The 144,179-nt window shown below is 42.0% G+C and overlaps 7 protein-coding genes across 10 annotated transcripts in view; 3 read left to right on the forward strand and 4 right to left on the reverse strand.

The window, feature by feature from the left end:
- Positions 1-48,482: 48,482 nt before the first annotated feature.
- Positions 48,483-49,314, forward strand: LOC128737246 (chymotrypsin-2-like). Its single transcript, XM_053831850.1, has 2 exons — positions 48,483-48,540; positions 48,605-49,314. The coding sequence occupies exons 1-2, from the start codon at positions 48,483-48,485 to the stop codon at positions 49,312-49,314; spliced, it is 768 nt and encodes a 255-aa protein (XP_053687825.1).
- Positions 49,315-67,415: 18,101 nt separating this feature from the next.
- Positions 67,416-76,354, forward strand: LOC128735512 (sialin). Its single transcript, XM_053829994.1, has 6 exons — positions 67,416-67,757; positions 74,752-74,997; positions 75,061-75,145; positions 75,210-75,589; positions 75,648-76,022; positions 76,079-76,354. Exons 1-6 carry the CDS (start codon positions 67,416-67,418, stop codon positions 76,352-76,354), a joined length of 1,704 nt encoding a protein of 567 aa, XP_053685969.1.
- A 23-nt stretch (positions 76,355-76,377) lies between these two features.
- On the reverse strand, positions 76,378-80,329 carry LOC128734745 (structural maintenance of chromosomes protein 2). The gene is made up of 5 exons (XM_053829080.1): positions 80,086-80,329; positions 79,601-80,023; positions 78,028-79,538; positions 77,818-77,966; positions 76,378-77,756 (listed from the first exon to the last, which is right to left on the reverse strand). Exons 1-5 carry the CDS (start codon positions 80,251-80,253, stop codon positions 76,465-76,467), a joined length of 3,543 nt encoding a protein of 1,180 aa, XP_053685055.1. The 5' UTR covers positions 80,254-80,329; the 3' UTR covers positions 76,378-76,464.
- A 7,136-nt stretch (positions 80,330-87,465) lies between these two features.
- Positions 87,466-101,806, reverse strand: LOC128733636 (lamin Dm0-like). Its single transcript, XM_053827362.1, has 6 exons — positions 100,890-101,806; positions 89,827-90,274; positions 89,310-89,765; positions 89,025-89,246; positions 88,856-88,960; positions 87,466-88,779 (listed from the first exon to the last, which is right to left on the reverse strand). The coding sequence occupies exons 1-6, from the start codon at positions 101,297-101,299 to the stop codon at positions 88,741-88,743; spliced, it is 1,680 nt and encodes a 559-aa protein (XP_053683337.1). The 5' UTR covers positions 101,300-101,806; the 3' UTR covers positions 87,466-88,740.
- Positions 101,807-106,957: 5,151 nt separating this feature from the next.
- Positions 106,958-108,888, reverse strand: LOC128735514 (maltase A1-like). The gene is made up of 3 exons (XM_053829995.1): positions 107,803-108,888; positions 107,145-107,737; positions 106,958-107,075 (listed from the first exon to the last, which is right to left on the reverse strand). Exons 1-3 carry the CDS (start codon positions 108,886-108,888, stop codon positions 106,958-106,960), a joined length of 1,797 nt encoding a protein of 598 aa, XP_053685970.1.
- Positions 108,889-110,211: 1,323 nt separating this feature from the next.
- LOC128735515 (maltase A3-like) lies at positions 110,212-112,139 on the forward strand. Its single transcript, XM_053829996.1, has 3 exons — positions 110,212-111,300; positions 111,360-111,955; positions 112,019-112,139. Exons 1-3 carry the CDS (start codon positions 110,212-110,214, stop codon positions 112,137-112,139), a joined length of 1,806 nt encoding a protein of 601 aa, XP_053685971.1.
- Positions 112,140-126,161: 14,022 nt separating this feature from the next.
- LOC128734345 (sphingomyelin phosphodiesterase) overlaps positions 126,162-144,179 on the reverse strand; it is a 64,797-nt gene continuing 46,779 nt past the window's right edge. The window contains exons 3-9 of one of the 4 annotated variants that reach the window (XR_008411975.1): positions 129,776-129,936; positions 128,192-129,718; positions 127,948-128,057; positions 127,706-127,890; positions 127,454-127,636; positions 127,211-127,317; positions 127,026-127,136 (exon numbers count right to left, since the gene is read on the reverse strand). Coding sequence is in view for 3 of the 4 variants with exons in the window: in XM_053828495.1 (XP_053684470.1) it covers positions 127,004-127,136; positions 127,454-127,636; positions 127,706-127,890; positions 127,948-128,057; positions 128,192-129,718; positions 129,776-129,839 (2,202 nt within the window). In the remaining variant the exon portion in view is untranslated. Of the gene's footprint in view, positions 126,756-126,923; positions 127,318-127,453; positions 127,637-127,705; positions 127,891-127,947; positions 128,058-128,191; positions 129,719-129,775; positions 129,937-144,179 lie in introns of those variants that run through there. The other 3 variants (XM_053828496.1, XM_053828495.1, XM_053828497.1) reach the window with 3 other exon arrangements.

Consider the following 144,179-nt stretch of genomic DNA (forward strand, 5'->3'; position numbering starts at 1 on the left):
TATAATGACGACGTCGTCCGCAAAACCAATCACTTCGAAGCCTAGCAATTCCAGGTTTTTCAAAAGGTCATCTACCACCAATGACCAAAGCAGTGGAGATAGAACTCCCCCTTGTGGACAACCTTTAACAGCTATAACTTTTAATGAAGATTTTCCAAGATTGGAAACCCGTACTCGTGCATTATCTGTCATAACTGTTGTCTTTTAACTGTATCGTGTGCTGCCCTGAAATCCACGAAAATATGATGCGTGAGCACGTCGTGCTCTCGACATTTCTGGAGGATTTGTCGGATAGTAAAAATTTTATCCGTAGTAGCACGGGCCCCCGTAAAGCCCGCCTGATACTGCCCTACGAAAGCTGGTATCAGAGATAACAATATTGTTTTTGTACCGAAAGACGTCGGTCCACGGAATTCCCCATAACTTCGCTCGATTGAGAAATTTTGACCCATCATGAAGACCATTTGTAAATCATCTAAGGTGTTAGAAAACAAACTGGGTTTGAAGAAGCAGTGGGGAAAAGTATAAAAAGAATTCGGTCCTACCTACCATTGCTCAAATCCTTATGAGTGGCGTCACTCTTAAATGAATTCACGTGTAAACATATTCGATCAAGTTGAAAATACTTAAAATGTCCTTCAAAGTGTACAATCTCAGATGCTGAAAAATTTTTTAACCAAAGAGTTAGTAGTATGAAAACAAAACTGTGTTACACGTCACAGTGAATAATTCAATTATTGTTAGCAACTAGCCAAAATCAATTAAATTTTTTACTCACAATCTGAGTTTGTTCACTTTAGGGACATTTATAGTAGTTTTGACAAAGTTTTAGCTAAATCCAATCTATTTACAGGTAAACTCATTTTTAAGAGTGTGGAAAAAAGTTTCACATGAACACATGTACTTGAAAACAATTCTGTTAAAAAAGTTTGTATGCCACATTATTATCTATCTTGAAAATCATCAAATTCTGAGATTCTTTTTGACAAATCGACATTTAGTTTCTAAAATGTTTTTCAGTGAAAAATTTGGTTTTATTTTCAGTACGTTTTATGAAAATTAAGGATATCTTAGAAAGTTCCTTTTAGAACATCTTTTGATCGCTCGTTCAAGTTATATTTTCCAGTCCAAATAACGAGCAAAAATTAAGCCCTTTTCAAAAGTTAGTCTACTCAAAATTTGGAAAAAATAAGCAAGAAAAATTTCATAATGTGACAAAATCTTTAAAACATTTCATTTAATTCAAAATAGTCGAGTTGACGCGTCTTTATCATTGTAATAAATTCTTGAGGGTGAAATAAATTTCACCGTTTATGTTATTCCACTATTATTAGAACAAAAATTCTTTTTGTTCCCAAAAAGATGCCTTTTAATTTAACTCATGTGAGTGCAGTCTGATAAGCTAATGACCATCATTAACCACACTGATTATTGTAGGTTAACCACTCCTTGAAGCAATCCTTTACCTATCCCTTCCAATGAGTAGTATGGTTCCGTTAAGGTTTTTCCCCCTTTCTCAGATCATACAAAAAACGCACAATAAGTTCGGCAATTCTATTGGATGTGAACATCCTTTAGATATAGCTAATACGAGCGAGCTTTTCGACATTCACCAGAGACCAGCAGCGGGCGGACAACCCTTCCACATTAAACTTATTTTAAAATAAAACAACATATTCCACTTCCCCCGTTTAGTGTTTGGTCATGCAAAGGAATGATTCAACCATACGAGCGTGTACGTGTACTAAAATGCTCATGTGGACATATAAAAGTAATAAGGATAATAAATAATTTTATATCCTTTTTTAAGGGCCGCTGCCACAGCTCTTTTCCCAACTTCTCGGGTCGGTCAGCGTTGGTCGGGGCGAAAGGGTGCACATAAATCTTAATTTAGAGAATCCGTTTATATAGGTTGCCACTACCGGGAGGATGGTAAATGTCCTCATGCTTTTACGGGAGCCCACCGCCACTGTCATTCGAACCAAAAACTCTTCGGTATCTGAACTCCGAGCTTGCCCCAGGGGGACGACCCACCAAAGTAGCCTTCTTTTTTCGATTCGACACGGAAGGTCAACCATATCATCTCATCTCCGAGCGGTTGTCCAGTTCCACCCCCAACCCGTTCGTTTCAAGGGCCAGTCAGAGATAAAATTAGCTAGTCTGCCTATCACTGGCTAACGATATCGTTCCTACTCCGAATGACCAACGACCACACTGTGCTGTTTATTATAAATTATATTTTTGAAATTTCCATTCACAACTCGATGGATCGCAGGTCAGCCAAAGAAGTTCCTGCTTCCCGGCTAGGTTCTGATATCACTGTCGGGTGGGGGGTGGCAAGGAAATTAAATGAATTTTCTGTAAATGCGCCAGCAGTCGTACAGTAAAATGGCAATTCGGGCTTGTCGCATTCTGTCCGGGTAATGTGCGAGATCGGTCAAAGAGTCACATAGTCGAGAAAGCGAGGGTCTCCGGAGACCGTCAGCAAGACGATTTGTTCAAGGAACCGTGCGAGCTGCTGACGTAGAAGTAAATTGCAATCAACTATCGTAAGCCAAATGCGGACACCACCGACCGGCCGGCCGGCCGGCTGACACTTTTTCGATTGCAAATGTTCAAGTGGAAACGATTAAAGTCATTCCGGTTTCAAGCTAACGCTTCTTGATCCCGATTTGGAGACGTACCAAGCGAAATGGTCACACACCGGCAGATGGAAGAGCCTGCTGGGACGTCAACACGGAATGCTCTGTGTTTGCTCTGGGACTGTTATTTTTGTTAATGGCAATTTTATTCAAATCGAAAGGTCTGTCAAATATATAAAGCGAGCGAGTCCATTCAGAGGTGTGAGATTTTTTTGTGAAAATAAAAACATTGTATAGTACCATGGACAAATAAAACTGTGTGATACAATACGTGTAATTTATAAATTTGTTGAATTCACAACCATTATTTTGAACTAATCTATGACTCTTCTGCACATCATCAGTGAATCTAATTGACTCGAAACCTGCATGATAGTGAAGCTCCCAATCTTAACATAACGCATCATTTTAAAGATCCATTTCCATCCATGAGCAATAAACATCATACGCTTAGCAAACATAATTTCGGGCTGTTCATCATATCGTACGGCAGATCGTCCAGCAAACCATACAGCATTGTACAGCATCATCAATCCAGGCATGTAATGTTGATGGAAAATTGTAATGAAAATGATTCCTTACTTGCTTCTGCCGTTGTCGGAGGCCCACACTCGTAGCGAGTCACCTCGTGGTTTTCTCCGACAGTGACGTTCCATCTCACTGTGCCGTTGCGTCTAATTTGATGCCTCGATGCGGTATAGACATTCCGGATCATCACGAAGCGGCCCGGTTAGTTCCCGGTGGACTAACTTATCATAAAAACCGAGAATATATGCGTGTCTGATTCGAAGGAGCTTGCTGTACTCACTTGCAGCGATGTCGGGTCAGAACCAAATGGTGGTAAACAAACATATTCTCCGGTACATTTTATGGATTTTGCTTAAACCGCTGAAGTTTCCGCTCCTTCCGTGCCTTATGTGGTGGAAAAGAAACAAACATTCGTCCGTATGGAGGATGTGCCTAGCTTCGTGTATTTTACGCGACAAGGCACCGAATGAAGACGTTCGCTCTCGGCGCCATTCTTCAATTCAAACCATCAGCGACGACCAACAAGCGAGGGGTGGAAAAATTTCCTCCCTCGTACGACGAGCAAACGTTGACTTAATCAACCAAACAGGTCAAGTGAGACTTCACATAATTTTTCATCGCTTCAGGCCGTGCGTCGTGTGCGTGTTTGGCGAATACGTTTTCTTTTTTATTTTTTGTTCCTAGAAAAAGCCTCCTAAATCGTTGCAAAAAGTGACTTCTCCACCCCCTAATACGGTAAGGCCTCGTTGAAACTGTGGATTGGATTAAACGATCGTTATGGACGTCAATTTATCAACTTTACTTTTTGACCAGGGTAAAAAGATGTGGTACAAACAAGCTAGCTAGTGCTCTTTTCCTGTTACAAACTTTGGCAGTCAGTGTTACAGGCTGACTTTAAATTTAAAGGATGTCTGTAAATTGTTCCCTTGTCAATTTACTATAGACAGATGAAAAATTTTGCTGTTCGGTTAGCGTTAAACAAGTATGTTGTTACGGCTGCCAATTAAATGCTGTCACTTTTAATAAAAGAATTTCAGGGCAGTTTTTTACACGTCCAAAGCCCTCGACCGGGAAAAATAAGAATTCAGGTTTTTGAAGTTTCAATCGAGTTTGGCCTGTGTTACTTACTTGGCTCCCAAAAAATAGAACTAATCGTATATGAATCTTGAAAACCACCAGAAGCAAACACTGGCTATGTTGAAACTTACTTTTATCGTTATGTACTGTAAAAATTCCACCATCATGCTTTACATATTTTTGATATGAATATCAAAATAAATTTAGGATATTCTTAACCATTTTACGTAAAATAATATTGAGTATATGGCATTTTAATGATTTCTCTAGTATTCTCCCAATGCACAGTGGTCCAAACAGCGAAATACGTGATCGTTTGCTATAACGCCAAAACGTGAAGTTTTTCGCATACAGTGTCTTTAGGAATATTTCTTTGTATAATAAGCCCCTTCTTGTGAGAGAAATCTTTGGGTGATTAATTCCCTTAAAAGTGAGATACGAAATTTATTTTCTCGGATATTCAAGATACAGGAATATTATTTTCGGCGAAGTTGTAGTAAATATCAATACAAATAACTTTGTCAAAGACACCATACTTGCATCTCTTCATGGAAATTGTCTATGAAGAGTTATTCATGGACAGACCCTTCAAAACAGTTTTTAAACCGTGAGTTATTCTGGTCAACTTTTACGTGTTCATAGTGTTCTAGAAAGTTGTTTATCTTGCTAAAACTAATGCTTTTGTAGAACATTATTATACGTGATTTTCTGAAGTTTCGGAAAAATTGAGCATTTTTGATGAAAAATAGTACTACTTTGAGCTTAAATATTTCCCAAGGTGGCAAATGGTGGCAGATCAAACAACTCGTACTTAAAAGTACAACAAAAAGATGTGGTGCTTATTTTATTTTTTGTTTAAGTAAAGTTAATTGTTAACTGCTTGTCAATTCGTGTTTTCTAATTAAATAGACTAAAAAGTCATTCCGAGAAAATTCGGTCTTCTGTGACTGTTGTTGAAATTCGGCCATTTGGATTTCGGCCATTCGTGATTCGACCATTTGTGTTTCGGCCATTTGGTACCAGCCCATTATGAGTGGGATCTTTTGAAAAGACACCGATCGAAGGTATTGAACAAAATAGACTTAAGTTAGTTATTTGGAAGTTTTTCTGTTATTAATTGCGTCAAATAATTTTCAGTCTACATTCATTTTCGACTCGAAAATAGGCGAAAAAATTGCTGGAAACTAAACTTGTTAGAAAGAGATTGTCAACATAAACAAAATGGCGTTTATTGCATCCGAAGTACATTTTAATTGTTCGATAAACATGACTGAGAAGGATTTTTAAAACAACTATAACTTTTGAGGATACAAACAGATACAGTCAATTGACACTTGATTTTAAAGGTTTTTTGTTGTACTTTTAAGTACGAGTTGTTTGGTCTGCCACCATTTGCCACCTTGGGAAATATTTCAGCTCAAAGTAGTATTATTTTTTATCAAAAATGCTGAAAATCTCCGAAACTGCAGAAAATCACTTATAATAATGTTCTACAAAAACGTTTATTTTAGCAAGATAAACAACTTTCTAGAACACTATGAACACGTAAAAGTTGACCAGAATAAGTCAGGGTTTGAAAACTGTTTTAAAGGGTTTGTCCACGAATGGATAAATTCCATGAAGAGATACAAGTATAGTGTCTTTGACAAAGTTGTTTGCATTGATATTTACTACAACTTTGCCGAAAGTAATATTCCTGTATCTCGAATATACGAGAAAATAAATTTCGTATCTCACTTTTAAGGGAATTAATCACCCAAAGATTTCTCTCACAAGAATGTTTTAGTTTTACTTATTACCATAGCCATTACTGGAACTTTTCTCCGAACAGAGTGCATCATGCTTTGCCACTAATTATTTTTACGCATGTTTGGTATCCAAAATCCATTGTCGCTTTAAGTTCTTCCCTTCTTCTTCAATTTACCGGCTAACGACCAACATTCCTCAATCCGCGTTTGCTCCGTAACCGGATTGCTCTTGGTGGAAATCACAGCGACGCCATTGTCGTTGTATCACTATTTGATCGCATTTGAATATAGAAGTTGAGCCAGAAAAGGCAATCAACCTCTTGCTGCTCCTAGTTGATGGTTTCCGAAGTTACGAAAGCGCCATCTATCAACTTCTGAAAGAAGCTCAAGAGTAACTGTAATTCTATGCACTGTTAGAGAAATTTATTGACATTTAAAAAAATTTACTGATAAAAGAAATAAAGTGCCATTTTTCGTGTTCAACCTAAGCAAATACGGATCGGAATTTCGGCAACGATCTAGGCCACGAAACGAGGACAACAAATGAAAATTCGGTATTTAAAACTCCAGATCGCGGTTGTAATCGGGTGCTCACATAGAAGGGAAAGTTTGCAAGATTCGCGTCAGAAAAGCCCACTTTTACCACAGCGGGTACCTCCCAGTTGGCTTCGAGGTATGACGCTGGCCTAGTAAGCCAATCGTCGTATGTTCGAATCGCGGCTGGGAGAGGCTGTTAGAGTCAATAGGCTCGTAGCAACCGGCCCTGCAATTGTCCTGTACTCTAACAGCTGGCTGCGAAGTCTGTTGTATAAAAACAGAAGGACAAATTTCGATAACGGAATGTAGCACCTAGGGTTTCTTTTACTTTGCTTACCAGAGCGGCTGGTACTACCAATGAACTGCGAACGGGCTCTGTAGTGTTGGACAGAATGCAGGATCGCGTGATAAATTGGAAGGCGATCAACAAGAGAACATGTATGTCGCGGATGAAAGGCCGTTTCTACAACCACACCATCATAAATGAGCACTATCTACATGAAGGTAGATACGACGACGAGAACGAATTTACCTCGAGATCACCTGCCAACGTACAACGAGCCTGATTTACCACGTTCTCATAGCTGACCGGATCTTTGCTAACATCACAAGCATTCGTTCTTTTCGGAATGCAGATTTTGACTCTGACTATCAGTATATGTGCACTCGCAACTGTCAGCTGCATACCAGACACGTCAAAGCCGTCCTCCTCGACTGAATATTAGGCAGCTAGTAAACCCGCAATCTGCCAAGAACTACGTGGCAATACTCGATGAGGCGCCGCTTTTACCCCCAATAACGGTTGGGATAGAATACGCTTGACCATCGGAGAAGCATTAGGTGAATACTTACGAGAAGGTGAACCCAACTCATAAGGGCTACCCAAACCTGACAAGGAGAAGGGACGAGGGAGGGAATCTGGTCATAAACAACCGCGTTGTGTTAGACAGGTGGAAGAAATTCTTTGTTAAGCATCTCAATAACGAAGTAACAGAAGGAGGCGGAACAAAAGTTAACCTTTGGAGTGCCTACGGAAAATAGTAATGTCCCTGCAACTGACTGCAAAGAAGTCAAACGAGAATTCGGGTTGCTGAAGACTAACAAAGCCGCCGGTAAGAATCTCTGGCAACAGCTCTACACCAAGTTATTTTCAACATTTAGGAGCAGAAGAAGCTACCGGAGGAATGTATGGAAGAAGTTGTTTGTTCCATCTACAAATAAGGATGATAGGCACGACAGCTACATCTTTCGCGGGATAACACTGGTAAACGCCTACCTTGTAGGCGACCAGATCCTTTCCCAGATCTTGTTACGCCGGCTGTCACCGATAGCAGAAAGTTTCGTAGGGAATTATCAAGCGGACTTGATGGGGGCTCGCGCCACTATGGACCAAATTTTTTCCATCCGACCTGACAGATCTTGCAGACATGTCGGGAGTAAAACGTGCCCACGCATCACAACTTTAGTGACTTCAAAGCAGCATACTGATGCGATATTTTCAGAGCTATATTGGATCGAGTGGTCCAACGGTCCGGCAGAACGAAGGGATATAATCAGAGATCTTCACTCCCGACAGTCACCTGCCATGGCTTTCACCTGTCGCCTGGGCAGATTCTTTTCTACAGCCTGGATGTTGTAGGCTAAGCTGCGTCGCCATGAGCCTCTAGGTCTGCACCTTCTACACTGTCGCTCCTTTACTCAAGGTGTGTCCGATTCACCTCCACCTAAGTTCTCGAAGTTCCTCGTTGGATATCCATATCCAATTGTCAGGCCATCAGGCACGAATGATATATCGCAAGCAGTGATTAATAAATACCCGCTGAGACGCGTCACGTTTTGCATGCATACAGTAGATACTGTAGTATGGAGTTAACGTTGGAGTTGAAAATTCGGGTTTTCATATATAGAGGCACCCGTGACCTTGCTGATTCGTGTGGCTACATCAGTCTTGGAACCACCATCGAGTGTTGTCTTACTACCAAGATATTGATAGGCTTCCACCTACTCAACCTGTTTTCTCGCTACTGTGAAATTGGTAGGATTGTCAGTGTTCACACTTCACACACAGTGTTGTTTTTGCTACATTGACTTTGAGACCTGCTGTCTGGGAACTCTCGGAGAGGTAATGTAACTTGCACTGTCGTCCGGCATCTTCATGACATGTCCGATCCACCATAGACTACCGACTTTTGCCGGACGACAGTGCGAGGAAAATGGTTCTCTTCAACAATCCCACCGGCACCAGGAACAGAGCGTTTTAACGTGCAAGATAGTTTAACCAGGTCGAAAGTGATTAGCGACTTGTGAGACGCCTTCCAATTGGGCGACAAGTGGCCAAGATTAGGATGACCATACGTTCTGATTTACCAGGACATGTTCTGTTTTCGCATGCGTTTTCCTGGTGAAATCCTGCTTTACTGAAGAAATTGAAATGATTTTTACAAGTTGTTCGTCACGGGATCTCAAGATCGTCATCAGGGATATGAACGTCTAGGTCGGTAGGATCAAGATTTACGATGAGAAGTTATGTGATTGTTACCGATGGCTCGGAGGTCGGTTCCTCTCTGGAGCCACCAAAATCCTGCTGCTAAGGGTAAAGCAATGAGCGCAATCAAACCTACTTCTTTGAAAGGATGCACCCTTGAAATATTTTCGTTAAACCTTCAAACCGAGGTCCCTTCTCCCATTCGGAAGGCTCAGTAGGAAAGTGGAAAATATCCAAAAGGATCGTTCGGATGAGAAGCTTTACTGCTGGTTGAGTTTGCACTAGTTTATTTCTTCGTAAATCTGATCTATTTATACGTAGTTACAGGTAAATTCAATTATTCTAAATCCTTATGGCTAATTGGAGTGAAAGTGATAACTTTGGTTTTTCCTATCTTTCGATACAAATTCAAATCATTTGATCCAGGTGTGGTGAAAAGAGATAGAAAAGTGGGAAATTATTTACGGCCTGATTCGCTAACTGTACCTGGTTGGCTGGTATTTCCATTTTCGTGCATTTATTCTTAAAGGGCGTAGACAATCTGACCTAATGGACAATACGAATGATTTACTCTGCCTGTTTCTTCCGCTAGTCAAAACAAAGGTTACTTTTTCCCGGCTTATCTTTGACGCTACCTGAGGCGAGTGTAAAGTGTGTTCGGACCCTGCCTGATAAACATGGTAAGTGCATATACACGTGGTACACGGTAACTACCTATAAAGCCTAATCACCAAAGGGGTCTTGGTCAGATACCTGGTTTTGGATTATGGTTTGTTTTGTTGATCCTTTTTTCTAATTTTTCTACAATTCGTACACACAGGTACTGAAAATACACGGTTTATGAACCTACATGTCAAGCCTTCTTTAGTTACCGGAAATAAAATGAATTTGGGATTAGATTAAATAATCTAATAAACGTTTAATTAGATGCGTCCGTTACAGTGATCGTACATACGATGAAGAGGAAAAATTAGCTTGGAAAAACTAGGGAGAATTTTGCCAAGTATCCATGAGCACGGAGTGAGTTGACTATGATCCTTAGGAGAAAAAAAGCATCAGGAGCAGGACAGTCATGAAAAACTAGAACAACTATTCGAGCTAACGAGACACGCAAGTTTTATGAAAAAGTTAACTAATCTTGTAAAGTATGGGGGCTCCGTAGCCGCAAGGCAACCGAGTCTGCTTTGACAAGCGAGTGGTCGAGGGTTCGAATCTTAGTGACCATTCGGTATCAAGTGACTTTAGCATGGGTTTATTCTCAGACCCCTCATTTATCCTTCCTTCATGCTTATTTCTATATATTTACCCACTGAAGCCTCTTGACAGTGCAAAAGTACCGTGAAAGCACCTAATTCCGATCACCTAAGGCATGATTCATCTTTGAGTCTCAACTGAAAAATATAGCTTTGATATTTATTTACACGGTATGTGTCTTTAGCAAGTATTTTCAATTATGTTTCATGGAAAAATACTAAAATGCCTAAATTATTTACAGAAAGTTAAAAAAATGCATCAAAAAATGATGTATCAGTGCACCTAATTCCGATCATCAATTATACGGGGTGATTCGAATTCCGATCACAGGTGTATCTAATTCCGATCACGTAATGATGAGCTGTATAAAGTAATAAAAAGTATAAAACTATTGTCAACTCGTACCAAATGGATGTGAAATGTATTGCATTTATGTAGTTTGACGACAATCCCCCTACCAGTCATCTCCTGCTTGCGTTAATGATCATTATTATCATTAGCTTAATATTCATAAAATTCGTGTACTCAAAAGCTCGACAAGCGGATTATGAAAATTTCCTCTTCTTTTATCTTTGTTAAACTGTTACAATAACAATAAAATTGGGCCACGTTCGACGTTTTCATAAAGCTTTGGTCATAAATAATAGTAAATATCAAATCAGAAAGGTTGTGTTCCAGACATGACCGTGTAGTTAGCGTAGAACTTCGTGAGGCTGGTTTTTGCGAAGAAACCTCGAATATTAAAGAAAACTTTTACATCATATTGGTACATGTATAGCGTAAAATAGCGTAAAGTGAGTAAAAATAAACAATATAATAATAATATTATCTTGCTGTACCGTATTTATGGTAGATGAGCTATTTTATGATATCAAAAACGAATATTTTTACCAGTGTCAAAATCGGTGTATTTCAGTTGTAGGAGAAACAGTAGAAAAAAGTTCTAGGAGAAAACTTAAGTCCTCAAAATAATATGTTATTGTTATATTAAAAGAACACGCATTAAGAAGATAGTTCATAACTGCGCTGTCGCTTGTTTGCAGCGTTAGAAAAGCAAAACGTCTGAGCCTCTCAGTTGGTCTCGAGAAATTTATAACAGGATGAGTTCGAATTAATAAGTATTTTACCATGTTCGTCACATGTTCGAATCTCGACTGAAAGAGTCAAAGGATTTGTAGCACTAGTCCTACAATTGTCCCGTACTCTTACAGGATGCGAGGTCTGTCGTATAAAAACAGAAGGTCAAAATTCCAAATCGGAATGTAGCACCTAGGCTATATACTGTATTCTGTAGAAAGCAAAAACACGCAAATTTATTTTGCTTCTTTGTCTTGAATCAGCAGCAGCCGCAAACTTAGTGTGTGTAATGGTCGTCCGTGCCTGGGAAGCAAGGAATACGAAAAATGTATGGAAAATTTTTAGCTAGAAAGCTTTCGTTAATTTTCACTATTTAACGATTGGCAAACAATCTTTTCATGAAAGCCATACAATTGCTGCATCGTTTATGATCAAAATCCGCTTTAAATTGAAAGAGCTTTTAGCGTTCGAAATCTTTCATTCTTTCGTGACGGTGGCTTGACTCCAAATTTGGTTAACACCCTGCCGTAAGACGTAGTTCTACGTCAAAAAATTTCGATAATCCTACCATGTTATCATGTTGCAATTAATCCTAAAATACAAATAGCAACTTCGTTAGCTTGCATTTTGCCAATTTATAATTTTGATATAGTGATCGGAATTAGAAGCAGAAAAAAAATTGTGTTCATAATTCCGATCAATCACGTTAAGGCAATAAATTCCGCAAATTTAGTATTTTTTCCGCCAAATTTGATATAGAACGGTTATATATGCTTGTATCTATTTGTTATCATAGAATACCGAAGAAGGTAATATGTTTTCACGCTGCTATGGTCTTAGCAAATTTGATCGTGCGCTTAGCACTTCGGCTAAGAAAATTCATTTTGATGGCGTTTTTTGCTACTGCCTGTCGAATTTAATTTATTTTGAAGTGCATGGTGCCCCAAAGGCAGTAATTTTTCAACAACTGACACATAAACACATAACACAATAACTAAGCATGCTCATTTACTACAGATTGACGGCTCAATTTTCTAAAAATTGACCATTTAGGTTGAGTGATCGGAATTAGGAGCTGATCGCAATTATGTGCGGTCACGGTACTTCCTAGTTCCTATAGTTAAGTGTACTGGTAAGAGGAACGAGGGAGTCCTCGCCAAAGATGGCTATAATATGGGATAATACTGGCAGCGAGGAATAAGTAGGTTAAGTAGATCAAGCTTTGAAGGAAGGGTAAACCCCAATACACACAAGCAAGCATACAATTTATTAAGCATATCGCTCACTCAATAGCGATCACCCGGGCGATATCACAATAGATCAACTATACAGTACAGATGGTCGGGTGTGAAAATTTGAATACCCGAGCCCGTCCCGCACCCGCAAGTTTATTATTTTTGATAACCGAACCCGACCGCAACCCGTCGGGTACGGGACGGGCCCGGATACCCGACCATCTTTAGTGTCCAATGTGGTCAATAGAGATACCCGACCCGACCCGTACCCGGTTTCAAAAACAAAAATTAAGAACCCGTACCCGACCCGAACCCGCAAATTATTATTTTTTTAATACCCGAACCCGACCCGAACCCGGCGGGTACGGGTACGGGTGCGGGTTTCGTGCAAATTTTCCGCTACCCGACCATCTCTACTATACTGGTCGCAGTGATGAGTCCACACATGGAAAAAAATCTTGTAAAGGATGCAAAGGTTGTATCACCGATACCAGAAATAGAGAGGCCCTACGTACTGGCTAGCTGGTTTGTGAGTGTCGAGATACTCAACGAATAAGCAACGAGTAGCCTAGAACGAGTACAATGAAGAAAAGTTCTTGATAGCACGAGCCACTTCGACTCTTGTCTTCTTTAACGATGTTACTCTGAGTCTTGCCAGATTACTTGGCTAATTTTCCATTGGTTTTTTGTACCATTTCGGCGATAGATATGTTTAGCTGGCTCACTGAAACTCGTCATGACATTCATACAAGAAAGCATTTGGCACTACAACAGTGTTTAATTTTTTTATCTGAATGGTTGCAGTAGTACATCATCATGATCATCATATTTGTCTAGCATTGTTTGACTTGTACCGTTTGTAGTATGTAAACATAGGGAGAGAGAGGTTGGGTTGGTCAATTTGTCGAATCTAAAAATCTTCATCCGCATGTTTTGGCGAAAAAGATCCTGATTTTAGTTGGACCTATATGGTCACCCTACAAGATCGAGTTGACTGGAGACAACCGCTTGAAATAGCATGAGCCACCTCGGCTCTATGCTGATGACGACGACGAATTCTACATTTAACAAAAATTAACCCTTTTGCCAAGGCAAAAATATCACCAGCTTGAGGTGCGTAGTGAAGCCTCTTATTTATGGGCAAATTATAAGTAGCCTCCACACTTCCTGGCTCTAAAGAGAAAGATGGGTTTTGAAGTTGTAGTAAAAAGCATAAAAGAAAAAAATGGTAAAAATACCGACACTCAAACACGGACCAAAAACAGCAGTTCACTCACACTAAGGCGATACTGCAAAAAGAACGAAGTGCGGAACACAACACCAGGGCGGTATCACAATACATAACCCGACAGAACACAAATTTTGCGAATGCGCTTTGAAAAGCCTATAAAAATTATCCGTCGGACATCTACGCGAATATCGGAGATTGACACAAAAATATCCGAATCTATCTTAAACTTTAAATTAAAGCCGATACGAGTGCGTTGAAAATTTGAAACGACACCTCTGAGTATATTGAACCAAATATTACTTCCAGAATATCACTCTCCAATGCGCCGCGCTGCCTGAGATGAAGTAATAAAAAAATAATTTTCCTTCGAGAATTCCCAGTTCGTTATGCCACCACCGGTCACCAAACTGTCGATGATAGCAGAAGGAAGGTACCTCCTTTTTTTATTTCGGGGCGATTGTTGTTTGGCAAATTGTGGATAATTCTTAACCACGGTAGCTTCGCTTACTCCTACCGAAAGTCAAGCATCTTACTTTCGTCTGCGACAAATTTTTAATGCATAACTAATGATTATATGAACTGGCAGCGAAAAAGCGCGCAATTGTTTGCCAGATCATAAAAATGAAGTGGCCCTTGTGCCCTCTTGGCTGTACGTGGGCGGTGCCGCATTTGTTGGTACAGTGTCAATCTGTCGACTTTCGGAAAGTTTGTTATTCAGCTCCCCTCGTTCACCGCGGCGCCGAAGAAGTATCGCACCGGAAAAACGAGCGGTGGTGCGAGGCAGCGCGTCTTGAAAAAGCGCTGGAAAAGTTTGGTATAAATAAATATAAAAATTAACCCCGGTGTCAGCTTTGCGGAAAGGAAAAGCTACCGAGGACGCGCGTTGAAACGTGTCTCCTGTGGGCGATTGTAATTAAAATTTTAATTTTATGACACTTTTACTGATTAAAAGTAAATTAATGTGATGAGACGCCGTTCATTAGAAGGTGCGAAAACGGTATCGGTTGCAGAATTTTTAAACACTTCTCAGCGATCCCATTCCCCATCCGATCGTTGACGAGCAGTAAGATTTTAATCAAGACAATAAATAACCCCAGGGTTTCCCGCAGGTTCAACTGTACTTACTAGAAATGGTAGAGAAAAAAGTACGGTAGAACGGTAGAAAATTAATTTAATTCCATTTCTGTTGGAGATGTGCAATAAAAAAATAATACATCTCAAACAGTAATCAGGTTTGTTATTTTTTCTAGCTGCTTCACTTACGGAAAGTTGTGAAATAAAACAATATTGTGAGTGGCGAAATAAAAAACCGGGAAACAGAGGGTGAACAAAAACAGTGGTCAAGAGTTTGATATATTTGCAGTGAACTGTTTATAAATCATTGTGCTTGGTTTGCTACAGGGCAGGTGGAAAACAAAGGAGATTCGTTAGACGGGCATAAGGTTGTAAAACACACAGTAATTTTTTTCATCCGAAATATCAAAATAGATTGCTCTTATTCAGTCTAGCGAAGCAGAGCAATGATTAAAGTTTACATAGTTTAACGAAAGCTGCAATTTTTATTTAATGTTGGTACCGTTCTAATTCAAACTTAAAACAGTTTCAAACTTTCGTGTTCGTTAGAAGGTCCTCTATCCGGCGGTATACAACAAAGCATATTATTTTATCATACATATTAGCGATACTAGTGAGTATTTTATTCCAAGTGTGCGAAATTTGAAACTGTTTTAAGTTTGAATCAGAACGGTATATGTTGCTAATCATGTTTAAGATGAATGTAAAGTAAAATATGTTATCAGCAAACCTGGTTTGCTGCAAACCTTATGGATATCAACGAAACTAAATGACGCAGCCCCAATGATTTATTCAAGCAGCATAGTGGATTTGTCCTGTCCATTATGATTTTCAATCAATTAATTGATCAATTCGAAAATTCCTTTCGAGTGAAAGAAGAGAAATAAGACAAGGTTTACGTATTTACGTATTTAGGTATTGAAGGTAACATACACGCAAAAAGCCCTTGCCAACAAAATTCTGCTAAGCAAGTCATCCTTAAGTATGCTGAATAATTAATTCAATTAGAGTTACGATAACCCACGAAAACAAGTGTAATTAATGCTTACAAAGATCTTGCTGCAACCACTTAGTGTAACCATAAAGTCCAACTTTGCTCGTTTCTTCATTCAAAATACCGACACGTCTAATGGATCGGTTATGCATATTCCAAATAATACTCTCCCTATGTTTATAATAAAAGGTAACCTTCCTGTTCGAGAGCGTGTTTGTTTTCCATGCCTGCCCACTCATTGCACCATCGGCAGGATAATAATCATCCTACACGAGCTCATAACTGGCCCGTGGCCTAAGGATGTACGGATGGCGGTACGGAGCACAGGCAACATATGAAACTTAAATAGCCGCAGCACTTTTGCTAAGATCTGCGATTTCCGGTCCACAGAGAAATCTCCCCGGAAGCGTCTAGGCTTGGTATGTGGGCTGGCCGTACTAGCAGTACGATAGTGTCCACAAGAAAGTTATGTTCTCGAAAACAAGTTTATTCAATTAGGATTCCGCTTTTCCGGCCGTCTGACGTAGGTACAGAGCAAAGTTTGCTCGATATAACTGACAGTGTAAGTTAATTACAAGTTTTCCGTACGAATATTATTGCACATTCAAAAAAATTATTCACTTCGCAGCGTCATGGAAAACACATTCGTCACATTAATTCGATTGTAAATAATCCAGTATTATGAATAAGCATATGAAAATTAGTTTCTATGATCAATGAATTGAACGGATAAAAATTCATAAACTGTTATTGGTTTTTAGACTTACGAACTAGAAATTTTTTTATGAAAGATGCACAATAAATGAAATCAAGTTTGGTAGAGAGAATGCGAGCGATCGGTAAAACACAGTGGGGATTTTTTTTGCAAAAAAGTCCTTTAAAGGGTGTCCCACATCAAATTGCACCACGGAAGAAACGCTGTAAAAAATTACCTAATTGACCGATCCTTTTCAAACTTTTGTACAACAAAATATAACTCATTAGTAAGATATTGGAATATTTGTTTCATTTAACTTCAATACCATAAACGAATGTGTAGTGAATAGCGTTGGTAAAGTAGAATATGAGCAAATCAATAACTTACATAGACTATATGAATTGTGAAACGTGCTTGTTATAAACTTGAACATAAAATAAAAAGGACGCTTTGAATTGTTAGTATTGTTGACGCGCTAACAGAGGTGGGCACCGCTAATCAGCTAACCGCTAACCTTTTAGCCAGCGAGTAGTGCGTTCGCTAGGTTTCAAATCTGTTAGCGCTTTCATTAGCTTCCGATAAGTTAAAGTGCCACTAAATAAACAACTAGCCGCTAATTTTTGAAAGTAATAACAAAAATAAGTGTGCGGTTTCTTACAAATTGATAAAATTGCTCGCTGCTGTTCGCGACGCGAGCAAATATAGTTCATTCATGGCTAGTTGAACTATTTCCAAAAATTATTTTCAAAAATTAGTGGCTGGTAGTTTATTTAGTAGTACTTATGTTTATCGGAAGGTAATAGAAGCGCTAGCACATTTAAAACCTAGCGAACGTGCTACTCGCTAGCTAAAATGTTAGCGGTTAGCTGATTAGCGGTGCCTACCTCTGCGCGCTAATGAGGTCCGACATATTATCTGGCAACCGAGTATATAATTCTTTAGTGTGTGCGCCAAATATCCCGTAAGATCGTAGGAATATTAGAAAAGTCAGATACGTCATTCTGTGTGCGATTTTCGTGAACGAAAGATGTGTTTTGTTTTCGGATATGTCAGTATGCTCGCATCTTACGCTTAACTCCACTCAAAAAGTTTTGTACAACCAAGCTGCAGTTTCATCTGTACGGAAATCCACTTTTTCTTTATTCTTGACCTTCTTGGGATGCTTCCGTAGTGCCTACTCCATAATAGCCTAATATTTTTCGATGGGCCTTAGTTCCGGTGCGTTGGAGGCGTTCATGTCCTTGGGTACGAAAGTGACTTCGTTGGCTTCGTACCACTCCAATACATCCTTTGAATATTGGCACGAAGGTAGACCCGGCCAGAAGATCGTAGGGCCCTCGTGTTGCTTCGACAGAGGAAGCAGACGCTTCTGTGGACACTCCTTGAGGTAGATTTGCCCGCGAAATTGGCGAAATCAATACCCAATGGGTAATTTTCTACAGCGTTTCTTCCGTGGTGCAATTTGATGTGGGACACCCTTTATCTCAATATCTCCAATTGCCGGTTGGCTAGGATCAATATGTTGATATCAGAAGAAAGGTATTTTTATGGGGATTCCAAAGGTGTGGTCCTTGTTTATGGTACGCGCCTGTTTCTATTAGTTTTGGTCAAATGCAGGGGATTTTACCCTACTTTTCTAGGAGTACAGAGTTGTATTGATCAATTACTCTCGAATCCGCTGGGATAAAACCGATCTTTTTTCGCCATAACAAAGCTAACTTTATGTAGTTTCCACTTTTTGATCGCGGCAAAATTAGTCATTTTACCCTAATTTTCTGAGTTACCGTTGCCAAATTAATGTAGATTGATCTTTATTTGACCAAAACTTCAAAATACAAACAGGTGCTGTGAACTAATTTCCTTTGGAAACATGATAAAATAATCTTTCTAAACCTAGCATTTTCATTGACATGAGCAAAAGAAAATCGAAGGATTTGACAAACACCTATCTTTTCATTAAACATGGAGGTACTCCCATTAATCGAGGGAACGTCTAATCGGCACCGAACTTAGGATTTTTTCCTGCTGACCTGAAATGAACAATCTGACAATATTTGGTTCAAATCCGAGAAGGTCGATTACAAGTTTGTACTTTTTCTCGGTCACTTGACGTGGAATGTCCCAGAGATAAAGAACTTTTTTTTCTAAAAAATCCCCACTGTGCAGTGCGGTGGAGTTCTTGAAGAAAACGGATTTCACTGCACAGTCGTCCGGCATCCTTCCGACGTGGCCGGCCCACCGTATTCTCCCAACTTTCGCCAGGTGCATGATGAAAATCTCTCCAAGCAGTGCCTGTAGCTCGTGATTCAAACGCCTCCGCCACTCTCTGCTTTCCGTTTGTACTCCACCAAAACTAGTTCGCAACACCTTTCGTTCAAATACGGCAAGTGCACGTATGTTCTCCGTAAGCAATTGTAACAACGTGTGTTACTTGGGACTTCCTAGGCCGTGTGGCACCGAATCGACATAACGAATGGTTTGACGAGGAATGCCAGAGCCACCCGTCAGAATGTGGAGCGATACAATCAGAAGCGAAGACAGCAAACCCGACTCTTCCAGGAGAAGAAGAGTCACTAGTTGGAGAAGGAGTACGAAGAACTCAAGCAGCTGTACCGCTTTCACGACACACGGAAGTTCTATCAGAGACTCAATGAATCTCGCAAAGGCTTTGTGCCGCGGTCCGAAATGTGCAGAGATAGAGATGGAGATATTTTGACTGACGACCGTGCGGTGATCGAAAGGTGGAAGCAGCACTACGATGAACACCTGAATGGTGTGCAAGCGGAAGAGCATGATAGCGGAGGAAGTGACCACATTATTGTAGCAAGCTACGAAGATGTGCCACCACCATCGATAAGGGAAGTTAAAGAAGCCATCCTGTGGCTGAAGAACAACAAAGCAGCGGGAAAGGATGGCATTGGAGCGTACCTTATTAAAATGCGCCCGGACAAGTTAGCCGGCTGTCTGCATCAACTGATTGTGAAGATTTGGGATACGGAACGACTACCGGAGGAGTGTAAAGACGGAGTTATTTGCCCTAACTACAAGAAAGACGATATGCTGGATTGTGAGAACTACCGAGCGATCACTATCTTGAATGCCGCCGGCAAAGTGCTGTCCCAAGTCATCGTCCATCGACTATCGCCAATAGCCAATAGAATTGTGGGAAGTTATTAGGTCGGCTTCATGGAGGGTCGGTCTACAACGCTAGTTGTAATATCCATCTTCACCCTGCGGCAGATTCTCCAAAAGTGCCGCGGATTCCGAATCTCAACGTATTACCTGTTTATCGATTTCAAAGCCGCATATGATAGTGTAAACCGACAAGAGCTATGGAAAATATTGGACGAAAACGGCTTTCCGGGTAAGCATACTATACTTATCATGACTACGATGGATGGGATCCAGTGCTGTGTGAGAGTCGCGGGTGGATTGTCGGACCCATTCGAATCTCGCAGGGGACTTCGACAAGAAGATGCGCTTGAAGGTGTTATGAGACGAGCGGCGAGCGAAATGCAGGGCACGATTTTCAATAAATCAAGTCAATTTATCTGCTTTGCTGACGACGTGGATGCTGTCGGCAGAACGTTTGAGGGGTGGAAGATCAGTACACCAGTCTAAAACGTGAAGCAGAGAAAATTGAGTTGACGAAAAATACGTCTAAAACAAAGTATATGCTGACGGACGGGACCGTACGCGACAGGACCTGCTTGGGCAGTACAGCCGTGGGATTAAAAAGTTTATTATCAGCGGAAGTCGGACCTACTACGGACTCCACAAACACTTGCGGTCGGACAATCTGAGCCCCCGTACAAAGGGCACACTGTACAAAACGCTAATTAAACCGGTTGTCCTCTACGGGCACGAAACGTGGACACTGCTAGAAGAGGACCTACGAGCACTCGGAGTTTTCAAACGGCGGGTGCCAAGAACCATCTTTGGCGGAGTGTAAGAGAGCGGTGTATGGAGGCGAAGAATGAACCACGAGCTGGCGCTTCTCTACCGCGAACCCAGTATTCAGAAAGTGGTTAAAGCTGGACGGATACGTTATGGACGGTTAAAGCTGGATGGATACGAACGAGTTAGTAGGTGGTGCGAGATCTGGCGAGCACTGGGTGCCCGCGGAACTGGAGACTAGCTGCCATGGACCGAAAAAGATGAAGAAATTATACTGCGCAGACCTTGTCGTAAGACGTTGGGCCAATCAACTAACTAACTAACCAACTAGTTTTTCAGATGTCCCATATGTATAACTTTTTCAAATCAAAAGTGATCGTGCCAACCCTTGTCAGCTAATTTTGAATATAGACCTTTTCACATATTGCCTTTTAGGCCATTTGCTCTTATTCGAAAACGAAAAGAGCGTCCCAAATATTAGCCAACAGCAAACGGTGCCATATCAAAATGTTTTTGCGACGATGTTCGAAATGTGAAAATTTTAAAAAGTCCACACAAGTCGCTTCATGTGTATATAATAAACAAAACTTTTTAGTTGCCAATTAATTAAATATATTGTATTTTTGTGGTAAACTTCTGCTAATATCTTTTTTAGCAAGCTATTTTTCATTGCAACAACATAAACTAAATTAGGAACCAATCGTCCACCAGCAACGTGTTTGCAATGTAATGTCTAATCAATTCCTGTAACAAATACTCTATCATCCCCGGAGTAACGGCACGTACACACTAACTTCCATTCGAACGGATACGAGATCTATCCTTCCAGAATCTGAAAATAACACCAAACCAAAACGTATCTGGAAGCAAAAAAAACTTTTTTTTCAACTTTTTCTCGAACTGCAAGGAAGAAAATTCTCCACAACACGATTTGCAAATTTGGCTATTCATTCTGCTTGTGAGGGCCACAGCCGCAACCAATGTCGTACCATACTATTTCGCTCCATAATTTATCATCATACCGGCACAAGTGTATCACGCAAGTTCGCCGGGGTATGCTTTCATTACAGGCCGCTCTCCTGACCTGGCAAGAATTCCGTATAAGATTAATGAAATTTGCTGCCCTTTCCACTCGAAACAGCGAGCGCACCCGGAGGAGCACGTGAAAGCAAACATCACTCTCGGACAAAGTTATGATTATGATGTGAAGTCGGACCCCACCGGCACCGCACCGCACCGGCTGGCGGTACTTCGTATATGGACGGGATGTGGCAGAATTCCCTTCCCGCATTTTCGGCGAAAAGATGAATAGACTTGTACGATGTGGTTTTCCGGCTGAAGAAATCGCGCCGTGCAGAGTACTTAATTTGGGATTCATATCAGTAGATTAATTATTTACGAATTAAATCTGATGGGTCGGTTGATATGTGTGGCGACTTGGGTGATTAAGTAGGGGATCGGCATTTTCACGGTGAAACTTCTTGGTTAGAGGATTTGGTGGAAGATGATATTGACCAAATTTTAAAGATGGCGTTTACTGGCAGTCTTAACTGAAATCTTACTTCATTCATTCTCATAGCGATTTTAATTACAATTCTGACCCATGAATTCTAAGTAAATTAACTGAAAATTTCGTTTGAAGCATTAAAACGCACTCAGCGTTTTGTAACTTCAATGCTCGTGAATAGAGTGAATAACAGTGTGCTAATGTGACATCGTGAAAATTTACATAACTTGATAAGATCAAGTCATTCGTCAGTGACCCCCCATATGGCAGGAAATATGATACACATACCACATTGGTGTTTCTGTGGCAAATGAGCGTAAAACAAAAGCATCAAAACAATGCACGCGATTCGTTTCATTTACAATTGAGTTTTTCACACCCCGGGTCGGCACTCAGCGATTCGAATGACTTGACGCCTTTTTATGATCACGAGTTTCCCACTCGGATGTGCTCAAACTGATGAACTGCCCTTTAATTACTGTGAAAGCGAACATTATTAACCACGGCAATCAGATGAGCCTCCGATAATGATATGTAAATTGAGCTAACTAGTAAACACGCAAGTTCGTAATCAATTTTTTTTGCTCAGTTCAATTAGTTGAGTAGTTTGCGGTTACGTGAATAACCTTTGTAAAAAATTTATTAAACTTAATCTACTGACTATCAAATGCATTAAACAGAAGTACATTTTCTCAAAAAAGTGCTACTAATCACTGTAGGGAAATATCGATCGATCAATAATATTAGCAACGATAATATTAGCAGATTCGTCCCCTGGACGATATTCACGAGTCAGATTGGTAGCCATAAAATATTGCCAGCGTATTTTCTCGTGTGGTCACTGGACTCCTCCGACAATGAGCATAATTTATAGACTTAACAGTGTAAATAATTTCTTTTCCGAGAACAAATGACTCGCTACACTCGCATCCATTGGCGTAGGCCCTGATTCCTGACAGATACTCCACTCCGTCGTCCCTAGTCGAGTCGTCGTCGCCCAGTTGCTGGTGGCCCATAAATTTCGACGACCGAGCTGTCACTCAGTTGGATAATAAATTACAAATTAAAGGGTGTGAAAATGGTTTAAATTTACCATAAATTTTGTTATTATTGTAATTAAATATCTATTAATTATGCAAATGAGCAAATGGTTTGGTCGGGTGGCAATTTTGGGTTGGGTAGCGCTCGCTGATGAACACTGCTTCATTGCCTGCACTGGATGTAACGACGTATAGTTCTGAGTGCGTGCCTGTGCAAACCGATGCACGGATATGTTTTGCTCTATGTGATTCATATGTACGAATTCACGAACGACAATGACGTCGGCACTGGCGCTACACATTACCGTCGGAGCTGCCAAATTATGTATGAGCGCTGATGCACCGGGTCTGAACCAAACTCGTGGAGTGAATCTCGTCTCGAGATTCCATCCGACCGAACTGCTGCAAAACTCTCAGCAAACCCACACATGCATACGGCGTTGAATAATGCTACGAATAATTTAGCAGCTTCATCGCATAAAACCACGCTCAACACTTGATGAATACTAATGATGGCTGCTTTTCTGTGAACGCGTAATGATCCGAATGCTATGCTAGGGCTAGGATGTTAGCTATGAGCACGAGCAAAGCATGAAGCTGGGCCAGCAATTGAGCAATGTGCATTCTTCTTAATCGGACCTGAAGTTGCGAAAATATTCAAAATTTATATTTTCAAGTAAATTTGTTGTTGAACTTTAAAAATTTGAAGGTGCATTTACGCTTTAATTTATAGTTTCTGTTTAAGTGGATAATACTGCGTTAAGTTTTTATGGTATGGTTTCTTTGCAAATGTAAACTTATTGCTATTATCAGTTTGTTGCTTGCTTTATGCCAAGAAGAATACCTTTTCCTCAGAGTCCTGTAATAATTCCCTTAAATAGTATTCATACACATTTCGAAATCGGTTTAAAGACAAATTATCTATTTTTTTACAAACTATAATGGCGGATGGCATAACACGTTACATTTGAACAGATTTTGGACATTTCACTTCACATCACACATCTTCTTTCCATACGTGCTCACAGCAAAAATAAAGAAACGTGTATAAATGCAATGATCGAGTCAAACAGAAATGTCAAAGATGCTGTTCAAATATTACGAACACGAAAATATGAGAATCCGTGCTTGTTTGTTTTAAAAAAACAGTTGAGGGAAACATTTTATTTAGAATAGAGGACTGATTTTATTTAGAATAGAAGACTGATACGCTAATAGGGTAGAAAGATGTAAACATAGGTTACTGTGATTGAATAACATGTACTATTTTTATTATTATTAATTATCAATAAAAAACACGGATTAATGGAGCAGTGGTTGGTAAATCGTTGGATAATGCGTAAAACAGACCCCATAGTGGTCCAGCAACTCCTACCCCTACCTCCTCGTGGTATCAGCCGAAATACGAGCAACCTTAGCGGAGATCGGGTAACCAACCCCGGTGGAAACTAAGGTTGTATACCAACAGGGAAGGAGGCACAGTGTGTCTCGATACTGTAAGATGGCAGTCCCATCACGAGACTCGGTAGCGTAGGCCTCGGTATGGCTACCTACCAAAACTCTAAAAGCTAAAAAGAATCATGGAAATCTTACTCGGAACATTCCGCATGGACTAAGGCGACGAAATAAGGACATGGAATGGAAACTTGGTTCCTGGAACTGCAGGTCGCTAAATTTTGTTGGTGGCGACTGCTCGATCAGTTAGAACCCCGAAAGCTTGGCATCGTTGAACTGCAGGAAATCTGTCGCAAGGGCGAGAAGGTGCGGAGGATCCGTGGCGGCAAAGCCCAACTTTTCCAGAGTGGTGGAGCGACCAACGAGCTGGGAACGGACTTCGTAGTGTTGGGAAAAATGCAGGATCGCGTAATGGACTGGAAAGCGATCAACGAAAGGATGTGCGTGTTGAGAATAAAAGGCCGTTTCTTCAACTACACCATCATAAACGTGCATTGTCCATACGAAGGTAGACCCGACGACGAGAAGGAAGCGTTCTATGCGCAGCTGGAGACAACGTACGACAGCTGCTCACCACGGGACATCAAGATCGTCATCGGAGATATGAACGCCCAGGACGGTAGGGAAGCAATATAAAGACCGGTGTCCAGTAATGTAAAGACAGGGTCCATAGCGTGCACACCGACACGAACTATAACGGCCAGCGATGCATCAACTTTGCAGCTTCCCGAGGCTTGGTGATCAGAAGCACCTACTTTCCCCACAAAGATATCCACAAGGCCACCTGGAGATCACCTGACCAACGAACCTCGAACCAACTCGACCATATTCTTATAGAGGGCCGGTTTTTCTCGAACATCACCAACGTACGCTCCCCACGAAGTGCGGATATTGACTCGGACCACTACCTAGTAGCAGTACATGTGCGCTCAAAACTATCGACCTCGTGACAAAGTCGCCCTCCTCGGCTAAACATTCGGCAACTAGACAACCCGCCAACTGCCGCAAACTACGCGCGCGTGCTGGATGATGCTCTGCCTTCCTCTGTGGAGCTAGATGCTTCGACCCTCGAAAACGGATGGAGTATGATACGCTCGGCCATCAACGAGGCCGCAACCGCGGTGCTAGGAGCGAAAACCTCGAGTGCACGAAATGATTGGTTTGACGAGGAATGCCAACAAGCTATAGAGAGGAAAAAAAAAGGCTTGGAAAAATTATCTAAGCATATCCATGAGAGAGAATTTGGTCAAGTATCGACGAACGCGGAATGATTTGACCACGATCTTGCGGAGGAAGAAACGGCAGAAGAAGGACAGAGATTGTGAGGAGCTGGAACAACTATTCCGGGCTAATGACACGCGCAAGTTTTACGAGAAAGTGATCCAAACTCGTAAGGGCTACACACCTAAACCTGACATGTGTTGGGACGAGGGAGGGGATCTAATTACAAACGAGCGCGAGGTGGTCTACAGTTGGAAGCAGGAGTGCCTACAAACGACAACAGTGTGGCGGCTCCCGATCTCGAAGAGATCCGGCAAGAAATTCGTCAGCTGAAGAATAATAGAGCCGCCGGAAAGGACCGAATCCCGGCAGAGCTCTACAAAAATGACCAAGAACCGCTAGCAGCGGCACTTCATTGGATAATTTATAGGATTTGGGAGGAGGAGCAACTACCGAAGGAAAGGATGGAAGGTGCAGTCTGTCCTATCTACAAAAAGGACGACCGGCTAGATTGCTGTAATTACCGCAGCATCACGTTGGTCAACGCCGCCTACAAGGTACTCTCCCAGATTTTGTTGCGTCGTCTATTCCCAATAGCAAGAGAATTCGTAGGACAGTATCAGGCGGGCATTACGGAGGCCCGTGCTACTACGGATCAAATTTTTACACTCCGACAAATCCTCTAGAAATGTCGAGAGTACAACGTGCCCAGGTATCATATTTTCGTGGATTTCAGAGCAGCATACGATACAGTTGAACGAGAACAGCTATGGCAGATAATGCACGAGTACGGTTTTCCGGAAAAACTTACGTGGCTGATCAAAGCTACACTCTCGAGTCCTTTCTTATCACGCAGAGGGTTGCGGCAAGGGGATGGACTGTCCTGTATGTTATTCAATATCGCTATTGAAGGTGTGATCCGGCGAGCGGGCATCGAAGCGAGAGGTACGATCTTCACCAAGCGTAGCCAACTCCTAGCCTTCGCAGACGACCTTGACATCATTACTAAAAACCTTGGGACGGCGAGGACAATCTACGCCAGACTAAAAACGGAAGCTAGGAGGATAGGGTTACAAATCAATGCGTCGAAAACCAAATATATGATAAGAAGAGGTCCAGAGAAAGCAACGTTTGCCTCCTACGGACAGTGTCAGTGACTATTGATGGTGATGAACTGGAAGTGGTTGATGAGTTCGTATATTTGGGTTCTCTGGTCACCACCGACAATAATACAAGCAAGGAGATTCAACGACGCATTCAAGCTGGAGATCGAGCCTGCTTTTCCCTCCGCAAGATGCTTCGATCTGGGAGCATGAGTCGCCGTACAAAACCCTAATCAGATCGGTAGTCCTCTACGGTCTTGAGACAGTAACCTTGCTTACGGAAGACATACGTGAACTAGCCGTATTTGAACGAAAGGTGTTGCGGACTATTTTTGGCGGAGTACAAACAGAAAGCGAAGAGTGGCGGAGGCGTATGAATCACGAGCTACAGGCACTCCTTGGAGAGATTCCCATCGTACACCTGGCGAAAGTTGGGAGACTATGGTGGGCCGGCCACGTCGCAAGGATGCAAGACGACTGTGCAGTGAAATCCGTTCTCTTCAAGAACCCCACCGGCACCAGGAATAGAGGGACCCAATGTGCTAGATGGTTCGACCAGGTCGAAGCCGACTTGCATGTGTCGAGACGCGCAACGAATTGGCGACGAGTAGCCCAGGACCGAGTACAATGGAGAGGAATTCTTGATACAGCAAGAGCCACCCCGGCTCTCGGCTGCTAAAGTAGAGTAATTAGTGGAGTAGGTGGAGTTCACACCCACGCTCTCGCGGTTGACGGTATCATTCCCGTATACGCATCGCCCACTTCCCCATGCGACGGTATTCTTTGTATGCCTACTCTTTGTTTCTAACGCCGAGAAGACTATTATATACTCGGTCAATGTGATAGAAGCAAAGCAGTGTGTTGCCGTCGTTCGCCACGGCACGTCTAGGATTAAATCCGGTACGTATACCGGAGTGATAGAATTGGGAGAATAAAACAACGTTATGTGTTAGACTACCTCATATAATATAGTGTTCCGTGATCGTCGTAAGGGGGGCCGGTTACCAACGGGACTGTGATATTATTGTGCAATATATGACAAGTGTTGCTCTTTGCACACCACCGCCAGCGGCGGTGGCTGCGAACGGACTGAACTCAAGACTCACTTTTATTATCCTATTTATACATATTTCGACAGCTTATTGTTACTATATCTAGCCAGAACAACAATGAGACAAAGCACTATTGTTGTTCTGCTAGATGTGAAGGTCAACGCGGTCATATTGCGGCTTTGTGCCGCAACATACTCCCGCACCAAAACCGAAGGTTTTACACTGCGATATACAAAACGAGAATGATTCTAGGTCTTAGCAGTAAGGCAAAAAATTTAACTGGTGAGTTGTAGTTGAAATCTCGTAGACTGACTATCACTTGAACTGGCGCAGAGCGGCCGGAATAACGTAACTGGACCGTGTGTCCCTACAGAATGGCACGGAGTGGCCGGAATAACGTATCTGGACTTGGTGTCCTCCAACATGGAGCCGAGTGGCTGGATCATCAAAAACGAATTGGCGCTGGATGGCCGGATTATCACAACTGGACCTGGCGTCCTCACAAAATGGCGCTGATTGGCCGGATTATAACAACTGGACCTGGCGTCCTCACAAATTGGCGCTTGGTGGCCGGATTATCACACATGAATCTTTCTACGATGTATCGATGAAACGAAATGGATGAACGACAAGTGTCAGCGAGTTAGCTTCCTTCTGGCAAACGACCCAGACGAAACTTCTAACCGCAACCAAGCACTTGCTGATAAGAATACACCCTCGGATGCTGCAAGCTTCGGTGCTATACAGCCCTCCTACTACTAGCTGAATCCAAAACCGGGGATTCAGAAGCTGAATGTATTTTACTAAGCGGCTGTGATTCGCCCACACCGGCATAGCTCCGCTCGGGAATTTGTTGCTAAGCGGCTGCGAAGTCACCCATACCGGCCTAGCTGAAGCGTAGTGAATGAAATCCTATTTCGACTATCGATATGCCGTACTTCCTCTGGAACGACGAGCACAGCAAGGTTCAGCAGCATCATCCCACTACGTGGATGCCAAATGTAATACACTGTTGTAGCAATGCAGCAACACGGTCGATGGATTTGATGTCCCGTTAGTAAACTGTTACTGTTCAAGTCACTATCCCACTACCGAAAATATCACGAGTTACTGTGGACCGATAACACGATCGATAAAACTGAAGTCCCGTTGGTAAAACGTTGTCAGTGCCAGGACAAATCCTGGTCACGGCACCAATGTTCCGTGATCGTCGTAAGGGGGGCCGGTTACCAACGGGACTGTGATATTATTGTGCAATATATGACAAGTGTTGCTCTTTTGCGGCTTTGTGCCGCAACATATAGTTTAGTTAGTAAAATACTCGGGCACCGACCGAGAGAGCGTAGGTGCGAACCCCAACTGCCATTGCCCCGATGTATTTTTGGTCTATATCGAAATTTTTCAGTTCACTCAATTAGTCATTCTTCGCATCAGACACTACTTCCCTTTCCAAAAATAGTTTTCGTCATGAACGCATATAGTCATATGCAAGACAATTTAAAAAAAGAAGATCAAACCCCGGAATCTGGCTTCGGATTTCAGTTGGTCTTGTCGCAGTAGTGTGTTTTCGTCAGCTTTTGATTGTATAACTGCTATGCTAGGAACGGCTTTTCGCATTTGGATACTGTTTTTCTTTACGGGGCCTTTTGAACCTTGAATGTATGCAATTCAACTGGCATTCTGCACGAAAGTTTTGTTCAGAATCAGTTTTTGCCATATCTCGGAGTAGGAGATGTTTTTGATCGAAGGCCTCAACTACGCGCTTGTGACCCTTAACACTACATACGGATAACTTTTTCTTCGCATCTTGGCTTTAGATTGACAGTCAGATGTTGCTCAAAACGTAGAATTCGAGACTCCCAACTTTTTACCGTGGCACTATATGATAGATTCTTATTTGCGATGTACTCGTACAGAATTTTTTCGCAAACGAGATGTTCTTTCGACGTCATTTTTTTTTATTTTTGCGCCCCTGATAAAAAAAACTCACACAATGCTCGTAAACAATGCACGTTAGACTTTCCCAATTTGAAATTTTAATTAATTTTACCCAACAGTTCCAAAGTTAGACCAATTTGAGTATTTTGCAATTTTATCATGAACACTCTGTAGGGATAATGTAGCAGTTATCATTAATGAAGGGTAGTCAGGGGCCTGAAAATTAAACCATGCTTAAGTTACTTAAATTGTCCTCTGAATCTTGCAGCTACGGAGCCCGCCTTCCTTCCTATGGAGCCTCCTTCCTAGGAGTAGCTCAAGCTGTTTGAGATATTATAACTTACTTAATCAGCTCCAGGCCGTGGTTTCCTCTGCTGTACGAAGAAGTAGTCTCCATTCCATTCGGTCCATGGCCGCAATTCGCCATTCCATTCGGTCCATGGCCGCAATTCGCCAGCCACGTAGTCTGCGTAGGGTCCGCAGGTACACCTTCCACTTGATCGATCCATCTTGCTCGCTGCGCGCCCCGCCATCTCGTTCCAGTCGGATCGTTATTGTGAACTTTTTCAACCGGGCTGTCGTCCGACATCCTCACGACGTGCCCAGCCCATCGCAGGCGACCGATTTTTGCGGTGTGATCGATGGGTGGTTCCCTAAGCAGCTGATGAAATTCATGGTTCGTTCGCCTCCTTCATGTTCCGTCTTCCATCTGCTCTCCGCTGTAGATGGTGCGCAACATCTTCCGTTCTAACACTAAGGGCGCGTTTGTCCTCCACGAGTATAGTCCATGCCTCATGGCCGTAAAGGACTACCGGTCTAATCAGCGTCTTGTAGATTGTTAACTTCGTGCGGTGGCGAATTTTGTTTGATCGCAGCGTCCTACGGAGTCCAAAGTAGGTACGATTTCCTGCCATAATGCGTCTTTGTATTTCTCTGCTGGTGTCGTCTGCGGTAACCAGTGAGCCCAGATACACGAACTCTTCTACCATCTCGATTTCACCACCGTCTAAATGAATCCAGGGAGGGAGGCCAGCATTCACTTCTCTAGAATGTATTTTCATGTATTTTGTTTTCGATACATTAATGACAAGTCCAATCCATTTGGCTGCAGCTTTCAGTCCAATGTACGTTTCCGCCATCCTCTCAAAGGTACGTGTAATGATGTCAACGTCGTCAGCGCAACCAAGAAGCTGGACGGACTTCGTGAATATCGTACCACTTCTTATCACACCCTCCAAAGAGATGTTGAACAGCAAAAATGAAAGCCCATCACCTTGCCGTAACCCTTTTCGAGATTCAAAGGAACTCGAGATTGCCCCTGATACTCGAACAACACACATTACTCGATCCATCATCGCCTTGACCAATCGCGTTAGTTTATCCGATTATAAGAGATATTATAAGTTGATCATAATTGTCTAATTAGAAACAATTGCAAAAGTGAAAAATATTTTCTGAAATCAGGTAATTTCCACTAGCGGTAAATAAGCTTTTATGGAGAAAAAAATTAAAAAATGACTGTTTGCATCAATAAATTTTGTTTACATATCGATACATACCGGTATCTATCGTTTGCACTCCGCTTTCCGCATGACATGGCTTGTCAAATCAAGAATTTTTTGACTAACTTCGACATCTTATGGTTTCGGAGGTTTTCTGTAACATCAAATTTATCCTGGGCAGTGAAATACTGGCTCTCCGGAATCTAGGTTGAAATCCGCTTTTGCGTAGGTTTCGTCTGAGTTTGATCGAATAATTTCCGGGCACGATTTTTTGCGACCGTATTCTGTTGGGGTCATTTGAACCTTGAACGTACGTAATCAAGTTCGAGTTCTGGCCTTCTGCACGAAACTTTGGCTCAGATTCAGTTTCTTTTGCCACATCTCAAACGGAGCAGTTTGGTTTTCCTTCAAAGAGCCCATTCGGACTATTTTTTCCTCCGCAACTTGGCTTACGATCGACAATCAGACGTTTTTTGAAACCGTTTACTGACACGAGAAACCGTAAAATCTGGGATTTCCAACTTTTTACCGCTGGAACGGTGTGCTATTCTTATTTTCGATGTACTTATGCTGATGTTTTTTCGCGAGCGAGCTGTTCTTTCGACGCCATTTTTCAAATCTGCAATGCACTTTGAACTTTCTCCATGCAAAATTTCAGTTAATTTACCCAACGGTTCAAAAGCTAGAACAATTCGAGTGTATTGCAATTTTACCGTGGACACCCTTTATTGCTGCTATTGTGAGGAATACTAGGAATACTAGAGTCCAATACCGAAAGCATTTTTTTATGCTAGGTCATATTACAGACAAACAGACATAACTCTTGGAAGAAAAATCAACAAAAATTATCGTACCTCACATTTAGCCTGAACGCTAGCACCATCTATGATCGACATTCTATTACTGGCCGGTAGAGGACCGACCAGAACAAAACCTCGATCGCTGGTCAGACACCGTCGGCGATCTTGAGGGTGGGTAACACTAACCTCTTCTCAAACGGCTAGCACGGCCGTGAGTAGCACGCTTACTCTCAAGGTCGGCTCTGATAACGTAGTGCTGATCAAGGTGTTCGGATATTCGGGGAAAAGCTAGCATATACCTTTTTACAATTTATTCCTTAACCTACACACTCACGCTCACGTTGCTGCCGGCCGGGCTTTTCCTGCTGCTGCTGTAGGGTTATGGATGCTGCTTCTGTCATTCTCCAAACGGTCAACGGGTGCCGTCGCTGTGGCTGTTTTCAACAGTGCTGCTATTCGAGTGAGGTTTTTCTTCACCCTGCTCCTAGTAGCGGGTACGGGTGGGAATCGGGATCAAACAATGCCTATCGCAAGATCTGCGATCGCCTACCTTTTTTTTGTGTGTGTGGATATTATCACTACGACCAGCATTTTGATCTATTGTGATTTTATCCAGGTGTTGTTCCGCACTTCGTTGTTATTGCAGTATCGCTATAGAGTGAGCGAACTGCTTATTATCCGTGCTTTTGGTGTGTTTTTCACCCCTTTTTCCCTCTACGCTTCTTACTACTTTTCAACCAATCTAGCTCTAGAGCCGGCAAGTGCGGAGACTAGTTATAATTTGTCCTTGGACAAGAGGCTTCATTCGCACCTCGAGCAAGTATCATTCTTATAACCAGCCCCGCTGGTCGGTAAAGCAGAGTTCAGCACAGAGTGAGGGTGTGTTTTGTGTGTATGTATGTGTTCCTTACTACTACTTATTATGCATTACCAATCTCGTTCCTAGGACCAGGAAGTGGAACAAGCTATAATTTGCCCTTGAACAAGAGGCTTCATTCGCACCTCAAGCAAGTACCACTCTTATAACTTGCCCTGGCAAGAGGCTTTCATTGTTAGTTAATGCAGAATGCAGTAGGAAGGATGTGGAGGGGTCTGAGAATAAACCCATGCTTAAGTCACTTGACAGCGAATGGCCTGATTCTACTAAGATTCGAACCCACGACCACTCGCTTGTCAAGGCAGACTCGTTAACCTTGCGGCTACAGGGCCCCCCCTCGCCTACCTTCTGCACGTCGCAATATCGCAGGGCGAATGCGCAGGGCCACGTGTCCTACCGGAATCGCTCGACGGTATACAGATGAATTTCGTCAAATCGAGAGGGAAAGGGATCGGTTTCACACCTTTTACAGAGTCAAAGCCTGGCGTGCTTTGCAGCTTAAACCTCGTGGGTCCTAATTAAAGGAAATCATGGGAAATAGTTGGAGGTTAGGGCTACTGGATGCAAAGAGGTCGGTTTTTACCAATTTTCTTGCAAATGTTGATCTACCATACCTGATTCGTTGTTTTAATCAATCCAATACACTTTTCCAATTTAATAGCTCACTTTTAGCTAGACTAAACTTTTAAATAATATTACGGCCAATTAGCGTTTGGCTATTCTGATGTTGCTTCGATGGTAGCACAATTGGAAAAGACCTATTTAATTAGCTCATCCCAGTAGCTCCCCCAAATATCCCTCTTCGATCCAAAAATTTCCTCTTATATCGATTAGTATCACATCTTCATTTGGCAACTCTAATTGATCCCCATACAGCAGGGTTGGGTACTATGTGAGCAAACGCTTTATTATTTTGCTACTGACTGACTGGAGTGTTCTTTTATTTATTTTAACTTACTAAACTACCAACTGTTATTTGTTCTGAACAAGTTACATCTAATACAAATATACATCAAACAATTAATTACATCATATTTTAACGAGAATAGCTATAGATACATTAAGTTTTGTGCCTCAAAGGTAACAATTCCGAAATATCAAATAGCAACATGAGTATCCCTCAAAGTAGTAAGTATTTTTTATGGGGAATTCCCCTTCTTTCGTCAAAAAGCGCCACTTTGACCAAAACGGAGACATTCCCAACTAAGCCGAAATTTGAAATGACGGTTTAATCGGTACGATAAATGGAAAACGAGTGTTATGTCTGTTTGTCTGTGGTCATATATAGGTATTTTAGTGTTTTTTAACCCGCAAACGAAAATTTATCAAAGCAAAGTGCGAGTTTCAGAATGAAAGTTATAATCAACCGGTTTTCCGGATTTAACCTATAAATTGAGATTGACTAATTGAATATATTTACTTTGTTTAAATAACAGGTTTTAAAAAATCGCAAATTTTTGATGGCGCGTTGATTTTAGGCACCTATTATTCCAATATTCCACGGTAAAACGTAGAACACTATTGCGGAGCTTCCACCTACTTAGAGTTCCACGTGAACATGATTAGCGTGGTTATTTTCTGCGTTTACCACACATGTTTGCAATTTAACAATTTGAACCATCAGTTTTTCGTTATTGCCTTCCCACCGCACCACTCCTTGCTTGACAAGCTTAATTTCAATGCATTTAGCAAGTAAAGGATAATTATTATTTAAAAACGAATTTGTGTACGACTCGTAAAATTGCTGCCAGGTGTAATATTTAAATTTTCTTATTTATTCTTTCGGAAATTTTATTATGGTTAAATGAAATGATTTTGTAGCTGCTGTCAAAAGGTTTTGGTGATCTGTAAGTGTCATAGGAAGTTTTATACACTTGGTGTTGGAAGCCATCTGGAAAGTATAATAAAACTTAAATTGTTCCTTGGAAACGTTACTTGGAACTTAATATGTATTTCCAATAAAATCTCACCGAAGCGACCAATTTATGAAAGAAATATGAAGAATATATGAATCTCTCATTGCACTTATTAGCGAACAAGCTAATTGCATAGTGTGTACTGCAGAGAATATTTCGGAAACTCGATGGTTGCCAGGGACGTCAATTCAATTCAACTGCTAAAATTTAAGAAAATGTACCTAACAATCTTTGTGCTTGCAAGATGCCAACGCTTCCGAATAAAATTTAGTTTGTACGTTAATTCTTAACTTAGTTACAGATTTAAATAGTTTATGCGCACATTCGTGGAAGAATAAATAATCATTTTACTATATATTTGTAAGAAGATATAGCACTAAGGTGCATAGGTTAGTATTAGAAGTGGCTTTATGACTTCTGTATTTGCCTGAAATGATACTAATTTGCAAACTTTGCTGAGAACTAGGAAATTTAAACTTGAAATCTATGAGTGACAATCTATATAATTTCTCTAATTTCTAGTTTTGTAACACATTGGATGGCAAATGCAATAAAAATAGAAAATTAGCTGTGCAGTGCTTGATAATTGTTTTGGGAGCTAACTTTCTACAAAATTATATGTATTTTTTAACCGAATGCACTGTTTTCACAACGCTTCGTACGTTGAAAGCTTCTTGAAAAACTCTGTGCAACTGTCAGAGAAAAAAAACTATCACCTGCAGCATTTCTTTGAGCTTTCCAACATTCAACTGGCTCGAAAAAAAATATTAACGTAAAAAATTTAACGTTCTTAAGGTTTTGCTTCTCCATGACCTGTTTTTGAGAGAGATCCATCTAGGTCCAAGCTAAACTACTCAGATCCATTAAGATAAAAATGTTATATAAAGTTGAAGCCAAAACTAATTAAACAAGTTTTACCCTTACAAAATTCAACGAAAACATTTTCTTATTACTGCTACACTACTTAATAAAAGGATGGTAAACCTAACAAACGAAAAAAAAACAGTATCAAAGAAACAAAACAAACGGTGCCGCTTATATAGGTAGCTAGATATTGTCACCGTCAGCCGCCAGAGCAAGCAGTTCCACACCGAGCATCGCACGGGCGTTGAAATGTGGGAGGAGCTCCAAGCATACGCCCCTACAGTTTACTTATTTACGCGAACCGTCCACCACCGCCCGCCGTCGCCTGCCACTGACTGTCCCGTGCCCGGGAATACCCTCCATCCAGTCCATCCATCCACTGCTGGTGGAGAATCTGAGTGGAAAGCTATAACTTGTTAGTGCCTTCGCCGTTCGTATGTCGTTTGAAGCCTTATAGCCATCCATCGCATCGAGGAGGAGAGGAAACGATTGGGCCGGCATCCCGAAGACGAAAAACAAAAGCAAACTAGGACGACGGCGAATAGGCATTCTCGGGAGACACGACGTATAGTATCTTGTTTCGATGCAGGCTATTCTTTTTTTTTCGAACAGAAAAGTTCTCCATGTAATTAAGAAGACAAGATAAGGAGCTATAGAAACTGCTGGTTTTAGTACTGTTTGTGAAAATGTTATTTTTCTTCGAAATTTATTTGCTTTCGCCAGTTTTATAGGAGTATTCTGGTTTCTGTAAAGTGTAACTATTCAACTTGAGTAAAAAATTGTGTACAGAAAAAGTTTTATAGTATACTAGCATCATCAGTTCCAACTTGAATTCAATGGAATACAAAATAGCCACAAAAAGATTTTAGCTAGAAGCTCAGTATTCAAAGGGACACGGCCACCAATTACCTAGTTTTTTTTTCAAGAATCAGATTTTTTTGGTTTAGCATTTCACTTTTATAGACTTTTTTGTTTGTTTTGATACTAATACAACTGAGTATTCCAGTGACTTGTAGCACAAACTCAATGCAGTAAGGTGCCGCATGTATAATAAATATTATATTTTTCGAACTTCACTGAACGAACTCAAAAACCAAACAATATATTAGATTAGAAGAATCTTGATTAGTTTTGCTGGCAGGCATTTTAAGCACACCATGAGAAATAATTAAAATGTGTTACAAACTTTGGTTTCAATAAGCTCAATAGTTCGCAGTAAAAATAATCCTCTTCCTTAATCCTCTAACGGGTAAGGCCGTCTGTAGACGGCATTCGCTTTTGGAGCTCCAGAGCCGCATATGACATTTGTTTTGAATTGACAATATGCAAAATGTGTTCAGAACAGATTTCTTGACAGTTTGATATTAATATCACGACATTCTGACTATGCATTCAAAAGTTATCATTTTTTAAAAACAAAAATTCCGAAAAATTACGAAAATAATTAATGCGCGAATATTTCCTTTTTTACTTTTGATGAAAAAGCACATCTAAAACAAAATGATTGACCTTAAAATTTTTCTATGAGTAAATTTGTAATCAATGTAATGTAATCAATTTTGTAATGTATTTGAATTGAAAAAATATCTGGGAAAAGCGTTATACATGGAAAACGAAAACGAGAAATTGGACTTTTTCTTACCTGGCGCTCCTCCAGATAATTATTTTTGCATGAAAATCAAAACTTAAGGTTCTTTTGAGTGTACTTTTATGATAAAACAGTCATTAGCTTGATCGCATCGTTTTTACGATGTTGCCCGTTAGAAGGTTAAGCAATTTGTTTCGTTTTATTTGTATAATATGGAAGCATTTGTTTATCATTCGTACTACATGGTAGCAAAATTTGCCAATTATTTGAACTAAACATCGCCAAGCCAAGCATTCATAAACTGCGAAACAAATGAACGATACAATTTTGTTTTCTTGAGACACTCAAAAACCTCCAAGTACTCGTCGATCAACTTGCTTCAGCGTCCATGATTCATGTCCGTAAAGGACCACCAGGATTAGTGTTCAATAGAGCGCCAGTTGTGTGCGAATTTGTAAACTACGGGACTTGAGCTGGCTACGTAATCCGTAGAAAGCCTAATTCGCGGCTGCAATTCATCGTTTTACTTCGCGGTTTTCAACGTTGTCACATGACTCTAGCGTACTAAGGTTTCCTCCACTACTTCATATTGTTCCCCATCCAGCTCCTCATCGGCAGCAATAACATTTGGGCTGACACATTCCCTGCCGGCGTTTTGGCGGTGTTATCGGTGAGCTCCAATCTCGCTGCTTTCCATTTAAAAGGCCTAAAGGCTTTTGCCACCTAGAGCATCCAGCGTCGCACGATCAGCGTAACTAGTTTCATCCTAAAATCATGTCCTAGCAATATCTGGCACAGCTCATTTCGTTTCACTGAATCGTACGCTGCCTTAAAGTCCACAAACACATGATGATCTCAAGTTTTACTCCCGGAACTTTTCTAGTAACTGACGCAGGGTTAACATCTGATTCGTCGTGGAGTGATCCTCACGAAAATTAACTTGGTACTCGCCGACAAAGGACTCAGTCTGCAGCACTGGATACAGGAGAGCACCTTATAGGCAGAATTGAGCAATATAATGCGCCGATAGTTTTTACACTCGATTCGATGTCCTTTTTTGAAAATCGGGCAAATAAGTCCATCCAACCACTTCTTCGCCATTCGTTCTTCCTTCCAGATCCTGACAATGATCCAGTGCATTGCATCGTACAGCCGCTCGCTCCCCGATTGGCTCGCTCTATTGGATTATTTTGAGCGAACTGTGTTCGAAGCAATCGAAATCTAAAGAAATTGGCTGTATCGGTTAGCAACTCCGGGCTCCGGGCTGTCGATATTACTACAAACTTGTCTTATTCGTCAACGTTGGCAGACACATTAAACCGCATCGATGTTCATAAGGAGAAAGCTCAAATCCCAGTCATTCCAGGGAAGCGGTCAGGAACCGCACTGAACGAAATGACACTGGATTCGTTCGATTCGGTTGATTTGGACAGCATGGTGAGGTGCAATATGGTACAAGCGCCCCGAACTCAAGGATACTGCATACAACTGCACAGTAGAGCGACTTCGACCAATGGAAATCGGTGGACTACTGCGTATTTCTATGAAGCCCAGTATAACGTACGCTGTGGCGGTAGTAGCTGCAACGTGCTAAGTGTAATACAGTTTGGTGTTCAGAAGGAAGCCTAAATCTTTCACAGAATCGACGCGAGTAATACTGGCTAATGGTTGTTGGCAAAGTGGAAAACAGATTGTAGCGCAGATGCATAAGCTGTATCTAGTATACAACTATGCTGATACAGTGAAGGTAATACAATGTGGCAGGGTGCGATGGGCTGGGCACGTAGCCAAAATGCCCTTACTTATTTACTTATGACTTGTTTACTTGTTTATTGTCCAGTAGCGTAAGATTAATATCGAAAGAAACGAACTAAATCCATTTTTAGACCTTTTATTAACAAACAGTACAGAGGGTTTCTGTGTTAACAAAGCCTCATTTCCTTTGTGGAGGAATGAGAAATTCCACACAGCTATTGAATATTCGCTTCTAGTTGACACTAAGAGATTGTGTCCTACTGACTGTGAATATGAACAGGTTTATAACTACAAAAAGGCGACTTATGAGCTTACCAATCGAAGATTAACTGACATAGACTGCCAATCTCTTTTAAAAGAAGAAACAAATATCGACAAAACGGGAAATACTTTTCCAGGTTGTCTATATTGTATCATTGATGAGAGAGTTCCTAAATCGAGTAAGACAACGCAATTCATGAAGCATCCAGTTTGGTTTACCCGGCAAATAAAAAAATTGAAAAACAGACAACAAAAAGCACATAAAACTTATAAAAAATATAAAACTATACAATATGGAGCAATATATAAACATATCTCGAAAGCTGGATGCTGACATTTAACATACGAGAATTATAATATACGGATATAAAACAATATTAAGTCACATCCAAAACAATTTTATAAATTTGCTAATGACAAAATGAAGTCCAGCAATTTTCCATCTAGAATGCAATATGAGGACTTCATCAAATTTGTAAAAAGGTTGCTGCCAAACTAGCTCTCATTTCTAGACATTTTTTCAACCATTTTATTGGTCGGTTAAGTCAATTTTTCTAGGGTGGGCTAAATCTCTCCTAGGGGGGGTTTAGCATTGAGCAGTGCTTCAACACAGTCAATAGATCATTGATGCTATATGACAGCAGAGCAGCAATCACCACAAAACACAGTTTGTCTTCTTTCACACAGGTACGATTCTATCAGACTGACGGCAACAGAAGAGAAGTTGAATTGCGTATATAGCTTGGCTAGTAGTTTACTATGCGGAATGGTATCGAAGGCGTGTTAGCGTTAGCGCGATTCCTCAGCGCCTTGTATCGCTGCCGCTTTTTTTAACGACTAGGAAAATCTGCTCAGCACCTTAGAAGATACGGTAGGTACTATCAGACACATGAGAAGACAACTCAAGGAGTGGGTTTTGGTATCCCGATCCCCCTAATGTGGCGTGAGGACCCAGACCCACTAAAACCCTACTCGAGTCTCCAGCCTCAATCCCCCCTGGCACCACCTTATCGGTATTACTTGAGGGAGGGGCTATTGTGCTTAACGCATCCTCTTAGATAACTACTGGACTATGGTAGTTAGGCTATTTACTCGCCGTTGATCGGCTCTCCAGCGGTTTTGTAGCTCAAGTACAATCTGGGTAGCAGCCGCATTGGCCGCTCCCCGGACGTCCGAGCTAGAACACATCCTTTGGACTAAGTTGTCCGGAGTAGTGTCCTGTCCGCCCACTGCCTGCATGTTGCTTCTCGCGCCCACGAAACGAGGAAACGATGAAACTGCGATACGCACCCAGCAAACCACAAATCGTATAATAATGTGTGAAAATCATCTTAAATATCGTTAAACAAACTCGAAATCGTACATAAAGCTTAATAAAGCGCAACCTAGTTTACATTTATTCGTACAAAATGATAGTAACTGATTCACATACGATTTTCGTCACAGAATTGTATAGCATTATGGAACTAATCATGTTGAGTCGAATTTCATCGTATACAAATACTTATGAATGTGAATTGTTTTCATATAATTTACAGTACGTATATCGCCTCCAAAACAGTACGCATATGCTAGTTTCGTGCATCGAATGCGATTTTTCTAGATATATATCGGTACATATATCATATTTGTTACTTTGTTATACGCACGAAAATGTTTGCTGCGCACTCGCCAGTCTCAAGCACATGAGACGATAGGTACTTTCCAGCTTACCTAGGTAGCTTTTGGTTCCTAACGCCGATGACCACACCGGTCCGCCATACCTAAGTATGGACTGGACCACGTTGGCTAAAAGCCTTCGCTTGCTGCCATATACCGCAGAGCTATTAGACATCATACGAGACAATGCCGAAATAGCTGTGCAAGCCTTCTAGCAGGCATAGTCGACGTGGCTCCCGAACTTGAGCTTGTCGTCGACCATGACTCCCAGGAGTTTTAAGGACTGCGTTGACAAAATAGTGCAGTCCCCGACGCTGATATTTGCTTGCTGCACTGACTTGCGGTTGTTCACCACGATAACCTCCGTTTTATGATGCGCTAGCTCTAGTTTCCTGGAGCGCATCCAATCTTCGACAATGCTTATAGAGTGGGCAGCCGTCAACTCAACCTGTCTGATAGATTCACCGTAGACTTCCAAGGTGATACCGTCCGCAAAGCTGACAATCACCAGCCCTGCCGGGAACTTTAGCTTCAAGACCTCGTCGTACATGACGTTCCACAACACCGGGCCCAGTATGGAACCTTGCGGAACCCCTGCGGTGATTGGAACGCACTTCTGACCCTCCTCTGTATTGTAGCATAGCACACGATTCTGGAAATAATTTTCCAGAATCCTGTACAGCGACACCGGCACTTGGACTTTCCGAAGCGAGTTGGCTATGGAGTCCCAGCTAGCGCTATTAAACGCATTTCTCACGTCAAGCGTGACAACTGCGCAATAGCGGATACCTGTCCTCTTGCGCTGGATCGCCACCTCGGCTGTGTACCCTCCGTGTACTGTACGAGTCTGTTAAGGATAACCCTCTCCAGCACCTTGCCGGCAGTATCGAGCAGACAGATCCGCCTATATGACAAGGGGACACCCGAAGGTTTTCCCGGCTTCGGCAATAGGACCAGGTTCTGTCGCTTCCATCTATCCGGGAAGTGGCCATCTTCCAGGCATCTACTCATTACTGCTCAGAATAATTCGGGTGTCTCCAAAACAGCCGCTTTAATGGCCAAATTCGGGATTGCGTCTGGTCCCGGTGCCTTGCTCACCTTTAGGGATTTAGCGATCTCTATGAGTTCCTCGTTCGTAACCGTCGCTTCCTCCCCAACCTCTAAGCCGCCGTCGCCCACGTTACCTTGGATGTTCGGCATGGAGGCCAACCAGCCTACGCTATGGTCTGAGATACTGGAACATCGGCCGTGGGACGACTCAGCGGCCTGAGGCCAGGGCCTTGGCCTGCCGCCTCGTTATCTGACCGACACCATAGTGGACCGCCTGATGGTCACTGTGAGTGTAGCCATTGTCTACCCTCCAGTCTCCTATCAGACCAGGACTGCTGAAAGTCACGTCGATGATAAACTCCGCACCGTTCCTACTGAAGGTACTTGTGTTGCCGACGTTGGCCAGATCTACGTTACGCTTTGCCAGAGCTTCAAGCAGAATCCGACCCCTATGGTTCGTGCGACGACTTCCCCACTCTACCGCCCAAGCGTTAAAGTCGCCCGCCACAATCACCGGCCTTAAACGAGTCAGCACAACTGATACTCGGTCCAGGGCTTGAAAAGGGATCGCAAGTTGAATGTGACTGCCGTGAATGCGAACTTTCCGCATTCAAACTCCGCTTTTTGAACGATCATTTGACTGTTTTTTCAATCCAGTCAATCTCCCGCTTGCGCTGCTGCCGTCTTACAATTCATGCGGCATCTCTGTAGAAGCAAACAGTCAATCTCCCGTTTTGCTTTGCGCTTTGAGAATATAAACTGCAAACTGACTGGAAGCATACGGTGACGTATTTTTTCGTTTCTCTTTTTGTCTCCAAATCGGCTGCTCACAGTAATAGTTTGTCACCCGGACGTCGGTCCGACGCAAGCAAAATATTCGTTTGTATTGGACGGAGTCCCACCGACTTCTTCCATGCACATGTAGTGGTTGTTTTTTTGTAGTATTGAATCATACGATTGTGCGGTTGCTTTTCGTAAGCGTGGTGACTGCCAGTCATTTGACTGTTTTGCAGTCATTCGCTGCTCCAAACGGTAAAGGCAACTTGATCGAAACGAAAATGTTAAACAGCGTTAGAATGCGTTCATACTACTGCGTGCCATCGGCGTTTGACTGAGCAAACTGCCAGTTGTGTTATGCATAGCGTTCGTATTCCATCACTAAACGGACGGTGTGAACTTGAATGCGCGTTGATGGGACTGCGGTAGAAAAAAAGGATCGGTCGAAGCCCTGACTCGGTCTACCATCCGCGTATACTGCTCGATAGACCAACTCGGCGGAGCATAACAGCTGCAGTAGAACACTCCACCCACTTTGGCAACCGCAAATCCCTCGTCTGCAGTTGACACAACCTCCTGAACCGGGGACCTGCTTGTCGTCCATATAGCCGCCGTTCCAGACCTATCCGAGACCCAGTAGCCGTTTCCGGCAGGGACGCGATATGGATCCGAGATTATGGCAATGTCCATTGCTGACTCAGAAACTGCTTGGCGTAACAGCTGCTGAGCCGTGCTGCAGTGGTTCAGGTTGAGTTGTGTCACTTGCACTATGAACGTGGCTTAGTCGCCGGCACACCGGCCGGGCACTTTGGACCTCCCGTTACGTGCTTTGCGTCCCGTTTACCGGTACAGATCAGGCACTTGGGACGCTCCGCGCAGTTATTTGCTTTATGGCCAGCACTGCCACATATCCTGCACGACTGGCTCATATCTGGCCCCTTGCAGTTCCAGGCTTTATGTCCGTGCTCGAAGCACCGGAAGCAAGCTTCCGACTGCTTGAGCACGCTCAGTGGGCATACCGACCACCCCACTTTTAGCCTAGCAGCTTTCAGGGCTTTGTTTCCGTCAGTCAGCGGAAGTCGTATGGTGGCTACCTGGGTCCCGGCCGGACCCTTGCGTAGGCGAACCGCCTCGGTTGCCACCACCACTCCACTTTGCTCTTTGAGAGCTTGTACGACCTCGCGCACTTCGGTGATCTCGTCCAGGTTCTTAAGCTGGAGAGTCACTTCTGGTGTGAGAGCACGTACCTGCACTCCGTCCACGAGCACTCCTTCCGCTATGGACTTGTATGCGGAACTCTTCTTGGTGGCGTCCTTCTTTAACTCGAGGATCATATCGCCCGAGCGTGAGCGGCGGATGCTCCGCACGTCCGCGCCCATGGCGTCTCCTCTCATGGCCTTCAGAACCTCCGAGTATTTCGACCCGTCGGTTTTCAGATAAGAGCGTCGCCCTTCTTTGCTCGCTTCCTTTCCGGTTTAGGTGGAGCAGTTTTTTTACTGGAGCTTCCTCCGCCTTTTCTCTTGGCCTTAACCTCGGTCCACGGGCCACCTGTCTTGGAGCTTCCCGCTGGTTCATCGGTTAGCTCTGCCAACCCGCTAGCCTGAGGGCTTTTACCGATCAGGCGTTTTTTCGGTCCACCAGGGGTGCTATCCCCCGGGTACTGTCTCAGGCGCTTGGCGGACGCCTTACCGCTGCTGGTAGCGCTTTCCGTGGCCTCGTAGGCCGCATTGGGACACTCCGCCAACGGGCAGGCGTCCGTCTGTACTGCATTCGACACCGTCACGGTCACCTTTTTCGCCTCTCCTGCATTCAAGGTTTTGGGTGCTGCATTCAAGGTTCTCCGAAGCATGAGCAAGCTCTGCTTCAGGTCCTTGTAGAAATTGCCGCGACCTGACGTGAACTCGATTATTATATCGAGCTGCTGTGATGCTGCTACCACTTTAGGTACTGCGTCTCTATTTTTCTCCATCGCCCTGATAAGCGCTGAGCCGTTCATCGCTGTGTCCGGCGGTGGCCCTTGCCACCCACACTAGCGCTCCTAGTTGCATCCTTCTCCACCCTTGGTGGAGAACGCTAGATGCCTCCTCTCGCGAACGGGTTTTCCACCGTATCTACACTTGTTGTATTTTTGATTTTGTTTTCCATAAGAATCCCACGAGTTGAGGGAAAAGAAAAGTCCGCTACATTAGAGCCCCTCATGATGCGGTAAGGGCTGATTACTGTGGAGGGCGCTCTGGTACTCCACAGGCTCCGTTTAAGGCTGAGTATTTATAGAACTCCCCCCCTTCCCTCACCATTCATCTCTCGGCACGGGTCGCATGACACCTTGGATTAGGGGTTTATCCATTCATGTTTTTACTTTTAGCCATGGATAACAGCTGTTAAAACCATCCTCCTTTGGGGGCTTTGGACCCTCTGCTCAGGTGCTCAGTATTTTCAGGTTCATCGAACATGCTTCTACCGAGATCCGTCATTTGCAGGCGGAGAGTTTACACTCAGCCTTCGCATGAGTGCCCCCTTCTCTGTCCGCATACGACCCTAGTTTCCACCGGTTGTCCGATTTCCACTAAGGAACGTATCCCGTACGGTACTTCGAGGAAGTAGAGATAGAAGTTGCTAAATAAGAGGCTGTGGAACTTCGTGGTAGTTCTGGAGCGCATTATTCAACCATTTACCATCTTCCTCAACGCCTTGTATCGCTGCCACTTCACGTTCTTCAAATGTGTTGGAGCTCGCAACCAGTCCTTGTCCGCCAAATCACGCTCGAGGAAGGTCTGATGCACGCTAGCAGAAAACCAAGAGTTGTTCCTACGGCGACTGGTACTGACACGAAGAGGGATGGGTGTTTCATGCACTCTTTTGATATGCGCATTGAAGAATTCCAGGGAATCGTTCGGATTTTCCATCGCGTAGAACTGGTTCCCTTAGAAAGAGTAGCCAAAACTATTTTCAGCAGAGAACCAGGGAAAGGCCGTAGACTTTGAGGCAAATCCTGAACCCGAAAGATGTGCACTGTTCGAGAGAATTGGAGAACGGTAGCCCGGGACCAACAGTACTGGAGGACCAAATTCGTTCGGCGCATGATCAATGACAGACCGTCACCAATAAAATAAAGAAAAGTAAGTAATACTGACTGTATGCATTTTATAATCGAACAAGATAACATGGCTATTTCTGCAGAATGCGATAGCATTACATTTCTACACATTCACGTCCATCCAATTCAGTTTATACCAATTTAACAACGAATTAATGTCGGATTGTATGACAGAGCAGTCAATACTCTACTCAATACAAACAGATCGTTTGTAAACATTTATCGTGGGATACAAGTCGTTTACAAAAAGAATAAACAGCAGTGGGCCCAGGTGGCTTCCTTGGGACAAGCCCGATTGTAACCCAAATGGAAGATATATTTTTTGAAAATTTGAAAAAATTGAAGTCATAAATACGCTTAAACTTTACGTTTCTAGTTTCGTATTTTGATTCCTATAGACTATTTTCAGTGAAAGACATCCAATAATCCTGCAAATTCACCGTATTATAATTGCTGATTAATGCCAGAGAAGATCAAACGCTTTTATTTTTTTTAGAGTTTTAATATTTTTTAAAGCATTTCTTCACTGTCGAACATCTATGCTCAGGCTTATGCTAGTGCTTATTTCTTCGCTATCACTGTTGATCCATTGAGGGTTGAAGCCGTCTCGCCATTGAAAAACCAATGTGTATTTTAATTCAATCCTATCCGTCTCGTCGTTTATAGATTTTTCTATCACAGAAATAACAGAACATGAACATGAACATTACTGAAAGTGCGGAATGCCGGCGGCGGAGCCATGTATAATGCAAGAGCCTACACATAAATTTCTAATCTCTAGAGAAATGTTGCAGAATAGCAATGCTAGTGGAAAGAACGGTCGGAACAAAGAGTGTAGATTTTCACGAGCTGCAAAACACACCATATTCTATAATTTAAACGACGAGAGAGACAAAAAAACGCAAAACCGTCCCAATGAGCGGACGAGGGGATGGAAAACCGCATAAACAAAAATGTCACCCGCATAAATGTGTATCGGAGTGAATGTGTGAATTGAAAATGCTATTGTTATTTATTTTTTTATGTTTTCAATTAATTTTTTGAGCTAGTAGGCGTCTATTAGGGAAAAAATAGTTAGGATCTAAGGTATATTTTTTGTAACTGGCCAAAATATGGCAATTATCCTAACATCAGCCTTGTATATTCTATGAGTATTCTAGTCAGAGGAAAATTTAAAATGAAATTCAAACAAACCTGTCGAAGGCATTCTATTATCATCGATTGAAGAATCTTTTAGTTACCACTTTTAAGTATTTTTTCCATTAAGCTTTTCTCTGTGGACGGTGATAAAAAACCTCCCTCTAAACTCCATCAAAATTTATGAGTTTCTGTTGCTGCTTGTAACATTATTCGTTTCACGGATTTTCCCCTTTCGAATCGAGAAACAGGCAGTACATATTCCGGAATCATACGTCGGAATTCCATTACCGCTGGGTTTTCGAATTTTCCCAGCATCACACAATCACTCTGGCAGCTGGACCGCATTTCTAGTACGTTGATATTGGCTCGGGCGGGCCTGGATCCGGGGAAAACAAAACCGTTTGTGCAAATCCTCACGCATAGTGGCAAACACATATGCAAACAAACAAGTTTCCCGCAAATTGGAGGAGGGCTTTTTTATTCACTTAAAATACACAAAATTTGGAGTTCCTCTGGGATATTTACGTCCACACACGGAACGCGTCCGTACGCCCTAAGCCGAAAAAAGAATACGAATGTGGACGCGAATTATGGTTGAAATAAAATTTAATACGGTTACAAATTTGGTTGATATTCATTCGTATTCATAACCCACCGGATAAGGAGGAGGCCGCTGAAATGCGGAAAATTGTGAATTCCGGGGAAAATCGTACCTTCCGCTGTGTTGCTCGTTGCCGATATCGTACGGTACCTTCCGAGTCCCCTCTGCAACCCGAGGGATTCCTTTTGTTCCTATGAATAATGTAGTATCAACGCGGTATAAATCAAATATCAAACAGTATAATTGATTTGTTTGCATGCAAACTCGTATGCGCCCGAATGGATTCGGTCGGATTTGGCGCATTTTGTTGCCGGTCTTTTTTTGCGCTTCCTTTGAACCGTAATTGTCGCTTGGAGAATTTGGCTACATTGTGTGTGGCCTCAGGTTCGTGTGATAGTTCATAGAGTGGGATGCAGTTTTCAATGAACTGTGGGCTATTCTGCTCAATTTCATCCATTGGAGTAATCGCCAGTCGCCACAATTTGCATACCATAGATAACACCTGGATGACGTTTGAAAGTATGAGCATTTCCTTTTGGGCGTACTGACGGGTAAATCACATCAGATTTTGATGACGAAATACCAAAAAATAGCGATTGAGTAATTTACATGCTTATCACTCGTACAATAACTAAACTATGACACTGCTGGACCGAAGTAAAATAAACAGAACGCATTCGAATGGAATTTCATCGAACATGATTTTATCTTGTCCACTATCTCTAATACGTGATAAGACTGCAGGTATTTAAACCAATTTGAATATTCATATTGGTCAGTTGGTAAAGCACAAGTAGGTCAGAATGATCCGTCTAAGTGTACTGTTTGTAGTGGCATGTGCTGTTCAAGGTTTTGCTGGCAGTAAGTACCTTAAAGCACAATTTTGTAATTTACCAAAAACGCTAAGTTACACTTTATGTTTCAGCTGTCCCTTCGGAATATCTTGAAGGGAACGAGCGAGTTGTGGGAGGTTGGAGCGCATCTTCGGGACAATTTCCTTATCAGGTGTCTCTTCGTACAGCTGCGAATAGGCATTTCTGCGGTGGTACTATAATCAACAATCGCTATGCCCTTACAGCTGCTCACTGCACTGTATCACAAATGCCGGTCAACACACGAGTAGTGGTCGGAAGTCATCTGTTGAGCAGTGGCGGTGTCTCGCACAATGTGATCCGTATTGTCATTCATGAGTTCTACAACGCAAATACCTTAGCTAACGATATCTCGTTGGTGCAAACGACGTCGACCATCACTATGAACAATCTAGTGCAGACCGTTGGATTAGGGTTGAACTTCATCAATACGGGCAGCGGTGCATTGGTCTCGGGTTGGGGACAACTCGCGAGCAATGCCGGAGTTCCGGACAATTTGCAATGGATGGTTACCGACATTATTACGTTGGACGATTGCCGCGCACGCCATTGGGCCAACGCGGCCCGTATCTTAGACAGTACCATTTGTACGCTCAGTCCATATGGCCAAGGTATGTGCATGGGCGATTCCGGCGGTCCTTTGATACATGGCGGTTTACTACATGGCATCGTAGCTTGGGGAATTCCGTGCGGCCTGGGTTCTCCCGATGTTCACACGCGAGTTTCATCATACTGGTCATGGATATATACCAACGCCGTATAGCCGAATAAAAATACTGATTACCAAAGGCACGTTTACTTATTTGAGGATATGATAATACCTAATGAAAATACTTAAAAATGCACTGACTTACTAAACTGTTTGTGCTTACAACTTGTCGATTTATGTTTTTGTTGTTGGTACTACGGCCGGTTTGTTGAGTCTCATATACAATCACGAAGTTTCTATGCCAGACTGCGAGGTTACCTAAGAACTAGCAACGTTTTCTTGATATGCCAACATGTCTTTTTTCTGATAGATAAGTGATAATAGCTCATCATTTCGAGAAGAATCTCGTTTCATGTGATCGAATGATAATATTAATTGAATTCCTGGCTTTAATGTCTCGTCTCATACTTTTGTCTATATGAATCAACAAGCCATTGAGATAATAAAGAAAAATATAATGATAAGAATTACATGGAGGTGGTATTCAAGTAGGTGATACCACTTCGGTCCATTATCTCGTATCCCCTCTTCCGTGGGGTGCCAGCTGGTTCTGGTGTACACAACACTGATTATCGTACGAAAATTAGAAAGAAAAACTGTTTCCCTCGCACATTTCGTCGTGCGTTTGGTTTCCAGATAAACCCAAGATGGCTAGTCGCATAAGTGGTAGTGTAACGAAGCCCTCACCTACCGTGAAAAAGAAAAATGGTAATACTTACAGTCAGTCCACAATCATGGGTCATACACAATTATGGGTCATTTTAGCTCTATCTGCCGATTAATGCGTGAATGTTATAGTAATTGATTAATAAAATTGTTACTCACACGTAGCACTATTAATTTGATCAATCATTAGATGATATTTAAACGGAAATTAGCAGCTAGAGCTAAAATGACCCACAGTTGGGTGTGACCCATGATTGTGGACTGACTGTATATCTTATTCTTCTTGCTGTAACATTGAATCCTACAGTACAGTACAGTGGAGACTTCATCCTGCGCTACTCGTCGCCAATTCGTTGAGCGTCTCGATATATGGAACCCAAGTAACAATTCTGAAGCCACTTGGTTTTACTTGAATTTTATAAAGGTTTTATTGCGGTATTAATCATTACCTCTGGTTTTATTGTGGTATTGCGCAATACCAAGAGGATACGAGTCAAAACACATTTATTACTACCTAGAAAATCATAATAAAACTATTAATAAAGCAAATTTATTGTGGTTGCTTATATTATTACGTTAAAACTTGTTGGCCACGTCTCTTATAAACTTACCATAAGTATGGCGTAGCAATACGAAATGGCGCACGAATCGCAATGGGACTTATCGCGGTTGCTTATCAAACCGCAATAAATCGGTTAGTTTTATAGAGCTACTAGCTGACCCGACAAACTTCGTATTACCACAAATTAAAATGTGTGTTGTGCATAAATCGTGAATCTCGGATGACCTCTGTCACAATCTCGAGTTTTGTAAGTTTCTGAGGAGTTCATGGGTGGTTTAATATACAAATTTTCCTCACAGTAAAGTAGAAAACAACTCCCCCCATTGCTTAGTCTGATAAAATAAAGCGGATAGCATTAAAATATTCGCCATGACTAGTGTAGGGCGGGGCATAAGTGCGATGTTCGAAGTTGTCATCAATTTTCGTGAGATATAAAGAAGAACAACAACATGATATATTTTATAGTGATGCAGTAACTCAATGTCTTTACATTCAACTATAAATCATCTGCGGTAATAGTGTTTTGCAAAACAAATTCTTCTTTCTTCCGATCAAGTGCTGATTCGCACTTTTACCCCACTAGCGGGGCAAAAGTGCGAATACCGCGGGGTAAAAGTGCGAAGCGTAAAAGTGCGATCTCCAATCTGCGGTATGTTTAGGTGAGGAATATTCTCAATTTGCACCTTTTCTATTTTGCCTGATGTATTGAAGCCTCCGTCAGATCGAAACTTTTCCAAACGTTTGTTTTTTGCTTCATCAGTGGAAAAACATTGTCGACCAACATCTGTAGAGCACACAGTTTTCTGCAGATCTTCCATTTCTAGTATCTGTAATATAGTGCTTAAAGTTGTATATAATTTGCTATACATTTTTGCCTCGTCCATGAATCGCACTTTTGCCCCGTCCATGAATCGCAATTTTACCCCGCTAAGTGCTTGACGGGGTTAGATTAAATTACGGAAAAGCGAAATATATTTTGTAAATTCTTTTCACCGTATTTTTAAAACAGATATGAGAGTCCTTTTTTGATTAAAGCAGAGGAGCGTTTGGTGCGAAAAATGTTAGACTGAATACTGGGCAAGTTTTCGATCTGCGGCTAAAAATATATTGGGTTTAGTTCGTGGCACTGGGAGAGATAGGGAGATAAGGCCCTATCACAGGGGTGAGGGGACTAAAACCAACACACAAAAATTCCTGCCTACAAAACCCCCCATATACCAAATTTGGTTCCATTTAGTTTATTAGTTCTGAGGAAATTTGTACATATTTCATTTGTATGGGAGCGTCCCCTCTTATAGGGGGAGGGGCCATAATTGCCCTCCTAAAGAGGGGAGGGGTCTCAATGCGCCTCCCAAAACACCCACATGCCAAATTTGGTTCCATTTGCTTGATTAGTTCTAGAGTTATGAGGAAATTTGTATTTCGTTTGGAAAGGATTATACTTCTATAGGAGTCCCCAACCCCTTCCTAAAGTGGTGAGGGGTCCTAATCCACCATAGAAAAAATTCTTGCCTCCAAAAACCTTCACATGCCAAATTTGGTTCCATTTGCTTGACTAGTTCTCGAGTTATGACGAAATTTGTATTTCATTTGTATGGGAGGGGGAGCCCCCCTCTTAGTGGGGGGAGAGGTCTCTAACCATCATAAAAACCTTCCCCGGCGCCAAAAACTCCTACATGCAAATTTTCACGCCAATCGGCTCAGTAGTTTTCGATTCTATAAGGAACATACGGAACATACTGAATATATTTATTTTGTTCAAATAAGGCCATTGCAGATCATTTTAAAATTTTTGTCACCTCCCCTCTGGAAATTGGCTTGAAAAATCGGGGGGCAAAAAAATAATTTGTAGCACATGAGTTAATTTTTTTTAAATCAATAGTCTGTGGGCTCTACAGCCTGAAAAATTTGAGAAATGAGTGTACGAGTTGAGTTAACGCTTGTAGCATGAAATAGAAATGGAAATTCAAACAGCGGAATTTCCGAAAATCGGCCAAAAAAATTTTCTTTCGTTTTTGTTTTTTTTTTGTAGATTTTTGCATGGAAGTTAACAACGTATATATTAACAGCAAGCATAGATTTGGTTTTCACGTTTAAACTTAAAATAAAAATGCCTAAAATCCTTAGGGGCCATCCATATACCACGTGGACAGCTTAGAGGGGGGTGGGGGTACGTGAATGTCCACGCTTGTCCACGGAAGGGGGGGAGGGGGTATAGAAAATGTCCACGTGAACAAGCGACATTTTTGCAATGAATAGAACTTTGTGCCTTTTGAATTAATTAAAATTAGGTCACGACGTGTATTGTATTTTGCCTTACAATCAAATGCAGCTCGCCACGAAAAAGAAAATTCGTTGACAACGTATTTGAAAAATAATTCGTCTTCCTAAGATTTCACGAACCACAACAGAGAGGTCTTGTGATGTGTTAAACTCAGCGACCAAGCTAGGGTACTCCGTTGAACAGGGGTTGAAGCAGATGAATCTACAAGCGAAGATCAAGCTGGAACAGGCTTTCTTGTAGTCCATCATTTATTTGCAGTGGACAAGATCAGCATGGGTAGAAGAACTAGATTTTGATAACATGCCTAGTTTAGCTTGCTTTTACGTAAGCTTTTTTCTTAATTTTTTTATATTACAGAATAACGCAAATGAAAACAGAATTGAGCACAGAATTTCATATAAGAAAAAAAAATGTCCACGTGGACAAACAACGGAGGGGGGGTGGGGGTTGAGTCGATGTCCACGCTTGTCCACGGAGGGGGAGGGGGGTGTTGAAAATTGGCATTTTTGTGTCCACGTGGTATCTGAATGGCCCCTTATAACCTGATTCTTATAGAGGTTATGAAAACATCCTAAGGAGTGGACCACTTGGTCAGAAAGCAGTTTTACAGCGGTCATCAGAATTTTCTGGTGGATCTCCACTATAGAAACGTAATAAAACTTGGAATTGTTGCTTGGGAAGTTAACTTCAACCTGGTCGAAAAAAAATTAAAATTTAAAAAATTAATAAATTAAAAAAATTTCTTTTGAATTTGTTTCTATTTTGGTATACCTTCGCATGAAAATTAACATACCTACGTTAATTGAAAAAGCAGAAATAGATTTGGTTTTCACGCTTAATCTTTAAGAAGAAACGTTTAAAACGCTTAATTTTGCTTATTTAAAAAATCTCTTTTTTTCACATGTATTCCACGAATTTGTTTTCTCTGATGTAAAACACCAGATGTCATTTAGCACCAAAAATATTTACAGATATGGAAGCCCACACGATATCCACAACATCACGTGTATTAGGACTTGCGACGTTCATCCCAACTTTAGGCGTACAAATGCATGCTCAATTATTCATGCAAGGTTTGACAAACACATCTTCCGGCAAAATTCCACTTAAAGTTTGTGAACTCGTGGAAAGGGTCAAGTCAGGAATGCGCAAAATGAGCCACAGCTTTCCACCAAAAGCACACCATCAGTCACTGAATTATCTGCTTTTCGAGGTGAAGGGTGACTTTTGCTGCGGTAGGTCTTGTTTGCTTGGAAATTAGGACACCGTGTTGGTCACATACACACGCACTTCCTCGTACAGGGAAAGGGTTTTCCTCTGGTAAACAACCAGCTCTGATAACAGATCCTGAAAAATTTACACACGACCAGGAATGGACCTAAAGTATAAAGTTATCATCCCCCGCTTCTTTGTCAAACAAACCCTTTCTTGCTCGGTTTCGCTAAGCCGGAAGCTGGTTTAGGGAGAGACAGAGAAAGCGTTAGAACAGCGAACTGCAAATACGCTGCTGGTATGAGTGTTTTTACCGGTGATCCAGAAAAACATTTACTTACATTTTAAGTAAATATATGTCCCCCGTGGGAGATTTGAAAAATGTCCTTTTTTAGCATATTACATTTAAAATAAAAGTTTTGCCTGGTTGGTAGAGAAGGTTGAACACGATGTGTGAGGGTATGTTTGAGTATAGCGCTGGCATATGTGCTTTTAACTTTAACCTCTCGGGCTGAGTAATGGACAGTAAAAGGAGCATAGTTGTAGAGTTGCACAGGCAAATAAACCAACCAGCAAGGGTAGAACGCGGTACTTGCGGTCGCTAGTTTTATAGTTTCAAATGCATCACAAGTTGCTAATTGACAACCATTGAAAAACAGAAACAGAAACCAGACAGATGCACAGACACCAATGCAGTCAAAGAAAATTAATTGGTTTTTTAAATATGTTTTTATTATTTTGATTAGGTAATAATGACATCTGTTAGAGATTATTTTAACTCAATGTGTGACATGGATGTTGAAATAATAAAGTTAGATTCCTACCGGAAGGAAAGTGATGTATTTACCAGTAAGTGACACGTAAAAAATATATAAAGTAAGCTAAACGCAGCTACGTTATGCATCAAAACTGGCGCTTCAATCTGCCCGTTTTTGGTAGGTACTTGCTTGTAAGACATCATTTTTAGCGCAATAAAAGCCCAATTGTCGCAACCGTTTACGGGTACCGATATAAAAGCTCCATCCAACAGCCAATCAAATTGTCATTTCGGAATCCCTTCATTTCTTTGGTGCCGCATACTTTTCGGGATTCACACGCCCTCCCTTTCGGGGCAGACCGGATGCGTGCCAGTAAAAAGGAAAAGTTTCTCCACCGAAAACATGTGTGTGATAATATCCTTTTCCATTTCGTTTCCGTTGATGGGCGCATAAAGACAGTTTTATCGCGTTGATCCAATTTCAATTTTATCTCCCGCACTTGGGTTCTTTTCTTTGCGCGTTAGGTGTTTTGCCAAAGAACCTGGCAGCTTGAAGAAATTTTCTGTTCTTTTCTGCATGGTGCCAATCCGGGCAAATTCGCGTTCGACTTCATTCGACGCAAATGCGGCAATTTCAAAGATGTCAAACTGTATTGGGATTTGTCGGTGGAATATTGCCTCTTTTCACTTATCGACGTTGAAGCCACAGCCGAACACTCATCTGACGATGGGGATTAGATAGCTTACTGTACGCGAGATGTATCGAAATCAAATAAACATAAATTTCCGCAATGTATGATAGGTATAAAAGTGTCTTTTACTGCATTTGAATATTTTATCAGCAGTGTGTGTTCTGCAATCCATAACAGGAAAGGACAACATCTTTGCTTGGCACTGGAGGGTGGGAAATGCGTCTATGCTTGATAAAACTACTGGATAAGGCAAAGGAATGTTTCTTCAACTTGCGGTGGCTTTCGATAGAGTTATACGGAAGTCAGTAGGTACTCACTTATGGTACATTTATTATACATGGACGAACAAGATATTTTGATCGTGATGCATATGCATGAGAACAATGTTGCAAACGTACTTCTGCAATAAGATAATGCATTTTTAGTTGCTTGCTATCTGATTGTCATTTTGCTATGGTTTACAACTAACTTTTTTTTCGAATATGAAGTTAACACCAAGGCTTTGACAGTAATTTACTGTTATAGAAGGGGTTTCCTTTTAACTGTATAGGATTGACAGACACCTCCAAGGCAGGGATGGTTCAATTAATTCGACTCAATTTTGATTCATTTGACAAGTAAAATTTGACAATGTTATATGTAAGACATTTGTAGAACTAGAACTAGTAGAATAAAATTTTGCGGTATCTTTTGTATTTACGGTGCTACAATGCTGTCAGGTTTAACTACGAAATCTTACCTCTTTTGTTTATTGATTCTATGACTATGATAGTAATATTTTTTTAACTAGTGTAGCTACCCAAGCAGGAGCGAAGAGCAAAATAATATCAAAATGTGTTATGGAAATCGAAGAACTCGTTTCAAAATTTGGTCTTGTTTTGGCTGACATAGTTGGTAAAATAATAGTTAATCTCCATAGTTGTTTAATAACAAAATATAGCATTATACTTCAGTTTGATATTGTTTTAATATTATTTTGTTCTTCGCTCCTGCTCGGGTAATCATGAGAAAAACTTAATATTTGGCAACACTGTTAAGGTAAGAAAATTTATATGCGGTATACATGGTTCCACGATAGCGCATTGCATAGAGACTTACTGCTTCAAAAAATACAATTTTACTTTATTGATATTTATGAAAAATCGGAGGCTACTAGCTTCAAATCGATGTATCTCTGGATTCTCTGGATCAGCGGAGAATATCTCGTAGCGATGCGTGATTTGTATGTAAGAAAACCACGTGGGGAACACGATAGTGTTGGAATTTACGAAATCAAATTGTATACATTAAGGGGGCATAGTACTTTTTACATCATATTTTTTGCCATATTTCAAATATTTTTTTCTCGATAACGCGAAAAGCGAATCTATTCGGGTTTTTTGGATTCTAAACATTGCACTTTATACTAATATTTATAATTTTGTTTGCATGTAAGAACCTCTTCCCCTCTCCCCTACGGCTCCTTGAACATGATCATTTGAAAAAATCATGAATTGCGGTACCATGGATTGGCGCTGGGGGGCTTATCCGAATTGAAAAATTCCAAAACGACATGAAAGTATATTAAATTATCTCGTGTTTGACCCATCCTTTTTTAAAATTCGAACGCATAACAAAATGGCGGACATTCAAACATAAAAGTAAGGTTTTTAGTCGAAAAAATTGACTTTAAACATTTCTGAAAAATACAAAAATTATAATATCGAAAAAAGGATAGGTCAAACACTAGATAATTTTGTTGGCTTTGAAACAAAAAAAGAATCATGAGAATTGCTTGAGCCGTTCTTGAGATATTCATAGTACCGACTTTCAAAACCTGGTTTCGAGAAAAACGACGTTGAAGTTTTTATTCGCTGTGTAATCGCTCCAAACATGCGCGGTACAAATAGCTGTAACTTTGTCAATTTTTAGAATTCATCGAAATGACTTGAAACAAATATGATCAAAATGTTAATCTTTCGAAATAATCAATAAAAAAATTTCGATTTTTTTAAATTGAAAAAGTACTATGCCCCTTAAGAGAAAAGTGCCCAATTTAGTTTCCAAATCGAATTAAAAAATATTTGGCAGCACTGCCATCGCAAAAAAAAAATTCCTAATTTCTTATGCAATCTTCTTTGAAAGAATGAAAATAATCTAACATTTTCAGAGATACAAGCAAAATAAAATAAGAAGATTTGACAGAAAGATACCTCTCTATTCACTAAAACAGCGTTCATTCTGGCCAATTGTATGGTCATACAATCGATTATTCGACCAAAAAAAAATGTCAAGTATTAAAGCAACTCGAATCATTATTATTATTTGATTATACTTTATTTAAGAGGTTTTCAGGCTGCGGCTGGTTCGCCTCTTAACACTAGATATACCAGACCAGTCATTTTGACTGGTCGTGCAATTTCAATTTGAAATTTCTACAACATCTAACATTTGATTTTAGAAACGATGTTATGACTTTTGTAGCTATAAGTAGAGAATACATTTTATGAACTTAATGTTACTTTATATATATTAGCAGCAAATATAATTTTTGTTTTTGCCATTTATACCAGCACCAGTCAAAATGACTGGTAAAGTAAAGTAGTAAAATGCCGTTCCTAATGGTTCTAGGTCATTTTTGTAGAGTTTTGTCGAGAGTCGGTCCTTTTCGGCGGTTCTATTCATCAGCTGACCGATTTCTCGCCGGATCTCTTTGAGATCGGAAGTCGAAACGCCCTTAGGCTCTCATACGTTGACTTTTGCTCCATTTCCTTTTGCTATATCAGCAATTGAGATCCCTATCAAAGAACTGCTTCCACTCACCAACCACTATACGCTCGTTTGTGGCCAGGTTTCCCTGCTCGTTTCTACACATATCAGGCCTCGGTGTGTATCCTTTACGAGATCGGCTCACCTTCTCATAGAACTTGCGCATCTCACTAGTCTGAAATAGTGGTTCTAGCTCTCCTTCGGGCGTTTTGCAGCCTCACTGATGGCCGAACGTATCCTGCTACATTTATCTTCGAGGGTCGAAGCACCTGGCCACAGAGGAAGGCACATAGTATGCGCGTAGTTCTCATCACATTCCGGGTTGTCTAATTATTGACTGTTTAACCGAGGGTGGCTTTATCGTGAGGTATATACCGTCGATAATTTTGAGCGCACGTGTACTGCTACTAGGTAATGATCTGAGTCGATATCCGTACCCCGTAGGGAGCGTACGTTGGTGATGTTCGAGAAAACCCGACCTTCGATGAGAATATGGTCGATTAGGTTCAATGTTAGTTGGTCAGGTGACCTCCTGGTGGTTTTGTAGATTTATCCCAAGTAGCACACTTTTGTCATTTCTGGTTGCTGCAACCTATTTATGATTGAAATCAGTCGTTAATCGGTTACCACAACTAGTTTATGACAACTGTGCTAGTAGGGATGTGGGAAAAGAATGTGTTTCTGATCCCCAGGCCTCGGGAAGCTGCAAATTTGATGCATCGCTGGCCGTTATCACTATACATTGCTTCCCTGTCGATCTGATCGTTCATGTCCCCAATGACGATGATATCCCGTGGCGAGAACTCGAGCAGCTATCGTATGTTGCCTCCAGCTGGACATAGAACGCTTTTTTCTCGTCGTCGGGTCTACCTTCGTCCGGCCAGTGCACGTTTATAATGGTGTAGTTGAAGAAGCGGCCTGTTATCCTCAACACACATATCCTCTCCCGATCCTGCATTCGGTCCATCACTACGAAGCTCGTTCCCAGTTCGTTGGTTGCTCCACCCTTCTGGCAAAATTGGGCCTTGCCGCCACGGATCCCCCAAACCTTCCCGCCCTTGCGACAGATCTCCTGTAGTGGCACAATGTCGAACTTTTGCGGTACTAACTGAACGAGCAACATTCTGTCGCAATCCACGAAATTTGGTTTTACAGTTCCAGGTAGGAAGCATCCATTCCAAATCCTTGTTTCATCGCCTGTTCATGCTAAATGTTTCGAGTTGAATTTTCTTGATTTTTCGTAATAATATATTAGATATAAAAAGCTTGCCTGACTAGGGCTAAGCTGCCGAGTCTCATGATGGGGCTGCCATCGTATAGTTCCGAGACAAGACAGTGCCTCCTTGCCTGTCGGTATACGACCTTAGTTACCACCAGGGTTGATTACCACATCTCCGCTAAGATTGCTCGTATTCCGGCTGGTAGGATAATCAACCTATTTTGGACCCCATCTGTAGCTGTACATAATTTTGACACTTACAGCAAAATCAAATGAAAGTGTCTAAATTATGTACAGCTGCAGATGAGGTCTAAAACAGGTTGGTTACCCTACCACGAGGAGGTGGAGATAGAAGTTGCTGGATAAGAGGCTAAGGACCACTATAGGGTCTGTGTTGCACATTATTCAGTCGTTCACCAACCGTTTCTTATCCACCAGTCATTTTGACTGGTTTTGGTATAAATAGGTATATATAAAATGCTGGTATATCTAGTGTTAAGTTACTCAAAAGTTGGAAAGCTTCAATTAGAGAGATCTCTGCACATTTACCAGTCTCATAGCAAACAAGACATTGTCGAGCAAGCATCACATTCGAAATCTTACTTTCGTATAACATGATGAGTCCTTTTCTCACAGTCATCTCAATTCGAAGATTTCGTTCGGGGGTGTACTCATTATAAGGTGAGTAGTAATAACTGTTACTATTTTTTGGACGTGTTTAATTAAAAATGGTTTAATCAAATGTGTGTTTGCATATATTTCGTTTAGAATGTATTCAGATATCAACACAGCTTGCAAAACAACGGGTGCACGGTTTGACTCAAAACTAGAAGGTTGCAAGCGTCGAAAGATGTCGGCATCTGCACAAGCAGCACGGTGATTGTGAAATTCTGTTTGCGGACGAAAAAATGTTCCTGCTGCAGGATCACCACAACCAACAAAATGATCGCAGTTCGGATAGGCAGTACATCTTTCTGATGTTCCTCGAGACAACCTGGCTGTTCAAAAGTTCCAGAATGTTTTCAGCGTGATAATACAGGGACTCTTCTCTAAAAATTTGATGCTTCCAGTGCTATTCATTGAACCTGGTTTGAAAATCAACACTTAATATTACGTCGAATATGTTTTGAATAACCCAATGGGAAAGTCGCTGAGAACATTGTGCTAGGCACCATCCAGGAAACGATGGACACTGTAGCAACCAAGTGACACATCCAAACTCTAAAAATTTGGAATCCGGTAGCTCTGGCAATTTTTGTGACATTATCAAACTGAACAAATGAACACAAGTTTGGCGTGATCGACACCTTCCCGGCACAATAAATCACGCAATGAACAAAAATGGCACGAACGAAGTGCATATTGTTCCAAGCGACTTACCCTTAAAATAACTATTAGCTTCCCATCGTCATAATGCACCATACTGCTTCCAACAAGATTCTGCACCGTCTCACTAGGCGAAAACTACACAGTAGAGTGTCCCAAAATAGCACTATGTCAGAAAACCCGGGGGCTCACCCCTCAAATGATAGCTTAGGGTATCACAACAAAACTTTTATATGACGTCAACATTGGTTGCCGCGATTTAGGGGTCGCACATTTGAGTTTTATGAAAAAATGGCATTTTCAGGAGTAAATTCAAAAAAATATTTTTAGAAATGTTAAAGTAGGTGAAACAAGGCACTTAATTATTTTTTCACAATCATTAGGATCTGATACATTCATAAAAAAGTTATGGTGGCATGTCTGAAGTCATATTTGGTTACAAAAATTTATTGAATTTGGCAAAAATTTAAAATTTTCGAAATTTCATTTAAATAAACGTCAAAACAGGGTATCGAACAGTATCTCAGAGTAACGTACGTATACTGTGTAGATGGGAAATTTTATGACGAACAACTTTGCCGAAGAAAGTATGGATGTATGTTCAAATCTCGCTGAGGTATTCACGTTTTTCTGAAGGCGGGACCAAACATATTTTCGCAATTTTCAAATTTTAGTAATTCCTCGGGAAAAAGGTAAATGATAAAACTTGAAGTATGTATTCTAAACGTTACCTACGTGTTTGATAGGAAGAAATATGCACCTTCCACAGCATTTAGCACCATTTAGGCTCAAGAATCACTTTTAAAAAGGGTGTATTTATTTTAATAGGTACTATGTTTGAAAAATCGTATCCCCCGAAACTAGGGTTGCTCCAAAATTATGCCTAAGCGTGAGTTGTAGAAAATTGATTTTGAAACCTGAAAAAATAAACACTGAATTTTTTTTGACCCTTTTTGTACTATCAGTAGATGGTAGAATCAGCCAGGTGTATTCAGACAAATTGAAGGGTAATATTTATTCTAGTTGCTAACTTGGTAATATAGCACAGATAACATATGAAAAGGGCACGTTTAAAATAAAAAAATAAAATATATTAAACTTTTTTTCTTCAAGTATGGCTGCATTTAAAAGCTTATTATTATTTTGAACACGTGTTGTCAAGCACATACGGAGTTGTTCTTCAAATTCAAATTACATATATGTATATTTCTCGTTATACATCGTTATAAGAATAATAATAAGAAATATAATAATAATCTTAGGTTACAAAATATTCGTGAAAGTCGTTGTTCTACAAAATCGTTTGATAAATGTTGCACCATTTCAGAAAAAGTCTCAAAATGCAACAAATCACCACTATTTTTCCAAAAAAAAGTTCGAAGGTACCATTTCCTGTATATTTTAATTTCACATTTATTCCTGACTTCAGAACATAGTTATTTTTTTCAGTGTTTATTTTTTCATGTTTAAAACTCAATTTTCAAAAACTCACGCTTAGGCTTCATTAAGGAGCAAACCTAGTTTCAGGGGATACAATTTCTCAAACATAGTACCTATTTAAAAAAATACACCCTTTTAAAAGTGATTTTTGAGCCTAAATGGTGCCAAATTCTTTGGAAGGTGCATGTTTCCTCTTATCAAAAACGTAAGTGACGTTTAGAGTAAATAGTTCAAGTTTTTTCATTTACCTCTTTCACATGAAACTGCTAAAATTTGAAAATTACAGAAATGTGTTTTGTTTCGCCTTCAGAAAAACGTGAATACCTCAGCGAGATTTGAACATACGTCCATACTTTCTTCGGCAAAGTTGTTCGTCATAAAATTTCCCATCTACACAGTATACGTACGTTACCCTGAGACGTATATTTAAATGAAATTTCGAAAATTTTAAATTTTTGCCAAATTCAATAAATTTTTGTAACCAAATATGACTCCAGACATGCCACCATAACTTTTTTATGAATGTATCAGATCCCAATGATTGCGAAAAAAATAGTTAAGGCGGAACCGAAAGTGGCTAACGTTATTGTGTTAGTGCGACAAACACTACTGTACATCTCATGTGTTCGTTAAAAACCTAAACGTTTATTTGAATATTGCATTAGTATTGGTAATATATGTCAAATAGCGGAGCTTGTAAACATAAACAGCTGATCCGCAGCCAACCGCACTGACTACAAACATCCCGAAAAAGGGTTTGTTTTCTTTATCAAGGCATTCCGATTCAATCAAAATTAACAGCAGCAACTGAATAATGCGGGGTCGCGTTTCGGGTCGCATCGGGTTGCGTTTTTGATTCCTGCATTTGCGTTTTGTTTGTTTACTTCACTCTAAGCTCATTGATGCGGCGAAAGTTGAAAGCTCTTTAAAAGCTCATTGATGTGACGAAAGTTTGATACTGTGTTGCTGCTTTTACGGAAATCGCTAGTTCAACGAAATATGTGCGCAACCAAATATCTATTAACTAATTCCAAATTATACATTGGTCGCTTTTATGAAAACGTAATGATCGATATGATCAGTTAAATTTATTTTCCATTAGCAATTATGTTTTGCTGAGCGTTTATTGATACATAGCAGATCGATAAATTGAATTACAAGTTTTAGGAAATTATAACAGCGCTGGAAGCACTGATTACGAGGCGAAAGCGTGCTCTGCCAATACAGATGCATTTTTAAGGCGCAAAACAATACATGGTTCGAATGGTAGCCATTTACCCAGCCATCTTTGAGCCACTTTCGGTTTCCCCTTAAGTACCTTGTTTCACCTACTTTAACATTTTTCTGAATTTACTCCTGAAAAATGCCATTTTTTCATAAAACTCAAATGTGCGACCCCTAAATCGCGGCAACCAATGTTGACGTCATACACAAGTTTTGTTGTGACACCCTAAGCTATCATTTGAGGGGTGAGCCCCCGGGTTTTCTGACATAGTGCTATTTTGGGACACTCTACTACACAGGCTTGGTGTGAAGACAATTTTCCGGTTTTTATTTTTTCGAAAGAGTGGCCTTTTTCGAAAGAGTGGGACGATTGCGACTGGTAACTAAAGCAAAAGGAGAAAGATTTGAATTAAACTAATTTAAGACAAATGTTATGGATATACTTTACACGAAATACCCTCAAAATTAAAATTAATGCGTCTTATTTTTGTGGTGACCATTTACTTTACTGACGGTTATTACTACTCACCCTGCACATAAATTTGATTTTCTCAGAATGTTAATATTTCTCAGCAACATTCTAGTAAAGCAGTCAGTTTGGTTTTCCGATTTAGAGTAATTTACGCCAAATTCTTGACTTTTCGTGTGTTCTTCTTGACATTTTTCCCACATTTCCCGAGTGTTTGTGAGCACTTTATTGGTATGATCAATTCTAGATACGGCGTCTGTTGCATGTATATTGACATATTGGCAATAAACAGAGAACGAAAACTGTGTGATACGATGCTTGCTAAGAATTTCAAGTCCACAATAACGGACAACGAAAAATATGTTCGACTATAAATCATTGCTTTACTTACTTACTTATGTGTCCATGTCCGCCGGTCCGGCAGAACAAAGGGATGAAATCAGAGATCTCCACTGCTGACGGTTACCCGCCATGGCTTTTACCTGTCGCCAAGACAGGTTCTCGTCTACAGCCCGGATGTCGTTGGCTAAGCTCCGTCTCCATGAGCCTCTGGGTCTGCCTCTTCTACGCTGTCCTTGTGGATTCCAGTCGAGTGCTGCTCTGCAAACCTCGTTCGCTCCTTTCCTCAAGGTGTGTCCGATCCACTTCCACCTACGCTCACGAATTTCTGTGGCTATCGGCCGTTGATGACACCGACGATGGAGTTCCTCATTGGATATCCAATTATCAGGCCACCAGGCACGAATAATATATCGCAGGCACCGGTTAATGAATACCTGCAGTTTTTGCGTTGTCTCCGCTGAGACACACCACGTTTCGCAGGCATACAGCAGTACGGATTTAACGTTTGAATTAAAGATTCGGGTTTTCGTACGTAGAGTGATCTGGTTTGAGCGCCAAATGTTTCGCAGACCTGCAAAGGCACCCCTGGCCTTCCTGATCCGTGTGGCTATATCAGTCTTGGTACCACCATCGGGCGTTGTTTGGCTACCAAGATATTGAAATCATTGCTAAGGCCACAGTATAATATGGTACGAGAAAGGCAACTTGCCCTGAATAAGTATTAGACCAGTTTGAAACACTCATCCAATTCGAAAAATATGGTATAAAGGCTATGCTGGTCCTCCGGCGATACTACTATGGGGTTTGCGGGCATTGCAAGCCAGCAATAAAGGGTGTCCCACAACAAATTGCACCACGGAAGAAACGCTGCGCTGTAGAAAATTACCCATTGGGTATTTTCTCTTGAAATTTTGGGTAGAAGTAGTTTAGAGTGTATTGTTTACACTGCATTTTATCGCGGTCAGTTTTTCTGACCTGATTTTCTGATTTTTTGGAAAAAATGGCGTTACCTGAAAAGCAAGTCGCGAATTTATTTTGCGCAAACACCTGGAAAATCCTCAACTCTCTTACCATGGATGATGAGACTTACGTCAAGGCGGACTTCTGGCAGCTTCCGGAGCTACTGTACTTCACCGTCTAGCACAAGTTTGATATGCCGTAGGAGTAAGCATGCAGAAACTTTCAAAATTTGCCAAGCAATACATGATTTGGCAAGGTATCTGCTCATGTAGCAGAGTGCTCCGTTCGTGACTACCGGGACTGTAAACGGACAGATCTACCTCAAGGAGTGTCAACAAAAGCGTCTGCTTCCTCTGTCGAATCAATACGAGGGCCCTACGATCTTCTGGCCGGATCTAGCTTCGTGCCTCTATTCAAAGGATGTCCTGGAGTGCTATGAAGCCAACTGGGTTACTTTCGTACCCAAGTACATGAAGGTGCCCAATGCACCGGAACTAAGGTCCATCGAAAAATATTGGGCTATTATGAAGCAGGTACTACGGAAGCTTCCCAAGGAAGTCAAATCTGAGTAAGACATGAAAAAGCTGAAGCTGAAGCTGCATACGAACTCACGCGTCTCTACGGCGAACCCAGTATTCAGAAAGTAGTTAAAGCTGGACTGATTCGTTGGCCAGGACATGTTGCTAGAATGTCGCACAACTGTCCTGCAAAAATGGTTTTCGCATCAAATCTGGTAGGAACAAGATGAAAAGGGGTACAGCAAGCGAGGTGGTAAGACCAGGTGGAGCGAGATCTAGCGAACACTGGGTACCCACAGCACTTAGTTGGTTTCGAGGTACGATGTTGGTGTTAACAAGCCTTTCGTCGTATGTTCGAATCTCGGCTGTCCTGTGTTCTAATAGCCAGCTGTGAAGTTTGTCGATAAAGAAGGGTCAAGTCTTAGAAAGAAGTTTTAAGCCCAAGGCTTAGCTTTGGGTGTCCACAGAACTGGAAACCAGTTGCCATGGATTGAATTAGATGGAGGAATTATGTTACGCAGGCCTTGTCATAAGACGTAGGGCCAACTAAATAAGTAAGCTAATCTTTTTCATCTTTTTTAAGTATCCTTTGATTGTACCGATTGTAGACTTTATGCCCTCCCGGCAAAGTAACCATCGATGGGTACTTGAAGGTTATTGAATAATTGTTGGTAAGCTCCGCACGGCCCACCATTATCGCTAAACTTGGCGCCGGGCGACTACAGTTCACTTCAACCGACACAAAACGTTCTCATTAAACTATGCTCCACTTCTTGGCTTCGATTCGGTCTTGGTTTCGTGGGGAGAAGCGTTAAGGGCCAAACAGAATGTTGCGTCAACGCATCCGTCAGCGTTAATTTGACAGTAAACCCATGGGAAAACTGTCAGAATAACGCTGACGGACGCATTGACGCAGCATTCTGTTTGGCCCTTTACTTGTTCACTTTTCTTCGAAAGTCAATATGTGGTACACTTGCGGAGTAACTATTTTGTTTAGTAATAAGAAACTTCGTTACAACCTGCAGTTTCAAGAATAACATACAAAATTATATAACATACCTGTTATGCATTTACCGTATTTTATTATCATGCTGTTGCTGCTGATTAGAGCAGACATGAATATAAAAGGGTTGAAACGCATAGAGAAACATCGAGTAACAAACTATTCAACTAACAGCCGTACTGCAACGTGCTGAGGAGCTCCACGGTCCATTAGATCTGCCAGTCAGGCACAACGGAAAAGACAGCTCTATTAAATTCACAAAGGAACGGAGAGCCTGATGCCGCGTAAACAGATTAGCCCGTACGTTAGGATTCATAGTACCGTAGACACGCGATCATATGTTTGCTTGCTGATGCCGGCTGTCCAGTGTATGTCCGTATCATTTAAATACACAAGAAAACGCCGGCTTTATCAAATCTTTCGCGGCGCAGAAGCTGGATCAGATGCCACGCGTAGTCGCGCCAAGAGAATTAAGTAAAATCAGCGCTAATTGTAGTACTATACGCGCAAGATCTATCACTTACTTGGTACCACGTTGAGCAGAGCTTTTAGTCGGTGATAAGATTTCGACCAGTGAAAGACGCGAGAGTTCTACTCTCGAGAAAGGTCGAATCGGTGAAATTTCAAAACTTTGGTTTGCAACGATGAGCGTCGTTGGAATAAAGTGACTTAATTAACAACTAGTTAGAAATTTTCGAATGCGTTTTCGTATTTGGAACAAACCGTCTACAAAATGGGCAACGAACCGAAAGTAAACGCACGAACAGTATTATGGTACTTAGTGTTTGTAGGATTCGCAGTAAACTACATGATTAGGATTAATATGAACATTACGATCGTCTCGATGGTCAAACCGAGCGGAAGCAAATCCAGCCGCAATTGGAACGTGACATCGGATAATGTTAATTTCACGGTGACACCGCAGCTGGAGAAAAAGCTGTACGCTTGTTTCGTTGAACGGAATGACTCCAACGCGGCAGATCAGCAGAACAGTGGCAAAGTAACTGCTCTATCCGCACTAAGAAGCTCGCCAAAGATCAAATCCCCGGAGAAAATATTGCTTGACGCCTTCGAGGTAGCGGGTTTGTTCCAATAAGACATTGTAATTACGTTATCACAGGGTACTAATCCTAGTTGGTAATTAACTAATTCATTTGCGAAGAGTTACCACGTGATATTTGAATCGGTTTATCTTAGCATTGTAAAGTTGTTCTTAATATGTTAAAATAGATGCTAGGTAAGTTCCTTGGCGATTGGTTATCACGTGTGATGGGTATCTCATGAAGCGTGTAAAAGACTAAAATTATAAATAATATCAAAATTTTACAATTTTGCCGCTTGGTAGTTGATAACTATCTTAAAAGTAACATTTTTAAAGGGTGTTCCACATCAAATTGCACCACGGAAGAAATTGGGTATTTTCGCTTGTAAATTTGGATAGAAGTAGTTTAGAGTGTATTGTTTACGCTGTATTTTTATCGCGACCAGTTTTTCGAAAAGTATAAAGAATGGAGTCACCCAAAAAGCAACATCGCGAATTTATTTTGCGCAAACGCCTGGAAAATCCTTAACTCTCTTATCATGAATGATAAGACTTACGTCCGGAGGAAGTAAGGATGCAGAAAGTTTCAAAATTTGCCAAGAAATACATGGTTTGGCAAGCGATCTTTTCATGTGGCAAACGAAGTGCTCGGTTCGTGACTTCCGGGACTGCAAACGGAAAGATCTACCTAAGGAAGTGTCTACAGAAGCGTCTGCTTCCTCTGTCGAACCAATAGGAGGGCTTTACGATCTTTTGGCCGGATCTAGCTTCATGCCACTATTCAAAGTGGTCCTATTGACCTCTCAATCAGTTGTTCGTATGCAGGACAATTACGAGATTAATGTACCGATCTTTCTGACTTTAGCAGCATCATTGAACCGAACCATGTTAGCTAAAAGCTCTTCGGTTGCTAGGCCGAACCAAAAACAACTACATACATATTCTTCAAAGATACTGGCCTGACAGTGCAATTACGTCTTTGGCACTGTTGCATAAACAACTTGCTGAATTTATCTCCCGATATAATTCATTCGAAGACAGATCGCTTCTGTGAAACACAGCAAAGTTGTAAACATATTGCTGTTATCATAGCAAACTTTTGCATAATAGCGAGCTTCTAGCTCATTTAGGAACGGACAGACGCAAGATGAGCGGGTGCCGGCAAATGATTTATGCTCCATCACGTTTTACGAGCTGTCGGCTCTGTACTGTCTGCTAGCGGTGTCAATTTTTTTACTTATCAGCCTGACGGTTCAAAAGTCAATGGCCAAATCATTTTGTTATTAGCCCATAATTCTCACTTTCGTTTCGATTTTAAGAGCAATTCATTAAAATTCATACAAAATCAGCTAAGTTCATTGGCTAGAGTAATTGTTAACTGACCGTTAAGCGAAGTACGGAAGTTGAATTGATTACATTTTTTTCATTAGAGACAAAATATTCAGGACTACAAAATTACTACAAAAGATCGAGAAAACACGACTCGAAACATTCGGCATAGATGACGGCGCCGAAATAAGGACATGGAATAGATTCCTGGAATGGAACGGTACATTGCAGAATTTCGTGGGTGGTGACAGGGTTCTGCTCGAAAAGCTAGAAACCAGAAAGTTTATCACCATAGTCAGGCGCTGAGGATCCGTGGCGGCAAGGCCAGCTTTTACCAGGACGTCCAACGAGTTGGAAACTATCCTTTTAGTGATAGGCAAAATGTAGGATTGCGTGTTTGATTAGAAGGCGATTCACAAGAAGATTCGTACGTTGAGGATAAAAGACCATTTCTTCAACCACATCATCAAATACGAAGTTAAAGTCGAATACGGGAAGAAAGCGATGTACAGACCGGTCAAGGTGATTGGATCCTACTGCCTCAAACGAACACTAATGAAAATATAAGTTGATGTATGAGTTGACGTAGGCGATGTATCTACTTGGCAGTTTTTCGAGGCTTGCTAATCAAAAGCACAGGTCTAACAAGCCAGTCGTCGTATGTTTGAATCTCAACTAGGAGGGGCTGCTAGATTCAGTAGAATCGTTGTACAAGCCCGTACTCTAATACTGGATGTGTGCGAAGTCTGTCGATAAAGAACGGTCAAGACGTTTTTACCCAGGCTTTGCTTTGCTTCCTTTCTCCACAAAAATAATTACAAGGCCATATGGAGATCACCTGACTAACGAACATTGAACTAAATCAACCGTATTCTCATCGATGGGCAGTTTTTCTCGAACAACGTATGTCAAAGTGCGCATATCGACTCTGATTAATATTTACATGTGTCGAACAACATTTGAAAATGGCGGATAAGCCAACTGTCAAATAGACCGAGCGAGAGTTATTCTTTGCTGGAGCAGCATAGGAAAATGAACTCTCCCTCGTTCTGTTTGACAGTTGGCTTATCCGCCCTTTTCAAATGTTGGACGACATGTGCGCTCAAAACTTACAATTTACGGACGGAACAGTAGAAAAAAGTAATGAAACGAGTTCAGAGGATCTAACAGAATGAGATCTGGCGTGAAGGGGAAAGAGCGGAAGATGAGGTAAGGGAGAGTTATTTGAAGCAACGCCTAAGAAGTTGTGTTCCGCAATCTTCTATCCAAACTGGGGGATTCCATGGATCGAACCAAGCTGTAATCGGAACATTACAACCGGATTCAAACCCATTCTTCCTCCCAGGCCATTTGGCTCACCAGCAGTAATGATCCTTTGAACCACAGAGAGACTGGGCAAAAGAGAGCCTCCAGTTATAAAGCGTGCGATGTATTGCAAATTCTACCAGCACGTGGCAGGTTGAGTTATTTATAGACACAAATTGTACCTGTTCCTTCGTCTACTGTAGTTAAACCACTAACCACTGAATTATATGCCTGACCTCATTTCAAGGTCAAGAAATACAACGAGGTTGGTCTACTCGACAATTAGACAACTCACCAGTTGCCGAGAACTACGACTCGCGACCTAATGCATTAAGCTCCACCTTTCACTGTGGAGCTAGGTACTTTGACCCTCGAACACGGATAAAGCAGGATGTGCTTGGCCGTCAATGCGGCTGCAATAGCGGTGCTAGGTGAAGAAACCTCGAGCGAACGAAATGGTACATGCCAGCAAGCAAAGGGGGGAAAAAGAGCGTGGGAAAACACGAGGGAGAATTTGGTCAAGTATCTATGAGCGCCGAATGAGTTAACGATCCTGAAGAGAAAGAAGTGTTAGAAGGAGGACAAAGATTGTGAAGAGCTAGAACAACTATTCCGGATTAACGACACAAACAAGTTCTATGAAAAGGAGAACCAATCTCGTAAAGAATACACATCAAAGGAAAGTTTCCTTCCTATTCTATTCCTCATCAGTCACAAACGAGCACGAACTGGTCAACAGGTGGGAACAGTTCTTCGATGAGCATCGCAATGGCGATGGCATGGGCGAACTCTACAAAAATGGCAACAAACCACTAGCAACGGCACTTAACTAGATAATATCAAGAATTTTGGAGGACGAGAAAATACCGCAGGAGTGGATGGAAAGTGTGGTTTGTCGTTTCTGCAAAACAGGCGATTGGCTCGTTTGCTGATTTACGCAGCAGAACACTGATCAACACTGCCTACAAGGTGATCTTCCAGATTTTATTACATCGTCTATCCCCAATAGCAAGAGGGCAGTGACAGTGATGAACTGGAAGTGATTGATGAGTTCATACATTGGGAATCTTTGGAATCACTGCGGAAAATACGAATACAGAGGTTCAACGACGCATTCCAGTTGGAAGTCGGGACTACTTTTTCCTCCGCAAGATGCTTTGATCAAGAAGTATATGCTGCCGCACAAAGCTGACGATGTACAAGACGCCAATCAGAACGGTAGTCCGCTACGGATTTGAGACTGTAACTTTGCTTACGGAAAACATACGTGCACTTGCCATATTTGAACGAAACGATTCGTGGACTAGTTTTGGGGGAGTAAAAACAGAACGGGAGCACTTGCAAGCGCTGTTGAATGAAAAGGCAAATACGGAGATTAGCAGGAAGAGGATGAACATTGTGAGCCACTAACACACACATGAAACAATGCACCGGATCATTGACATGATCAGGGAGGAAGAACAAACGCTGGAGGAGTGGTTGGATGGCCTCATTTGCTCTATTAAAAAAACTCGAATGTAATAACTATCGGGGCATCGCTCAATTCTGTATATAAGGTACTCTCCCGTATCATGTTGTGTAGACTGAAACCGTTAGCGCCGTAGCGGAGTCTTTCGTTGGCGAGTATCAAGCTGGTTAGCATGAGGGTCACTACACGATGGATCAGATGTTTACCTTGTCTCAGTTAGTAGACAAGCTCCCATCATCTATTTGTGGACTTTCAGGCGGCGTACCATTCAGTCAAACGAAATAAGCTGTATCAGAATGCTAGAACAAGATTTTCCGACGAAACTAGTGACGCTGATTCGTGCGACGCTGTAGGGGTTGAAGTAAAGCATCAGTAGCGGGTGAGACCTCAACCACTTTTGTGACGTTGCCAGCTGAACTTGCAATTTGAAAATTCTCACAAAATTGGCGCTGTACAGAAGACTAATCCTCCCAATCTTCCTTTACGGACATGAACCATGGACGCTAAAAGAAGCTACCTGGCGAGTACTTGGGGTTTTAGAGCGTAATGCGTAATTCTACACTCGGTGCCAAATTTGAAAACGGAGTGTGGCACAGACGCATGAACCACGAGATCAAGTATACAAATATACTGAAATAGTGAAGGTGACTGGCTGCGGTGGACTGGACATGTGGCCAGAATTCCCGATGAAAGAGTAAGCAAAACTATTTTCAGCACAGAAACAGGAAGAGGCCGCAGACTTCGAGGCAGACCCCGCACTCCATGAATGTGCGCTGTCGAGGACGAGGTACGATTTGCTGGTGTTGTAGGGATTGAAAAATGGCTGCTAAGGACAGGCCGTACTGCGAATACAAATAGACAACGAAAAGTGGCCGAGGCGTATGAACCAAGGGCTGCAGACACTCCTTGGAGAGATGCACCTGGTGAAAGTCAGGAGTGAATTCAAAAGATATTCCTTAGGTTTGCCACTATTTTTTTCGGATTCCTCAAGTCTTGTCGTATAAGAGGGTTACCAAAGTAGCATGTACGTGTTTGGATTTCTACTTCCAATTCTGTTCTGTGCTAACTAACTAAAGATACGTAAGCCTTTCGCAAGGTGTCCGTACTTCCGTAGTAACCTCTTTATCTTTGCCGAATTACACTATTCAAATGGTAGTGCGATACTCCCCGCGAAGTATTCCCAGAAAGCAGCTGCATGCACCATTTTTGAGCTGTTGCATTTCTGTTTTGGTCAAGCCCAACAGTAGATCGACGGTTTTATCAACTAATACCCTTATTGTGTATTCCGACGGATCGGTATTTCGTTCATGTAGACCATGCATGTCTGAAGAAGCTGACATTCTGGTTTGGTAGTAACTGTAAAACTTTCTCATCGCGATTTCAGCGCTGCACTGCACTTGCAAATAGATATTCTATCAAAACGTGAACCTGCGTAAACCATTCGCCATTCGTAACATTAATAATGCTAGTTTGGATCCTGAATAAAGATAAATGAGTCAATCCGATATAAGAAATATGGCAAATGCACCAGTTATGAATATAGTTAACACGATAGAATACTATTTCAAAATGATAAAATGCTAGTATTTGTTTCTAGACATGCTACTATAGCAAAATTTGAACGAACGGTTTTTATTCGTTGTATATTGAAAAACTCGTAATCTGGACGAAATTTATTGCTTAAACGTGATCCGAAAACTTCATTCGATAGTGTTCTTTAACCCATTTCCTCCCAATGTTGCGAAAACGCAACGCACTTTCACTCGATTCTAGAGAAGGCCCGGTGTAAGATATCAACTTGGACCCTGAGAAACAAAGAAAGATTGAAAAAAAATCTAATCGACCTGTTTTTGTTCAAAGGTCAGATGTTACATGTAACATAATTACAGCTGTGACAAAACAACAGGTTTTGCTATTTTTGAGACAGTTAAGGAAAAATACTCATAAATCTTGATTTTACGCCTATTTACGCCTGACCTATTAATCAGCGTTAGTAAGAATCGGTTGCTTGCCAAAAAACACTTTGTTTCATAATTTTGATTATTTTTGTAATTTTAAGATAGGTTTTAAGCGTTGCGTTGCGAAAACGCACGCTAGGAAGAAACTATATTCAAAATTTGCAACGGGAAACGTTTGTTTTCGTTCGTTCGTTCGCTGCGGTGTTTCATTTGGTTTCGTTGCTTTTTAGTAAACAAATGAATGTAAATCTTATCTTTTGCTTGTTCAAAATATCCCGGAAACATTATAAAAGTTTACATAACATAGAATTCGCAGCTTCAAACACTGATGGCAGATGGAGCAGCCGTTGTGATAAGAGCTTAATAAAATCGTTAAAGTAACTTTGCGTCCGGAATATTTGGAGGAATTGAGTGACAGCAACGACAGTTTCGTGGATCCAAATTTAATGTTACAACCTTTCTGGAACGTGTTGGTAGGCATTTAATTATCTTTAAACATGCATTAAGCATTCAAACTGCATACCATGCGTCTGGTGCAAAGTTGGTCTCCAACCCAAATGTTTCGATAACTATCATAAAACATAACATGTAATACTCTTACTCGTTCATTTAATCTTTATTAATACTCAAAATCCCAAAAACAAATCCCAAGTTTGATTTAACGGGAAAAAAGTATGAAGTACGTATATGCATAAATGAAGCTATGCTAAAACGGTATACCCGTAACGCCCAGCGTTGCGTTTTCGCAACGTAGCGTTGTGGGACACAGGGTCCAAATTAATAATACATGTCAGCGGTTTTTCTTAGTTGACCTAAAAGAAAATTTTCCTGAAAGTTTCAACTTTCTATCCCTGTTGGGAAAAGTGGGGGGCTTAATGGGTTAATTCGCAATAAAAGTGCACCAGTTATAGTTGTACTAGAAATTAGTGAAAAATAGTCAATATCCATATTTTTCACTCATTTGCAGCTCGACTCCAAAGAGGACGGCTTCGAATGGGACGAGTATGACCAGGGCCTGATTTTGGGAGCTTTCTTTTGGCTGCACTGGGTTACCCAGGTTCCGGGAGGTGTGCTAGCCCGAAAGTATGGCACCAAACTGGTGTTTGGTCTATCGAACGCCATTGGTTGCTGGCTGTGCTTCCTAATGCCGCTGGCGTCGTATTGGGATTACAGAATACTGATCTTTTTACGCACGTTCCAGGGTTTGATATCCGTAAGTATTGTAAATCGCTTCAAAAATAGATCAGCTTACTTACCGAATGCAATATCGTGTTAGGGTGTGGCGTGGCCTGCGATGCATCACATGGCTGGTCAATGGATACCGCCCAACGAGCGCAGTAAATTTGTTACAGCTTATCTAGGTAAAACCCAAATTAGAATGTTTTTCTAAAATTTTGTAACATCGTTGTTTATTACATATTCTAGGCAGCTCTGTTGGTGTAGCACTGAATTTTCCGCTGTTCGGTTACATCATCTCTTGGACATCCTGGGAGTATGTATTTCATTTCTCTGGAGTATTGGGAACAATTTGGTACATCGCCTGGGTGTACTTGGTGTACGATTCGCCAGCAGAGCATCCATGGATTCACCCAAAGGAACGCGAATATATCGAGAGTTCACTGGGAATAACGGAAAAGTCCAAAAGTAAGGAGCATCAGCAGCCAACGCCGTGGCGAAAGATGATTTTCTCCAAACCAATGTGGATAACGGTGATCGCACAGTGGGCAGGAATTTGGGGACTGTTCACCTTGATGACACAAGCACCCAGCTACTTCAACTACATTCATGGATGGGACATAAAAATGGTAACGTTAATGAACTAAAATAATTGTGCGAGGTTTTTATATTAGAGAAACTATTCAGACCGGAATTCTGTCGGGAATCCCTCACCTGTGCCGGATGATGTTTGCCTACTGTGTGTCCGTAGTGGGAGATTATCTACTGAAGCACAATCTAATGTCTCGGACAAATGTTCGCAAAATGGGAGGAGCTTTTTGCTGTTTGGTGAATGGAATTTTCATTCTGGCGTTGGCTTATAGTGGATGTAACGCCACGATGGCTATATTGTTCCTAACTCTGGCTACAATGATGCACGGGGCTGTGTCTACGGGCCCGCTGGCTAACATCATCGATATTAGTCCGAAATTTGCTGGAATCCTACTCGGCATCAGTGGAATGATCACCGTCGTTCCGGGATTTGTATCGCCGATTATCGTGGGAATTCTAACACTGGGAAATGTAAATGATTTGACACAAATAATGGTACTTTAATTAAACTTCTTCTGATTTTACAGCAAACAGTTCAGCAGTGGCAATACGTGTTCTTAATAAGCGCTGGAATGCTGATAGTTGGTGGCATTCTGTACATACTACTCGCTGACTCAACTCTCCAGGCGTGGAACTCTGTAGAAACAGCTGATGCACAGGATGCACGAGAGCTGGTTAGCCTGAAACTCAGCCCCGACGAGGCAGTGAAGGATGGGCAAAATGCATCCGTTAAAGAGCAAAACAACGAAGCACCGCATTCAGTATTAGTTCCATCAGAAGATTCTTCCAAACGGGCCAATTAAATGAACAGCAAATTCGACAACTTTATATTTATTTTAAAGAGTTCACAGTATCCCTTAATTGTCTGCTACCTAAAAGCTTTCCAAAATTTTACGTTCGAGAAAATCGCGAATCACCTGCCTGCCTTTTTCAACTGGGCAATGTTTACTGTCCTAGTAACCGCAGACATTCCGTCCACAAATTTGGTCCTAAACAGAACGTTCGCGTTATTAAACATGCCATCCTTAAGTGAAACGATAACAAACTGCGAGTTGGTGAAATGTTTCTTCAACATGTTACCGATGTTCTGCGTATGCGACAGATCCAGGGCAGCGTCAACTTCGTCAAGAATATACAGCGGTGCCGGTTTGTATTTCAGCATAGCCAAAATCAACGACAGAGCCACCAGCGAGCGTTGACCTCCGCTCAGTTCGGTCAGCGATTCCTTCCACATGCCATTGAACCCTACCTTTACCTCGAGTCCCTTCATGAAATTCACACCATCTGGCGGTACCAGCTGAGCCTGAGTTCCCGGCAGTAGGGTGCTGAAAATACTGCCGAAGTTTTCGTTAACCTCTGTCCATGCCACTTTCAGTTGTTTCTTTTTTTCTTCGTCCAAATCGGTGATGATTTTTTGAATCTTCTTTTTATCATCCTCCACCACCTGCTTCCGACGAATAACTTCCTTGTATTGCTCCTCTTCGCGATCCAGCAATACCATCGCTTTCTGGTTTATATTTCTGCTCATTTTTTGTTTAGAATCTTGCAGTTTGTTTAATTTCCGACCAGCTTCTTGTGGGTCTTCTTTATTGTAATCGTACCTCGTATTTTTAACTCCGAAGAACTCTTTATCCTCCGTAATCCAGGGATACTTTTCCTCGAGACCAGATATTTTGTTGTAACCATCTTTGTTTTCGTTTTTCACTTTCTGAATTTCATTTTCCTTCTTTTTGATATCCAGTTCGAGTTCCTCATTTTGCTTCAGCAACTTATCCCTGTGATGGTACTTTGCTTTCAACTCCTTATTCTGGCTGTTAATTTTATCTTTATGAGCCTTGATCTTTTGCTTCACGGCAGCAACTGCGGCCACCTGTTGGTCACTGTTCTCACTGGCACTTTGTAGTTTTTCCTGCAATGCCGCGATGCTTTCCTCAAGTTTAACTGCCTGCTCCCGGGCGGCAGTGATGCCTTTCTTGAGCTCTTCGATTTCCAGCTTTAACGTTTCGAAGCTCTGCTCGTGTTTCTTCCAACTTTTGCGACTGTCTTCGCTCTTCTTTTTAAACCGCTTCATGTCCTCCTCGGCAGCCTTGAGTTCGCGCTCTCGATGACCCTTGCTGTCGGCAATTTTGGCCGTCAGGTCTTTCACCCTGGCGTTGGCCTGCGTTTGTGTCTGCCGTGCTTCGACCATCGTCTGCTTCAACGTTTCTGCGAAATGAAACGCAAAATATCAGTTTTTTAGATATGTAATTTGTTTTTTTATACTAACCGGTCTTTTGCTTAAGTTCTTCGATCTCTTGCTGAGCTTGCTGGAAAGTGGTTTGAGCCAACCGTTGCTGTAAGCTTTTAAGCTCGTAATTGCGCAAATCCAGTTGTTCTTTCAGCTGATTGTAGCGATGAGCAATGCGTTCCAATTTGCTAGAATAAAACAAGAATGTAAACTCCTATTACTATTCGAATACCCAACTATTGTACTCACCTAATTTCGGCGCAAACTTGCTGATAATCTGCCTCTTTCTCTGCCAACAGTTGCTGTATTTTGTTGATTTCCTCTACCTCCAGCAGCACGGTGCCTCCCTTCGGTTTTGCACCACCGGACAGTGTTCCGCTGGGATCGACTACATCCCCATCGAGCGTCACCGTACGGCACATAATTTGCCGATGGTAGGTTACCTGCTTGGCTACGTTCATGTCATCGGCCAGAAAGGAATGACCAAAAACGAACTTCATTGCCGGTTCCAGACGGCGGTCGTAGTCGATGCATGACAGTGACGTTACCGCACGGCCTTTTCCGACCAGGTTGTCCGCCACCCTAACGGTGCTTTGATCGATTGATCGACTGGAGATTTTGTTCAACGGAATCATCGTGGTTCGGCTTTGTAATTGACCTTTCTGAAGCAACTTTTTGCCGGTAGTATCCGAATCGACTACAACGCTGTATAAACTTCCTCCAGCTGCCGTCCCTAAGGCAAGGGCATATTTTCTATCCCTTAGTGATACTAGCTTAGCAACCATTCCTTTAACCGTTGATCGGTCGAAATTCGGTTCTGGATCCCGGTATTGAAATTCCCAGCGGTAAGCATTCTTGCGATCCAACTCACCACGGAGATTACGTATTTCCTGGGACAGAACTTGCTTGCGCTCTTGCAACTGTTCAATTGTTCCTTCCTCATAATCGATGTTTTGCAGCTCTGCCGATAGTTTTTGAATCTGTTTCTCGGTGTCTGTCAATAGTTTCTTATCCGCCAGATAGGCTGCGTCACTGGAGTTCATGTCACCTTGTTTTTCCTTCAACAGCTGTTGACAGTGTTTTAGTTCCATTTCGCTCTGTTTAATTGCGGTTGCAGACTCGGCCGTCTTCTGTTTGGCTGCCATTAGCTGATCCTGCAATGTGGCAGCTTCACCGTCTTCGTTCGTTGACAACCCTGCACTGACCGCCTCGAAGCGCTTCTGAGCATCATCGAAAGCTTTAGCATCGGCTTCATTTGCATCTTTAAGGCTCTGAAACATATCCCCGGTACGTTGCATCTCTGCTTCCTTCTTATCCAGGGCAGCCTCATCATCTTTAATACTTTTTTGTAAATTTTTGAGCTTACGCTGCTCAACTCCGATGCTATCTTTTGTACTATTCCGCTCCGCGGAAGCTGTCGCTTCCTTTTTGCTTTCGGCACTTAACTCGGTTTCCAATTCCGCCAACACACCACCTCCTTCCGTATCAATCGTTTCTTGCAGCGCCTTAGCGCTGCTTTCAATCTCTTTGCATTCATTAATGTGACTGTCAATCTTTTGTCTGTTGTTAACGATTATTTCATTTAATCCCGCAATACTCTTCTCTGAATTCTCAACCGATTTCACAAACTGCAAATACTTATGAGAAATATACAATCTAGTCAAGTATTCAATGTCCCGGCAGATCTTCTGATATTCGATAAAGTGAGCGCGTTCCTTACGCAACTTCTCCAGCTTCGGTTCAATTTCCTCCCGCAGAACCTGTCAAAATAACACAGAATTTTCAACTCTTCTACATTAACGAAATTAACCAAAATCCGCACCGTGTAAAGCTCGTTCAGCTTAGCATCCTTCTTTTCGATCAATTTAATCGAATGCTCCCGCTTAGCCTCGTAAACACTGGTCCCGGCTGCTTCCTCAATCATGGATAAAATTTCCTGCGGCTTCATGTTCAACACCTTGGTAATCCGTCCCTGCATGATCAGAAAGTTCGGATTGTTCACGTTAAGCTGCACCGAACAGAACAGATCCTGGACCTTCTTGTTTTGAACTGTTTTTCCGTTGATCAAATATTTGTTCTTCCCGCCAACGACGATTTGGCGCGTTATGGAAATTTCGTTGCATTTTTCATAGCCCAAAGGACACTGCTCCTTGTCGGTGTTGTCGAATACCAGCGTAACGGTAGCCTTTGTCACACCCGCCTGACCACTTTTGTAAACCAACTCCTGGAGTGAAGTTGCTCGGACCTAAAACACGGTTATTTCATTTGAAATTCAACTCACTACATGTATCTAAATAAATGACTTACGTGGACAAGATTGGATATTCCCAAAACGAAGCAAATAGAATCCAGGATATTAGATTTACCAGTGCCATTCAGGCCGGTAATGGCATTAAATTCCGGATCGAAACCATGCACTTCAGTTCGCTTGCCGTACGACTTGAAACCGTCGATTATAATAGATTTTATGTACATTTCCTCTGAATTCAAACACTGCTCATAGTAACCGATCAGAATAAACACAGATCCGTTCGATCCTGGTCCGATAATCGCCTAAAATTCTTCCGCTAGCAAAAGCAGGCGTCCTGCGCTTGGTTTTGGATGATGCGATTTTATTGTTTAACTTTTCTATGAGGCGCATTGACAGCAACGACGGTTGGAAAATAAAAGGGTCGCATGATGAGATTGTGTTGGTGTTCATCACGTAAGGGGGATTCGTCGCGCTTTGTCGACTTCTGTGCAGAGATGCCAGAAGTGAAGACATGTCTTCATTTTGAAGACATTTTGGTTACAAAAAAGTGAAATGTCTTCGCTTGAAGACATGTGAAGACATGTCTTCACCATGCAATTTAAATGAGCGGAAAGCCGAAAGAAGACAAATGAAGACATTTTTCCTTGATTCGTGAAGACTTTTCAAAAAATCACCTGGCATCCCTGCTTCTGTGATGCTACATAAAGTCGACTGCAGGGCTGCCCCAGTAAACCATTTGGTTTGTACCGTGGACCCCCGTTCGTTTGACCATTTTTAATCTGAACACTTTTTAATTTGAACCCCGTTGGTTTGCACGCCGTGCAAATTAAAAATGGTTCAAATGTCATTCTCAACATGACATCATTTGTTTATGCAGACAATGCACATAAACACGATTCGTTTGTACTGACCTAGCGTGTTTAATCGGTTTCACATTTCGTTTTCCTAACGATTAAGAGAGAAATCCGATCGGAAAATGCAATATTCGCACTTGCAACTGCCAACTATAACAAACCACCAAAACAATAACAAAGAGCAGGGCGGCCAGTTCACACAGGTTTTCAGCATATTTCGGGTTACCAGTTGTTCAAATTAAAAAGTAACCCCGTTAGTTTGCATGAGGAATCGTTCAAACGAACGGGGGTCCACTGTATATCTCGATTGCAACTGAGGTATTGTCGGTATTGTCAATTGCAAGGAAAATTGTACCTTCTAAAGTGCGATATCGCTCATAAAAGTGCTATTTTGCATTAAATCGTTTCGGTATCTTCGGCGCACTTTTTCGTTATCTTCCAAGCAATAAGTGCGCCGAAGATACCGAAACGATTTAATGCAAAATAGCACTTTTATGAGCGATATCGCACTTTGGATGGTACAATTTTCCTTGCAATTGACAATATACGAAATCATATCTGAACGAAAAAGTTATATTTCACGCCATATAAGAGCATATATGTACCAAAGTGGAGGCGATATACGTGCGAAAATTTTGACAACTATTTGTAATTCTATTTTGCGCAGTTTTTATAACACGCAACTAAATACTCCTGAATATATGGTATAGATATAATCAAATATTGCAATTGTCTATCCTGCTTTATAATTCACAGTCATGAATTGTATATGAAGACACGCACGACTGCAAAACAACTTATTGTTCACTTCGATTTAACATACTCTAATTATTATACAACTCCAATATGAAGTTGACATGAAAACGATTCAATGTGAACTTTCTATTACGATTTTGTGTTATCTGGGGCCGGTCTTGCTGCTGCTGTCAGGATTGAATTTAATATTGCTAACTGCAAGAAAAATTGTCCAATCAATAGTGTCACACTTAATTCCAAAATAAAGTCTCGGTAAAGTAAAATACCGAATTACACAAAAATAGGCCTGTTTTCCCGTGATATCGGTGAACATTTCTCGTTTTACCGTAACTTGGAAAATTATTTTACTGAGATATCGGAAATGAAGCTTATTTACCGAGATACTGCAATCTTATTTGCCGAGAAAATCAGTAAAACAGTAAACCCCCGAGCTCAGTAAAATAAAGTGCCGAATCTAGGTACTTCAATATCGTTTTAACGAAATTTCGTTAAATGCTACTGAAAAAAAACCACAAACTGTTTTACCGAGATTTCGAAAAGCAATGTCAAAAATTAACTGTGCGCGATCGACAGCAGTTTCGTTACCGGTAAAGTTAAAATGGCTATCATTCGGTCTAAGAACCCTACCAGAGGCTGTAAGCGCACGCGTGATGCAACCGCAACACAGGAAAATCCTTTGAACGGGTTGGTGCAATGGATTGTAGTAAGTTTTTTTAATTACTGTACTGAATTTTGGAAGATAAAATATGAATAACATTTCTCTAGGTTGACGATTCCCTCCCAACCCATAACGTGATTCCAGTGCTAATAATTCGTGGTGAGTTGCAGTGTGGAGGCCAATGCGTCATCTCATGGAAAGAATACAACAGCCCGTTGGCTGCTGCCATGCAGTATAGTAGGCTTTCTCAGACTATGCGAATGTTACGATGTATTTGCCACCAACTGCATGCCCAACGACAAGCTATTCTTTGTGTTTATCAGAGCAATAATTTTTTCAATGAAGTAATTTGCGGTTTCGTCACCAACGAGAATAACATTTGCTGAGGATCGCTTATGTAGGAGTGAGAGGGGAGCAAAGAGTGGAGGAGAGGATCCGGGAGTTTGGAATTTGATGTTGTTGATATTACTCCTACTGCAAACAGCCTCAGCGAGGGCCTCAGCTATAATGTCAAAAAATCTTTATATGTGTGCGTGGTAGAATACTTCATAGGCCAATTAACCACTACAGGTGAAAAATTTGCTCGTTCTACGTGGTTCTACCACAGACAAACAGACGAGACACTCGCGTTAATTCCATCGTCCGATCAAAAACCACTCATTTTTCAAAAAAGCATGTTTCGCAATATGACCACACCGCGGCGAGCGAGTGTTACTTCGAGTTTTCAGTATAAAACCATACAAATGTAAAAGCCCTACAGCATAAAAGCCTGCAAATGCAGGCTACTCCGCGACATGCGTAACAGAGGGTGCTAGTGTGCAACCAAAATGTGTAGAACGATGGTTTTTAAAGGATTTTCTTCTATGTGTCATGTCAGTTCGTCAGTGGTTCTACCATTAACTTTGCCTTTATATTTCTTTTAACTATGCCTTTATATTTCAATAGTTTATACTATTAACTATACTATTACATCGTTAAACTGTTAAACAATAATTGTTTAAAATAAGAAAATGCGCATATTGGTTGATTATGATAGTTTTATTCAAAATTTTATTGATTTTCATAAACTTTAAAAATACCGAGTTTTCAGCATATTAATACCGTAGTTCGGCATTTTCAGCTACTGTGTTACCTGACTCACTGCGAATATGCGTTGTGTTTGCGGGATCGTGTTGGTTCGAAAGGTTTCGAAAAATATCGCCTTTGTATCGAAAATATCGTTAATTTTGATCACTAAAAATAACGTACTTAAACGTTATATTTCAAGTGCGAGTAGTACGCAATAATTGTATTGTGAAACTGAATTGTTATTTATGCAACTTTTTACAAATTAAATGCTATAACAAAAGCACAACTTATAAAAAATCGTTTGTTATCGATATTGCCTGCGTATGCGTTATAAACGAATAAAACGTATGGTTACGTTTTATTCCAATAATACGCATATTCGCAGTGAGTCAGGTAAAACAGTAGTGTTTTACAGAAAATCTCGTTAAAATTTGACAGTTTGGGTCGCTTACGCTTTACGAATATTCGGCAATTTCAGCCGAGTTTCAGTATTGATTACCGGATATCTTGGAAAAATAATACGAGATTGTCGGTAAAGTTTGACAGTTGTTTGATGTTTTGGATTTCCAAGATCTCGGTGTTTCAATGTTTTACCGAGATTTTCACCGAGATCTCAGCTGTAGGGATCTCGGCAATTTATTTTACCGTGCTCGGTGATAAAATCTAAGTGTGTAACTGGTTGTTTGTAAGTCTGTACGTAATACCGTGGACCCCCGTTCGTTTGACCATTTTTAATCTGAACACTTTTTAATTTGAACCCCGTTGGTTTGCACGCCGTGCAAATTAAAAATGGTTCAAATGTCATTCTCAACATGACATCATTTGTTTATGCAGACAATGCACATAAACACGATTCGTTTGTACTGACCTAGCGTGTTTAATCGGTTTCACATTTCGTTTTCCTAACGATTAAGAGAGAAATCCGATCGGAAAATGCAATATTCGCACTTGCAACTGCCAACTATAACAAACCACCAAAACAATAACAAAGAGCAGGGCGGCCAGTTCACACAGGTTTTCAGCATATTTCGGGTTACCAGTTGTTCAAATTAAAAAGTAACCCCGTTAGTTTGCATGAGGAATCGTTCAAACGAACGGGGGTCCACTGTAGAACGAATAGAACAAAACAAAAGCTATCTAAGCAAAGAATAAGAGCATAAACATGAAAACTTACACGTGCTTACACTGTCAATAATACATAATACAAATACACCTTGGCGCACAACTATATAGGGTAACCAACGTATTTTGGACCCCCTCAACAGCTGTACATAATTTGGACACTGCAGCAAAATCAAATGGAAGTGTCCAAATTATGTACAGCTGCTGAAGGGGTCCAAAATAGGTTAGTTACCCTATATAAAGCTGAAAAACGAAATATGTCGACCAACATTTGAAAGGGGCGGATAAACCAACTGTCAAACAGAACGAGTAAGAGTTATTTTTTGCTGGAGCAGCATAGGAAAATGAACTCTCACTCGTTCTGTTTGACAGTTGGCTTATCCGCCCCTTTCAAATGTTAGTCGACATATTTTCTCGGGAAACACCAATACAAATGTAAAAACCCTACAATATAAAACCCTGCAAATCCAAGCTACTCCGCAACATGCATAAAAGAGGGTGCTAGTGTGAAAGCAAAATGTGTTAGGACGATGGTTTTTGAAGGATTTTCTTATGTGTCATGTCAGTTCGTCAGTGGTTTAATCTTCTATCTATACCTATACAAATGGATTTCTGTCTGTATATCTGTCTGTCCGAATGTTCCTTATAGAATCGAAAACTACTGAACCGATCGGCGTGAAAATTTTCATATAGGGGTTTTTGGGGCCAGGGAAGGTTCTTATGATGGTTAGAGATCCCTCCCTTCATTAAGAGGGAGGGGGCTCCCATACAAATGAAACACAAATTTCTGTTAACTCGAAAACTAATTAATCAAATGGAATCATGTTGGACATGTGGGTGTTTTTGGAGACATGCGGGGGGACATACAAAAGAAATACAAATTTCCTCATAACTCGAGAACTAGTCAAGCAAATGGAACCAAATTTAGCACGTGGGTGTTTTTGTAGACAATTTTTTTTTCTATGGTGAATTGACACCCCTCCCATCTTTAGAAGGGGAATAATGACCCCTTTCCCTTTTGAGATGGGGGGCTTCCATACAAATGAAATACAAATTTCCTCATAACTCGAGAACTAATCAAGCAAATGGAACTCGAGAACTAACTCAAAATGTTCAGTCCATCGCTTAAGCTGTTCTGTACGGTCAGTCAGTCACTGACCAGGTCTGTCTTTTAGCGGCATCTTTGTATTCATCCAGGCACCACTAAGGCGGCGAGAAATATTGTACAACAAACGGATATCGCCATTGGCGGCGGCGGTTTTCCCCTGTTCGACTAGGGAGTTAGTCCAGGCTCTCTTGTCTCACCTACAAGCTCGTTTAACAGCCCTCTCCAGTTCGGCGTATCGTTGACGGGCAGCTGTCTGGTTCGTGCTCGCTCAATGCCGGCTTTCGCCTCTCTCCGCTTATCGATCTTCCTCAAAGTTTCATCCGAGATCCTGCATCCGACCGCTGCGCGCTTTGGCGAGGGTTGCGTTCTTGGTGCCGCACCATTGCTCTTCGACGGTTCCACCAGGTGGCAACTCCAAGGCTCGGGATTCACGTTGTTCAGCTGTTTTTTGCGTACATCAAGAAGGCTCCTTCGCCATTTTCGGCTGATGCAAATGTGGTCGATTTGGTTTTCTGTTTGGCCATCGCGGGAAACCCACATGAAAGTGCGATCCACCATCTTGTTATTACCACAGAATTCTGTAAACAACTCCCCGTTTTCGCTCATCTCTCCTAGGCCATGGCGTCCCATGACGCGTTCAAGGTCCGCGTTGTTTGAGCCAATCTTCGCGTTGAAGTCGCCCATGTGGATTTGGAGGTCCCCCTTCGGGATTTAGTTAACCACGCTGTTCAGCTGTCTATACAAACTCTCTTTCTCCTGTTCTTTCGTTGGAAGGAGGGGTTTGTCTCAAGTAAAAGGGTGATCGACTTTTGAATTTTGATTGCTAGAATTAGCGCGACCAACCAGCAAGGACGACTTTGTCGGGAGGCTGCTGATCAGACTAATTTAGGCTACGTTCGCAGTGCTGAATGCGAATTTCGGGTGGACTGTGGAGTTCTTTCGTATTAGTGTAACGATCGACGGTGTTAAGTTTGAGCTAGTTGACGTATTTGTCTACATTGGCTCACTGGCGACGGCGGATAATGACACCAGTATCAAGATTTGGAGGTGTATTATCAGCGTACTGTCTATGGGCTTTAAAGGAATTGCGGCCGAATAGACCAAGCCACCGTATAAAATGTCCTTTGTACAAGACACTCATTTGACTAGTTGTATTCTATGGACATAAATTATGGATAATGGTCGAGAAGAACCTGTGAGTGTTCGGAGTTTTCGACGACTGCTAAGAATGATCTTCGGCGATGGCTAATGACTTGACTTACGAGTTATGAGTAGTTAAGGACCGAGTGTTCATCGTCATCATCGAGATGTTACGTTATTGTTTCTAATCGTAGTGGATGACATTATGGGCCGCATGCGGCTCTTGAATATGGTCCTTGCGGCCCGCGGACTGGTTTGATGGATGGTGGACGGGAACTATAGGTTGAATTTATTGAGGAGATTTGATTTAGCCCGCATTACGCTTATACCGTGGCCCCCATTGCTCTAGATATTGTCGAATCTAACCGAAAATTGTGCTGGAATATTTTAACAATGGAATATCTCCCAAATGACATCGACTTAGTAGAATCGTCTTGCTCGCCTAAAGTGAAACTGAACGTGTTTCGTAATCCTTTCGACTACTACGAAGCAGGAATAGGAGTGTTGTAGCATCTGCGTTTGATGCTTCGACATTCCCATACAAATCATTTGGCATCAAAACTTGCCAGACTGAGCGCTTTTTATTACTAATGCATAAATATTTTTTTACAAGGATCAAAACAACAATACTATTTTTCTGCGAAATATGGCACGCCAGGGTAAAAAGTGTCTAAATACACGCCGTTTTGAATTCTGCTTCAAAACAGTAAAAGAGTAATACATAGTTTTTTTTTGGTTTATTTTAAAATTTTCTCATGAATTAAAAAAAACGGTACGATATAAAGGAAATTGGGCACTGCAGTTTTTTTTCTTCTCATATGTACGATGATTCAAACGCTAATTAAATAAACGAAAATCTTCTACTCAAAATAAATGGTGTAACCTTATACGATTTGGTGACGAATTTCCTTTCCGATTGTTTAGAATGAATGTGTGGTATTGTGTTAACAAATTAACATCTACTCTGGGGGGAAAGCTGCTGCCGACTACGCGTACGTGTTTGATCATTCCGTAACTTGATTCGGTATAAATTGATTTTTCTTATCTTAAAAATATATCCTCTCCTGGTTACGACTTTCACACAGATAAACACAAGGTAGAAATGCATTTAGATGATTTGTCTCTTTTTTCTCTCAAAAAACAAAACAGACATTCAGACCAGCATTTTCGAAAGCTGGAAACAGAAGACACATGATCAGGAAACTGTGTTTCTTTCGATTTTCAACGGTGCAAAACACACCAAGTTACTTTTAAAGAAAGGCAAATGCTTAACCAGACTCTGGTTTATCTCGAACGGTAAGCTAATTCGATTTTGTTTGTGTATTACACGCTAAATAGTAACTTTATTGATTCAAAATGTAATGTTCGGCTTACCCTGTTAGAAGCTAGATGGTGGTCACATTCTATAAAACGGCAGAGGAATCGAATAATATAATAGGTGCTTAGGAAACTGACTGTTTTCGCTTTTCGTTAACTGCAAAGTATGGCATTACTGGTTTCTCTCTTCTCTCAAGCAATCAAAATTTATTCGATACTCGCACACTAAACACAAAGTTGTCTACGAAAGATATTACTATATGCTTTTGTTTAAGCGATCTCTGATGTGGCGCAAAGATTATGTCCTAGATGTTTGTTACATTTTAACACTGTTGATTGAATATAGTTAATGTTCATCTTCTGACTGTTCATCGGAACAGGATTACCTAAAATACATGGTGATGGGGGACCGAAACTTATCGTACGCTGTCTGTTCTGTTTGCAGTAACGGTTCTTCTCAGTTGTACGATTGTTGGTGTTAGTAATAGTAGTAAGTAATAGCTTTAATCGGTAGTAAACTGCTTTCTATACTTATCCTGTAGTGCGTGCTGCGGAGCAGTCCCGTGGCACGCGGTTTTGTCCGTAAATATTTCTGTAAGGTGTGTTGTTTGTTGTTGTCGAAGATACAAATTTGAATTGTAACAGGCAAACTTTACACTGAATGCCGCTCCACGGGTGCTCCTTACTCTCACATGATGCGACATTTTTCCTCGCCCTTAGGTTCCCCCTGTAAAACAAGACGAGCGATTAGAACAGTTTTCCGTGATATAAAAGTACCATAAGCACTAATAATGCACACTTACCTGTTGGTGATACAGCTCTTCTCCGCTGTAAGAACCGAGGTATTCACGGTGGCGTGATGCGGCAGTAGACACGACGCGCTTGACACGTTCTGACGCTGCCATTTCCTGCAAAAAATACAATTATTACCTGTGATTGGGACAAATTGTTTGGATCGCTGCGTCAACCTACCTCGCCGTCAGTGTTCAGCAGTTGGGTGGTCATGTTATCGCCGCAGAACCACTTCTGGCCTTTCATGACAATCGTGCTTGGTGGATCGTGCGTTTGGCCCAGATCGGAAGACCACACGGTCACAAATGCGCCACCGTCAGCCTTCACTGTTCGGTGGAATTTGAACAAAGTTTCATTAGTGCCAACCTTGCGCAGCAACGTCCAGCCACCGATTTGTACTTCCTGTTTGAAAAATAATGATCATTAGAACTCAATCGTGTAATATACCTTCAAGGAAAGAAGCACCTTTGCCGATTTGTTGTGAAGCTTTACGAACTTTCCTTCGGGATCAGCTTCGGCGATCTCAATGTCGCCTTTTGCCGAGGAAGTGACTGAGTAGTCCGAAATACTGCGCTCGTCCGATTCCTCCAGCACTGTACGCTTGCGTTTGGCACCCGCACGCTGTGGGGTACGACGAAGGGCTGCGGAACGTCCGGCGGTGGAGCTGGACGATGTCTGGAAAACGGCACTCTGGCTGCCGGGCGTGATGTTAAGCCGGACCTCTTCCGATGACAGCAACTTGTCATACGCAGCGATTTCCATGTCCAGCGAAATCTTGATATCCATCAGATCTTGGTATTCCTGCAACTGCAGCGAGATTTCCTTGCGCAAACGTTCGATTTCGTCCATCAGTTTACTCTTTTCTTCGGCATGGCGTTGCCGTTCGATGTTCAACTGTATCTCCAGATCGCGCATGCGAGACTGAAATTAAAATGGAAAAATATTAGGTAATCTGAAAATAAGGAAATGTCGCAGAACGTACCTCGTACAGATCCGAGATCTCTTCACGATTACCGCGCAGCTGGCCATCATATTGATCGCGCAGCTCCTGGAGAGTTTGCTGCAGCTTGGCTTCGTACTGCTCCGATAGGATTCCATCGATTTCGCTGATCTCCACCTGGCGGCGGGATTTGGTTTCGGTGAGCTCCTGCTGGTGCACCTGGTCCTTGAAGGTCAACTCTTCGCGCAGACTTTGCACGGTGTTCTCTAGGTCGACCCGAGCCAACGTTTCCTCTTCAAGGTTCTTACGCAGCGTTTCGAGCTGTTTCTTCAGGCGACCAATCTCTTTCTCCAGCTCCTTCAGCTCATCTTGAGCTTTCTTACGTTCCGACAGGACCGTATTGTACTTGGCGCTCAATTCGTTAGCACGGGCTTCGTTAGTGCGAGCACTGCGTTCGTAGTCGGCGGCTTCCTTGGTTTTGCGATCAAGTCTGAGGAAGGAGAAGAAACATGTGAAACGGTTAGATTGTGGTGAAAAGTTATCGTTTAATGAAACACAAACACTCAACTACGTGAAGGTTCATCACTATTCGGTACAGTTGAAAGCAAATATTGATTTCGTCGAAATTTACATATTTGCCTGAAATCTGGCTGAGAAATCTTCCTTCACTGTGCGTCATTTGTATTTGAATGGAGTTTCTCTACGAACGTTGCTTACATCATCGATATAAATTCGACGCGTTTGGAATGATGACATTCACAGGTTCATGTGAGCTTAACGGGCGCTTGCTTTTGACTACGTTTGGAATAAATTTCAAAGGCATTTATTTTGAAAGTTGAATTTCAAGTTGAAACTCAACATCATTTGAATCACGTCATAATAGAGTAATCATTGCATTTTCCAGACCACACATTTCGCATAACTCTATTAAACCCCATACTGCGATTCTTGCCATTTTAGAAGCCGGCCGGCAGGCAAGCATGCTTGGGCACCACTTATGTTGTTATTATGAGATTGTATCGCATATTTTTTGCTGCGCACGTTGGTAGGATCGGTCTCATGTGCGCGAATAGTGTATGGATGGAATTTCAATTACAAACACGCACTCTTACACTCTGATGAGAAACCGCGACGCCGCGTGTGCCGGTTAGTGATATGAACTTTGAAATTTCAAACTATACAACGACGCGGAACAACGGTCAGTGAAAATTCATCCAACGAATAAGGAAGGGCAGTAAAAGCGAAATCCGTTATGACATGGAAATATGTATGTTGCTTCCATTGACTGCCGGGTGACCGAGACCCCCATCGCGGAAGGCACGCTACAGTCGTGGGGGAAAAGGGCGGACTAAAAATAACTTGAAACTAGTAGTTTATGTTGAAATGGGCGAAGTTTCCCGTTCTCTCTTTCTAGAGACGTCGTGAACTATGAGCTCTGCACAGCTATTTATGAGTTTCACTTCCTCAGCTTCCTGGTTGTGGTATAAAACTTGTAAATACCTACATCTCTTTCCCCTTTTTATAGACAAGCAACACGACGAAAGAGTAGTAAAAGTTGAGTTAAACAAGTTCCTCCCACATAAGCACAATTTTATCTTTACGACTAAGAGAATACCCTTCTTCAGATATGTTGTATCAGTCGTTGTGCACAAACACGCGTACCTACAGTTATCAAATGCACGTGCTATAAAATACAGTTTTGAAAAATACACTTTAACAAATCCGTGCGCGTCATTCCATTCGATATGAAGTGTATGAATCAGTGACCCCGCTAGGAACTCCGCGACGCGCTTCCTTCCATCGTTTCCACAATCCGAATAAGCTGCCAGCCATCCATAGTGGATGGTGATGTCATTCTCCTCTCACCCGCATGTGCTGCAGCAAATGCTTTCGGTTGGAAACACACTACCAAACGATCAGCAGAACCGCGTTAATTCAATGTTTACGCGACTTGGCTTTTATAGTTTCGCGCTGACTGTTGTTTTGTTGTTGGTGGCCCTTCAAGGGAATTGGAATGCGCGTGCATTGCGCTTCTTTTCGTTTTCTTTTTTCTTTTGTCGGATGAGCCCTGGTATAGAAGCTCAGCCATGGAGGTTTTTGGGTTTGTTTTGTTGCTCACCGTAAATTTTTCCCCTTTTTATTTACAGCTTTTTTTGTTTGCCCATCCTCTTTTAGTTTAGACGTTGCGAGCAGTTGCCACAGTTTCATTGGGCAATTTTGCTTCAGTTTGAGAACAATAAATTACTGTGACACACTTTGAACTCAGCATGCTCAGAAGGAATTGATGGTAGGTAGGTATTTGATCTGACCAGAGTTGCGATCATGCTAAGATAAATAGGTGTGGCATCAAGATGTCGGCAACTTCATATGATTACAAAATTTTGTTCTGCACCATAGTTTCAATGTATCCAGTATCAAAGCGAATGGCTCCTATCACAACTTTTTCACGGTTGACGAGAAAATTTGATATGTTTAAATTTTTCTAACAATTTCCCACTTGGACTATTAAGAATCCAGGATTTGATGCATATCTTAGGTTATAAGCTATACAATGTAAATTAAACGCTTCAGTAGAATTATTTATGTGACCAAAATTTCCATCGCTAACATCAAGAAAAGTAGCATTTTGTTAGATGACAATATCCAATGTGATGTTACAGTAAATGTGTCATAATAAAGTTAAAGTATAATCTATTATAAACAATGTTTATCTAAAAACGAATAAAGAGACCTTGAGAGCAGATTTACATGAATGCTATAGAATAGTTTACCTGGTTAAAACCGGAAGTAATAAAACTCTACAATACTTTAAGATATTAATTATTTTAATAATGCTCGAAATCATGCTCGTAACGATGCAACAATTCATCTAAATGAAAACATTCTACTTCACAAATTTATTTATTTATTTATTATTTAAAAAATTCATCTAACCTATCTGTGGTCTTAATGAATAAAATAGTTATAACACTGGATGAAAACTATCTACGCCAAAGTCGCTCTTTAAAGGCAGCACTCGTCAAATTAAAATCGAATAGATCCGCACCAGAGTTGAAGCTAGATGACATGAAGCAAATAGGGTCGTGTTGTCCACAGGTGGTATTGCGTTGTGGTATGTGCAGGAAAAGTCGTGGTCTGAGTGATCTGACAGGAGCGTATATATTCAAACACTGCAGTATTTCCGGGGAGTCAATTTCGCTGATTAATACTTTTCCGATGAACACAGCTTGGGCAACGAATCCTCTTTGTTCCAGTGTTTGCATACCCAGAAGTTGACAGCGATCACTGTAAGTTGGTAGCAGCAAGGGATCACGCCAAGGTAGGAATCTCAGAGCAAAACGAACGAATTTTCGTTGCACCGATTCTATTCTAGCAATCCAGGTACTCTGGTACGGACACCAAACAACAGAACTGGTTTCGAGTATCGGTCGCACTAAAGAGTAGTATAACGACTTGAGGCACAACGGATCCCGGAACTCATTGGCTATTTTAAAAATAAAACCAAGCTGTCGGTTAGCTTTCGTAATGATTTCACTGTAGTGTACTCTAAACGCAAGTGCATCATCTAGAAAAACTCCTAGGTCACGTGATCTAGAAAAACTCCTGGGTCAACGTGACTCTACATAGTGGCTGATTGGACATGGTGTAACTGTACATAATGGGCTTTTTCATCCGGTGAAAGGAGATGACGCAACACTTTTGGATGCTGACGGTCAGAAAATTTTACGAACACCAGTTATGAAAAACGTTAACGAGCTGCTGAAGCTCATCGCAATCCAGGCTATTTCGTACGAGCTATTTCGTTTCGAGCTTTCGGCAACCATCCGGAAGTAGCAGCGCTATATCATTGATGAACAACGTAAAAAGCAGTGGTCCTAAGTTGTTACCTTGCGGTACTACTTCTGAGGTATTTGTAAACTGTGCTGTCAGGTAAGATCGGAACCATTCCACAAGAGCAGGCGAGATTCCTAGTTTCTTGAGTTTTGCTAGAAGAATTCCATGATCAACTCGGTCGAAAGCCGCTTTCAGATCGGTGAATACCGCATCTATTTGAGCACCAGCACTCATGTTCAGCAAGCAGGTTGAGCAAAAGTTCACTTAGTTAGTGGTTGTCGAACGTTTAGGATAGAACCCGTGTTGCTCCGACGAGATGTAATGTTTGCACTTGATGAATAGCTCGTCATTCATAATTATTTCAGAAATCTTCGAGCACGCACAAACTGATGTATAAGGAGGATTTTAACTTACCGATTGCAGTTTCAACGTGACGGTGCGTGATTTCAGCTAGATTAAAATTAATAACATTACTATTACTAGTTGCGTAGAGCACCATCGACCTCAGCATTTGAGGTAGTAGTGTTACGGAATGTACACTGAAAGTTTTCAGCAAAGAGAGTGCATTTTTCAGCTAACGAACTGCCATGACTATCACCAAGAAACATGTCAACCGGTAGCCCCGCTTCTTTACGTTTGGTGTTTACGAACGACCAAAACAATCGAGGGTTGCGTCTAAGACTGTTCTGCATTCGAAAGGTGTACTGCTTGTAGAGGTATCGGTTATATTTTCGGTAGATGCTGCTAATACGGTTGAAGTGTTGTTTAGAAATTGGACATCGCCGTTTGCAATTTTCTATCAGAGCTGAGGAGCGCTGTCTTTTTAACAGCCGGAGATGCTGATTAGTCCAAGGAGGTTTTCGAGCTGGTCTTCGATAAGGAACAAAACGAGCGATTGCTGACCTAACAGCCGAGTTGAAGTATTCCAGAGCTTCATCAACAGGCGGGGAGGACTCTAGAAACTGCCAAACAATTTGAGGTTTCGGTCAATACAATAACGTCGTAGTCACATTCGGTAGCCGTCAGAAACAAATCGTCAATTTTAGTCCGAAGTCCACGAACGTTCTGGTAGTATATCCGAAGTCCAGTAGTCGGTGTGCTGTCATTAAGGGTTTGCTCTACGGAGACTGACGATGGATCATCAGGTTGGGCAGTACTAGAAGCACCGTGCGAGTCAGTAGGTGAATAGGAGTTAGCAAATATGTAGAGTGTTTTGGAAGCCCCGTTCCGCACGCCCACACGTAGGACCGGGACGACTGAAGAACGCTGGCAGCGGTGGCACGACTACGACTACGGTGGCGGAAGCGTTGGGGGAGCAGCAGTCGGCAGGCAGGATCAATGAGCCTCTCTGTGACGTCGGTGTTCCGCAAATTATGGTTCGCATACTGCAGGAGTCTGCGCTAGACCCGAAGCCGATGGGTGGCCTAAAGGGACTGGAGAAGTAACCACCATGGGAGTAACCGATGATGAAACCAATTTGGGGTTAGCGCGGGGTTCAACCGATGGAGTACTAGCAGGAGCTGGGTCAATGGGGGGCAGCCATACCACTGAATTCGCCCGAGCATCGTCAAATTCCCTGAATATAATCCCTTGTGGCCAAGCATCAGGGTTCAACGCCGCAGTTTTGTATGCCAGAGAAAAGCCAACTTTAAACGAAACGAAGTTGAGCGATTGAAGGTCGGTCCCCTTTTTGACCAACGGAACAACACGAATCGCATCCGTAATTTGTAGACCGTCTCGTACAAGTCTTTCTACGACGTCAGAAGTCACGGTGGGGTGGAACTGCGAGAGATACACCTAGAATAACTTAGGCGGGGAGTTAGCCACAAGCTTTTCTTGGTTCTCGACAGGTCTAGTACCGGTAACCGGTTTATTGGGAGTCTCCGTGTCACCGCGGAGATGTTTTGAAGGACGATCGCGATCAGGTACCCGCATCGGGGTTGTAGCATTAACCTTGTCGGTGAGTTTTGAATCTTGCTCCTGACGATTTCGTGCTTAAGTTCCGAAATTCCATGCATTTGGCCCTCGATAACGCTGGAAATGACTGATCCGAGAGATGAGACAACGCTTTTGAAGCGAGTGAACTTCATCAGTTTTACGCATTCATCGCACATCCAGAACAAATTGGGGTTTTCATCGAGAATCTTTTGAAACGGGCCGTTCAGACCCGCGCACCGAATGTGGCAGACCTGGGCACAAAAACCCATACATATAAGATGATGTCACAACTGAAAAATTAGTCATAATAACTCAAAAATTATTCAAACTGGTTTAGCGTGTACACTACGCAATCGCCGATAACGATGCTCTTAGGATCACTACGTGACAGCAAAATGAAAACAAACCAATCGAATCAAATCTTGAAATGTAAACTCGCGGAAATTCACTTCAGTTATGATCAGTTATTAATCAGTATGTTCACTACACTGAACAAGATGTAGATATAGATTCTGATACTGTATCATAAACCTAGTTTTCTGTAGTCTTCTCTTTTAAACAATCATGGACTTATGGGGCATACAAATCGCAATGTACTTGGCTATTGCCAAATACCGCATTTTCAGCACCATACTTAATCCAAAATAAACCTCTGTCAAACCGCTGTTGGTCTTCTACCAGAGCGTGCGAGGACTGTGAACAAAAACCGGTGATTTTTATCGCTGCGGGGACTTAGTCTTCGATATCATCGTTTTAGCGGAAACCTAGCTTGAAGAATGCTTCAAAGCTCCCATTCAGCAAATCCTATCGCTACATTCTCGTGGTATCATTCGGGATACTAATCACCTTGCTGGAGATCGGGTTACCAACTCCGCTGAAAACAAGTCGTCTGCATACAAGGTAGAAGGACTATGTCGAGTTTCGTTGGTCCTCCAGCGAGACAGCGACTTGGTACCGCAGGTCTTGCAAGTCGCCACTTTGAAAAATCAATACACAATGAACGAGGAAGAAGATAATTCGGACTGAAATTACTCGGAATAGACTCGACCGTCGAGCTATTCACGCTTAGCAAATTTTCGTTGTTTCAAACATATAAAATCTTCTGCTCTGCTTACATTTCAAAGATCTCACTGCCAAGCCACCAAGTAACACTCTAACCGCACCTTAGCGACTTTTGAGCCCACAACCGTCTTCTATATAAACATTTTACTCTACGATTGTCAGCAGGTTTTGAACGCGAATAGCGGTTTCCCAATTGCTTTTTTGTGGATGTTTAACGAGAAAGTAGCGGTCATTAACTTTTCGTCGGAAAGCCCAATTTTTGGGCTCAAAAGCGGAGTTCGTCAGTTTATAGAAATGTATTCACTGTATTCTTCTTGCCAATCTGAACACAGCGAATATATTGTCATGGATAGAATTTTTGTTTCAAACAATAAAACTGCTTTTGAAATTTGCAGAATCGATGACGACTAGTTTTACTTTAAAACACACTTCAGAACAGCCTTTTGTTTTTCCCCATTCGCAGATGCTGCTAGAAGCAATCCACAAATGATGTCTTCAACTTCAACGTTTTTCGTGTGACTAATGAGGTTGTCGAAACTGTCATCGGAAAACTAATATATTCGTAAGCTGCCGAAGTTGACGATATTCCATCTTGCGTCCCGAAAAAATGCTCGACTGCTCTCGCCAGACTTCTTTCGCTGTCGTTTGACGCTTCAACTTCACAGTGTGAGATTCCTAACCTGTGGAACGAACCAGTTATTTTCCCAGTGCATAAAAAATTCTCCAGAATGTATACGAATCATTACAAAACGTTCAGTCTCCACGAATCTGGTTAATTTCGGCTGTCGCAGTGGTCTTTTTACCCAATGCCCTTCTGGCATACAAAAAAATTGATATTTCGCCAACAAAGCTAAAGGTGCGTGCAGATTGTCCAGGTACTCCGACTCCGAGATTCCGTGAGTATTTCTTCACAAAATAGACTGAATACGAGAAGTAGTTTTTCTTAAAACAGACCGGATTGTAGAGGGCTATCAAACAGATATTTAGGTCACTGATCTTCACCTTTACGGCAAGAAATTTAAACCGCGCCGATTTAAAATCGACGGGGATTGTCGGGTCGAATGTTGGTTTGAATATCGTTGTCGCTTTGATTTCTTTATGCACATATAGTCCTATTCCACCACATGTCTTTGTACCATGTCCTTTACCGGTGGGCAGCGAAAGCCTGATGAAACTGTATGTCGGGTCACGGATGTGTCCGCCAGGAAATGATGCTTTGAGCGTGGTTTCGGTCGTAGCAAAGAGAAGGTAGTGGTTTTTATCGAGAAGTAGTTTCACTCCATCAATATGATGTTGAGATTCCCGATACGTAGTTTCGAGATATTATTATTGGACATGTCAGCGGACGGTTAGAAATCGTCAGTATTGAGTACGAAGAGTTAGCAACATGAAGAAGTCATTTCGGTCGAAAGAGAATCTAAGAATACAGATGAGTCGATTATGACTGGTCTTCATCAGTGAGCTCAAGCAGATGTTCGGGGCTGTTAACTAGTGTGTACCGCTTGTGTCCTGGGGTTAAAACGGATATGTTGTCGATACGTACGAAGACGGGCTGGATAAGCCTTTTTTGCTTGAGACGAAGAGCGAGATTACGAATACGAAAGAATTTTACTGATAAGCATCACGTTTATTGTGTATCGGTAGTTGAGGCATGAGCAAGCTTCAGATCGCACAACTTGGCGTCTTTGTGTCTGTCAAAATATCTCCTGAGTACACGATCCAGCACTTCCCTACTGCCGAAGATTACAACTATTGTTGGAAATATGTTACGATTGGACCATTTTGATGGTTTAACTTCGATTCGAAAGCAGCTGATGATGTGTGGCAGCTCTTCGTGTGGGGGAAATAAAATTAAGCAAACTTTGAACGATGCCACGGACATTCTCCTCTTCACGGCGAGGGATCTTGTTGAAAGCAAGACGCAACAGTTCACTGATTGCGAGCAAGTGCTGGCAAACTTTGCACCCGATACGATAATCTTGAGATTTTGGTGGTGATTAGATCACAACGGGTAGTGCATTGGCCATCACGCATTGTTAAACTGACTTTGCAATCGGTCGTGCTGCTTTTTACTATTACTTATTAGGCGGATACTATCGAGCACTTGTTGAAACTTTGCTAGTTGCGTCGTCAGGTTGTGAACGATTTGATTGAGCTGTTGGACTTCATCCTCCAGATGATGATCGGAGTTTATTGTTATTTTAACTAGACTACCGCGGATGGTACATTTCTCACAGAAGTTACTTTGCTACTTTGCAACTTACTCATTTCCGTTTCACTGATTCGTACACAAATGGTTTTATGATTTAGGATCCATACTTGATATTGAGTAAGAAGGAAACTTCCGAAAAAGTTGTGCCTTGATAATGCAAGAGTCTCGTAATTGCAGAGCAGACTCTCAGGTTCAGAGTTACAAAAGCGGCAGGTGTCAGGTTAGGTTCATTGTAACTAAAACACTGACTTGTGCGAAGGGCATAGTGTCCCATAATTCCAGCGTGTCTAAAGAACAAAAAACGTATGTTTTATAACGTAATCTCACCCCGGATGACAATATGAAGCAAAATTAAGCTACAGTTAGCTGATATTGTAAACGAACGCTAGTAATTTAGATCGAACAATTCTACTAGACCGTATTCTGTTATGCAAAGTAAAAATTAAAACAAATGACGTTGTTTAAATTGTCAGGAACTATGTGCTCGTGTGAATTTCGTTTACCACCGATGACCATTTACTGCAATCAAATAATGATGCACATAGACAGTTTCTTTGGTGCTGTGGCAACAAAGGGAGATAGAATGGCACCTCGATGCATTTTAGACACGTTCTGCAATAAATTGAAAGGTACCAATAAAGAATTCCAATTCTGGCACAATTGCATCGCTCCATGGATTTCTTTTTAAACCACCACGCGCTCGTAAAGACGGTTTAGCTTTGAATCGCCCCTCGGAATGAGGTCATCTTGGCTAACCATTATTGTATTGAAGGTGGAAGAATAATGGCCTTTTCCGCTTGACTTTCTCGCTGCACGAAACCCCTCTCGGAAGTAGTGCTGGGAAAATGCAATGTAATTCTAGCTGTGGCCATCATTGAGCCCTGCCGTAAGTTCACTAGAGGGGGAGCGGATGATAAAATCTTTTTCTGTTTTCGAGCTTTTCACACCACGTAATCGTTGTAAACGGACACCCTAGACTCACCGGCGTATGCAACTGAATTCAGCGAGGACTAAGACAACAATAGAATGGAAATCGATATATTATTTGCTCATGACTTCGCTAGTCGGCGTAGTTTGGTCATAACGATATAATTCAAAGGCCAGAGCGCTAATATAACGATGACGTCACCGATTTGCCTCCGCTAATTTACTCGTTTTCGCCATCAAGACAGATCAAGCGATCGCTGAAAATATCGCATGACATCACGTCTCGTCACTGTAGTAGTTTTACATTCAGATTAACTCACATGAAGGTGTACTGGAAGCCGTTGACCACCTTCCGCAACGACATGGCATTGATCAACCATTTGGAACGTCTGTAATTTTTGAAAGGGTTTTTGAAAATAGGAATGTTTAACATCAATCAACTTTGGCGTTTATGCAAACATAACATTACAACGTCCACATCAAAATTTATCTTACCATGAGGCTAAAGCAAGTTAAAAACAAATAATGTTTATCAACGAGCTGTGGGAAGATTGCAAGATGTGTGAGATCATCGTGCCTTGTTCGTTTGGAAGATAATACTGAGAATTTTGTCCCGTCAAAGGGGTTTATTTTTCTGTAACAACTTATGTTAACGCATGATTTATACGCCGTATAAAAAATACAAGAATCATGCAGGAATATAAGTGAATTTTTCAATTTTTTTTAAAGACAATATGGATAAACTTCATGCAGCCCAATGATTGCGATGATACATGACGTATCTTCAAGGCAAACGTCATTGAAGTGTTGAAAACTGACATCATCAGGCGGGTTAAAACCCGCTGAAAACGTTTTTCACATGGATTCAATCAAAAACATCCACAAAAATGTAGCTAATTATTAATTTTATCACCACGAAATACCAAAAAAAAAGAAACAAACAGTAGAACCTGCGCTTTAATCGCCACAAGAATGGCAATGTTTATATCGCATGATGTCACCGTGTTGAGAATCTAACCTAATTCCGGGTAGCCAGCTTTTCAAGGTCAAACAATCGTTGCAGGTAAAATTTATACATCAAGCACCTTGCTACCTATCGATTTCATTTTTTCTCCAAAATACCTGTTCTTACCTCTTTTTGAGATCTTCATTTTCTTCCCATATCCTCTTGGCGTCGATTTCCAGCTTGGCCTTCTCGCGTGCCGTTTCATCGAGCAGCTTCCGGGCATCCGTAAGCTCATGTTCATACATTGACTTGATGTTGGACACCTCCCGGGTGACGGTTTCCTGCGAGGTTCGTACCTCGAGCGTGAGGCGGGAATTTTCCTGCTCCAGGAAGCGCACTCGGTCAATGTAGCAGGCCAGACGGTCATTTAGATTCTGCAAATCAGCTTTCTCCTGTAGCCGGCTGAATCGGGTCGGACTCAGCGGGCTAGACGGTCGTCCGGCATGGGCGCTGCTGGACCCGCTTTGCTGGACGGGAGTGCTGGCCGATACCGGAATCGGTGTCGAGACACCGGATCTTTTCGTTTTCTGGGACATAATTTACACTTTACGTACGGCACCGTTCACAAACACCTCCAAATTATACACCAGAGACCACTTATTTCTTCTTCTTGTTCCTGCCAAAGACGGTGTTTGTCACTTCACGATTGCCACTGGGCTTCCTGGTAGCGGTACGAAAATCGATTTTATCCTTGGTAATACAGATTACACCTCACTAAAAATACGACCAACAGGTAGATCACGCAGAAAACAATCGCCCAGCAAAATATTCCACAGGATTAGCACTGAAATTTGGCTAAAATTTTTAAACACAGTTCAAGCACCGCGAAACCGAACAGATCTGAACAAACCCACGCCTAGTTGTGAAACTGCTTGAATAAAATTCTCTTGCTTCTTTTGCCTCTTACTTTTTATTTATTCTTCGGTCGCCCTTGCTGAGCATTCACACACACCACCGTATCTGGTTAGCGGACAAAATAGAAATGATTAACCAACCGTTCAACGTGCATCTCGACCAGCATCAAAATTACGTCTGACTTTTACGAGTGTACGCGACTGTTTGTGGGAGAGATAAAATTTTTCTGAATTCGAACCACCACACCACACGACGCAGCAAAAGACGAGTAACGGCGGCCGGCATAAATGCAAACATCACCCACCAATATCACGCACACATGTGTAGAAAATTTCAATGAAACAAAACTTAAAACGGTTCTTTTGACAGTTAAGTTATGTATATGCTGCCGTTGGTGGTTTACGATTGTGGGGTTCGAGCAGTTTTATGCTGTGCTCGACATTCGATGCTTGTCCGCGAACCTGCGCTTTCTTCGTGCCGATGCGGGCGAACCTAGCGTTCAACCATGGAAACTTTGAAACGAGGGGATTGTCAATCGCTGCTTGAATCTGGAATATCGGTCGAATGCGTTTAATTTGACGCTTTAATTTGACCGGAATATATCAATTTTAAAAATCATTTTTACAACTGTATTTGTTTCACCGATTACGTTTGTTTATTTTATTGCTAACATCGTAACTCTATCTTGAAATTATTGATAACTCAATTGTCTATAAACCGTATTAAAGAGACCATCATGCAGTTAAAGAACAGTAAGTCAGCTGGAAAGATGGCATCGGAGCGGAGCTTATTAAAATGAGACCAGAAATGCTGGCCAGCTGTAAGCACCGGAACTAGAGATACAGAACAGCTACCGGAGAAGTGAAAACATGGGGTTTTCTGCCCGATCTACAAAAAGGCCCACAACCCACAAGTTGGGCTGTGAGAACTGTTGAGCGATAACCTTTCTTAAGGCCGCCTAAAAAGTGCTGTCCCAAATCATTTTCCGCCGACTATCATCAATTGCGAACAGTTTTTTTTTTGGAATTTATCAAGCCGGCTTCATCGAAGGACGGTCCCCAACAAACATTTTTTAAAGAGCAGTTTATTCAACCACTAAACAACTAATATTCAGTTAACAAGCACTTGATAAGCTATTATACAAAAATGTTTGTTGGGTCTACAGCGGATCAAATATCCTTTAAAAGGGCTGCGAATACAAAGTTCCCACGCACCATTTGTTCATTGACTTCAAAGCCGCATATGCTAGCATCGATCGGAAAGAACTATGGAAAATCATGGACGAGAACGGCTTCCCTGGAAAGCTCATCAAACAGTGCTGTGTTCGGATTTCGGGTGGATTGTCAAGTTCATTCGAATCCCACAGAGAGCTTCGTCAAGGTGATGGTCTATCATGCCTGCTGTTCTACATAGCGCTACAAGGTGTTATGAACCGAGCGTACGCAAAAACACACGGGCACGATCTTCAACAAATCTAGTCTGTAACAGTAGGCCTAGTCTCTGCCAAAGATCTAGGAGACTGTCGCGCGTGTAAAATATTTTAGGAATGTCACGCAATAAATTGTCAAGAGAGTAGTTGAAACACCCTATTGCGAACAGCTTTCCCCGATGACGTACGCAGGTATGCGTCAACGGCTTCCACCCACCCACTAGGTACCGAAAAGCGAAATATATTCGCGCAAAGACTAAACTACAGCAAAAGCCTCAGTTGTGTATGAAGCTACGTATTAGACTACGTGACTACGTGTATCCGGCTACGTGAAAGACAGCTACAAATATTAAAAGTTTCGAAGGAAAACTAGAAAGGCGTGCGAAAAGAAGCAAACGACAGGTATGGCTATCAGAGAATTCTTCTAGCATATTCCCCGCCATGACCTCTAAACGCTAAACAATCTATCTCATGACCAGGACCCCTGTGTTTATCCTGAGATTCCTGCATTTACCTGACGTTTGCCAACGTGACCCGGAACTGTATCTGTATTGTATCGAATTTGGTCTTCACGTTCGCCGTTGCCACCACATCCGTCAGCCCCGAAGCTGGAAGAGCGTCCCTGCTATCGACGCCATTGCAGTTAAGCCGGGTCGTCGCCATCGCGCTTGATCAGAACGCAAAGTGTGCCCGCAGCCGGAACGCCGGGAGTAACCCATAGAACCCCGTGCTCCAACGTTGCCAACCTGACCGCAATTGGATCCCGGTCTGGATCTCCACCGGAAGTGAAACCCGCTGATACCAAAAGGTAAGAGTTACCCGAGGGAAATTCGTTAAGAAAGGTTACAGTTTAAGCAGACGGTTTAAGGGTCTTGATAATAAGTCGCGAACTTTTGCCATCCCTGAGGCTTGGTTTAGGGGGGTCTCGTAAGTGCTGGGTTGTTACGACCCCGTATCAAGCGATGATACGGTTATTATCGGCAGAAAATCTGTGGCGGTGGCTGAACAGCACTTCAGACTAAAGCACGAATATTGTGTTAAAGATAAATATGTCTAAAACAAAGTACATGGTGGCTAGCGGAACAGAGGCCGACCAACGCCGCTTGGGGAGTACTCAAGTAACAATGACAGTTTTATTGCACTTTTATTGCGGTTTTCATGACCAATTTTGGTCATGAGTGCCATTATAAGAACGTAATAAAACCCATATTGTTACTTGGGTAGTATAACGATCGACGACGATGAGCTTGATGTAGTTGACGAATATGTCTACTTTGGCTCACTGATAACGACCAGCCATGATAATTATCACCGGAAGTCGTGTTTTTGCCATGATAACTTCACCACCCATTTTGCACGATAGAACATTCGGAAGCACACATGGAAACACCCTAATGGAGAGGTTCTCAGATCGATCACGTTCTGGTTGATGGCCGGCACTTTTCTGATGTCGCAGACGTGCGATCCTTCCGGCACGATTGCTTCGAGAGGCACGATAAGAGAAGCTTCTTTAATACGATCAACGGAATCAGGAGGCGGACCGTGCCAACTCCTGTTACGTGCAACGACAAGAAGGGGAACATGATTACCGAAAGTTCGGAGGTGGCCAGGCGTTGGAAACAATATTTCGATGCATTGTTGAATGGTGAACAAGATGGAGTGGTCAACAGAAACAGGATAACGATTGAGGATGATGGACTAGCTCCACCAACTATGGACGAGGTTAGGAAAGCAGCGAGAGAGCTGAAAAAACGGCAAAGCAGCTGGAATGGACTGACTGGTCCCCGCCGAACTTTTGAAAGTCGGGAGCGAACGGCTGTATTGTGGAGGAATTACCTACGGACTGATTAGAAGGTCTCATATGCCCAATTTACAAAAAGGGCCATCGACTCTAATGCAGCAATTATCGAGGCATTACTCTCTTTAATTCTGCATACAAAATTTCCTCCCGCATCCTGTTTCTCAGACTAAGGCCGTTGCAGGAAACCTTTGTTGACGAATACCAGTGCGGTTTTCGAGAGGAACGCTCCACGACGGACCAAATGTTCACCTTGCGACAGATCCTCGATAAATTCCGGGAATTCAACTTGCAGACTCATCATTTGTTTATAGACTTTAAGGCGGCGTACGATTCAGTTAAACGAAATGAGCTGTGGCAGATTATGCTTGAACCTGGTTTTCCAACAGAACTGATTAGGCTGATACGTGCTATCCTTGATGGTTCAAAATCAAGCGTCAGGATAGCGGGTGAGACATCGGACTCGTACGTAACGTTAGATGGTTTGAAGCAAGGTGACGTACCATCGAATTTGCTGTTCAACATTGCATTGGAAGGTGCTATTCGAAGGGCAGGCAGAGAAGCGGTACCATCTTGGCGTTTTCGAGTAAGTAAGTAAGTAAGTAAGTAAGTAAGTAAGTAAGTAACCCAGATAGCATTTTCATATGTTTAAAAAAAAGGTAAAAATCAACATTACGTACAGATATACATGCTAAATAAATCGTATTTCATGCGCAAAATTGGCATATCCGTGGTATTTTGGAGGCGATATACGTGATTACGAATAATTTTGAGCGTTACGACTAAATAAGTATTTATATACGATAAAATCCGATTAAGCGCGTACTACTCTACGATTTTGTGCTGAAAATCGTATGTATGTCAGTCATTATCATTATATACGACAGAAAATCAACTTGATCCCACTTTATCCAGCTTTAGTTACGATTTCGAGTTTGTTAGGAGATATTTACGATAGTTTTCGTACATTGATATACGAGTTGGTGCTAGCTGGGAAGTAACTACAGTCTCCGAGAATAATCACAAGATCACTACCGCATGAGCGTGTAACAATGGCGCCAAACGAACTAATATGATTTGCAATTGAAATAAAAGCGGATTTGCGGTTGGGTGGTAGGTAAATAGCATCTAAGCTAATGCAGCGAGTAGGCGCAGAAATTTTAATCTAAAGCTGCTCAAATGTATCACAAATTGGCGTCGGACTCCTGGTGTCGAATCAAGATTTTACTGCCATGTGTCTTGCTGCTATTGCGATCATCTTGATCGATAAAATAATTATTAAAAAGCTACACGGAATTGACACAACTATCCAGCCAGGTTTCGGTCAATACAATAATATCCTAGTCACATTCTGCGGTCATTAGAAACAAGTCGTCAATCCGAAGTGCACGAACGTTCTGATAGTAAATTCTAAGTCCAGCAGTCGGAGTGCCTTCGACAAGGTTTCGAAGGTTTGGATTTTCCGCGGCGGACTGCGCGCAGAAGACGTAAAACGCTTTCTTCTCGTCGTTGGGTCTGCCTCCGTGTGGACAGTGTACGTTTATGGAGGTGTCATTGGCAGAACTAGGGGACTAAGCTCCCTTAGAAGACATATAGCTCCCCACTCCCCTAGAAAAAAAATGAATTGACTACAACTCCTCAGTGAAACAGAATTCGAAATAGTAGTGTAAAGAACAATTGCAGAATTAGTTATTATCAACAATATTATTGAAGAAAGTATAGTTTTAGCAATAGCATTTATGGCGCTATTGGGGTCCTACTTGTTGGTAGCAAAATGGGCGCTCTTTTGACTACCAACGGGATAGCAGCCCTGTAATGCCGAAAATACAAAAGATAACACTTTACAATTGCCCCCTTTACAATAATTTTTCGATTTCTGTTTGGCTGAGGCACTGTATTTAGTCAACATCTAGTTAGCAAAAAACCGAAAGCGAAGCCTAATAATCTTATCGGGTGTTCGGTAATAAATAATTAATTCCATTACCTAGCTACAAATATTGCTTGCATGCTGAAGTTTATGCTCTTAGCCTTAAATAAATAAACAAAACAATAAAAAGCTTATCGTCACAATCAAAGCTATCTAAATAAATACACTTTGATGGGTAATTCAAACTATTCTAACCAAGCCTCACAGATAGATTCCTTGAGATGATCCGCTGGGGAGATGCGTGCATTCAGTACGAATGATTCGTTCGGCAAAATCAGAATGTCATTTGTAGCCACAGCTCCACTAGAATTAAAACAATAAAAGTTAATCGGTTTTGCTTCTTTTTCAATTCACAAGTAATTTTCACCATACCCTTTAACGTTATGCGAGGACAGTCCTAAAACTTCGTATCTTAACTTAGCAGGAAGCGTCTTTCCTAATCCGGAAGCGTCTATGACTTCAATATTATTGCCCAAATTGGCAAAAGTTAAATAGGTATTGTATCCTTCCAACTCACGGACAATAATCAAAACGTTATTAACTGCACGTAGCCTCAGCACTCCATGTAAAAAAGTTTTACCCGCTCGAAGTTTCATCATTGCCTTATACACTTTGAGATGACTTCGAAGCGAATCTTCCTCGACCTTCACGTTAACAGTTTCGTAGCTTGGTGAAATTGGAAGCCAGGTTTTGCTACCGTTGGTAAACCCTGCCATTGCTGAGCCGTCCCATTGAAACGGTGTTCGACAAGGATCACGTGACGTTTTTTCGAATAAATCTTCTCCTGCATTACAAGCTGCAGGATCTACAGTATCTTCCCAGGAAATGTATACATCCGTCATGCCAATCTCCTCCCCCTGGTAGGTTACCGTTGCCCCTGGTAGGCTCAGGAGAATCATATTTATAGCATCTATTCTCTCGACTCCGAAACGAGTGCCTACTCGTGGTCGATCGTGATTACCGATCTGAGGAGGAAAAGTTTCGTGTTTTCACATTCTGATACTAGGAACGAAATTTGAGCAAAACTTACCACCCAGTTAGCTACACCATCTTTTGGAACTATGTCCATCCACGATTTGATGGTGTCAATGAAGTCATCTGCAGTTGAATCCTTATCTAAAACCGTGATGAAACCGAAGTTGAACGGCATATGAGGTCCCAATCGGCCTTCAGGACTAACATAATATTCTTTCAAGATTTCCAAACTTGTAAACCCTTCCGTCATAAGCACACGCGTGTCGCCACCATTATCTTGCTGGTATTGATCGACAAGTTCACGCCATTGATAAACCATATCTAACGTTTCCGGCAGGTTCTGTGTATAGATATGATCAAGGTAAGCAAAATCATCCGGATCCTGCGTTAGCCCGCTGGGAGGCTCATTCGGATAAATCCCATCGCTATTTTTTGTAACTTCGTACAAAAAAGGTACGGCGTCAACTCTAAACCCATCAACTCCCTTATCTAACCAGAAGCGTATAACATCCTTCATCTCTTGCACCACCTTCGGATTTCGGTAATTCAAATCCGGTTGTTCAACGGTAAACTGATGTAAATAATATTGTTGCCGTATTTCGCTCCATTGCCAAGCGGTGCGACGAAATGCTTGCAGCCAATTCGAAGGCGGTAAGTTTCGACCACCCGCCGGATTTGGCAATCCATCATCCCAAACGTAATAGTCTTCATAACCACTCACACGCTGTTCCGACTTAATGAACCACTCGTGCTGATCACTCGTATGATTTGGAACAAAATCCATGATCACTTTCAGTCCCAATCGTTTCGCTTCCGCAATCAGGTTTTCGAAATCTGCCATAGTTCCATACTCCGGCTGGATCGCACGGTAATCGGAGATATCATACCCAAAGTCTACCATGGGAGACTGATTGATGGGCGACATCCAGAACGCTCTGATTCCAATGTCCTTCAGGTAGGACAACTTCGAAGTTATGCCGTTCAAATCACCTATCCCGTCACCATCGCTATCCTTAAACGAACGGGGATAAATCTGATAGAAGCCAGCCTTTTGCCACCAATCCCTGGCGACTAGTTCTGCCCCGTAGCCGTTCAAAGTAACTACTGACACGAGAAGCGCCAGAATTCCCAACCGAATCATCTTTAGCTAAACTTTCGAATATTACTGCAACTGATTCCGTTCCGGTCGAGCTTTCTTATATACCTTATAGTTGTCAACATGTGCGAATCTATCTAACGGTTCAGTAAATCACTATCACGATCCACTTTAGACAGATTAAAGTTTCCCAGGTAGATACGGGGAAAGTATTTGTTATCAAATGACTAGATTGACAGTTAATTTTGCTGATCATACCGATGGAACACATCGAACGCTGCTGTTTATTGTTCGAACCCTTCGAATGTTTAAGTATACTTCAGATAATGTCGATTTGCAATAAATGTAGTTTTATTTGCTAGTTAAGAATAAGTAAAATGCACTGGTATGCCCAGCTTGGGATACACTGGGGCATGTGCCTCATCTTCATCATAACAATTTTTGGAAAAGATTGCAAAGAAACAACAACGTTGCCATACAGTTATGCAAACCTGATTTTGAAAGATTGGTGTCTCACTCCGCAGATAGCAGTCAGCCACTGTCATACGCTTCGCTTACGGCAAGAAGACCCTAACAAACTTCGGGGTCATTGTGAGATAATCATTCTTTCACATTCAAACGTCAAACTTCTCTTACACTCCCGCATACTAGTCATAAACGGTGTTGTGAAACGTAAAATTTTTCAAAACATTAACTGCGTCACGCTCGGTGTTGCATGTTGTGCCGTCTTGTTGAAACCATAGCTTCTCCATAGTAATAGCACTCGATTGTGATACGAAAAAGTCGGTAATCATGTTCCTGTAGCGGTCATCATTAACTGTTATGTTTTGGGCGATATCATTTATGAAGAAAAACGGATTAGTGTTTCTACCGGCCCATAAACCGCGTGTTGTTTTCGGGATATAAAGGTATTTCGGCACTAGTCGAGCATTTTCTTTACAGTTTTGGTTGTTGACGGTCTGATGGACGATTAGGTCGACCGTAAAATAGAGGAATAGTACGGTACGTTTCGTGAACTGAGACGTACCACACTATCCCCCTATTTACCGTGTTAGATTTCACAAAGCCACCTGGTATACTAAACAAGACGTAGTCCTACGTCAAAAATACATAAACATCATCGTCATTTCCTATATGGATTTTAAATAACCTTGTTCTGTCGTAATGACTGGTCCATTTTTAAACCCTTGCCGGTTGACAAGACAGAAAAAACAATTCCCAGCTGTATAGAATGGCGCTTACTACAACTTGAAGTACTCCGTTATCTTCGAGGTTCAACCTTACCTAGCTACTTGAAATGAAAAGACTATAAATGAAAGGTCCGCTGCGCGAAACTGATTATTCTCTTAAGGGCAATTCAGGCACATAATGTTCAAGTTTAGATTTGCAATCGCTACTGGCACCTTGCTGCTGGTCCTCATCGGGGCGTGTGCCAATTCCACCACGTTGGATTGGTGGCAAAAGGCCGGATTCTATCAAATCTATCCACGATCCTTCAAGGATAGCGACGGCGATGGCATTGGTGATTTAAAAGGAATAACTTCTAAGCTGTCCTATCTGAAGGGGATTGGCATACGAAGCTTCTGGATGTCGCCAATTAACAAGTCACCGATGGTTGATTTTGGCTATGACATTTCCGACTACCGGGAGATTGCGCCCGAGTACGGAACCATGGCGGATTTCGATGGCTTGATATGGGAGGCTCATCGATTGGGATTGAAAGTTGTGCTGGATTTTGTTCCGAATCACACCAGCAATCTGCATGAGTGGTTTATTAAATCGGAGAGAAGAGAGCCGGGATATGAAGATTATTATATATGGGATGCTGGGCTACCAAATCCAACCGGCGGACGTAATCTACCACCTTCGAATTGGATTGCAGAGTTTCGCGGCAGTGCCTGGCAATGGAGTGAGATACGTCAGCAGTACTATCTTCATCAGTACACTGTGGAACAACCGGATTTGAACTACCGAAATCCGAAGGTTGTTCAAGAAATGAAAGATGTTTTACGGTTTTGGATGGACAACGGAATAAATGGTTTTCGGATTGATGCCACCACCAGTTTGTTCGAGGTTGATCGGCTTGCTAATGGACGGTACCCGGATGAGCCCTTGAGTGGACTCACTAGTGATCCGGAAAGTTTCGATTATCATGAGCATATATACATGCGAAATCAACCGGAAACATTGGATATGATTTATCAATGGCGTGAACTGGTTGATCAGTATAAAAAGGAACATGGTGGGGACACGGTAGTTCTCATGACGGAAAGCTATTCCAGTTACGATGTTTTGAAGGATTATTACGTTGGATCCGATGGCCGGTTGGGATCACATATGCCTTTTAATTTTCGTCTTATTACCGATATTGATAGAAATTCTAAGGCGTCGGATTTTGTGACACTGATCAATTCGTGGATGGCAATCGTTCCTGAAGGAGGAGTGGCTAATTGGGTGGTAAGTAATCTTTGTATTTGTGATATAGTTTTGCTGAAGCTCTTTAACGTGTCTTCTAGATGGGAAACCATGATCGCCCGAGGTTAGGAACACGTCTTGGGGTGGAATGGATTGATCTGATGAATATGGTTATGATGAGCTTACCAGGCGCTACCGTTACCTATCAAGGTGAGGAGATCGGTATGACGGATGTGTTTATTTCTTGGGAAGATACGGTAGATCCAAGAGCGTGTAACGCCGGGAAGGAAAATTTTGCAGAAGCCTCCAGAGATCCATGCCGTACACCCTTCCAATGGGATGATTCACCGATGGCCGGCTTCACCAGTGGCAGGTTAACTTGGTTGCCGGTAGGACCGGACTATCGAACCGTGAACGTTAAAGTGGAAGAAAACATGACGAAAAGTCATTTAAAGGTTTACAAAGCAATGATGAAGCTACGTGAGGGTAAAACATTCCATCTAGGTTCAGTGAAAGCATATGCTGTTACAGAAAAAGTACTAGCAATAGTACGGGAATTGTCGGGATATAATACTTATATCACACTAGCTAATCTGGGTAGCAAAATTGAAATCATCGACGTAACTAATCTTGCTAAGTCGTTACCTTTCAAGTTGAGATTTGAAGTGCTCGGTAGTGGATCTCATCACGTTCGAGGGTTTGTTTTGCATTTGTTTACATTTGTGGTATGGAAAGTTTTATCGTATTATGTTTATTTTAGGGGTATTGTAGCGACTAACGATATACTTATGTTACCGAACGAATCATTCGTTTTGGTTGCACGGATTGCTCCGGTGGAACACTTGCGCGAGTCTATCTGTGAATCGTGGCTGGAAAGTTGAAATAGGGTAAGGTGCCGCCTATTTTAATCAGTTGAAAATAAATGAGCTTAAAATGCAGTGTATTTTGTTCATATTTTCAAAATCTTTTGATAAGATCATATTCTTTAATCACTTGACCGTGGATATAACACAGTTTACTGTGTTCACGACAAGAAATATGATGAATCAAAAATTGTTGTCAAAAAATTACATTCTTTTCGGCTTTGAAGAGAGTCTCCACCTCGCTACTTTGAGTACTAATTACTGCATTTCTAAAACTCAAACACTTAATTTTCACATACCATATTGTAGCAGATACGTGAGCGCTTTGCCTCTCTGATAATTTGGGACAAGTGGTAAAATTCAGGACTGCTTAAGAATGCACCTTGGCGATTAAAATGAGTTCCGGCTGATTAAAATCAGTTCCAACGCATCAATTTTTAATGTATAAAATCAGAAGTTTAGCTTAATAATAGTGATTTTTAGTGGTAACGGATTGGAGAAATAAAATTAACAAGAAGATTGGTATGCTGATATCCCCTACTTAGTCAATTCATAGCTATAATAAGATAAAGTAATCAGTGATTCATTTCATTTATTTATTTTAACGAGAATATTGGAATTCCCGCAGTTTTTTTTGCACGTACTGCGGAATTTAGGCGAAACGTATCCTATGCGTCAATAGCCACTTGATTATTTATGTTACCAGACGAGAGCCTGATACGAGTACTCGGTTCTGAGCTATTCTAGTCAATTCTTGCGCGTCTCGACACTTGCTAGTAGGCTTTAACCTGGTCGAGCCATCTGGCACGTTGGGACTGGTGCCGAATAGAGGAATAGAGGCTTGGTGCCGGTGAGGTTCTTGAACAGAACGGATTTCACTGCACAGTCATCTGGCATCCTTGCGATGCGGCCCACCGTAGTCTCCTACCCAAGTAACAACGGTAGCTGAATTGCAAGAGCAATGGCCGTTTACGGGTTGGTTTAAGGCGATCAAAGCTGCATAAAGTAAGCACTCAAATGGTGTTTAAATAAGCGATGTTTAAGCTACTTTAAGTTTTTCAAACCAGTTCTCTCCCAAAAGCTGATAAAAAAGCTTTATAGCGGATTTTTCTGCTAAACAATCTGCTTCTAAACAGCCATAAACATCAAACCGTTTTACGGCTGCTTAAAGGTGTTAAAATGTAGAGTGAAAGCCTTCATTAGGTTCACAGCTTTCAAACTACTTTAAGTCTGCTTGAGGGTGTTAAAGTGGCTTTACAAACTTCTACCAAGTTTTCTTTCGGCTCACAGCACACATACTGTCAGATCATAGAATTTCGCAATTCGGCGGACAGCAAAAGTTTGTCAGTTATCGACATTATCGACTGCTTCACGCTATACGGGCTAGGCTTCAGGTGTAAATATATTCTCACTGTCTGTTCTGCAAATGCAAATAGGGTGGATCATACGGTGAGTGCTTATGGATCAAAAGATGGCGGGTTTAATTCCCGGAAAAAAGACATGCATTTTTAATTAGCTAGCAGCTTACTTGTACGAATTAAAGTTATTCGAAACTAAAAATATATCGCGTTCACGGCGAAATAAAAATGACGCGTTCCATTTTTTTAAATTTAAAAATAGATTTTTTTGGCTGCATAAAGGTTGATGAAGCGTTGATTAAGCGAGTGGAAAAGTAGATTGCAAAACTATTTCTCGTTCTAAAAATAGAATTGACAGCATTGCGCAAATTGGCTATTTAAAAGTGCAAAAAAGTTTCTATTAAGCTTCATTGCAGCTTCCAAAGCAGCCATTAATTAGCCTGAAGCTTGATAAAATCATCAGATTTAGATGTTTAAGAGCTGAAAAAAGGTTTTCATTTCTAAACCTAAACCATAGATCAGCCGCAGGTTGAATAAAATCAGCTATAAAAGCGTTTGATCAGCCTGAAATTGGTACTTGGGCAACTTTCACCAGGTGTACGATGGGAATCTTTCCAAGTAGTGCCTGCAACTTGTGGTTCATACGCCTACGGCACTCTCCGCTATCCGTTTGTACTCTGCTAAAAATCGTCCGTAACACCTTTCGTTCAAATACGGCAAGTGCACGTATATCTTCCGTAAGCAAAGTTGCTGTTTTAAGTCAGTAGAGGACTTGAGAGGAACTGGTCGGAATAGCGTTTTACACATCGTCAGCTTTGAGAGGCGGCGAATGCTCCTTGATCGAAGCGTCTTGCGGATGGAAAATTAGGCACGCTTTCCAGCTTGAATGCGTTGTTGGAGATTCCAGAGATCCCTAATATACGAACTCATCAACCACTTCCAGCTCATCGCCGTCAATTGTCACTGTCCGTGGGAGGCAAACGTTGCTTTCCCTGGAGCTCCTTCCTACCATATATTAGGTTTTCGACGCATTGATTTGTAACCCTATCCTCCTAGCCTCCGTTTTTAGTCTGGCGTAGATTGCTTCCGCCGTCCCAAGGTTTCTAGTAATGATGTCGAGGTCGTCTGCGAAGGTTAGGAGTTGGCTACTCTTGTTGAAGATCGTTCCACTCGTTTCGATGCCCGCTCGCTGGATTCCACCTTCAGTTGCTGGAATAAATATATTTACCAACATAGGATAGATTTATCTAAAACTTGGTTAAAACTACTGCGAAGTGTACAAATTCAGATTTTGTGTGGTTTTCCAATCAAAAACTTGGCTTCGTATGGCGGATCAGCATCGCTTGCTTGCATGCCTCGCGCGTTGCAAAAATAACCGTTTGTCGAGAGTTTTTCGACAAGTTTTCGAGAGGCGCACAGTTGACAAAATCGACCGAAAACACGGATGTTTTTGTTGCCGCTGTTTTCAAGGGGTACAAAGTGAGTTTCCTTATGGAAAAAATTACGAGAAATCGGGTGATGATGGTTTCAATGCTCGTAACCCATGCAACAATGGAGTATTATTGTACTCTTATTGCGGGTTTCGTGACCAATTTTGGTCTTAAATGCCATGATAAGATTGTAATAAAACCCAAATTGTTACTTGGAAAATAACGAGAAAGTGCCCATTTGGAATAATCATTTACAAACTCTATCTAATTCGAGACCCTATGGTAAGGAAAGTAGTAGAATGTTAAGAAAAAAGTACTGCCATCCGGGGTGACATTGTGCCACGGGGGTGAGATTGTGCCAAAAACCAAAAATGTTTATTCGTGAAAGTTCATTGTATCTATGAATACTGGTGTCCTAAATTCAAAATGATGATGAACAGAACATATTTATCCATAACTTAGAATGCAACACAGATAATATTAGCAAACTATTTAGCCTAAACAGGGTTTCAAAGTTCGCGATCAAAAATACTCGGAAATAGCGCTTGTAAAAAATGTCCCAATCGAAGGTATTGAACAAAATAGGCATAAGTTAGTTATTTGGGAGCTTTTCTCTTATTAATTGCGTCAAATAATTTTAAGTCTACATTCATTTTCGACTCGAAAATTGGCGAAAAAATTGCTGGTAACTTAACTTGTTAGAAAGAGATTATCCACATAAACAAAGTGGCATTTATTGTATCTGAAGTAGGTACATTTTAATTGTTCTGTAAACATGACTGGGATGGATTTTTAAAACAACTATAAAGTTTGAGGATGAAAACAGATATAGACAATTGACGCTTGCTCTTATACGTTTTTTGTTGTACTTTTAAGTTATTTGATCTGCCACCATTTGCCACCTTGGGAAATATTTAAGCTCAAAGAAGTACTATTTTGACGTAGAACTACGTCTTTGTTTACTATACTGGGACTGGGTAGCACTTTGTGAAAACGAAAATAAAAGGGTAACGTTTGAATGAAAGATTTCAAATGCTAATAACTACTAAACTACTGAACGAAACTGAACAATTTGTATGTCGTTGGATAGAAAAAATGACCAACAATTTTTTAGGGGTGGGGAGGGGGGGGGGGTTGTAAGAGAGCAATTTTTAGGGAAGCGTAAGAGGGGGGGCTCCCATACAAATAAAACATAAATTTCCTCAAAACTCGAGAATGAATCAAGCAAATGTAACCAAATTTGGAATGAAGGGGTTTCAGCAGGCAAGAATTTTTTATATGATAAATTGAGACTCCTCCCTTCTTTAGGAAGGGGGGCTCCCATACAAATAATATATAAATTTCCTCATAACTCGGGAACTAATCAAGCAAAAGGAACCAAAATTGACATGTGGGGGTTTTCGGAGGTAAGATGTTTTTCTAAGATGTACTGAGAGCCCTTCTTCTTCTAAGAGGGGGGGCTCCCATACAAATGAAATACAAATTTCCTCATAACTCTAGAACTAATCAAGCAAATGGAGCCATATTTGATATGTGGAGCTTTTAGAAAGCAGGATTTTTTTCTATGGTATAATGAGACCCATCCGTCTTTTAATAGGGGGGGGGGGGAGGATTTTTCTATGGTGGATCCGAACCTTTGCTTTCTGTAAGTAGGGGAGTTCCTATACTAATTAAATACAAATGTCTTCATAACTCGAGAACTAATCAAGCAAATGGCACCAAATTTGGCATGTGGGGGTTTTTGGAGGCATGAATTTATTTTGAACTAGCTGACCCGACAAACTTCGTATTGCCACAAATTAACCTGTGTTGTACATAAATCATGAATCTCGGATGATCTTTGTCACTATCTCGAGTTTTGCAAGCCCCCCAGTGGGCGGCGCTTCCGACGGCGGGTCACCGGCAACACTCGCGACAGGCTCGTCCTGAATGATCTAGTGTTACTATAGATAGTTTTTGTGGTCTTGTTATTGATTAATGTTTTATGGAAGAGTCTCGAATTTCTCGAGTTGGATTAGTTTTTGAGTTTCGCAAAAATTTCTGTTTTATTTGTATGAGAGTCCATATCCCCCTACCACAGGGGTGAGAGGTCTCTAACTATCATAAAATAAATTCAAGACTCAAAAATCTCCTACATGCTAAATTTGGTTCCATTTGCTTGATTAGTACTCAAATTATAAGGAAATTTGTATTTCATTTGTATGGGAGCCCACCCTCTTAAAAGGTAAAGGGGTCGTAATACACCACAGAAAAAAATTTTGCCATCTAAAACTCTCACATGCCAAATATGGTTCCATTTGCTTGATTAGTTCTCGAATTATGAGGAAATTTGTATTTCATTTGTGTAGAAGCCCCCCCTCTTGAAGTGTGGAAGGATCCTAATTCACCGTAGAAAATATTTTTGCCTCCAAAAACCTCCACATGCCGAATTTGGTTCTATTTGCTTGATTAGTTCTCGAGTTATGGGGAAATTTGTATTTCATTTGTATTGGAGCCCCCCCTCCTAATGTGGGAAGAGGTCCTAATTCATCACAGAAAAAATTCTTGCCTCCAAAAACACCTACACGCCAAATTTGGTTCAATTCGCTTGATTAGTTCTCGAGTTATGAGGAAATTTGTATTTCATTTGTACAGGAGCCCCTCCTCTTAAAGTGGGGAGGGGTCCTAATTCACCATAGAAAATTTTCTTGCTCTCGAAAACCTTCACATGCCAAATTTGGTTGCATTTGCTTGATTAGTTCTCGAGTTATGAGGAAATTTGTATGGAAGCCCCCCCTCTTAAAGGGGAGAGGAGTTATAATTCCTCTTATAAAGAGGGGAGGGGTCTCAATTCACCATAGAATAAATTCTTGTCACCAAAAAAAAACACCCACATGCCAAATGTTGTTCTATTTGCTTGATTAGTTCTCGAGTTATGAGGAAATTTGTATTTCATTTGTACAGGAGCCCCCCTCTTAGAGTGGGGAGGGGTCCTAATTCACCGTAGAAAATTTTCCTGCCCTCGAAAACCTTCACATGCCAAATTTGGTTCCATTTGCTTGATTAGTTCTAGAGTTATGAGAAAATTTGTATGGAAGCCCCCCCTCTTAAAGGGGAGAGGAGTTATAATTCCTCTTATAAAGTGGGGAGGAGTCTCAATTCATCATAGAAAAAGATTTTGTCTCCAAAAACACACACATGCCAAATTTGGTTCCATTTGCTTGATTAGTTCTCGAGTTATGAGGAAATTGGTATTTCATTTGTACAGGAGCCCCCCCTCTTAAAGTGAGGAGGGGTTCTAATTCAACATAGAAAATTTTCTTGCCCTCGAAAACTTTCACATGCCAAATTTGGTTCCATTTGCTTGATTAGTTCTCGAGTTATGAGGAAATTTGTATGGAAACCCCCCCTCTTAAAGGGGAGAGGAGTTATAATTCCCCTTATAAAGAGGGGAGGGGTCTCAAATTACCCTAGAATAAATTCTTGTCACCGAAAACACCCACATGCCAAATTTGGTTCTATTTGCTTGATTAGTTCTCGAGTTATGCAGAAATTTGTGTTTCATTTGTATGGGAGCCCCCCCTCTTAGTGGGGGGAGGGGTCTCTAACCATCACTAAAACCTTTCCTGGCCCCAAAAACCTTTACATGCAAATTTTCACGCCGATTGGTTCAGTAGTTTTTGATTCTATAAGGAACACAGGACAGACAGACAGACAGACAGACAGACAGACAGACAGACAGACAGACAGACAGACAGACAGACAGACAGACAGACAGACAGACAGACAGACAGACAGACAGACAGACAGACAGACAGACAGACAGACAGACAGACAGACAGACAGACAGACAGACAGACAGACAGACAGACAGACAGACAGACAGACAGACAGACAGACAGACAGACAGACAGACAGACAGACAGACAGACAGACAGACAGACAGACAGACAGACAGACAGACAGACAGACAGACAGACAGACAGACAGACAGACAGACAGACAGACAGACAGACAGACAGACAGACAGACAGACAGACAGACAGACAGACAGACAGACAGACAGACAGACAGACAGACAGACAGACAGACAGACAGACAGACAGACAGACAGACAGACAGACAGACAGACAGACAGACAGACAGACAGACAGACAGACAGACAGACAGACAGACAGACAGACAGACAGACAGACAGACAGACAGACAGACAGACAGACAGACAGACAGACAGACAGACAGACAGACAGACAGACAGACAGACAGACAGACAGACAGACAGACAGACAGACAGACAGACAGACAGACAGACAGACAGACAGACAGACAGACAGACAGACAGACAGACAGACAGACAGACAGACAGACAGACAGACAGACAGACAGACAGACAGACAGACAGACAGACAGACAGACAGACAGACAGACAGACAGACAGACAGACAGACAGACAGACAGACAGACAGACAGACAGACAGACAGACAGACAGACAGACAGACAGACAGACAGACAGACAGACAGACAGACAGACAGACAGACAGACAGACAGACAGACAGACAGACAGACAGACAGACAGACAGACAGACAGACAGACAGACAGACAGACAGACAGACAGACAGACAGACAGACAGACAGACAGACAGACAGACAGACAGACAGACAGACAGACAGACAGACAGACAGACAGACAGACAGACAGACAGACAGACAGACAGACAGACAGACAGACAGACAGACAGACAGACAGACAGACAGACAGACAGACAGACAGACAGACAGACAGACAGACAGACAGACAGACAGACAGACAGACAGACAGACAGACAGACAGACAGACAGACAGACAGACAGACAGACAGACAGACAGACAGACAGACAGACAGACAGACAGACAGACAGACAGACAGACAGACAGACAGACAGACAGACAGACAGACAGACAGACAGACAGACAGACAGACAGACAGACAGACAGACAGACAGACAGACAGACAGACAGACAGACAGACAGACAGACAGACAGACAGACAGACAGACAGACAGACAGACAGACAGACAGACAGACAGACAGACAGACAGACAGACAGACAGACAGACAGACAGACAGACAGACAGACAGACAGACAGACAGACAGACAGACAGACAGACAGACAGACAGACAGACAGACAGACAGACAGACAGACAGACAGACAGACAGACAGACAGACAGACAGACAGACAGACAGACAGACAGACAGACAGACAGACAGACAGACAGACAGACAGACAGACAGACAGACAGACAGACAGACAGACAGACAGACAGACAGACAGACAGACAGACAGACAGACAGACAGACAGACAGACAGACAGACAGACAGACAGACAGACAGACAGACAGACAGACAGACAGACAGACAGACAGACAGACAGACAGACAGACAGACAGACAGACAGACAGACAGACAGACAGACAGACAGACAGACAGACAGACAGACAGACAGACAGACAGACAGACAGACAGACAGACAGACAGACAGACAGACAGACAGACAGACAGACAGACAGACAGACAGACAGACAGACAGACAGACAGACAGACAGACAGACAGACAGACAGACAGACAGACAGACAGACAGACAGACAGACAGACAGACAGACAGACAGACAGACAGACAGACAGACAGACAGACAGACAGACAGACAGACAGACAGACAGACAGACAGACAGACAGACAGACAGACAGACAGACAGACAGACAGACAGACAGACAGACAGACAGACAGACAGACAGACAGACAGACAGACAGACAGACAGACAGACAGACAGACAGACAGACAGACAGACAGACAGACAGACAGACAGACAGACAGACAGACAGACAGACAGACAGACAGACAGACAGACAGACAGACAGACAGACAGACAGACAGACAGACAGACAGACAGACAGACAGACAGACAGACAGACAGACAGACAGACAGACAGACAGACAGACAGACAGACAGACAGACAGACAGACAGACAGACAGACAGACAGACAGACAGACAGACAGACAGACAGACAGACAGACAGACAGACAGACAGACAGACAGACAGACAGACAGACAGACAGACAGACAGACAGACAGACAGACAGACAGACAGACAGACAGACAGACAGACAGACAGACAGACAGACAGACAGACAGACAGACAGACAGACAGACAGACAGACAGACAGACAGACAGACAGACAGACAGACAGACAGACAGACAGACAGACAGACAGACAGACAGACAGACAGACAGACAGACAGACAGACAGACAGACAGACAGACAGACAGACAGACAGACAGACAGACAGACAGACAGACAGACAGACAGACAGACAGACAGACAGACAGACAGACAGACAGACAGACAGACAGACAGACAGACAGACAGACAGACAGACAGACAGACAGACAGACAGACAGACAGACAGACAGACAGACAGACAGACAGACAGACAGACAGACAGACAGACAGACAGACAGACAGACAGACAGACAGACAGACAGACAGACAGACAGACAGACAGACAGACAGACAGACAGACAGACAGACAGACAGACAGACAGACAGACAGACAGACAGACAGACAGACAGACAGACAGACAGACAGACAGACAGACAGACAGACAGACAGACAGACAGACAGACAGACAGACAGACAGACAGACAGACAGACAGACAGACAGACAGACAGACAGACAGACAGACAGACAGACAGACAGACAGACAGACAGACAGACAGACAGACAGACAGACAGACAGACAGACAGACAGACAGACAGACAGACAGACAGACAGACAGACAGACAGACAGACAGACAGACAGACAGACAGACAGACAGACAGACAGACAGACAGACAGACAGACAGACAGACAGACAGACAGACAGACAGACAGACAGACAGACAGACAGACAGACAGACAGACAGACAGACAGACAGACAGACAGACAGACAGACAGACAGACAGACAGACAGACAGACAGACAGACAGACAGACAGACAGACAGACAGACAGACAGACAGACAGACAGACAGACAGACAGACAGACAGACAGACAGACAGACAGACAGACAGACAGACAGACAGACAGACAGACAGACAGACAGACAGACAGACAGACAGACAGACAGACAGACAGACAGACAGACAGACAGACAGACAGACAGACAGACAGACAGACAGACAGACAGACAGACAGACAGACAGACAGACAGACAGACAGACAGACAGACAGACAGACAGACAGACAGACAGACAGACAGACAGACAGACAGACAGACAGACAGACAGACAGACAGACAGACAGACAGACAGACAGACAGACAGACAGACAGACAGACAGACAGACAGACAGACAGACAGACAGACAGACAGACAGACAGACAGACAGACAGACAGACAGACAGACAGACAGACAGACAGACAGACAGACAGACAGACAGACAGACAGACAGACAGACAGACAGACAGACAGACAGACAGACAGACAGACAGACAGACAGACAGACAGACAGACAGACAGACAGACAGACAGACAGACAGACAGACAGACAGACAGACAGACAGACAGACAGACAGACAGACAGACAGACAGACAGACAGACAGACAGACAGACAGACAGACAGACAGACAGACAGACAGACAGACAGACAGACAGACAGACAGACAGACAGACAGACAGACAGACAGACAGACAGACAGACAGACAGACAGACAGACAGACAGACAGACAGACAGACAGACAGACAGACAGACAGACAGACAGACAGACAGACAGACAGACAGACAGACAGACAGACAGACAGACAGACAGACAGACAGACAGACAGACAGACAGACAGACAGACAGACAGACAGACAGACAGACAGACAGACAGACAGACAGACAGACAGACAGACAGACAGACAGACAGACAGACAGACAGACAGACAGACAGACAGACAGACAGACAGACAGACAGACAGACAGACAGACAGACAGACAGACAGACAGACAGACAGACAGACAGACAGACAGACAGACAGACAGACAGACAGACAGACAGACAGACAGACAGACAGACAGACAGACAGACAGACAGACAGACAGACAGACAGACAGACAGACAGACAGACAGACAGACAGACAGACAGACAGACAGACAGACAGACAGACAGACAGACAGACAGACAGACAGACAGACAGACAGACAGACAGACAGACAGACAGACAGACAGACAGACAGACAGACAGACAGACAGACAGACAGACAGACAGACAGACAGACAGACAGACAGACAGACAGACAGACAGACAGACAGACAGACAGACAGACAGACAGACAGACAGACAGACAGACAGACAGACAGACAGACAGACAGACAGACAGACAGACAGACAGACAGACAGACAGACAGACAGACAGACAGACAGACAGACAGACAGACAGACAGACAGACAGACAGACAGACAGACAGACAGACAGACAGACAGACAGACAGACAGACAGACAGAAATCCTTCTTTATAGGTATAGATTGATTTATTTTATGATGGTTTGAGATCCCTCACCCCTGTGGTAAGAACTCTCATACAAATAAAGCAGACATGGGCAAGGGGTCGGTCACTCGGCACAGCCGTTTTTATGTTAGGCGACTTGAAACGAGCCAAACTGTGCCGATGCTGTACCGAAAGTGCCGAACTGCCATTTGCTTTGCGTTGACAAGAGCTAACATCACTGCGGGCTCAGGAGTCGTGGGACCCACTGACAGCTGAAGAGCTGTTTAACTTGTGTGAAGAGTGGCGAATATATGATATCTCGTTTACGTTAACGCTAACATGTTGGCATCGAAAACATGGCTGCCTGCCAGCTACTTGATTTTGACAACTATCAGTGCTCCCATTTCATATGTACAATTGAACCGGAGGTGTGCCGCTTGATATCTCTGGAGTGCCGCGGCACAATGTGCTGCGTGTCCGACCCCTTGGAAATTGGTCATTCATTACCATTTCAACCTTTATTATGCACACAAGTGATTTTTAAAAGAAATTTCTATGGCTCAAAGGCATTGGCGGAACTGGGGAGGCCTAGGAGAGATTTAGCCCCCCTGGAAAAATGGACCTGGCCGACAAACAAAATGGTCGAAAAAAATGCCGGGGACTATAGCCCCCCCTATAAATGTGCACTATATCCGCCAATGCACAAAGGTTGCACGCGTTGAAGTTATGAACGCCCGTCCACGTATTTTCAAAGCCACCATCCATTAAATGAAGAATTGAATCTGACTATTTCGCTCTTCTCTTTTAAACATTCACAATGGCACTTACAGATTCTTATAAACATACATATGCCAGAAATGCAGTTTACATTAATCTGATGATCTGATGATCTGATATAGTCCTACGTCACCCTTTCGTACAACCCATAAGGTTGTATACCTTGCAGTTGGGGGGCTCTGTAGCCGCAAGGTTACCGAGTCTGCTTTGACAAGCGAATGGTCATGGGTTCGAATCTTAGTAGAATCAGGCCATTCGATGTCAAAGTGACTTTAGCATGGGTTTATTCTCAGGCCCCTCATCGCCCTTCCTTCATGCTGAGTTCTATATTATCCCGATATGGCCTATTGACAGTGCAAAAATGAGACCCTTGTAGCAAAAATGCACTGGTTTGCTACGCCAGGGATGACTATAATTGGGGACTGTGCGCTGTCATGTGGAACGAGGTGGATAAAGTAGAGTAAAGCATTGAAAGAAGGGTACCCAATTACACACAAGCACGCATAAAAAAAGAAATTCAATAAGCATATCGCTCACTCAATAGCGACTATAGCTAAAATAAATGCAGTGCGGGTTATACAACAAACACCCGGGCGATATCACAATAGATCTAACTTACTGGTCGCAGTGATGAGTCCATACAGGAAAAAAAAAAAAAAAAAAAAAAATACCTTGCAGTTTTTCACCAAAAAAGCTCAAATTCTCCGAAACTACATGTTCTACAAAAACGTTGATTATAGCAAGATAAACAACTTTCTAGAACACTATGAACACGTAAAAGTTGACCAGAATAAGTCAGGGTTTAAAAACTGTTTTGAAGGGTTTGTCCACGAATAATGCTTCATAGATAATTTCCATGAAGAGATACAAGTATGGTGTCTTTGACAAAGTTGTTTATATTGATATTTACTACAACTTTGTCAGAAGTACCAAACCGAGATATAGAATATGCGAGAAAATAAATTTCGTATCTCACTTTTGAAGGAATTAATCACTCAAAGATTTCTCTCACAAGAAGGGGCTTGTTATACCAAGAAATGTTTCTAAAGACACTACATGCGAAAAACTTTAAGTTTCGGCGCAATATCACACGATCACGTATTTCGCTGTTTGGACCACTGTGCAATAGTAGGAATACCGTCTGGACCGGTTGATGTAGACGGTATTAGGTTTTTTATAGCTTTAAGTACATCCTGATCAGAAAAACTGAGACTATTTAAGTTTATTACATTACGTATCTTACGAAGGACATTTTCCACTTGTATTGGGCTAGACAAAGTCGAATTAAATACGATCGAAAAGTGCTTCGCAAACAAAGTACAGATGCCATCAAACGCATTGGAACTTTCAGTTCCTACAAACATGCTGGTCGGAAAACCGCTTTCTTTACGCTTACTGTTTACGAATGACCAAAAACGTTTAGGATTTTGACTAAACTCTGATTGTATGCGTATCACATGCCTGGGGTAGAGAAAGCGGTCGCGCACCATTTGTTCGATGACTTCGAAGCTGCATATGATACCATTGACCGAAAAGAGCTATGGAAAATGATGATCGAGAACGGCTCGTCCATTAAGTTAACCAGACTGATTAAGGCTACAATGGATGGAACGCGTGCAGGATGCAAATTTCGGAGGGATTTTCGTGTCCATTCGAATCCCAAAGAGAGCTTCGTCAAGATGGTGGTCTTTCATGGCTGCTGTTCAAAATTGCGCAGTTATTGAGGTGCGGAGCGTGATTTTCAACAAATATTACATTGACATTATCGGCAGAATCACTAGACTACATCGGGAAGCAGCGAAGACGTTAGCGACGTCATTGCTGAGGAGTGGTAGCAATCAAGATCAACTGATTATAATTACTCTTCAAGTTCGTTGTGATATTTTCGTGTAAGAAGAATTTACATCGAAGATGCTCATTGTACAATAGAAATAATTTATTTTGGTAAAATTCAAATTAAATATTTACAATTTTTATTTTGCAATTGGATTCATTGTTTTCAGCGCTGACTTTGTAATAGCAGCTACTAGACGACTCGGATAGAATGAATGTGGGGGAGTGGCTGTAGTCCACTCGATGTTTTCTCGTTAACTTCAACTGCAACTTCTCTCGGTATATCAATTAGGTTATCTCATGATGCTAGTTGCGACCAATTCGCTTATCACAATCTGTTCAGTGTGTTTTTCATAGCTTCCCATGGATCTACTATCAAGTAGTAGCGATGAACACGTTCATAATCAATGGCATTTTTAAGGTTTTACTTCAGAGTGCTTGTTTCTTCGGAAATTAGTTTCTACTCCTATACGTAGACTTGTAGACGGCTTTGAGTGCGCTTCTGCACCATAGTGTCCGCGGTATTCGGGAATTAATTGCCGTGTGTTTTAGTTAGATGAGTTTTCTTCTGTCCCAGGAAGTTGTGGTTCTAATATCAATTAGGAGGTAATGCTGGCTTCCTTCTGTATGCTTGCTGCGCGGTGTGGTACGTGGTTGGTAGCGTGCTATTCAACGGGGGCAGCCCGTCGATGTGTCATCGTTTGCGCCAGAAAATCCGCGTTAGACCCGACAATGCATATGATAACCTAGGACAATCGAAGGAATTTGTTATACAGATGTCTATAAGCTGTAGTTTATCTGTAATATTTACCGTTAAGCCAAAGTGCGCTGGTGGCCCACAACCAAGCAATCAATTTAAGCAATAAACCGAACAGATTGATTCTTAATGCTAGGAAGCTTTATTACAGCAAAATTATATACAAATCATGTGATTCACAAGTTTACATAAAAATAAACTTTACATAGAAAAAGCACAAGTTCTTAAAATTAAAACTTAACCTTTTGCCAACTGAACGCTCGGTTCCAGGCGACTCTTCGCCTGAGCTTCCACTAGCTGGAGTTGTTCGATTTGTTCAGCCTCTGTCATTTTGCCATCACCACCACCTAGAGGACGCTTTTGCCTTATGCTGTAAATACCAAACCATCACCATAAATTTAGTTTTTCTTTTTGCTACCTTCGGTGCGAAATCGAATTAATAACCTTCAATCTTATTGCAAGTTTAATTTTTACAATGTGGGGAAAAGCTGCGTAGCCAAAGAAACAAAACGCTTGACTAGACAAAGATTCCGACTGACACCAATTGAAAGCTGTGCGGACACGCAGATGATTAATTAATTTTTTTGTTTGATATTTTACAGGTGAGGCAGAAAAATGTGCATTGCGTTAGTATGAACTACACATGTGCGGGGCACAGGTTAGGAAAACTTTTTAAACTTTACGTACGAAGAAGTGATCGAGCTGAAGATCCACTCCTTCCAGCCTTTGTTGTTTTCGTCGATTTTGGCTTCGACGTCCTCGCAGAAGTACTTCCGGTCGTGGCTTCGCCCACTCTTGGCGTCGCACAGTATCCGCTTGCGGCACTCGTAGTCGCACTCCGGCCGGACCGGGGAGTTTTTCCAGTAGTGTCTGCCAGGCGAGTTTACACGAATGAAAAATAAGAAATCCTTTGAAAATAAAAGCCAAAATGAGACTCACTTGTAGTAAAGATCAAACAGTTCCTTGTTATCAGTCATGTTGTTGATCAGCACGTCCCAATCGACCGGTCGGAGGCCCCGCATGGCGTACGCTGCTCGCGTCGAGTACAGTTTGTACCAGATTGGGAAATCGTACAGGTTAGCTTCTTTTAGGTTCATTATCCAGGATTCATGGTCAACTACCAGCTGAAAATAAAAGAATTTTTTTAGCGAATCCGCGTTCATATCCAGCTTTTAACCAACCCTTGTGGTGTCGTCATGATCACCGTCGATGTAGTAGATCCTGTAACCCGGATTAAGGTCATTGTATGGAGTTACTGAAGGCCCAATGTATGCTATGCTGGTGGCTCTACCTAAAATAAACAGATAAATTAAACGTTAGATATCGTTGGATCTAACAAACGTTGTTTTCTGAATATTAGCAATACAACAATTGAGATTAGCTATACAACAGCTACTATGGAGCTGAATAACACCAAACACTCACTCAAGTCGTGCGGATCGTAAAACACCTCGAACTCGTCGAAGTGCGTATGACCGAAGAATTGCGCCACAATAGTGCTCTCGTAGCGGGACACAATTTTGTAGTAGTTTCGGCTCCAAACTTTCAGACAATCCGAATGTCCGGGTGGAATGTGACCGATTACGTGCACTTTTTCGTTGGCAAATTCGGCACTCTGCAGTTCGTAGATGAACCACTGCAGTTCCGTCGCTGGATCGGTCGAATTTAACAACAGCCACCAGTTTTTGTTGTTGCAGTAGTTCATGTTCATCGAGATGATTCGATACCCGGGTCTGACTAGTACGGAGTAGAATGCACCGCGTCGAACGGTGTGCGACACGCTAGCCGGTAGCCAACGTCGCCACTGGATGTCCAGTTCGTCGTACAACCAGGAGATCGAGCTGTCCACCTGTTGCACGTAGGGTGGAGGGAAACTGTTCACGGGAGCGCTTTCGTGGTTTCCCAATGCCGGAAAAATGGGTATTCCCGGAAATTTCTCAGACATCTGCTTCACGGTTTCCTTCAAAACCTTCAGATTTTCTTCTTTTGTTTGATTCCACACGTCGTGCGGCGGAAGATCGCCGGTCCAGATTATGAAATCGATATCCGAGTGCGTCTCTGCAATATGGTTCAACATGTGTTCGACCGTCCGTTGCGGGGTGTCACATTTCCGATAGTCTCCCCACTTGCCAGCAGCACCATTCGGTGTCGTAGGTCGACCGTTGGTTAGCCGGCAGCAAAGGGGCTCATTACAATCCGCATTCGAACCTTCCGCGTAGTATGGATCAAAATGTGTGTCGGAGAGATGAAGCACTTTGAATACGGGTGCTGCTTCCTTCGGAAGTGCTAGCTCACGTACGTCTGGTTTCTGAACCGGAGGAAAATCTACCTCCCACTCGTGGTAAGGATTGTAGATGTCGCCGCAGGCATCTCCGATGATGAAACTGCAAATCTCGTCCGGTCCGATGGTGACCCGTTTTAAAACGTAGATGACCTCCACGCCAAATAGCTGACTGACACCTTCACAGACGCGCGGCGATTGAATTTTCAGGTTCACGCAGTACTGGTAGATCGTTTTGATGATCTCTTCCTTACTTTTACCGGTTTTGATGTAATGCTGAAGTAGACCTGCTCCTGCTTTGCATGCTGTGCACGATACTTGTGACATCACGCTAGTCTCCAGCTCAAAAGCCACCTGCTGCAAGTTGAAATACTTGATGGTCTTTGTGAGCAGTGGAGGCAGATGAGACTCTTCTTTGTTGTGATAGAATAGTGTCCGGGCGGTGGCATTTTCTCTGATTTCTATCAACTGCTTGAGCAGTTTGTCGTCGTGATTATCTGAATCGATCAGCTGATAACTTGTCGGTGGTAATTGATGGTCATTGTGTTGGTTTTGAAGCAGCGGCAGGACACTTCGTGGTATCGATTGGATATTCCAGGTATCCTCCGGTTGTTGCCATTCCACCTGCGGTCGTCGTTGATTAGGGTTTGAAGAACTGAAGAACGGGTGTGCTGAAATTGGTTGGATTGATTAGATCAAATTTGAAAGTTTTAATAACACCAACTTACACTGAGTAATTCGTAGTAACTCCAGAAGAAATACCAGAACGATCGGGAAATAGTACTGACTCATTGTGTACGGTTCGCTGGTACCATGAGGAGTGGAATGAGTTAGGTGTGCGCAGTGAGTGATGGACCCGCGATGCAGCACCAGCAGGTCAGTTATGAGTCTGGAACAAAGAAAACAGGAAAAATTAGTTACATGTTGCGAGAGCGACGCTGCGCCGCTCTGCGGCTGATAGACAACGATTCTCCTAGCAAAGAGACGTGAGCGGTCAAAACACGTGCTTGAAAGTGAAAACGCCGTGCGAATGGAACTCGACCATGGACCAGGAAGCAAGAGATCCCCGATCGGTTGAATAGTAACGTATTTTGCTCTTCACGAAACCGGTCCTAGGAAGTAAGACGGAAGTGCAACCCACCGACTGTCGCCAGCTGATGGCTTGTCAAACATTTACTCGACGCGGATAGTAGCGAGAAAGTTCCTGCCGGCGGATTCAGCGATGCGCATCTTCAACATTGTAATTATCATTTTCCGAGAGATTGAGAAAAAGTGAATCGAGCGCACTTGCGTCGTCGTCATCGTCGTCGTCGGCTGAAATGATGGCCTTAATGTGACCTTAATGTTAAACTGGTCTTAACGACAAAACGATTAACGAACAACGTTGCTGCTGCTGCTGCTGCGAGTTTGCGTGCCGGGTTGCCATTTCGAGTTCGGCGGAAAAACAAGACATTCCGCCGCATCGCGACATACCAGTTGTCTGCCTATTCCAGATCGGCACGATTGGATGGAATGACAGTTTTCCGCTTCACCAGCTTGCATAATTGTTCGTACTGTGCTGTGTTGTGTTATCTTCTCGTTTACTATCGGGGCTTGTTAGTGCCTTTTAATTGACAGCGGGGTGTGACGCATACTTACTAGTAAGTATAGCTGAACTGGAGTTTTTTGTTGTTGTCGACTGATGATTTGGATTTTTATTTTTATAGTAAAAGGCCCCGGAGAAAATGGATGTAGGCTCAATTTGGTGTTAATAAACAAAAAAAAATGCGTCGATTTAACTTTGTCTTAACTTGAAAGGAAGTAGAAACCAAGAATTGATATTCGGTGAATTCTTAAATTTAAGGTGGCGCAGTTGCACCTTGCGATATGGGTGTTTTTGGACACGCAATAGTTAGAAATGTCTGACATAATTCATAAATGGAAGCCGGGCAAGATGGAGCTACCAAATGGAAGCCAACTTGCGCATCCTACACGAACTGCAGGCTGGAAACGAGCAGCCATGGACCGATCCGAATGGAAACGATTTCTGTGTATTAGGCAAGCTTCTGCATAGGGTGGAAGCCAAGGTTGTATGCTGATAGAGAAGGAAGGATTCATGCAAATGTTTGATCCCAATAAGTAGCGGGTAGAGCACACACACAGCAATACGGAGACTCCCCTCTTCACTGTCGCAGGGTCGGTTTACGCTCTTTGCTACCGGACAAGAAAACACTTGACATTATCCGTAATCCGCAGCCGATTGGCGGAACAATGTGTGCGGAGGAATGAAATGAAATTATGAAAATATCTTGAGAAACGAAAATTATAGAGTAAAACAATGGCTCAGCCTCTATTAAAGCAAGAGAAGAAAGCTATGTTGTGGCTAAAAGAATTTTAAAGTCGAGGTTTTGCTTATAAGCTCGAATGTAAAAAAATCAAGAAACTTTGCTGACCCTATAAGGGTTACTGTTGACGTGAGACAGGGCTGAATTTTATCACCGCTTCTGTTTCTCATCGTTATGGTTTAGTTAGCAAGTTAGATGACCTCTCCGAGAGCTTCCAGGCAGCAGGTCTGATAGCCAACGTAGCAAAAACCAAGTCTATGGTAGTGGACACTGACAATCCATCCAACTTCACAGTAGCGGGACAACCAGTTGAGCGGGTAGACGTCTTTCAATATCTTGGTAGCCAGACAACGCCCGATGGTGGTACCGAGACTGATATAGCCACACGGATCAGTAAGGTCAGGGGTGCCCTCGCAGGTCTGCAAAACATTGGGCGCTCAAACCAGATCACTCTACATACGAAAACCCGAATTTTCAATTCAAACGTTAAATCCGTATCGCGTCTCAGCGGATACAACACAAAAACTGCAGGTATTCATTAACCGGTGCCTGCGATATATCATTCATGCCTGGTGACCTGACAACTGGATATCAAATGAGGAACTCCATCGTCCATGTCATCAACGGCCGATAGCAACAGAAATTCGTGAACGTAGGTGGAAGTGAATCGGTCATACCTTGAGGAAAGCAGTGAACGAGATCTGCAGAGAGGCACTCGACTGGAATCCGCAAGGACAGCGTAGAAGAGGCAGACCCAGAGGCTCATGGCTTAGCCAACGACATCCGGGCTGTAGACGAGAACCTGTCCTGGCGACAGGCAAAAGCTATGGCGGATAACCATCAACAGTGGAGATCTCTGATTTCATCCCTTTGTTCTGCCGGATCGGCAGACACGGACGGTTAAGTAAGTCCCTTTTTGAACATTGGAAACATGATCGAATTCTTCCAGCTATCCGAAAACATAGATCGACTCAATGAGCTGTTGCAAATGAAACGCAATGGTTCGCACAGAGATCTCGCAAACCTCCTCAAAACAAGCGTAAGAAATCCATCAGTCCCTGCGGCAGCCGAAGATTTAATTCCTCTGATAGCAGCTTCAACATCTATATAGTAGTAAACTGTCCCACACGTACGTCTAGCATTGCATGTTGGGCAGGATACACGATCGCGTGACAGATTGGAAAACGGTCAAGAGGAGGATGTGTCTACTGAGGATGTTGCATTCACGATCCGGCGTGGATAGCCAACCCATGAGGTGAGGCACCGCCTGGTGCTTCAATTCTCGAAAATGGTTGGGGAAGAATACGCTCAGCCATTGAAGGGGCCGCTATCACCGTACTAGGTGAAGAGCCGTGGTGCGGCGGAGGTAACAACAAGGGATAAGTAAAATTATCTGAACATTTCCAGTACGGAGAATATGGCCAAATATACACGAAACTAGTTAGCCATGATGCACAGGATGAAAATACGCCAGAAGTAGAACACAGATCGTAAAGAGCCAGAATAACTATTCCGGGTTGACAAGACATACAAGTTCTACGAGGATGAGAACCAATGTCATTAATCTACACACCGAAACCCGAAATGTGTAGGGATGAGGGAATTTGATTACCAACGAGCGCTTGGTGGTCGATAGGTGCAAGGCTAGTATATGTCTAGACCAAACTGAAGTATTAGTTATTGATAGATGGTCTGTTATTAACCAGAAATTATACTAGCGGTAGAATATCTCAATATTTTCCGCTCCATACACTGATATCGACGTTTCAGCTATATCACTACAGTGTGCGTTGGTAAAAGAGTGAGAACGGTTTATGGGGAAGTCCTCTATGGAGAGACAGCCTCTAAGGCCGGATCCGTATTGCAAATCGAGCGAAAAGCCAACGATGCCCACTCTCACGCGAAAAAGTACAAGAAGCAGAACATTCAACGCTTACGTGTTAGCCGCGATTCTCGGGGCGGGTTTTCGGGAAAGGCTCCGTTCCTGTGAAATAGACCAAGCTCGTGTTTTAAGTCTTGACCTTGAAATGCAGTCAAGCATATATATTAATATTTTTTGAAACGGTGGTTCTACAATTGATGAAGGGACGGTAGGGGAAAGTAGTGACTCCCACCTTTTGTCCAATGCTGAAAGGTGCATGGGTCGAACCAAGCTATAATCATAGATTATAACCGGATTCTAACCCACAACACTCGTCAGGGCATGTGGCTCGCTGGTACCCATGTATAGTGATCGACATCGGACCGGGTAAAGTCCGGAAAGTCCGGTCCGATGTCCGGTCCGAAGTCCGATCGGAACGAAATTTTAGAGTCCGATTTTTTATCGGACCGGAACCGGAACGAAGCGTTCCGGAACCGGACCGGACCAGGTCTTCCGTTGAAAGTCCGGAAAAGTCCGGAGCACTTTTGATCGTAAAACTGACCGCAGTGGAAACGATGACTAGGACTTACTTTATATGTTTAAAACTAATTTCCTTTAACTTCCTCAGTATTGAGGAAAGACAATAATTTCGCTAGCAGTAATACACTTTCTGTTTAAGGCTCCAAAACAAGTCCAACTAATCGATTTAGTTTTTAAAAATTAGCAAATATCTGTGGGTCTTAAAACCGAACGTTTCGCAGCAACGGCTCGTGCGCTCGTGCCTTATGATCCCTCAAAATTTAATTTCAAAAAGTTATGTAATTATGGCACTTCATCTTCTCGGTAATGCCATAGGTAACCGATATTATGGTCCGACGCTTATGGTCCAATATGAAAGATAACTCAAAAGTTTCATCAGATTTTTCAAAATTATCGTATAGGTTTGGGCCGAAGAGGCTCAGATTTTCATGAAATTTTGCTTACGAGTATAGGATGTTAACTTTTTAATGAAAACAATATGTTATCCTATTTTCCCAGAAAACTCCACTAGAAATTTTTCGATTTTTTCGAACATCACTTATTTCGAAAGTTTATAGTTTTAAAATTAAGCATTGCAGAACAATTTTTTTTATGAAAATGTAATAAAATTTTCTCAGCAATCCAGGAAAAATATTATTGGAACAAGTTTTCCACATGATTTTCTATGACGGTGCAAAATTTTAAGGAAATGTTGGAAAACCCATGATCTAAGTCTTAAGAAATTTTGAAATACAGTGGACTTTCGGAAAAGTTAATGAATGGGTCGGCTAGCTTTTTCGAAGTATTGCCTTTTCTGAGTAGTCCTAAGAGTAATTGAAAATGATAAACACAAAATCGAAAAATATATTCTCGGATGCAGGATACTTATTTTTAGGTATCTGGAAGTTGTAACGCAAAGAAATATGTAGCAAGATCTTTATGAAATAATGCTTCCCCCCGATAAAACTGAACCTTGTCGTGGTGTAGGGCTTTTTAACTAATCAGTAAATGAGCAGCGGTCACGTTTACTTCTGAATGTGGGTTGTCAATGTATGTCAAAATACTTTTGTAATTTCAAGTGGGACACGGGGTAAAAATTTACCAAATGTGTCCAGTATGGGAATCTCTGATAATAAATAGATGAATGTTTCTGGGATTCATCTCTATTTATCACAGCTGTCACAAATATCTCCGCAAAATGTTGGATTGATTGGGTCGATCGGGGACTTAGGGTTAGTAAGGGGATGTAAGCGGGTTACCAGATCCGGTTGAATGCCGAAGGACAACTCTACAATGATTACTGGTATAATAATAGAAGTACTTAGGTAGCAGATGGGAAAATTAGGTCAATTCGTGTCGTGTGTTCGAGTCTCGGCTGGGCGATGCTGCTGGATTTTCGCACTGGTCTCGTGGCTGTCCTGTGCTCTGTGGCCGGCCGCGGGGTCTGTCGATGTGGAGGGGTTGAGTCTTAGAGAGACGTTTAAGCCCACAGCTTTACTGCATTAGCTCTTTGTTCTCGAGGGTTGGAAGACGAGTGCGTCTCTATAAAGCTTTATAAGCTCCAACTCCTCTCGACTACCGCGAACGTCCGGGTTGTGCTGCGCTCAATTTACTTTGTATCTTGGGACAGTGCATAAATGCTGGGGGAATGAAAGATTCAATTTGCCCTGATAAGTTGATAACCGCCAATGCTCCGAAATTTGTCTTTCCTATTAGATCATTTGTGGTTGTTTGAGTTAGAAAATTGAAAGCGGGCGCGCGGTTGAGAATCGGTGTCAGACGGGGCTGACGAATCCACTTGTTCACTATACTACATTTTACAACTCAAGTATGACCGCATTTCAAGGTCAAGACTAAAAACATGAGATTAGTCTAACTCAAGTAGTACAAAAAGTCCAAAGCACATTAACAAATCCGATCTATCATTTTTCTTCTCATCAGCATCATCATCATCATCATTATATTTAAAGTATGGCATTCCGGCCTTTGGCAGAGAGAACTTAGAGTCAGTTCGTGGAGTCCGCGCAGGGCCGGAACGCCTCCGCCTGCGGGCATAGGCGTGACGACTATGCTTGGGGTTCTACCTGTGTTTTAGTGGGCGACATTGCCTGTCTCGTCAAGTAGAACTGATGTTTGAGGTCTCCCTGACACTTCGTTAATATTACAAATGGACCCGGCGCAGAGTTTTAAACGCTACTAGCTGACCCGGCAAACTTCGTATTGCCACAAATTAAAATGTGTTGTACATAAATCGTGAATCTGTCACAATCTCGAGTTTAGCAAGTTTTCCTCACAATAAAGTAGAAAACAATCCCCCTGTTACTTAGCCAGATTAAATAAAGCGGATAGCACTTAAATATTCGCCGTGATTGTATAACATTTTGCCTAATACCATTTCGTGAAAAACCTTACGCGGAATGTACCATTTCACGGGAAACCTTTTCATGAAAAGTACCATTTCGATCCTCGGGGTGATCCTCTCCTTGCTCGTTGTCGCTCGTCCGGACCCAACTGAAGGAAAGTAATAGAGGTCAGTAGACTTAGGAAAACAAATAAACCTGGGCATAGCTGATTTCTGCGGGCGGCTGCAGAAAGTTTTTGGTGGTCTTGTTATTGTCTGTTATGTTTTAAGGAAGAGTCTAAAATTTCTCGAGTTCGATTAGCTGAGTTTGTATGAGAGTTCTTATTCCCCTACCACAGGGGCGAGGGGTCTCAAACCATCATAAAAAAATCCTGCCTGCAAAATCCCCCACATGCCAAATTTGGTTCCATTTGCTTGATTAGTTCCTGAGTTATGAGGAAATTTGTATTTCCTTTGTATGGGAGCCCCCCCCTCCTAAAGGGGGGAGGGGTCATAATTCCCCTCCTAAAGAAAGGAAGGGTTTCAATGCACCATAAAAAAAAACTCTTGTCTCCAAAAATACCCATATGCCAAAGTTTGTTTCATTTGCCTGATCAGTTCTCGAGTTATGAGGAAATATGTATTACATTTGTATAGGAGCCTCCTCCTAAAGTGGGAAGGGGTCCTAATTCATCATATAAAAAAATTCTTGCCTCCAAAAACCTTCACATGCCAACTTTGGTTCCATTTGCTTAATTAGTTCTCAAGTTAAAAGGAAATTTGTATTTCATTTGTGTAGGAGAAGTGGGGAGGGGCCCTAATTCCCCTCCTAAAGTGGGGAGGAGTCCTAATTCACCATAGAAAAAAAATCTTGCCTCCCAAAACCTTCACATGCCGTTACGCGGATTATTTTACCAGTGGCCGGAAGCCATGGGTTTCGTTTCTATTTGCTGTTTGAAGTACTTTTAATAAATCACGTGATCGCATCACTTACCACAGTGAATCCAGATCTGATCATACTCATACTAACACAATCCTTCTTCCCGTGACATTCGTGGAGATGCAGAGGTAAACTTGGACTCATAACAGCGAATGTTGAACTAACAATCCTTTCCTTTCCTAACGATCACAAGGACGTGGCCGGCGCCGTTATTGATCTATATACAACTTTATACTACTGCTACTGCTACTGAATTGTTACACATTGACGATAGTCAACTTTCCCGAAATGCTATCTGTGTGGTTCCCTGTGCAACTTCATTAGCTCAGATCAATCACGGAGGTGCAACTACGATGTGTGTGGTCGTTCATGCTCATGCTCATGCTCCCAAAACCTTCACATGCCGAATTTGGTTCCGTTTGCTTGATTAGTTCTCGAGTTATGCAGAAATTTGTGTTTCATTTGTATGGGAGCCCTCCCTCTTAGTGAGGGGAAGGGTCTCTAACCATCATAAGAACCTTCCTCGGCCCCAAAAACGCCTACATGTAAATTTTCAAGCCGAACGGTTCAGTAGTTTTCGATTCTGTAAGGAACATACCGACAGACAGAAATCCATTTTTATAGGTTTATAGAGATTAAGCGACCAGTTGGATAACCCGAAAAAAAGAAAACAAAACGAAAAAAACATCTTTATAAAATAATACTTAGTTCCTTTCAGTAAATTTAAAATAGTCGGTTTCGTCCCTGCTATTGCTTCTTTTGCATTTAAAATTCAATCTAAGTTTGCGCTTTTCCAAAAATCCTAAGATAAGTATGTGCCCGTATTGAACTGTTGCTATAACTGTCCGCTACAAGAGTTTAATTTAATCCCAGTTATGATGAGACTCTGTATTAAACTGTGAAAATGCGTTAGGAATTCAAAAATGAGAAATAAAGATTGAAGGAAAACACAGGTGTGTGAATGAACGCTTTGGATAACCAAAAAATTTAAACTCTCAGAAAAGTTAAGGCAAACATTAACTTTTTAGAGTGTTGCATGGGAGCTAATATTCGCTTAACTTTTCTGAACAATTAATTTTTCAGAGAGTTAACTTTTCCAAGAGTCCACTGTATTTTTTTCTTAGTGTTAGTGTCAAAAATTTCACTGCAGTGATTTTATTTTTCTACAGGAGTTTTCCACCACCGTGGAAAATTTTGAGAAATATGCTGATATGCTTTGCTAAATGGCTGAGATTTTGTTCGCCGTTTCATAAAACAAATTGTTCAAGAGCTATAAACTTTTGAAGCAAGTGATGTCCGAGAAAACTGGAAAATTTGATTTAAAATTTCCGGGAAAATAAAAAATCGCGAATTTAAATTAATTTTCATTAAAAAGAGCATAAACTGACGGTTGAAAAACAATTTTTTAATTAAAATCTGACTTTTATGTCTGAAAGTGCACCATTCCATGATGGGTAAGCTACCAAGCACCAGTTAATCAATTTTTTTAAATGGTCCATTTCAGGCCGGTTAGCGTTTAGAAGTTACAGAAGGTTCTACACATTCAAAGCTTTACCTTTGACATTTACCTATTTTTTAAAAATTGGTAAATTTTGCATCCGGACAATTTCGGACTTCCGGACCGGAATCGGACCGGAACCGGAACAGAGCTAAATCGGACCGGAACGAAATCGGACCTAAAAATTTCGTTCCGATTTTTTACCGGACCGGACCGGACCGGAACCCGGACTTCAATTTTCGTTCCGATGTCGAACACTACCCATGTACCTTTGAACCACAGAGGCGCTGGTCAAAAGGAGACTGCAGCAAGCAATCACCCAGAAGAAGCGGCATAAGCGGCAAACATCACCGGCTACGCGCCATAATGGTCGACGGGTAGTTTACGTCTCCCACCGAAGAGTTAGGCGCTGACATCAAATATATCTCGTGCACCAAATTCCTGAAGAAGGTCCTTATGTGGCTTACAACCAGCAAGAAGGAAATGTCCAAGTCGCTGTTCTATTCTTCGGGGCTTGCGGGGAACGGGAAGATATACAGTATGAACCTACCGGAAGTTGCCACTAAGGGTACGAGCAGCTGTCGTAAGGCAGTCTAGCAGTAAAGTATTTTTGTAGAAGGCTTAATAAACTTAGGATTTAGGGAAATGTTGGTTCAATGCATTATCTTTTCTAGTTTTTTCATCGCCATCCGAAGTTAATCCATTTTTGATGTATACGTTGCTGTAGTTCAGGCCCGTTTTGGCGCCCTCAAGAGCAGGCGCCCCTGGCGGGGGCCAGTCCGGCCAACTGCCAGTCTGGCTACAATACGCCGGGCACGCCGCAATCGCAAGGATGCTGGACGACAGTGCGGCGAAAACGGTTCTCTTCAACAACCTCGCCGACAGTAGAGGGGCCCAACGTACGAGATGGTTCACACAGGTCGGTTGCTGAAACACTTGGGAAATTGGCGATGAAGTGCCCACGATTGAGTTGAATGGAGTTGGCTGCTTGAAATAACACTAGTCTCTATGCTGACGACGACCCAAAATTTGAACAAAATCAGAACACTTTTAAATTTCGACATTCCTTTATTTCATAGAATTGCTGAGATTTCATGATGTTTTGGGATCCTTTGGCTCGTTTTTCCAAAAATTTTGAATAATGCCCCTTATATACATATGTATGCCAGTAGCTATGCCAACATAGGATTCGCTCAAGCAAACAGTCCAGCTTGGAAGTCTTTTCTTTGTGCCCTCAACTTTCATTTAAAACTGATATGAGTAGCTACTACGCAATTTGCACTAATTTTGGCATTCGTCGTCAAAGCGAAAAAAACTCTCATTTCTACGCAGGCTTAACAAATACCATTATGTAGGCTCATGCATACAATGTAAAGAAGTTTCAACTTTATTTGCTTCAAATGTAAAAATATTTTGATTACGTTAGCTCATGAAAACATTGCATGAAGCAATGACATCAAAAATTTCATTGCAAAGGTCAATCTGCAATGCTAGACTAACTGATAGGTACATGTCGCACTTTCTTTCTGTGCCTGCAGGTTAGTCAAGGTTACGACTAAGTTTTCCAATCGACGCACTGCCGACACTTCGCAGCACATACTGCCAATTAGGATTGATTGCGAGCTGATAGGGCACGCGTTATATAGTCGCTTTAGTAAAAAATAAAAAAAAATAAAGCGATAATTCGAAGTAAGCCAATGATAAGTCACGAACATGCTTGCCATGAACGATGAAAATAAATATAGTAAGCGCAAGTAACGCACTCCAAACTGACTGTCACAACAGGGCGCTGCGGCGTGACGACGATGGCGGGTCGGCCGAACCAAAATCGCGTGACTGCTTCTGCCGTCGTTACTACCACCAAGTATGTACCATACTGGTACCTACTACCTACCAGTTGAATTGTTTTTTAAAGTGATTCTCAAACAACACTGGATTGTTTTGTTTCTGTCATGTTGCAATGTCGTGTAGAATTTATCTGCGTTCGTTCGTTCTGTTTCGATTCTGCGTATTATTACGATTAACGATGGTCTGTATTCTGCAATAGTCGAGTTCCAGCTAGTGGTGGTGTTAATTTTGCATATAAATCTAAATTAGTGCAGCTTTAACAACCTATTTGTATTCCATGGAGTGTTTTTAAAGTGTTGCTAAACCCCAAGGCCAACAACTTGTCGCTTTTCTAGCTTCATTCAAAGCACATCCAAACATTTTGCTTAAAAATATGATAACCTGAAAATAGCAATCAAAGAAGTAGCATAGATTATAAGTATAGCACAGCGATAGAAATCACTCACTGGAGTACTAAATAACTGCATCACGTAACCTATCAATGGTCGCAACCATTCCAGCTTTACGTGATCATCACTTAAAATTAATGCAGTGCCGGTTCGGTGCATAAAGATTCAATGCTCGTAGGTCAACGAAAAATAACACCGTCCGTGTTTTCACCGTGTTTCATCGGTTATGAGAAACAAACCGCAAAAGTAGCACAAACCATTGCATCTCACCCGGACCATGAACAAGGATGGAAGTGCTCTTCCATGTGGTATCATTAACCCAAATCTGGTGATATTTGGCGGTGGGAAGTTTCGCTTGTGGCGAAGGCGATAATGCAATTACATTGACTCCAATTTTATCTTTCTCAAAAGTATAAGACAAGTGACCGGCGCAAAGCTCAATAGCAGAAAAAAAATCATTCGCCGTGCAAAAAGGTAGCGAAGCGGCGAAAAAAAGCATGAAAATGCGAACCGCCAAGCGAGAAGTAAAAGTATGAATAATCGATGTTGCAAGCAGTTTTTACTTTTTAGTATTGCGTCTAGCCGTCAAGGTGGTAAGTGTGGAATTGTTGTTTGTATGCTCCATTGTGGCCACAAGAGCCAACTCGGCTATGAACGAGGTATTTGTTTGCGTCGCTATTATTTATTGATGACCATTTCGGGGGTCGAGAGAAATTTTCACGGCAAGTGTCCTCCGAGTGAAATAATTAGATAACTGACGGCCGCATAACTACACCTCATTCAGATATTCCTTTTCAACGGTGTATTGATGTAAAACGCTCAGATCTTAAACCTGAAATACTTGTATTTTGCAACGATCATTCCAACATTGCTTCCTCGACGGACGGCTCTCCAGCATTCACCGGATGGCGAATGGCAATAGCAGTTTCGCTTTCTCAAGCCGTACTATAAAATTGTGTCACTGTGGCTCATCTCGTTCATTCGATGAGACTATTATACACTGTACCCTCATCATTCTTGAGTATGTATCGTAATTGCCCACTATTTTGCACGGAGGCTTTCACAACCTACATCGATGACACACATCAACCCGGCAGCACTGCACAATGAAGGTATGTAAACGAGTTTGGCTGCGAAATCCAACCTAAATTGGACCCGACATCCGGTGTGACCTATATAATACCATGCTGCACCGATGAGATTTCATCTGTCCTGTCCTGGGGATCAAAACATTTTAGTTTTAGTCTCGGAATTTTACGGCGACATCCGTCACCGGACGCAGCCTGCGTCAGTTGACGGAAAAAGCAATCAAGTTTTAAGCCTGAAATCGAGGCCGTCAACCGGGCGTCGCAGAAACGCACGTTACGCAAGCATGGGCGCCTTGAATGTAAACAAGACTGGAAAAAAGCTGCGTAAATGATCGTTTAGCTCTGCGTCCGTCTGGCCTAAGTCAAACAGGAAACTTTCGGAAGATAATTTCTCTGTTATGCGCAAAATGAGGTAATTTTATTTCTTGATTGAATGCGCGTTTTTACTGCTACTAAAAAGCGCTTAAATAGTGGTGGCGTGGAATGAGTGTAACCTTCTGGGTGCATGGTGACAATTTTCCATTCAACAACAAAAAGCAGGAAAACAATGCTTGTGAACAAAACTTATTTACTTCATGTAACTTACTTGTTGACAATTGTATTTTTCTGCTCGGAAAGCTTACTGTCAGTTAATGGTAATCCGCTTATTTGTCGTAAATGAGATTGCATTCAGTACGCTTTATCTAAACACCTCTGGATGCACTATCGTCTGTTATTTGCTAAAGAGTTAGATAGTGGAAAATGTATGTACAGCCATCTAGTGAATCAAAATATTTTCCGTACAATCTTTTTAATCCATCTATTGTATCATCTATTCTAAAGTTATTTTTTTGGGTTTTACTTGAAAACCAAAAGCCAAGATGGCAAACAAGAATCATACGGTATAATCTAACATGCTTCGTATGTACCCTCTGGATCTGTCACTAGCGGAAGTTGACCAGGACCTAAAATCGATTTCAAATTAAGCTACCAGACAGGTTTTGTTGAAGTGCCGATAAATTTAAACCACCCGACAGATTTCAAAGCGGCATACGATACAGTCGACCGAAAAAAAAGCTATGGTACGGTTTTCCATATAAACTGAGGCGAGGGCTCAGAGTAACATTGGACCGAGTGTTGTGTATCATGCACGTCCGGGGACTGTCTCAAGTTTCTTCGAAACGCGACGGAGATTGAGCACAAATAGCGGCTTATCTTGCATGGTTTTAACATCGCTCTTGATGTTGAATGGCTAGTGTTCTGTTGGCTATTAGCTATTATTAGCATTAACGGCGCACGACGCCAAAACGTAAAGAAAAAGGAAAGCATTTTTCATATAGTAAGATAGTAAGTAGAAAGGGGGAAATCCATCATCATTTTAAGAACTTGCCAGTGTATGTTTACCTACTACTTACAGTAGATCCAAATTTGATTATCAAATGAATAGCACATTAATGCTGTTACAGAAGGACCAAAAGGGGTTGGGCGGACCCACAAGCAGACACACTTGTGCGCAGATACGCCAAATCATCACGTGGGTTAAAGCTGGTACATCGAAATTGATTATTACATGGAAGGATCCGAATGGTGGAAGGAAACTCTTAAACCCCCGAAATGCGCACAAGTGTCTCTAAAAGGAAAGCTTTTTTCATGTTTACCGATAAATATCAATCAAATTGCACACATAATTAACCTGTGTAAAAAAATCAAATTAAAAAACAAAATACAAGAAGTGTATTCCCTAGCGGTGAAAAATTGGCACTCCGTTTTCGATGTTGACGCTGCTACTAGTTGAATTAATGACATCTCTTTTACGGGCGGGTTTTGACTATTTATTTTTGTTATTATATTACCACTAATTTTGAAACGATACGCACATTTTGATTCGAATTCACCTTCTAGTAAATGACTTCGCCAGGGCCGTGACTGAATGAAATCAAATCTCCCAGAAGTAAAATAGGGTAGTCGTACCAGTACTAGTGGTAGTACCAGTAGTGGTGGAAACTTGAATTATTCCATTATTCAGATTTTGGTACAAGTTTGATAAGTATCGAACTACCAGTAACAGTATTATTTGATAAAAGTTATTTCTATTATTATTATCAGCAAAACATAATGGTACACTGCACTGCTCATGGATACAAAACGTTTAAAGCCATATAATCTATACTGTAACCTTTTTCCATCAAATAATCTGTCAATTTAGTGGAGTTTATTAATAAAAATAGGGATGATGGGGTTTTCATGGGATTCATTTCTTGTTTATTGTGTTAAAAAAATGCATACGCCAGTTTATGCGAATAAACAGACTGTTTGTTGAACGATTATTTTCATAACTTGGCTAA

The sequence above is a fragment of the Sabethes cyaneus genome, chromosome 2, assembly GCF_943734655.1.
Source record: "Sabethes cyaneus chromosome 2, idSabCyanKW18_F2, whole genome shotgun sequence".
Classification (NCBI taxonomy): Eukaryota; Metazoa; Arthropoda; class Insecta; order Diptera; family Culicidae; genus Sabethes; species Sabethes cyaneus.

Excerpts from the sequence above, each read along its gene's own strand:
- LOC128737246 (XM_053831850.1), top strand. The coding sequence starts at position 48,483 with ATGATCCGTCTAAGTGTACTGTTTGTAGTGGCATGTGCTGTTCAAGGT. Across the intron at positions 48,541-48,604 it reads TGTTCAAGGTTTTGCTGGCA|CTGTCCCTTCGGAATATCTT; the intron begins GTAAGTACCTTA and ends TTTATGTTTCAG.
- LOC128735512 (XM_053829994.1), top strand. The coding sequence starts at position 67,416 with ATGGGCAACGAACCGAAAGTAAACGCACGAACAGTATTATGGTACTTA. Across the intron at positions 75,146-75,209 it reads ATTTGTTACAGCTTATCTAG|GCAGCTCTGTTGGTGTAGCA; the intron begins GTAAAACCCAAA and ends TACATATTCTAG. Across the intron at positions 76,023-76,078 it reads GAATTCTAACACTGGGAAAT|CAAACAGTTCAGCAGTGGCA; the intron begins GTAAATGATTTG and ends CTGATTTTACAG.
- LOC128734745 (XM_053829080.1), bottom strand. The coding sequence starts at position 80,253 with ATGTACATAAAATCTATTATAATCGACGGTTTCAAGTCGTACGGCAAG. Across the intron at positions 80,024-80,085 it reads GAATATCCAATCTTGTCCAC|GTCCGAGCAACTTCACTCCA; the intron begins GTAAGTCATTTA and ends ACCGTGTTTTAG. Across the intron at positions 77,757-77,817 it reads AGAACTTAAGCAAAAGACCG|AAACGTTGAAGCAGACGATG; the intron begins GTTAGTATAAAA and ends TTCATTTCGCAG.
- LOC128733636 (XM_053827362.1), bottom strand. The coding sequence starts at position 101,299 with ATGTCCCAGAAAACGAAAAGATCCGGTGTCTCGACACCGATTCCGGTA. Across the intron at positions 89,766-89,826 it reads AGATCTCGGATCTGTACGAG|TCTCGCATGCGCGATCTGGA; the intron begins GTACGTTCTGCG and ends TTTTAATTTCAG. Across the intron at positions 88,961-89,024 it reads TGCTGAACACTGACGGCGAG|GAAATGGCAGCGTCAGAACG; the intron begins GTAGGTTGACGC and ends TATTTTTTGCAG.
- LOC128735514 (XM_053829995.1), bottom strand. The coding sequence starts at position 108,888 with ATGATTCGGTTGGGAATTCTGGCGCTTCTCGTGTCAGTAGTTACTTTG. Across the intron at positions 107,738-107,802 it reads ATGGTGTAGCTAACTGGGTG|ATCGGTAATCACGATCGACC; the intron begins GTAAGTTTTGCT and ends TTTCCTCCTCAG. Across the intron at positions 107,076-107,144 it reads TCCTCGCATAACGTTAAAGG|TGGAGCTGTGGCTACAAATG; the intron begins GTATGGTGAAAA and ends TTTTAATTCTAG.
- LOC128735515 (XM_053829996.1), top strand. The coding sequence starts at position 110,212 with ATGTTCAAGTTTAGATTTGCAATCGCTACTGGCACCTTGCTGCTGGTC. Across the intron at positions 111,301-111,359 it reads GAGGAGTGGCTAATTGGGTG|ATGGGAAACCATGATCGCCC; the intron begins GTAAGTAATCTT and ends CGTGTCTTCTAG. Across the intron at positions 111,956-112,018 it reads GGATCTCATCACGTTCGAGG|GGGTATTGTAGCGACTAACG; the intron begins GTTTGTTTTGCA and ends TGTTTATTTTAG.